This window comes from Zootoca vivipara, chromosome 7 (assembly GCF_965207765.1).
Source record: "Zootoca vivipara chromosome 7, rZooViv2.hap1.1, whole genome shotgun sequence".
Taxonomy (NCBI): Eukaryota; Metazoa; Chordata; class Lepidosauria; order Squamata; family Lacertidae; genus Zootoca; species Zootoca vivipara.
This window is the reverse complement of record NC_142590.1, coordinates 60,195,993-60,340,171: the sequence shown is the minus strand read 5'-3', so window position 1 is coordinate 60,340,171 and position 144,179 is coordinate 60,195,993. Positions and strand designations below refer to the sequence as shown.

General features: G+C 43.1%; 1 long non-coding RNA gene across 2 annotated transcripts; it reads left to right on the top strand.

Moving 5' to 3' along the window:
- The first annotated feature begins 45,859 nt into the window (after positions 1-45,859).
- LOC148685104 (uncharacterized) lies at positions 45,860-143,259 on the top strand. 2 transcript variants are annotated; one of them, XR_015951116.1, is made up of 3 exons: positions 45,860-46,269; positions 131,975-132,115; positions 141,083-143,257. It is a non-coding gene; the product is annotated as an uncharacterized LOC148685104 (long non-coding RNA). The 2 variants fall into 2 exon arrangements; XR_015951117.1 differs by lacking the exon at positions 45,860-46,269 and adding an exon at positions 130,660-130,702 and having other exon boundaries at positions 141,083-143,259.
- Positions 143,260-144,179: the final 920 nt, after the last annotated feature.

Below are 144,179 nucleotides of genomic sequence, written 5' to 3'. Positions count from 1 at the left end.
AGTGCAGAAAATGAACTGAATTCTTTTTTTTTTTTAAGAGCTTGGATCATTCTGCACCAGATAAATCACATGGGGAAGAACCTACCCATGACGGCCTCCTTCAGGGATTGGTGAATCTATCCATTTGGGTTCTCCCCAGCTTCTCATTTTCCCGATGTTAAATTCTCCACATTTCCAGATCAGTCTGCAATTTTTTTTAAAAAATGTTCTCATGAAAAATTGTTGACATTCTAGCGCAAAGTCCTCTTTTTGCAAGCAATTTCTCCTAATGTGATGCACTTTTAATGTAATTTTCACCAATAGGTTTACCTAGTGTGTGTGTTTTTGTACATTTTACATGAGTGGAGAACTGCATTTAAAAATTAGGAGAAGTGCAGATTTCAAAGGGTGACTGTGTTTCAGTTTGCCTATTGCTTCAGCAAATCAGCGAGATTCACTGTTAAATGTGAACTCAATCAAACTTTCTCCCCCAACCTTTTGCCCTGCTACTACACATAACTGAGGAGGCTGGCACAGTCTTCCTCTTGTGGGGAAAAAGATACCTGCCTTTCTTAGTATACTTCCTTCACTCTGGGTCACATGTTGCTTCACACCCTGTGAAAGGATCATAGGGCTTCTTTGTCAACGTAGATCTATTTAAGAGTGTATCATTTGCTATGCCCTAAAGTGCTGGAGGAGAGTTCCACTGTACAGTACAGTCCTGTACATCTCTATTCAGGAGCAAGTCACATTGACTTCAACAGGGCTCACTCCCAGAATTACAGCATGAGAAACGTGTTGTTTTTTTTAAGAAGAAGTTCCAAATAGGAAACCACAGGTATTTGCATTTCTTCTATTTCCCAGCCATTTACTGCTCATCCCCGATGTTAATTATTCACATGATAACAGGAAGTGGATAAGACCATAACTCTGGGAAATTGAGTTCCTACTCCTTCCTGGTAAAATTGCCAAGACCACCTATTACAGCTTTTTGGGGCAATTAATACGTAATCAACAGCAGAAGTTGCTTCCAGTAATAACGACTGACAGAGCCAATATTACTGATAATGGGGTGAGATCCCGTTGCTTGGTCCCAGCTCCTGCCAACCTAGCAGTTCGAAAGCACGTCAAAATGCAAGTAGATAAATAGGAACCGCTACAGCGGGAAGGTTAACGGCGTTTCCATGTGCTGCTCTGGTTTGCCAGAAGCGGCTTTGTCATGCTGGCCACATGACCTGGAAGCTGTACGCTGGCTCCCTCGGCCAATAATGCGAGATGAGCGCGCAACCCCAGAGTCGGTCACGACTGGACCTAATGGTCAGGGGTCCCTTTACCTTTACCTTTTAGGGGACGCGGGTGGCGCTGTGGGTTAAACCACAGAGCCTAGGGCTTGCTGATCAGAAGGTCGGTGGTTCAAATCCCCGTGACGGGGTGAGCTCCTGTTGCTCGGTCCCAGCTCCTGCCAACCTAGCAGTTTGAAAGCACATCAAAGTGCAAGTAGATAAATAGGTACCGCTACAGCGGGAAGGTAAACGGCGTTTCCGTGTGCTGCTCTGGTTCGCCAGAAGCAGCTTTGTCATGCTGGCCACATGACCTGGAAGCTGTATGCCGGCTCCCTCAGCCAATAATGCGAGATGAGCACCACAACCCCAGAGTCGGTCACAACTGTCCTAATGGTCAGGGGTCCCTTTACCTTTACTTTTTAGGTAACAAGGAGTATTTCAAAGTAGAAGCATATATTAAAAGGCCTCAAATAAAGTGTGTGTGTGTGTGTGTGTGTGTGTGTGTGTGTGTGCAGCAGGTTATTGAACCTCGTGGTCTCCCAAGCCCTAGCCAGCTGCTGGACACATCAACTTTCCTCAGTCTATGTTCCCATTATTTTGTGAAACAGCAAATGTAGAGAATCTTTATGAAATGTCTGGGATACGGTATATGAATGAACTAAGTTTCACATGGATTGCTACTGGAAGTTTTGATAGTGACTCCTGAGAAAGATCATCAGATGAAAACTTTCTACCATTGGCTCAGAAGCCTGGCAATGAATGTAAAGGCATGGAATGAATGAATGAATGTAAGCAAGCACTGAATGGGTGTAATACAACCGTCAGGATAGGATATCTGAAAATGGAGAGAGCAGGAACTAAATACTCCTGGCTCAGATGTGATATTGGTTATAAATTTGTCAATGATTCCTTCAGTTAAGTCTTAAAGTTGGAACATGCATTGGATCATCATCATTCAATTTCTGAGCATTAAAAATGAACTCTAACTTCCTAATAACATCTGCACTTTTGTTAGCTCCTCTCCATTTTGTCATTATGTTATTAATGGGGTTATATCCCTTTTCATAGATGATCTGTTGAGTGGTCTTGTCAAGCTCCACTCCAGTGAGCAAAGAGACAGCGACTTTGTTCTCACTGAAAAGCGACAGTTGAGGAAGTGTCTTCCCCTGAAATCAGCTTTTTAAAAGATATTATTTAATGACATGAAAAGAGCATTAAAAAGTACACAAAATCCATCGTTATTCCAGCTCTAGTCCACTTGGATGACTGTTAACAAGCAAGCAAGCATTAGAGATACTGCTGAACTCATCTAAAAAAATTTATATTATATATCATGCTGTAAGATTAATATCTCATCAACTAATTGACTGCTACCATTCATTTTACCAATGTTCTCCCAGTTCTACTTGTAGCTGATAGATGCATGTGACAGGGAGGGCCTATCCACCATATTTATACTTATGCATGGGAAGTCAGATGTAATCAGTTTTGTTAATGATATCTCTGTGGGAGCCACAGTAGAGAACCAGCTCTGTGTTTCTGTCAAGGAGAAGACAGAAAAGGTTCATTGTTTGCAGGGACTCTAAACCACAAAGTTGGTCTGTGTTGGTCTGATGCAGTCGAAATAAAAAGATTAAAAAAATGTCCAGTAGCACTTTAGAGACCAACTACGTTTGTTCTGGGTATAAGCTCTTGTGTGCATGCACACATCTTCAGATACACTGAAACAGAAGTCACCAGGCCCTTATATATAGTGGGAGGGTGGGGTAGGGTTTTTCTCAGAAGGGTAGTAGGAGATGGGTGATTGACTCAATGGGTATGGTAAACCTGTTGACGACTGTTAACGACTGAATCAGTCCTACAGGAAAAAGCAAGAGATAGTATGCAGATGACCAAAAATAGGTTTAGCATGTGTAATGAGACAAGAATCCAATATAACATAAAGTTGAAGTCGGAAACATTCTTTCCAGGAAGTAACTTGTTAAAAGAGAGGCCACTGGGGCTTTTATAACCCGTGGAACCTCAAAGAAAAGCAGTCACATTGGGAGGAATGGAGGAAACAGATTTTCAAATGCTGAAATGTATTTTCTTCGCAATGTAGTATTTACAAGTTCATACAGATCCCATTCGGTGATGTGGCAATAATTCCTCACTTTCTCTCTCTCCCTGAACCAGTGTAGTGTAGTGGTTTCAGCATTGGACTAGAACTTGGGAGACCAGGATTCAAATCCCCTCTCAGCTATGAAGACCACTGGATGACTTTGGGCCAATCAATCACTCATGGTCAGCCTATCCTACCTCACAGGGAAGAGCCATGTATGCTACTATGAGTTCTTTGTAGGAAATGCACAATGGGCATGTGATGGCCTGGGAGTTGGGCTCGGACTCGGAACCAGAGGAGTCTCAGACGGCACCGGATCCTCTGCCTCGGGCATCGGCTGAACCAAGTCTGGGGCCTGATTCTGAGGAGCCTCAGTCTGCACAGATTCCCCTGCAACAAGCACCAGCTGGGCCGAGTCAGGGGCCTGAGCCTGTCCGGGCTCCAGATGTGGGGAATACCTCGTTGCCGTCAGCTAGGTCATCACCGACAGCTGACCCACTACCAGTAGGCTGAGGCAGCTCCTGGGTCTAGTAACCTACCGGCGTCTCCCGAGACTCAGGTCTGAGAGAAGGAGAGACCTGAGTACTCGCAGGAGGAGTGTTCACCTTCGGGCAAGACAGGGTGGTGAGTCATCGGGGGATCGGGACCGGCCATTACCCCATCAGAGATAAAAGGCAGTCAGACCCTGCCCCAGGTTGGCGGGAGCACCATTGCTGTTTGCCAGAACCTGTCTGTGTCCCTGTTCCTGCCCTTGCCTGGTTTCTTGCCCTGCACCCTGCTTCGGCTACATCGGACTGACTCTACGTTGACTCTTTGGACCATGTACTGGACCTGGACCTCACCTCTTGTATTACTCACGGGACCAGCACACAGCAATTGCTAAAATCCCACATACTATGTCATCCTGGTGGCAAAGGCATATTTATTTTGTTTTAGCAAAGTTCCTTCTCCATTGCTAGAAAAATGAATGTGTTCTTCTTAAATTCCTTTGTGAGTGTATTTTGAAAGCATTAAAATAATCCAGGCGTCTGTTCATCATTGCATGAGTTTGAAACAGGGAACAAGAAAAATAGCTGTGCATTATTTCTCTATCTAATTATATTTGGATCTCTCTGGTGCAGAAGGGGGGAAGTAAATTATACAGAAAATGTATTCAAGACGATGTTAATGTTATTAGACACCTTCATTATAATGTATGATGAAGCATGTAAGTGAAATTTCTCTGGACCCCGTGGGTAACATATTGATTTTGGCAGACATTAAAGTTTCCATTTGATGCTTAAGTAAAATCTAAGCTGACTTCAGATTTTGCAGAATATCTTATGGTAATTAGATGTGTTTGTGCTTTATTGATTTTAAGACAAACATACACATGTAGGGAATTCTAACACTCCTGTTTCCAAAAAACCAGGCTCCTTACTTAGCTACATTTTTTGCAATTAAAATCTCCTTTCCTAATGTAGCCATCATTACACTTGAAAGAAGTACTGTAAACATGGATAAGGCTTGGGGAGCAAAATAATAATGAAAATAAGTGTTCATTAGGTTTTTTTTAATGGGAATTTGCTTTGGAATACTCAGGATGATCATCCCCACTGGCCTTTACAGACATTTCTCCTCTCTGTGATTTAAGAAAAAATACACCAGAAAGACACTTTGCTTTTTGGCCTTGGAAAAGTCAGGTACCATGTAAGAGAAGCATACTTGTTTACTGCTAATGGACAACTCCAATGTAAATGTATGCATACACCACAGAGTAAAGACTAGGGCTTTGGACAAATTCTGGATCCTCAAGTAGACCAGTTTGGGTTGATCTGGAATAGGTCAAGCTAGCTCTGGGTCATCCCGGGTCAGATCTATCTGGAGTGATCCAGGGATGTCAACATAGCTGCCAAGTCTCCTGTTTTTCGTGGGAAACCCCCATATTTAAACCCGTTTCCCGCTGTTATCCCGAATAGAGAAAAATCCTGTAAATCCTCGGATTTCCTACCTGCCAGGGAGGCTCCTTCTGTGCATGTCTGGACATGCGCAGAACCGATTTCAGGTGCCGCTCTGCCCATGTCTGGGCACCGGAAATTGGACAGAGTGGCACCGGAAGTTGCTTCTACGCATGTCAAAAGGAGAGCAATCCACTGAATACATGTTTAACCAGTGTTTAAACCCTTATTAACACACAGTCTGTGGTAAGGAGAGGGAGGAGATGGAGATGTCATCAGATACTCTGTCCTTCTCTCCCCCACCATCACCAGCTGGGCTATGTAAGGCTTCCAGATCAGGCCCACGTTGGCATAGTCTCCAAACTTTCTCCAGTGAAAGTAGCAACATTCTATTCAATCATAATCATCATCACCATTGTATTATTTGTACCTAACCCATCTGACTGGGTTGCCCCAATGCCTCACCCACTCTAGGTGGCTTCCAACATATACAAAAACATAATAAAACATTAAACATTACAAAACCTCCCTATACAGGGCTGTCTTCTAAAGGTTGTATAGTTAGCTCCTTGGCTCAGGGGTCATATAACTCCCCTCCAATATTTCTCTGATGAAAACAGGGACGACCCAGCACACCCTCAAATATTTCTCTGATAAAAATGGGGACATCCTAAGGAAAAGTGGGACATTCTGGGGTCAAATAAAAAAGCGGGGCAGCTTCTGTAAATCTGGGACTGTCCCTGGAAAATACTTGGAGGGTCTGGGTTGGGTCACATCAAGCCCAATTCAAGGAGCCAAACTGGGGCAAAAACTGGATCGGGGGGAAGGCATACACAGTCCAATGAACCCCACCACCCATAAATATCCCATCATGAAGGTCAGACACAACAATAACACACCAACTTCTCGCCAAGTTCTTACAAGAGGTCTACACTGTCCACATGCCAGACCAACTTCTGATCTTAAAGATGATGATAAAGATATCTTCCAAAGAGTCTCACCTTAAAGACTTACCTCTTCAAGGCATGATCAGAACAGGAACGTAATGTCAGAATCAATCCTGAAACTAGTCTATGCATAACAGCCAAATGAGCTGTCTCCAAGAGGGACTTTGATCTGACAGGTATAAGGCTAGAGGTAATGAATTTAAATGTCTTTATCCAAATAAGAGCAACGAGAGAGAAGAGGCAGCACTAGAAAGAAAAAGGGGAAAAAAGCAAGAGAAGAAGACTCAAACTGGTGCTCTAAAATAATTATTTATTGATGCATATAACATTTTAGAAGAATCTTCCTTGGGGAAATAGTCCTCAGTCAACCCTTCTGTCTGCTCTACTAAAGCAAGATTTTCCTGCTGAAGTTTTTTTTAAAAAAATTGAAATTAATCAAATGAATTATTAAGTATTATTATTATTTTGGAAAAAAGGAAAACTCATGCATTCTCACAACAGCACTTCAGGAACAAACAAAGCACCCTCAGACATGTAGTTTTGAGAGTAGAGTCATACCTTGGGTTAAGTACGCTTCAGGTTAAGTACTTTCAGGTTAAGTACTTTGTGGACCAGGAAGTGTTTATTTCCGGGTTCCGCCGTGCGTGCATGCGCAGAAGCGATCTGCATGCTTTGCGCATGCGCAGAAGCGCTCTATCGGCACTTCGCGCACGCGCACTATCACCGCTCAGGTTAAGTACTTTTCGGGGTGCAAATGGCACCCCGGAACCAATTAAGTACTTAACCTGAGGCACCAGTGTAAATGTTATTTTTTTCCATCTACAATACTGTCTTATTTATTTTATAGTGCAGTACATTGATTATTGCCTTCATTTTATGGATCAATGGTCTCGTTAGACAGTAAAATTCGTGTTAAATTGCTATTTTAGGGGGTGTTTTCCATCGTCTGGAACAGATTAATCCACTTTCCATTACTTTCAATGGGAAAGTTCGCTTCAGGTTAAGTATGCTTCAGGTTAAGTACAGACTTCCGGAACCAATTAAGTACTTAACCCGAGGTACCTCTGTACTTGATTTCCGCACTATTGTCAGGGCTCTGAAAAAACTGCTGCCCCATCCCATCCGAGTATCTCCTCCTGCTGCCACCTTCCAGCACAGTAAAAACAGGAGCCAAATATGACTTGGTGTTCTTTTACCATGAGTGCAATTATCGTTATGATGGTAAAGCTCCACAGAGAGACCTTCCATTTGGTAGCCTCATTGCCACTGCCCAATAGGTTTTGGGAATGGAAAGGACATGGCAGCTGTGGTGGGGGATGATGGTGTCATGGTGAGGTTGTTATAAGCCAGGCCCAAACTTCAGTGGAGTTCATTGTGAGCTCAGGGGAGGGTGCTCTCTGAAATACACCCTTATGAACATCCACACATCAATTTACAAACATCAGTACCATTGTTACAGTGTTGGACTAAGGTTAAAAACAGATTAAAAAAACAGAGTCATTCTACAGGGATGAATTACAAAAGAAATAAACAAATTCCACTGTAAAAGATAAAAAATACCATAGTTGAGCAGGAACAGATAATTTACATGTGATAAAAATAACAGAAATATGTAATGCTAAGAGACTTTCTATTCTATTTTTTTTTCAATTAAGAAATTGCATGAACAGGAAATTAAGAAAGAATGTGTAAATGACTGAAGCTGAATTTGAAAAGTTCATTTACAAAGTAGATACACCAATGATGTTAATGATATACACATACTTCTTGAAATATTTAATTGCATAGGTTTTATAAGGCTCAGAATAAAGACCTTAGCAGATACCTCAGGAGATGTGGACATACCATTTGGTGGCTCTCTCTACAGGCAATGAAATTTTGAAACAATAAATGTACCCATGAATCCATTAGTGATATATGGATATATAAAAGGAACTGGAACAAAAATACATTGGGGAGTATCCTACTAACTTGTTTTATTGGTACAAAGATTTGAACTTATGCAACTAAAATATTTCCTCCATTCTTCCTGCTGCTCACCCTCTAAATCTGTTTTGGGGGTTACCCCCAAACCACTGGACCAGATTTGGGGACAGTGGTTTTGCATGTAACAAGTGAAATCAAGGGCATGGTTTTCCCTCTATGTGAGAACATTTCTCAAAGCCTTTTGCTGGAAGGGAGCTGTGTGACAAGATGCACAAGCTGAAGCCACGTTTTGAGCAGGAAGAGGATACAAGGGTGATCAGTATATCAGAAGTGAAACAGAAGCTCTTGAAGCTCCTAGCACACAAAATATCAGCCCGACACTCTATTCAGCTTGGTACCCAGGGCTCCTACCTCAGCTCTCCCACCCTTAAGGCCAACCCTGAAAAATACTGTAGACATGACATATCATGGTAAAAGGTAAAGGTACCCCTGACCATTAGGTCCAGTCGCAGACGACTCTGGGGTTGTCGCGCTGATCTCACTTTACTGGTTGAGGGAGCCGGCGTACAGCTTCCGGGTCATGTGGCCAGCATGACCAAGCCGCTTCTGGCGAACCAGAGCAGCACATGGAAACGCCGTTTACCTTCCCGCCAGAGTGGTATCTATTTATCTACTTGCACTTTGACGTGCTTTCAAACTGCTAGGTTGGCAGGAGCTGGGACTGAACAATGGGAGCTCACCCCGCCACGGGGATTCGAACCTCTGAGCTTCCAATCGGCAAGCCCTAGGCTCAGTGGTTTAGACCACAGCACCACCCGTGTCCCTTTGATAGAACCCCACAATGCTGCCTGGCTGAGCTGAATGAAATGGTCACATTTGATGTCTGGTTTATTTGCTTTCTGTTGTTGTTTTTCCTCTCAAGGTAATTCTTGTCTGCATCATTGATTTAAAACACACACTCATTTCTTCTTTCTTATTCTTTTTTGCTCCCTTGGGAGAAGAGACAGGGACATTCTGTTTACAATGCTGTTCAGGCTGTCTCCATTGAAAGGGTTCTGATCCCCTCTCTTCAGACGCCTGGCAGCTGGGATGTGGGAGGGAGACCATTTTTCTGTCTCTCATCTTCCCTCTCTTGCCTCCCTCAGCTCCATTCTCTGAAACACTCCAGCAGCAGGACAATGCAGCACATTTGTTATTAGAACATTAAAATTCTTACTTTTAGTGCATCCCTGAATATCTTCAACAGTTTCCAGGACTGTGCACACACCATACATTTAAGGCACATTATTTCCCCCAAAGAATTCTTAGAACTGCAGTTTACCCCTAGCACCCTTACAGTTCCTGGGATTCTTTGTGGGAATAATGTGCATTAAATGTATGGTGTTTCAACACAACCTAAGCCTTGTAGAGTTTCAGCCACTTCTGGGTAATCTTTGGAAGCCTTCAGTGGAGCCTCTATGGGTGTCCAGCTGCCTCTGCCCCCAAATTCCCCAATGGAAACTTTTGCAGCAAAATTGCAAATGGTGTCCCTGACCAAGTTGTGAGGGGGCAGTCCCCTCCTGGCCCAAACAGGAAAAGATAAATTATTAGCAGGGGTGTATCTCCTCTTTATTTCCTATGGCCATGGCCAGTTGAGCTTTCCAGTTGGAAAGCTCTGGGACTAAATACTTCACCTCTTTCCAGATAAAAATATATTATGGCCAGCTGGTGAGGATGTTTAAGGGTTGGGGGCATTTGCATGTTTCACATCTTCAGGCTCCCCTGGCTATTGAATTTTTATGTAATGTAGGGAGAGAAGATCTGGATGAGTGGGACATGTGGGCAATAGAAGTTCCAAATGGCAGGGAATGAGGTAAAAGCAGTAAAGAAGAAGGAGCTGAGAAAAATAACCAGGAGAAAAAACACATTGGGAAGAATTCACTGCAGCACTAAGGAGATCACTCCATCAGTGCAAGCATTTCTGTTTGCCTGATGGAATGATCTCTCCACTCCTCCCATTACATGCTGCTTTGGGGGTTCACCTGATTCCCCCCAGTCAATTTGAGGAGATCCATGAAGGTGAGGGGGTGGAAATTCCTATTGCACCAACAGAAGTCGTTGCACAGGAACAGACTATTTAGGAAGATGGTTATTGCAGCTTTTTAAAGTGGTTGAATGGCCATCTGTTAGATATACTTTAGCTATGACTCCTGCATTGCATGGGTTTGGAAAAATGACCATTGGGATCCCCTCCAAGTCTACAACTCTATGAATCTATGACCAGTTAGTTGTTTCTATCATGACATGTACTCACTGGCATCCACTCATTCCAGTATGAGACTCTTAATCTCATGGTCATGGGTTTGAGCTCTACATTGGGTGAAAGATTCTTGCATTGCAGGGGGTTGGACTAGATGAGCCTTCTGGAGGGCTTGAGGTGGGGAGGAAAGGATACACTGCTGGAAGTCTTGAGTGGTGAGGGGGGCATTAAAATGGCAGGAAAACAGTGGGAGCAGGTTGGGCATTTTACCTACGCATGCAAACATGGCAATTTACCTATACAGGTGAACATGACTGTAGTGTTTTGTGTGGCTTGTCTCTTGAAAAGACATTCCTGATCGGTCATTGAAACTCCCCTTGAAACTCTCATTTTTTTCTTTGGATTTGGGTCGCTCCACAGACCAGTGGGAACCAGTTATGGTATTAGCTTCTCCCTATGTAACAAGCCAAGAGGAAGCAGGAAGAGGACACATCATGTAATCACAGAGCATAAGTCTCTTCCTCTTAAGTCTCATTTTCAAAATGGCAGCTAGCCATCTGTGCTGCTATTGCTACTCTCTCAGTAAAACCACCACTTGGAGCTATGTGGGTGGATTGTTATTGCACTTGCACTTTTAAATCCAAGCTGTGGTTTTGCTGAGAAATTGGCAGCAGCCTGGTTAGCTACCTAGGCTCCATCCAGGGCCAGATTTTTTTTGGGGGGGATAGGGAAGCAGAGAGGCAGTGTGTTTCATTTGCCCCTCCCTCAAAGCAGCTTCTGTGGGGTTCTAGACCTGGGCCCCAAAGTCTGGGTCTAGTGCCACCACTGAGGGTGAAGATTCTGGCATATTGATTCACAAGTTTGGGGTGAAATCTCAGAGAGGCCAGAAACCCCCTTAACTAAGATCGCTCATAGGAAACTTCTTCCTTATTTGGTATTTAAGCAAGGGAAGGTTCGTTTCACTAGCTAGTGTCTTATTTTTTTAGGAATGTAATGTTCTTGCCCTAGTAACCTCTTGTATTGTTAGCCCCATCTGTCAAGGGAAAGAAGGTGAAGCCATTCATATTTCTCATATACATGTCAATGTCTTTACCCATTATTCAAGTAAAGGTTGAGGTATTAACTGTCTTGCATAAATTTCTCTGCATATTAAATAAGGCCATAAATAAGCAATAAGTGGAGATTTAAGGGTCTGATTTATTGGTTTAAAGAAAGGGAAGAACATTCAAGCAAGGTTACATTGTAATCGTTGCCTGAGTTTCCCTCTTATCTCTCCATGTTCCTCCCATTCCAGTTCTGGGTGGCCTGAAACCGCAATTGCAAACAACAAATGCTTAAGCAAAGGTAATATATATCAGAGGAACCTACAATTCTTGAGGGGGAGAAATCCAATTTCTTAATACAGTATGACTATAACCTGACTCTCTGGAACAATTGCTCCTTAGCCGAGGGCACCTTTGCTCTCCTGTAACTTAGCAACAAATGCTAAGCAACACATTGTTTGTAATCACCGCTCAGGTCTGGCTTTTATCTAGTGAGGAGCCACTTATTTAAAAACCAATCTATATACAAAAACACCATCCCTCCAAGGAGATGAAACAAGTCGTTGTTCATTTTAACTGGCTTTGTGGGGGGGGTTCTTATTTCCCTCCCCCCCCCTATTTTTCTTCTTTAAAAACATTGAAAAAACTAATGTCAAATAAACCAGATGGCAACTGGGAGTTTTAAAGGCGGATTTGACATAATGCGCCAATTAGCGAATTAGCAAACTTTTTATCTCCATAGGTGACAGCAAAAAGGGACAAGTACTATCAAATTCAGCATGAAAGACACTGGATGTCAAGCAAAAGTGGTGTCTGTGTGATACATTTTGGGTTTCAGCAAGGTTGCCACAGGTGACCAATGTCTGAAGATGACTAATCAGCCTGTCATAACATAGAGGAATCCTAGGGAGGGAGAATTTGCTTCACTCACTCCTTTCTCTGGGCGCTCAAATTATTATGCCAGCTTCTGAAATATGCCTCTGTCAAGTACCCCACATTGTCAGGAAAGTTTCAATATTTAGCTTTATTAGCTAAAACTGTCATGCTTCCCCTCATTTATCATTCTGAGTTCCATCTGTTCAGGCCTAACAATCAGCCCAAACCTCTCAACCCTTGGAGTGCAGGAGTAGCATCTGCAAAGTGCTAGATGTCTCTGACTGAAGGAATGTTTAAAGGCTATTATTGCTGTGAAACTGAGGAAAGGGACCCCTAACCTATTTAACATATGTAACCCCAGAATCTTTTCCCACATGTCAGTTAAAGCTATGAATATATTTCAGATTGTTATGAAACCGGCCGTCACATAGAGCCTATTTCATGACAGGTAAAAAGAATAGGAACTTTCAGCTGTTTGTTTCTCTTGCAGTATCCTCATTTCTCACCATACCTGCGCCCTGCAGCTTTTACTGGACTGCAAACATCAACCCCAGCTTTGGCCACGCTGAATGGTTCAGGACTGATGGGAGTTTGAAGTCCAGCAACCTTGGGATAGCCACAGCCCCTAGCTTTAGAGCCTAACTAGACATTATGTGGGTTTGGGAGTACCACGAGTGGATCTCCTGTGGTTATTCTCTTATTTTCAAAGTACATGGTACCTCGGTTTTTGAACGTAATCTGTTCTGGAAGACAGTTCAAGTTCCAAAACATCTGAAAACCGAAAACTCAGTACGGAAGCCTCAAAACGGAAAACTCAAAACGGACAACTCAATACGGAAGCCACATTTCATGTTTGACTGCGTTCGAAAACTGAAGCATTTACTTCCAGGTTTACGACGTTCAAAAACTGAAATGTTCGTCAACAGAGACGTTTGAAAACCGAGATACCATTGTACCAGCAGTGAGGAGGCCACTTTGAAATAGGCCTGTGGTATTGTGGGGGGAGAGTTAGACCAGGGGTCGCCAAACTAAGGCCCGGGGGCCAGATGTGGCCCAATCACCTTCTAAATCCGGCCCGCGGACGGTCCGGGAATCAGCATGTTTTTACATGAGTGGAATGTGTCCTTTTATTTAAAATGCATCTCTGGGTTATTTGTGGGGCCTGTCTGGTGTTTTTACATGAGTAGAATGGATACTTTTATTTAAAATGCATCTCTGGGTTATTTGTGGGGCATAGGAATTCGTTCATATTTTTTTTCAAAATATAGTCCGGTCCCCCACAAGGTCTGAGGGACAGTGGACCGTCCCCCTGCTGAAAAAGTTTGCTGACCCCTGAGTTAGACCCTTTCCATCCATGCCATGGCCTTGATTCTAGCCAGAGGCCACACAACTGTGTTTAGCAGAAAAACACACTGGGAGATTGCAAACCTCCTGCATATCATCTAGTCTGGTGCTTAGTTTTGGATTTGCCAGCAACCTGCAGGTGGGCTGGTTTTTGAACATTTAACCAGATAGGTTCGCACAGAGGTTGTATGGCATTGCCTGCTAGTGGTTGTTATCTCACACTTTCCTGGTGCAATTTCCCATCACTTTTCTTACTGGATTTTTGTTAGTCTGGTGACAGGAGAATTGTAACTAGAAAGCATGGGACAACAGACAACCACATTTTGTGTGAATAAACCACCTTGGATTGAATGTGGGACTTTCTGCACATAGAGAAGCTCCACCACTGAGCAGTACACATTTATTCATGAGTTTTCTTAGTAAATGATGAATGAGGAGTTGTGCCATCATAGGAAGGGCAATGAAAAATACAGATTCCAACAAGAGTTGCTGCATGGCTGAAGAAAAATGGCGGGTTCTGACCGGGATGCAGTGGTAAAATCACTCTCCAGGGTTATTTATGGGAAGATTACTATTCCACCCTTCTAGTGCTGTACACTAGTCTCGGTGGGATGATAATAAAGTGGTAAAGAGTCTAACATCGAATATTCTGCTCTATTCATATGGTTGCAATATTCACACACTTTGTGGTGGTCATTCCATGAGGAAATGGCTTCCATACTACAAAGTGTATGCCTATATATGAAAGGGCTTGTGGGAGCTGGGTCACACATATGCCTTCTGTGGGGATGCTGCCCCAACCCATTCCCTGGGGGTGAGTTGTAACATGAGGAGTCCTAGCCACATGAATTTCTGCCAAAATTGAGAGTCTTCATACTTCTGCCCTTCATACTTCTGCTCTTCCCTGCAGCATCTGGAATCGAGAGGCTGTCTACATGATGGCGTTGATCCAGGTGGAAAGCCCTTTTCCTTGTTCCGTGATGTGAAGCACTCGCTATATAGGTTTGTTCACATTACACTGAATGCAGGCATAAGCTGTCTCCAAACATGTGCAGGTGCATGTGCATGTGTGAAAGAGTGTACCCTTATGGATTTGTGCAGCTCAGCTATTGTATACATCGGTACACAGGCTGTACGCTTGTTGAAAATGATGCATGAATGACTGTAGAAGTGGACAGCTCAACTATTTGTGTCTAGAGGTACACATATTGCACACTTGGTGAATGTGACATGCGAACATCCAATGGGTGTAAACCTGACTGCATAAATTGTGGGACTCCAAGGGTAATCTAGTCCAATCCCCTGGAATACAGGAATATGCAGGTGGTCCTGCATATTTGCTTTGATGGTGTTTCCTGCTTGGCAGGGGGTTGGACTGGATGGCCCTTGTGGTCTCTTCCAACTCTATGATTCCGTATGGGGGGTCAAACCTGTCACCTTGGCATTATCAGTACCACACTCTAACCAACTGAGCTAACTGGTGTGCTCTGAAGATAACTGATTGGAGGCTCATATTTGTCTTATATGTTCCAAAGTTTGGAGAGTTCTCTCCCACCCTTCTACCTAAAAAGACATATTCTGTTAAATTTGGAGAAAACCTGGCATAGAGCATCACAATGTTCTCTTGTCTCCCTTTTTAATCTCTGACTTCTCTTAGCACTGAACAGGCTTCAAGTGCCAAGTTTAAAATCTGATCACTTCATGCAGGCACTGAGGTGCTTCTGACTTGCTAGCAAAGTAGTTCTGAATCTCTTTTACTTCCCCCCCTGCATATAATGATGCACTCTCCTCCCTTCATACTATTGCTCTTTAAATATTTATGCAGTTCATTCGTCATTTGGGGATGCCTTTATCAGAGATAAGCCAAAATACTGTACGTTCGAAAATTTCCTTCCTGAAGGACTGTGAAACATCTGCAGGAAATTGTTCTCCAAAGTCTGGCTGAATTTCTGGAGCTTTATAACTTCATTTGGAAGCACATTCTCTGCCCTTTTCCAGATGCATAACTCCCTTGAACACCTGATCGTTTAATGAAAGATACCTGAATTCCTGTTTTACCAGTTTCACACAGATTGGTTCAATTTGTTCTTTACCATTTGATAGCCCTAGACTTTACAAGTCCCAGATCAAGACACAAGTTGATTGGCAGCTATGTGGTTCTGAATGTTCTAATTGTCTCTCAAGATCTCCAAATACCCAGCAATGCATGCAGCTAAGGCACCTGAACTTCATAGTCAAGAGCACTGAAGTACTTTCTGACCTCTTTGGAAGTAGAAAAATGTTTAAGCTGAACATGGTACTCCCTACTTGGGAACATTAGTGTTCTTCTTCACATTTGTTTTAAGCATAAATATGTAGCCTAGTTCAGGGATAAGCAAACTTTTTCAGCAGTCTCTCCCCCACTGTCTCTCAGACCTTGTGGGGGGCCGGACTATATTTTGAAAAAAAAATATGAACAAATTCCTATGCCCCACAAATAACCCAGAGATGCATTTTAAATAAAAGGACACATTCTACTCATGTAAAAACAGCAGGCAGGCCCCACAAATAACCCAGAGATGCATTTTAAATAAAAAAAACCACATTCTACTCATGAAAAACATGTTGATTCCCGGACCGTCCGAGGGCCAGATTTAGAAGGTGATTGGGCCGCATCCAGCCCCCGGGCCTTAATTTGGGAACCCCTGGCCTAGTTCTTCTCATTTTCGTATAATTTATACTCCTTGTTAAAAATCTCCCTTTTAGCCTTCATTTTCTTTCCCTTGTTTTTTTAATCCTCTTTGTAATCGGTTAATGATTTAGTGACTGTTAGTTTTTCATTTCCCTCTCTCTCTCACTAAAAAACCCCAAAACACAGAAAAAGAAAAGAAAGACTGAAGAGGAACAACAGAGGGTTGTTGCCCCTATTAATCTCAGGGCATGGATTTTCAATCTTATGCACAAGTATCCCCTTCTCAGAAGTAAGTGAATTAAATTAAACTGGATTTTGCTGCCTGGAAGACTACATTTCATTGCTTTGCAGCACCAACATCTCCAAGTGCCCCCCCCCCCATGTTACAGTATACATCCTTATGTAGCGCATTATACCTGAATGAGTCCACTTCCTTTTCCTACTACATGGAGATTGTTTCAGGGCAAAATATATTTTTCATCCATGCAAGTTGTAACACTCTGAAACTGAACAGCAGAAGGAATTTGGTAAAGAATTAGTGACTCTGTAGCAACTTCAGGTTATAGCCACATGAAACTCGGGAGAGCAACTTCAGTGGAGTTTTTTAACCACAGCAGATGGCCTGACTCTATCAGCCAACAGCTGTTTCTGCTCATGGGGGCCCCATTACAAACAAGGAGCACGACAAAATTGAACCAACAATTAAAATCTCCTCGACCCTGTGTTTAAGGCTATTTTGAGGAGTCAGAGGATAATATGTCAATGCAAATGTGTCATTGTTAGGAAAGGGGTGGAGATTCCATTGGCTACAGCTGCTGTAAATTGCTGAGCTGTTGGCATTCACAGCCTACAATTCAAAAATATATGTACACAGACATATACACACATAGCAGAAACTTTTTGTTAAATTGCAAAAAAGAAGGGAAAGTTGGATGCTAGTGCTGGAGTTTGTAGGATTCTTCCTGGTATAGCTGATTTCCATTGAGATCTTGACTGGGTAGGCCAGAAAGATGCATATTTGTCTCACTACACTGGTCTGGTTCACACATAACAGTAAGCCAGAGTATAGTTTAATGTTTTGCTCCTCCCTGAGCTCTTTAGCAGGCAGCAGTTAAGCCATCTGAACCTGGGATCATGGTTAGATCCTTCCCTTAGCTGCTGTGCCACACTGACTGAGAAAGCTTGGGAAGGAGCACAGAGGCTGCAGTCTCCTCTTTGGGAACCAGCATATTCATGCTAAAGCATTGTTTGGCTTAGTGTAACATGGGGTCATGGTTAAGGTCTCTCCTCCTCAACTGTGATCTGTAGCCAAGGTTTGGAATTTGATTCTATGCTAAGTGTGCCCCACTGTGCCTGATCTGCAGAAGTGTAGTCTAGTATTTAAATGAGCATTAACTTAACAGAAATTAGATCCCACATATTCTACACATTCTTAAAATGCCAACCAGTGTTTGAAGAGGAAATCAATTTTGTAGCACTGAAGTTTGAAAGCTTCTGCAGCCTCACCCAGTGATAGCTACTGCTTTATCTCTTTTATTTCTGTTGCCTATGGATTTATGTAAATATTTTTTATGGTCTCTTTCAATGTCTTGCACAGCTGGATTTCATTGGTCTACTACAACAATATGCAACTGCTCTTATGGGATCTGGATCTTCATGGCCAGTAAATACTCTGCCTGGCAATATATGTTCATCTTTCTTTCTTTCTTTCTTTCTTTCTTTCTTTCTTTCTTTCTTTCTTTCTTTCTTTCTTTCTAAGTACATTATATGCACATTATTACCTAGTACCATTCAACTCCTGATTCCACATTGTCCTAGCATTGACACAAAATGGTTATAGAACAGTCCATTCTCATCAAGATGTTTCATACAGAGAAATATGTAAGCACCTAGATCAGGGGTAGTCAACCTTTTTATACCTACCACCCACTAATGCATCTTTCTTGATGGTAAAATTTCCTTACCGCCCACCAGTGCTCGATGGAAGGAGGATTCAGCTTGTGCCATAGAACCCCCTACTGCCCACCTAGAATCCTGAAATGCCCACTAGTGGGTGGTAGGGACCAGGTTGACAACCCCTGACCTAGATGGTCACTGAGAGTTAATAGAGCAATGGCTTGCAAAACTCCAGTACCATCTAACTGTTAATGAGCATCAAGGTTTAGCTAGGCACAGTGTCTCTACTTCCATTCCTTGGAGACCTTTTCTAAAATATGACCTACCTGTGTTGGATCTTTGTGTGGACTGTGCTATTTGTTACTGTTGTCAAAGGTTCAGACCACCTGTACACTGCAGGTATCCTCAGGGGATGCTTTTGGAAGCTGCTGTTTGGATATGTCATGGAAGGCTTACAGGGCATACCTGTCAGGAAGCTAGGTAAGAACATTATTGCCTCACTCTAACAAGACCAGAAAAATAACAGGAAGCTTCTGATTCAACCCAGATATAACTAAGCTGAGTGTCCCCAGCACAATCTACACAGGGTGGCTCTTATTTGGTGCTGATGATGGCGGTGCTCCTTGTCCATTCCTTGCCACACTTACACCTCTGCTTTCTTTTATTCAGTAAACAACCAGGTCTTTAGAACCTGCTTAAATGAGGGAAGGAGTTCTGTAGTAATGGGGCCACTGCTGAAAAGGCCCTGCCTCTTGTGCTTCTCAGCCTGATGCACCTTTTCTTGTGTGAATGGCAGACAACATCTTAGCACTAAGGATGTTCTCTTCTACTACTATTCTGCAGCACCATCTCAGCAGGTTCTGGTGATACTGGCAATGAATCAGAGATATGCTCATACAGCAATGGACTGCTCATGAGCATACCTGTGGACAAGGAGCTTAGGTCTCTGATCCTCCAAACAGATGGTTGCCACTGTCAAAGCAGCCATTGATCTGGCAAATGTATAAGCAGCTGCCAATCCAGTGTCAGAAATTATAGCCTCGGTTACTCGATGTGGAGGTCCAATCCCAGAAACTGCATAAACAACATCCTTCTGGGTATCTGATTCCTGATCCACCTTTTGAGGAACTTATGAAAATCTGTTCTCAAGCATATATTGCTGGATGAGGGCTCCCTCTCACATGCCATTACTGCATTTCTTCAATATCCAGTTTGATAAAATGTCTTGGTTAAAAATCCTGTGTTTGCTATGAATACAGTATAACATCAAAGTTCAATTAAAAAGTCTAGACACTGCAAATCCACAGCTTTTGAATCCATTTTTGTGAACTGTTGTTACATATTTATTCGCCTTTCTTGAATGCAAGATACTTGACCTGCAGATCTGACATTTTAAATGTGGCTTCATTAGTGCTATGGGCTGGGGGGGGGGAATAACATTGGATGCACTTAAAATAGATCTGTCAAGCTGAAGTAGTCAAATTGGTACTTTTCATGTGCTCTCGCAGTAAGTATAGAAACAAAATGATATTACAATGAAATCTACAAATGTTTGCTGTAAATACTAGTGACATTTCCTGATTCCCTCACTGATAATCAGATTTTTATTCAGGGAAATTGTGATGAAATTATTTACTGGTAAGATATCCATGAGTCATTTATTTTCTGTGGCATTTTCTCCTGGTTAAAGTAGCACGAGAAAAGATTTCTTAATTAGATCATCCATTCTTGGGCTTTGAAATAACCGAAGTGAAAATGTGCATTACGATTAGTACCATTTAGAATTTTCTTCACCGCATTTTGAAAGCTCAGAGGGGATACAAGACTATCATTGAAAAGCTCTACAGAGTGCAATAATACCAAAACATCAAATAGTTCTACAGAGCAGCTTAAGTCCTGCATCTAGAAAGCTCAATTCATTCAATGGTCTCTACCACATATGAACATAATAAGAACCCTGTTAAACCATGTCAAATCTTGTCTGACACTCTGTGCTTACATTTCAATACCTTCAACTATCTTTCTATAGTGTATCTTTCTACAGTGGCTGTCCAAGTTAGGGGATGGGTGGCAATGATTTGTGGTGATTCTGCTCCTACTTCAATGTGGGGTTCCAGAGGGTGATGCTTGGGGAGTGCTCTTCAGCCCCATGAAGCCTTCAATGTGGGGTTCCTCGGGGTTTGATTTTATCCCGTATGCTGTTTAAAATCTACATGAAACTGCTGTGTGGGGTTATCTGGAGGTTTGGCGTATATTGTCAGCAATATGTCTGCTGGAACAGGCCAAAGGCTCACGTAGCCCAGCATGCTCTTCTCGCAGCAGCCAACCAGAAGCCCATGAGGTTATGTGCTGGCTGGCCTGGTCTTCCTCACTTCTGCCTTGGGTCTTAATTACCCAATTTCTCCCCTTGTTGAGAACCCACACCACTTTTAAACTTCCCATCCCTGTTTCCCTATCCTGCCCTTCCTATATCAAATCAGGAGAAGGTGAACTATCTTTGGGAAGAAGGCCAAATGAACTCAAGGGTAGTGGGCCTATGCTTCTTAAATGGAACACTTTCTCTTCATCTTACCTACAATTTATAGAAAAATACCTTGAAAGCTAAAATGTTGAATGCACTCTCACTGTGATATTATCAGAACATGTGGCGGTGATGGACTTTTTGCTAGTGGAGCCCAGAGATGGCCTGCTAGTTTCCACTTCTAGAAAGCCATTTGGGAAAGAAAGAAAATTACAGCCATGAAGGAAAACACTTGAAAAAGCCTGAGTGTGGAGTTGCTGAGGGACCACTCCTCTGGAAGAGATTGTTCACAGCGATGGATCCATCTGATTAGAGAGCTAGATTGCTTTCATCAGAGTGTACAGGGTCCATGCATTTGTGGATTCTATCCGTAGATACCAGGCTAATGGGCTTCTAAGTAGCTTGAATAATTTTGAAATGATAGTGCAGAATTAGAGGAGTTCCAGTGAGGGCAAGGATGACTATCATTATAAACATGATGGAACTCTTGTTTTTAAAATGGAGAGATTTAAAAGACTGCATGGTGGATTCCTCAAAGTCATTTTAAAGGTGCATTTCTTAAATGTTTAATGTTGATTGACCCATTAAGGTCCAACAAGAAATAGTGGGGACATGCTACCATTAGGATCAAATTAGGTTAAACATCAGTTATTTTTTTCCACACATTTTTTTTAAAGCCAAAGAAACCTCAATAGACTGTAAGTTGAATGAAAGGAATGCACAGAATGGGCTCCTCCAGTCTTTTTCTGGCCACTTTTCTGCTGAAAACCACCCCTAGCTGCTCTCCCTACCTCTTGTGTGAAGGAGATATGGGGTACCATCAGCCCAGTCCAGAAACAGCTAGCTTTACCAACCTGGTGCCCTCCAGATGTTTTGGACTGTGACTATGCTGACTGGGGCTGGTGGGAGTTGTTGTCTAAAACATCTGGAGTCATAGTTTTGGAAGATCAACTCTCAGATTTAAGACTTCAGATTCACATGCAGGAAGACCCCAAACTTATATTGTATGCCTGAGCCTTAGAACACCATTAAAATAAACAAAAGCTGTGAAACCGAGAATTTATATTTGAAAACTGAAGGTGTAAAAATATTTGTATAGGAAAATACTGGCTGTGATGAATCTAGAGAGTTGTGGGTGGAAAACATAATGCCTTTAAGCTTTATTCCCTTAATTTCTGTCTACTTCTACCAGGTGTTTGACTGCTAAAAAGGTGACATGCTTCACTGCTTTCCCCCATGCAAACTATCTTGAGTTCAGTTGATTATTCCTCCCTCCCAGCCCCCCTGAATTGAGAACAACACAGCAGAGACCGCTGCATTCCTCTGCCAATTTCCCATGGGACTCATTGGTGAAGCTGTGAACTCTCTGGAATGGAAGCAAAACACACAAGAGGGAAATGTAGAATGAGTCCATGGGAAATTGTTAGATGTAAATATCAGTATCCCCCTCGTTCTCCAAATGAGCCCATTTCAAGCCTGGGCTAAAGAAAGGGATGTATTTGCTGGCGGTTGATCAGAGTTGTAAACACCTGCAATAAACTTCTTTCGCTATTCCCCAAGATAAGAAACTAGAATATCTATGGGGCATGGAAGTTTGTGGAAGGCTTGTGGCAGGTATTCCCCAGCCGACTCTCATAAAATGTCCTTTGTTAGACTGAACAGCTGATGATCAAAGGGGAGTACCACACACCCCTGGCATGTTTGGAGCTTCAAGACTGGCCCCATTTCTTACCATCTTCTAAGGTGCCCTTTAGATGATGTGTTGGGGCCCCTTATCCATAAGTTACTTTTGCACAGCTGGGAGAATGGATTTATGGTAGGTTCTGCAAAACTTGTTGGATTACAACTCTGTATGCTGGCTGAGGCTGATGGGTGTTGGAACCCAGTAACATCTGGAGGGCCACAGGTCCCCATGCCTGGCATATGGAATCCTCCTCTCTCCTTCTGCAGGATTTCAGGGAACTGAGAGCTACAGCAGTACAATTTTGCAGTCTTTTTTTTGCTGCACTGCACCACCCATTCACCCCCCTATTACTTTTAACTTTGAAAGTCTAGCCCCATTTCTGCGTCAATCTTCCCTAGACAGTCAGGCCGCCTACCTGCCAATACCCTCTGAGAAGTTATCTTTCTTCTAATGAGGAGAAGCTAGCATTTTGTGGGCCTTGCCAAACCCATATGGAAAAGCAAATTGCCTCGAAGATTAAACACACACACACACACAAATAAATAACTAGCAGGTCTGATTCGGATTGGAGTGAAAATCATTGTCTTGAGGCAGACATAATGACAAATTGAAAGTGAAAAGGATAACTTAAGGCAAAGCCTTGGTGGGAAACCTCTGCTCCGGGGACTTAGATTATTTCCTGACAAGAGGAAGGAAAGAAGATCACAAGGTGACAGTGAGGCATGTCACTGTGACAATTTGCAGGGTACTTATCAGCTGTATTGGCCTCTGTATCAAGGTGTGTGTTGCAGCTCACATGGACTTGATGGACTGTCAATTACCACAAACCGCTTCATTAGCTTTTAGTGATGAGTGACATGGAACTCAACAAATCACAGCTTCCCAAGAGGATGTCAGGCTGGGCGACTGTGAGTGTTGCTTTGAGGGTTTTCCCCGCCCTCTGTTTTCAGCTCAGAGATACATTTTGCCACAGAGCCCACATTTTAAAGAAAACATGCACTTCCCTTAAAAGCCCTGCAGATTAGCTAAACAGTGGGATTGCAAACAAGTTGCCTGCCAACACTTCTTATGGTGCCCACAAAAGATCTCAGTAAATATCCCCTCAAAAATCTACAATAAACAAGAGACTCTTTTCTGTTCCTGCTCCGTTCCTTTTTGCAGTGGCTCAGCCTCTCCCACATTGAACATATACCCTTAAACATGGCCACATGTCACTGGGTGGCAGGATTTGATGCCCACCCTCCCATCCATTTTGAACAGAGGAAATGTGCACATAGCTTCCCTCTGTGACCAAGTACAGTAATGGCTGATGTAAGTACCTTTTCCCATTGATGGGGTGGCAGTTGGGGGGCATTCACACCATTTTGTGGTCCTGTCTCTTTTTCTGCTCTTTTCAATGTAGCCCCCATTCTGCCATGCCCCGGCTCCCATTTTGTGTTATACTCCCACAGCATCCATTTTGTGACTGTCACCTATGACACTTTCTGAAAATTCTTGATGTCCCCACTTGTCCTGAAAGGTTGGCAGCCCCAATTTTAACATGTCTCCTCCCAAACCCTTTACACCGTTGGTGGAGCACCACAGTCAGAGAAGTTCTAGCAAATGGAAATAATTCAGGCACAAATCTCTTCTAGTCAACGGCAGGTCTTAAATATGGCTGAACTAAAGTTCTCACCTGAAAACTCATAGCTGGTTTTTTTTTATGGGCAGACAAAATTCGAGCTACCTGAATTCTTTCTGTATGCCTATTGGGACTTGAGAGAGTGAGTGTGTGGGTTTGTTTGGGGTTTTTTTTGGCAATTTTGTAGCCCTACCAAATCCATATGAAAAGCACATTGATTTGAAGATGAGATGTTAAAAATATAGAACTATGTTTATTCTAGGGCATTTTTAGGGGAACAAAATGGCAGGTAGCTGGGCTACCATGTGAGAAGCTCAATCTGAGCATTGGGCAGTGAAGGTTTGTTTGCTCTGCCAACAACCCCAGTTTTCCATTTACATGGTAAACTGTTTCAGGTTAGATAAAAGGCTGCAGATGAAATTAATACTATTTTGTTACCATAAAGATAGAAAGTTTACCTGCATTGCAAATCTCGTGCTAGATGACGATTTGGGTCCCTTCCAGCTCTACAATTCTATGGTTTCTTAATTATTACTAATGTGAATGCAGAAAATATCATCACTAAATAAATTTTAAAAACCCAAGACCATGCAAGTTTATATAAAGTACTGCAAATAAACCGACCTCAGATGAACTGCATACACACAGCCATGGATTGCTGTGAGTGTGGTTAGACTAAACCAGAACAGTCCAAAGCTATCAGGGGGCACAGCATCAGGCAGAATGGAAAGAGAGGCAGGCAGGGCAGGGGAACTGAGCAAAAAGGCCAAGACCTGCTGTCACAGATGGGTGTTGGCTCCTCCCGAGTAAGCACTCCACACCTCCTCTGGATTTTCAGAGTTTTGTTGTGCATGCTATATACAGTGGTGAGATGTCTCAAATCATGTCTGCTCTGCATGGGGCAGAAGCCCACAATAGCCTCTGGCGGGCTCTGACCCAGCCTTTAAGACTGGTCCCCAAAATGCCCCTCCTACCGCTACTGGCGCTACGGGATCCCCATTGTGTCAAACCTTTCTCCTCAGCTGCCGCTGATTCTTCCCTCTCCTTTCCACCCTCTGATGCAGCTGGCTCCACCCCTTCTTCTCTGCTTCCCAACTGCAGTTGAGGCTCCAGTATGCTGCTAGAGCCCTGGAACCTCCTTCCTGCCTTGATGCTCTTGCTGCTGCTCTCCCATCTGATGGAAGTAAGCAGAGTGGGCTGCTCTCTGCAAGCCCTCTCTCTTACACCTACCTTCCTGGGAGAAGGCTGTGGCTCCCCTTCCTGCCTGATACCACATTGTATCAATGCCCCTTCTGAGCAGCTGTTGAGTGGAGGCATTGATCTCTGGGGTTGGACTAGATGAACCCTTGGGGTCCTTTCCAGCTCTACGATTCTCCCACCCTTTGGAGTGTGGGAGCCTTAGCTGCCAAGTGTCCCATTTTTTGGGGGGGAAACACCGGATTTTAATCCGTTTCCCGCTGTTCTCCCGAATGGAGAAAAATCCTGGAAATGCCCCGAATTTCCTACCTGCCAGGGAGCCTCCATTTTGGGTGCCACTCTGCCTATGTGTGGGCACCAGAAATTGGGCAGAGCGGCACCGGAAGTCACTTCTACGCATGCCCGGTGGCCAACTTCCGGTACCTCTCTGCCCAATTTCCGGTGCCCACACATGGGCGGAGTGGCCCTGGAAGTTGCTTCTACGCAACTTCCAGTGCTGCGCCGCTGGTGATCCCGCATTTTTTCAGCAGGAGACTTGGCAGGTATGATGGGAGCTATTTCACAAGTGGCTTTCTTGCACACAGGGGAAGCAAGCCTGCCATGAAGGTGAAGCAACCAGCACCATGGAGGACCGGATCTTCATACTAAACAGCTGTTAAGGCAGGATCCAATCCTGTGCAGTGCTGGGGCACCCCCCCCCCAACTTTTTTAAAAACCCGTTTCAACTGTTTGTTTAAAAAAGGGTTTAAGATACCTTAGCCTCATCCTCTGAAATGGGATGGATCTGCGGTGAGGTCGACGAATCAGCCTGATCTGGGGGACACAAATCAGGACAACAGCCCCATCGCAAACTGTAATAGGAATAGCTACTGCTCTTTTGCTTCTAACAGAGTTTACATAAGATGAAGGAGCAGGATGCACCCACTTCTTCAGCAGAGGCCACACCTCCACTTTTTACTCTATTTGACATAATAATTCACCTGGCCTTGTATGGCCTCTTCCGTTCTCTAGTGCTACACGTATGAAGATTCAGAAGCACATTGGCAAATGTCCGCTGCCCTGACCTCTTAAAAAATCCTTACCGTGCTGCTTTGTCAGGTTAACAGAACAGTTTAAGTCCAAATTAATTAAGACTTGTTTGCTGTTCGGTATTAGGGAGCTAATGAATATCATAGCTCTGAGGCATCCATCTTGGTCAGGCGCACTGTGCCTCACAGCTGTTATCTCCCCCCCCCCTTGATTAGTTTCTCTCTCATTTTTATGAAAGCAAGCAACAAAGTAATAAACCTACCACTCATTTGGTAAAATATTATATGTTATTAGCTTCGGAGGAAAATTGAGTTTTCTACCCTTTTTGCATTTGCAATAAAAGTTGATTTGTTCTCCAGTTCCTTGATAGAATGTTTAGGCCCCAACTATTACTTAAATCTAACGAGTCTTCTTCAAAGGCATTGCTGCATTGCTTGCAAGCCCCTCAGCACTGGGCTGGTGGAAATTATATGATGATTACTGCAGTAATAAATGTAGTTGCACCACTCCCATTAAAATTTACCTACATACACAAATTCAGAGCACCACACAGTTATTTATATCTCTTTTATTAAGGCCTACCCCCCTCCCCGAAAGCAATCGAATTGCTTCTAAAGGTGCCCAGCTTTATTTAGTGCCAAAGAGCAGAGAATTCAGTATGTCTTGCAAAAGTATTGCTTTTTTAATGGAGCTCGTGACAATAGCAGCCAAGCACATACATACCGGTACTATATATTGCTGTATATTATGTAACAATTTTTCTTCCAATAGGTATTTTTCCAAGACTGCACACACATTCGCACTCCAATTTCAATTCTGTTTCTTTCATCTGATGTATCTCCCAGAAGAGGGCATCACATTTTCTGGCTCTCATTTCATGCTCTTTCCCCTAGCCACAGTGTTCAGTCGGGGACACTGTTGTGATGAGATTGATGCTGTCTGTTTCTGATAGTCAAGAACACAACCCTCACTGAATGGGAGTTGTGATGTGTGTGAAATATCTCTGTGTCCAGCAGTAGCAGATGGTGGGGTAGACTGAAGACACCTGACCTTCGGAGAGGTGTGTCCTTGCTGTCACTGGAAGAACCTGAGCTTAGATTGTGATTTTTACCAAAAACCTTAATATTCAGATCAATAGGCACAGCTGAGTCAATGCATAGCTAAGCCAGCTAAGCAGTACGACCCCTGCCATCCCATTATATAGGAACGGGTGGGAATCATTTAAGTCAGCCGGGCTGTTCCTTAGCCTGGGCAAGCAAATGGGCACTCCTCCAGGAAGCCTCGGCCTGATCCACCTGCCTTTGCTTTCACTGGTGTTGATGGAGGAGGCATAAGTGACTGCTCTGGAGTGGACAGGGTGGAGATCTCAAGGATCTGAGCTGAAGGTGGACTCTGGGTGCTCTGGAAGCAGAGCTGGCCTAATAAGTGGGGTGTCTGAGTCAGCAGAGGCAAACCCTGGTGACTCCAGAGATGGAGGTGGGGCAGGAGTTGCACATCTGAGTGAATAGTGGGGAGATGGAATGAGCCAAGGAGAAACTTTTTCACTAGGGCCTTCCCCAGGATCCTCCTTCTTGGGTGCCTCTTCACCAATCTGGCAGGGTCTGTCCAGTCCCCTTGGGGTGCTATCTGTTGGTGCCTGGGTACACGGAGGTGGACCTCAATGGGCTTCTTGCACCAACTAGAGAACACCAGGCAGGAGCATTCTCCCTCACAAGCGACCCTCAGGACGATTCATCACTCTTCTTTCCCGACGCGCTTCTGCGACACATAACTGAAGATATGTGCATGCAATACAAAAGCAGAGTCCAAGCAGAAGCTAGGCATTGGAGGTGTGGATTTATAAGCTACTTTATTATGTACAAAACAGAACAAAGGAAATCATGCCTCCTCTCTCCTTCTTCATCTCCGAGAGAGCAGAAAAGCAAAAGTACAACATTACGGAACAGTGTAACTGAACTTCTGTTCTCATGACTCCAACAATATGGAATGTCAACACAGACATGTGATGAAAACAACCACACTTTCTGTAACGGGAGGAATGAAATCCCAACACTCCCTGGAATTGTCTGGTGCATTCAGCCAGCACTTATCTTAGGCATGAGAAGGTAAATCATTGCTGCTTACCGGGAGTGTGAGGCATGAGGCGCAGTGAGGTCAGCATGGTGCAAACACACCTGTGGAGCCAACCCAGCACTTTTGCTGGTGTATCTGCAGGGTGTAGCCCTTCTTGCTGCCTCCCCACTTCCCATTTTAGTAAACTGCACCAATTCACCTGCCAGGAAGAAAGGAGGGCTATTGAGCTGCTGAGGAGCTACCTTGGGATGCATTTATGGTAGCTGACAAAAAGTGATTAGCTCAATCATAAATTATAATAATTATAATACATGTTTATTATACCCCGCCCTCCCCAGTCAAAACCAGGCTCAGGACGGCTAACACCAATAAAATTACACTAAGACATGAAAGAAAAGAAAACAATTAATTAAAATACAGACAAAATACAATGTTAAAATTTAAAATGCAGCCTCATTTTAAGTAGTCCATAAATCCAAACCATGAGGGAGGAAAACACAGGGGTCAGACTGAATCCAACCCAAAGGCCAGGTGGAACAGCTCTGTCTTGCAGGCCCTGCGGAAAGATGACAAATCCTGCAGGGCCCTGGTCTTCTGTAAAAGAGTGTTCCACCAAGTTGGGGCCAATACTGAAAAGGCCCTGGCCCTAGTTGAGGCCAATCTAGCCACCTTATGGCTCGGGATCTCCAGAATATTGTTGTTTGTGGACCTTAAGGTCCTCCGCAGGGCATACCAGGAGAGGCGGTCCTGTAGGTACAAGGGTCCCAAGCCGCATAGGGCTTTAAAGGTCAAAACCAGCACCTTAAACCTGATCCTGTACTCCACTGAGAGCCAGTGCAGCTGCTTTAAGCACTGGAGGAATGTGATCCCGTGGGCTGGGACAGCGTAAATAGCCTCACTGCGGCATTCAGCACCCGCTGGAGTTTCTGGGTCAGCTGCAAGGACAGCCCCGCATACAGCGAGTTACAATAATCAAGCCTGGAGGTGACTGTCACATGGCTCACTGTGGCCAGATCAGGGTGAGAGAGGTAAGGGACCAACTGCTTGATACGGCGGAGATGGAAAAATGCCACCTTAGCTGTGGCTGCAAGCTGCGCCTCCATGGAAAGGGGGGCGTTGAAGGTTACACCCAAACTCTTGACAGAAGGCGCTGGCACTAATTGAGCCCCTGCAAGAGATGGGAGTTTCCCCCCAACCCCATGTCATCCCGACCCAGCCAGAGGACCTCTGTCTTTGAAGGATTTAGCTTCAACCGGCTCCCATGTAGCCATCCAGCCACAGCTTCCAAGCACTTGGTCAGTGTGTCCGGGGCCGAGGCAGGGTGGCCGTCCATCAACAGATAGATCTGGGTGTCATCAGCATCAGCATATGACAACCCAGCCCAAAACTCTGGACAATCTGGTCAAGGGGGCGCATAAAGATATTAAAAAGCATCGGGGAAAGGATTGCGCCTTGCGGGACTCCACACACCAAGGAGTGCCACAGTGACAACTACCTCCCTAGCGCCACCCTCTGTCCCTGACCTGAGATAACGGAGCGCAGCCATTGTTGGACTGTGCCCCGAATCCCCACATCGGCAAGGCAAGGCGGTGGTCTAAAAGTTCGTGATCGACCATATTAAAGGCTGCTGACAGATCTAAAAGAATCAGCAGTCCCGACCCACCTCGATCCAGCTGTCTACAGAGATCATCTGTTAAGGCGACCAGAGCCGTCTCGGTCCCATGACCAGGGCGAAAGCCGGACTGAAACGGATCTAGAGCCGATGTTTCATCCAGAAACCTACCAAGCTGTTTGGCAACCGCTCTCTCAATTATCTCACCTAGGTACGGAAGATTCGAGACCGGGCAATAATTGGATAGATCTAAAGGATCTAGAGATGTTTTCTTTAAGAGCGGACGCACCACTGCTTCCTTCAACTCTTCTGGGAAAGTCCCTGTGCCAAGGGACAATTTGATGATCTCACCCAGGGGGGCCCGTACCTCATCTGGACACGCTCTAATCAGCCAGGACGGGCACGGGTCAAGGGAGCAAGTGGTGGGCCTTCCAGCTCGGAGGAATCTGTCTACATCGGCAGGGAACAATATGAGGGAACAATAACAAAGACGATGCTTCTGAGCACTGCTGAGCACAATATATCCCAGACAACCAACAATGGGAAAAGCTTTATTAAACAATTAAGCCTTGTCAGGAAATATATTTCAACTAACATATCCTTCTCTTCAATCTGAAGTGGCTGAATTAGCACCAGAACACCAAAGTTTCAATGTAGTTACTGTTCTAAAATCACTTCTGGGACTGTTTAGCATGACATTCTGGACAAACGAGAAAAGCTTTTAAAGAGAAGTTCCAAAGTGGGATTGATAATTAAAATCCCACAATATATTATTTGCTTAAATAATTGACATTCACCGTGTGACAATTAAATCAATCTCTTATATGCATATTACAGCTCTATAAATGTCTTTTAATGATATATAATTAACTTATGATATATTTCACCCACAGTCTAATTACGAATGCCTCCTTGAAATGTTTCATTTCAAGTGTCAGCAGATTTGGCTGATAGGGCAAGCTCTGCTGCTTAAACCAGGGGCAATATTACGACACTGGCTTGCTTTGTTCTTGCACTCCTCAAGGGATTTAATTCAGGCTCAAGGCAAATTTGTGGTGAAGAGCCCTTCACTGCAAATATAAACTTTGCAAATATAAACTTTGCAAATGCATTGTCAAATAACTGGAACAACGTGTTTGCCAATACGTTGGTATAAGCAGATATTTCTATAAGCTCAGGATATAGCTTGATCACTTCCAAATCCAGTTCAGATCCTGTTGCTCCCCTGATGATGCTACAAGGACTGATCCTTTCTCCATATCTCACCAAGCTTTCAAAAGTAGTGGCAGGGTGGCTTGTGAAGTACGAATTAATAGTTTCTCATTATAATGCAATAAAAGGCGCCCCCCCATGCCTAGATATTGTGTTTCACATAAAGCACTGAGAGGATAATGGTACCACCAAGAGTTTGGGAAGGGATAGATCAGAACTTTGAAAGTCATCATCTGGCGGGTGGTGGTTGCAGAATTTACCCCATGATGTATCCTCTTGAGGTTCAGGGCAGTGTGTATTGGGTTGCCTTGCAAAATAAGTTGGAAGAGGGTAGCTTCCCTGAGGTCACCTAGTAATCTTCTCATCTTAAACGGGTTTTGACTTTAGGTTTCAAACATCCAGTCTCAACACTCTAGTCCAGGGATAACATTGTGGGGTCCTCCAGATACTGTTGACTGCAACTCTCATCAATCACAGCCAGTCAATGGCCAGGAATGATGGGCAGTAGAGTCCAACAGCATCTAGAAGGCACCATGTTGGCTACCCCCTGCTCTATCCACTGTACCACGGTGCTGTTACTTCAGTGTTTAGATTAGGGTTTATACTCCAGCAGTTCCATATCTTTCAGAAGCCAATCAGAATATTTCTTACCTTTACATTCCACGTTGTTGGCTATAATGCAATGTGTTCATGTAATGGTTTCCTATTACAGTGTTATTTCCCCTTGATAGAATTAGGTTCATCTCAGGAACCACAGCAGTCTTATATTAGGGCAGGCATTCCCAAACTTCAGCCCTCCAGATGTTTTGGACTACAGTTCCCGTCATCCCTGACCACTGGTCCTCTTAGCTAGGGATCATGGGAGTTGTAGGCCAAAACATCTGGAGGGCCGCAGTTTGGGGATGCCTGTATTAGGGTATATGCAGGATTTTAAAATTTATCTGCTGCAGTTAGCAATGTGTCTTCCCTGTGACTTGTGTAGTGATAAAATGTCCAACATCTGATAAAGTCTCACTTGTCCTTCAGGGATTGCGGGCGTTTGTGTTGTATAAGCAAGGGGGGGGGAACCCTGCAGGAATCTAGCGGAAGTAGGCAGTTTAAAAATAATAGCAAATGCAACAAGGTCCTTCTTGTAATGGACACTTGAAAAGTACAGTTAGGAACATGGACTGCTCTCCTCTGTCTCTTGATGAGGAAATGGGGCAGTAATGGTGAGAAGATGCTAAACTATAGTGAGACAACCGATTGTCCGTGGTCCTGCATGGCAGTGTACTTAACATAATGGTTAATCTGGTCCAGAATGGACCCACTCAAGTCCCATTAATAGAATTTTAATGACAAATTTATGTAACTGAATTAATAGGTTTGAAGCCATTGTGCTTTATCAGGAGTGCTCAGCTGGATGAACAGATTCAAAGTATCATTATATACAGTATATATATTTAATCAGATTGACAGATAACCCCCAGACCCCTAAATTCATACTGTTGCTTTGCAATTCAGAGGGAAGGCATAAGGGAGAAAGGAATGCATTTATCCTTTTTCTTCTTCTTTCAGATTTTCATCCTGTTATGTGCTGAACAAAAATGGTTGGCATCAATCATAAGCATACAGTGCCAAGGACCAAAATGCATATAAAAAAATCATATTAATTCTGTTGCATGCATCTCTCTGATTAGTTCATTTTTGTGTGTGCTAACCCACCTAATGTGCTGTTAATAATGTGTGATTTCAGGTATAAAATGGATAAAATGTATTCTTGCAATACTGCTGTAGGAAAGTTTTAATAAGAGTCCTATGGAATTTTTGTGCCTTGAGGGAGAATTCTACCCTGCCAGTTTTTATCAAGTCTTAGGTGACAGTGTAAGACTAGTTAAAGGGAACAGCTCACAAACAACCCAGAGACTGAATTCTGTTTTCATTAAATAGTCAAGTCTTGCTGACAAGTAATAAATATATCCACAGAAACTAGCCTCAGTTCATTCAATTTATTAGCAAATAATTCCATCATCTTCCCATATATGGTTTACATTACTTCCTTGTGGAAAGTTAGCTTAATTTCATAATGCCCATGAAACCGTCCTTCATGCATACTATCCAATTTGGTGTGGGCTGCACTGGAAAATAAAGTAAGTCTGGAAAAGACCAGGAGGACTGACATGTTTTCAGGAAACTTCTGTAGTGTAAAGTCTTTCTGGGATGGTACCAATTCAGTCTAGTGATGGTGTTGAAATTTGGACTAAGTGTTCAGAAATGAACTGCTCCATTTTGAAAATCAATGAGCCATTATTTGTAGAACTCAGTTCTACTTGAGCTTGGCTTGTAAGGAGCTTTTCTAGGTGCACTGCCATGACACACACCTCATGTAGTTGTAGAGTTTCTCAGATCCATCCAAACTGAGCTATCAGCAATTCCGCCAGAGCCATTAAATGTCTTATTTAACAGATTGTGATTACCTCTAGAATCAAAGTCAGTTGAATGGCAAAAAGTACATTGGGACCCATTTTGCTATTGATTGACTTTGTTATAAAGAACAGTTGCATCTTGTTTGAAGAAGCAGACAGGAGAGGAATGGAGAGTCAATTTGGATTGAGCAAGGCTGTTGTGGGCAAGGAGACTGGGCAGCCACACAAGTCTGTACTGTATTCAATCAGGCCTTCTTGAGGTGTTTTAAAGATTTAATTGATGTCCACTCGACAGCCAAAGAAAAGCCAGGCCAACTCTGATTCTGCACTGGTTGGTGTATAAATCTCTACACACACAAAATATAATCTTCTCTTCCCAGTGCTTGGTAACAAATCATCTATCAGGAGCCAATCATGAAATCCAAATATTTTATGAACATTCTGCAGCAAGTTCTGTTCCTTTGCAACAATAGTTGAAATGTTCTGAAAACTCATCGCCGTGTATTTCTCCCCTGCAAAGTAATTAACTGTGCTGCAGTACAGAGATACGGAGTGGAAAGCAGCCAGTTAGGTGGGAAAGACAGCCAGATTTTTTTCTAGGGGAAAAATAATAATGACAGTAAACTTTAGGAAGTACTGGTATTTTTAATACTTGCTGCTAGCTTACAGATGGTAGCAATTTAGCAACTTCACAGAGAGCCAGTAGAACTTAGTAGAACCTTGTAGGACCTGAGTTCTGAAAAGCTGAGGGAAGCCATCTTTGCTTTATTTAGACCATCTTGACTAGTACAGTGTCAAACTAAGGATACCAAAGTATTCCAATGGAAACATAAATGGGAAATTGCCAGTGTTTGCTTATTCATCCCATGTCTGGAACAGAGATAAATCCAGCGAACACAATTGGTATCCATTGTTGTTGTTTTTGTTGCCTTCAGTCCACAAACAATGCATAATTGATTGCCTTCCGCCCACTTGCACTGTGAGTCCCTTGCATTGAAATGAACAGCGTGGAATAACATTGTAAGTTATGTAACTTACATAATTAATTACAAACATTACATAAGTTGCATAGTGTTGCCACAGCAGACAGCGAGACAAACAACATAGTTTTTGGCAGAAGGTGAACTGCAGTGGAACAGAAATGGTGCTGTGTGTAACAACTACAGGGCAGAATAGATGATTACTTCTTACATCCCCAGTCAAAACCTGTCCTCCAATTTCCCATAAGTTTTCTTTCCCTGACTTTTTTCTGTCTCGTTCTCAGGGTGCTATAGAATTTCTTTATAATTTTACTCAGTGTGGGGCTTTGTTACCATTGAAATGGCCAATGGTGAAGTATATATTTTGCTTTTCACCAAACACTTCTGTAGTGCTCTGAACTCCACCCCCAGTTGCTTATGCTTCTTGATCTTTAAAAAAAAGTATCATGGCCTGAGTTACTTCATGACATCTTCCCCTGGCATTTAATTGAAGCATGGACGCACAGAAAAGTTGCAGAGTGCAGACCATTGGAGAAATATTTGCAGAATGAAAGAAAGGACACTTACAAACAAGCCTCAGCCACCTCAGAGAAGTGCAACAAAACTCCCAAATCCTCCAAACAAAAATTTCACCAAAATTTCCCTCTCCCCTGAAAATTATTAGGAACCCAGGAAGTTGCCTTACTACTGAGTAAGATCATACTTGTCTATCTAGCTCAGTATTTTCTGCACTTCTCCAAGGCAGTGGCGGAGGAAGCCTCTTGGGCACCTGAGGCAGGACGCGGCACTCCGCCCATAGGGACGCGGCATGCATGGCTTCCCCTAAAGATGCGGCGCAGGTGGCTTCCTCTAGGGATGTGGTGTACGCAGTGCCCATGACGGCCCTGTCAGCATGTCCAGGAGGGTGCCTACTCGAGAGTAAGGCCATGGCAGACACACATACCCGACTGGCATGTCCCCTCCCTCCTGGGAGATCGTTCGGGAGCTTCTTGAGTGTTCTTCAGCCCAAACATCACAGTGACTCGTGATGTGAAGCACCAGCACACTTTAGGGATCCGCAGAGGTTTGCACAGTTGTGCGACAGACTCAGCAGCACAGCATTCTGGCTAAGCTAGTTTATTTACATATAAACAGACTTGGAGCTCTTCATTATGGCTCCCTCTCTCTAGCATCACAGGCAGTAAAGAGAATGAACAAAGAACAATAGTTCCGCTTCAGGAACACATAAGACAAACATCCTGTCTACGTCACTTCCACTCTGTGGAATGCAAACACATACAGTCATATGATACACAATAAACCTATGACTGCACACGGGGAATGAATCCCCCAACAGGCCCGACACAGCCGCTGTCTGCCCGCTGCCTCCCCCCCCCCAACTGTAGGGCGGCTGAGGCCCCATGGCACGCCACATTACTATGGGCGCTGCGAGCCCTGTCGTGTCCCTATCGGCATGGCGGCGATCTTCCCCGGGGGGGGGGATTTTGTCACCCCCCTTCAGGGATGGCACCCAGAGCACGCCACCTCCACTGTACCCACCTTTCTCTGCCACTGCTTCAAGGTTCAGGCAGGGGACATTTCCTGCTCTACCTGGAGTTGCCAAGGATTGTACCTAGGGCCTTCTCTGTGCAAAGCCCATGATCTAGCACTGAGCTACAGCCCTTCCCTTACATTTTGAATGCAATTTCCTTTCTTGTTAATTCATGGATAACTGTTGAAAAATATCTGGAAGAAAATTTCAGCACCGCATTAATCTTAACTACAAACTACAGAACAATCTTTGATAAAATAAAATTTAAAAATCCGTGAAGGAAAGGGAAGGTAAAACCTGAGTGGTTATTAAGAATTAAATAATATGCATATGTTTCCATTGGAGATGGCTGTCTGTGCATTTATCTGTGATTGGGTGTGGTCCTGACCCCCCCTCACTTTGGGGTTTTGTTCTTTCCCCAAAAGAATTCCACTGGAGTAATGTGGTCCTCGGCACCCAAATGTTTCCCCACCCCTATATTAAGCAAATTTACAGAATTGCAGCAGGAAAATTTGTACACGATCCACCTTTCCTGCACTGGACCCAACAGAAGGAATGGTGCAGGGATGAGGAAGTTATGATGAATGTCAAAAACAGTTTCAGGCATGATTTCTGTTTAGCTGACACCAAAGTTGTAGCAAACTAAGCACAAAACTGATTTGCCAGGTATGTGGGCATGTGCAGAGGCAGAGGGACTTGAGCATTCAGGATTTTCCAAGCAAGAACCACACAAGCAAAACTAGCAAAGAGTGAAGAGGAAACAAGAATAAGGTGATCATTATTTGCACATAGTTGCAAACAGGAAAGTTGAATAAGCAACTCTTCACTCTGAAAATCAAAGTGATATGTTCAGCCAGATTTTTGCAAATTATTATTTAGTTCCTTGCAAGAGAGTAGTTTAGATACAAGAGATATATCACTGGAGACTGAGAAGGCTTGACTCTAACATGAGGTCAAGTTAGTTCCTGGTGGCTCAAAGACAAATGCCCGAGGCTGACCTCTACTGATTCCGTTGTGCTTTCTTCCTCTTCATGATGTTTGACCTCTGTATATGCAGTCACATAACAATTACCACATCATTTCAGATCATAGATGCCCCAAAGGCCTCTTTTGCCTTTCAGATGTTAGCTACTGAAGTAGTAATAACAACGACTTTGAATAGCTTGGAAAATAACCATGGAAAAAGTCCTTCAATTCCCCCCCCCCATCTCAAATATCCGCTTCCTTTTCTGACCAATGGCCCCTTTATCTGTTGCAGCAAAATGAGTGTCTTGGGGCAGGAAGATCTCACATTGCAGATCTGGCAATGGGGTCAGGGGATCCCTTGGATGGAGCCCAATATCCACTCACACCAAGGTTATACCTCTAGTATTGGGTGGTGGGTATGAATCAGATACAGGCAGGTAGCCATGTTGGTCTGACGTAGTCAAAACAATATTTAAAAAATCCTTCCAGTAGCACCTTAGAGACCAACTAAGTTTGTCATAGGTACACGAAAGCTCATACCTATGACAAACTTAGTTGGTCTCTAAGGTGCTACTGGAAGGATTTTTTATTATTATTCAGATGAATCAGAGAGAGGGAGAGATTGGACAAATCAGTTTGCCATTTTAGGAAGAAACCATGGAGGAAGGGGGAGAGAGATCAGTTATTTCCATCAGAATCTATGGAAATTGTGGGCTCATTAGGGCAAATCCTCACCAAACAAATGATTTCCAGGGAATAGATTGTGGGCTGATTGCACATTAGGTAAGCTTGACTTTAAATGTGAATTGAACAAAATTTATCCCCCATCCCTACCTCCACCCGCCCCACATGGACAGGTAAAGAAATGGCTGCCAAGGGGCATTAGGAACCTTGAATTGGAATCCCAATTCTTCCTTCAGACGTGGGGGTGTGCATTTGATACCTTTTAAATTCCATGCCAAATACAAGCCCTACCTGGATTATTTCCACTTGGGAATTCCAAACTGGCATTTATTTCAGAATGTCACTGCTCCAGTAAAGAGACATGCCTTGTCCCCAGCAGTCTAGCAATATGCCTCCTTTAAAACAAACAAACAAAAACAAAACAAAACAAAAAAAACACCATTGATATAGCAGTCAAAGGGTCATGCCATGTCAGGGCATGAATGTTCTTTTCCTTACAGAAAAAGATATTACTTCCTCCCACCAATCCCTTCTAAAAACAAGTCTTCGTATACCAATCTTCTACTACAGATCAAACCCACTGCCTCCTTCTGTCAGTCACAGGTGGGTCTGCTATGAGTGAATGGAAATCAATATGCAGAGGTGTCTGTAAAACTTCTCCATATAACTAAAGTGTAGCCGCTCACAGTGCTGCTACATTTGTTGAAATAATATGATTTATAAATGAGGTTTTATTTCCCTGTGGTATCACATAAATGGGAACTATATGTACTCCTGAAGAGGCCTTTGTAATATACTTCAATGCATTAATACAAAGAAAGAAAACCAGGTTATTTCCAAATGGGATTCTTGCTGTCGTAAAGTATTGGAAATGAAGCCAGGAATCCTGTGTACTCTGATTTATGGACTGCTGAATACTCCGGCAGTTCCACTTTGACTTGCACTGTGCTTTATGACATTACTAAATGGAAACATTTCACCTGGCAGCCATCAGTCCTAGTCAATGTGCCAACTGTGCATCTGTCAATTATGTGGCCTGAGGTGTAAAACTCACTGGTTGTGGGCCAGTTTTGTTGAAGCCTGTGCTTAATCCTTGCCTCCATCTCTCCATTAAGGTAACTTTTTTATGATAGAATGCACCTCTTCAAGAACTGCAAGCAAAGAAAAGAGTCTATAATTTCCACAGAGTCTATGCATCTCCTGTCCATTCTCATTGTGCTGGTGCTTTCAAGGTAGTCTGAATTGGCCCCTGAATTATAGTTTAAAACTCAGTCTTGGGGTTGCAGCCTTGCTGCAAGTCCCACTAAACTTAATGGAGTTTACCAGAAGCAGCCATTACACACCCTCCAACACTTTGAAACCAAAATCCAGGACACCATCTTCCCATTTTTTATCGTGAGAGCACAGCGGCCATTTTGGTTGCCAAGTTCATGCGCAATTTTGCACAAGTTCCCCCCAAAAGCAATTTTTCTGGGCACGGCACCCAAAATGTGTATTTTCGGGTGCTACATGAGATTGTGGCACTGGAAAAAACACTTTTTTAGGGCAGGCATAGGCAAACTTGGCCCTCCAGATGTTTTGGGACTACAGTTCCGATCATCCCTGACCACTGGTCCTGTTAGCTAGGGATGATGAGAGTTGTAGTCCCAAAACATCTGGAGGGCTGAGTTTGCCTATGCCTGTTTTAGGGGGCAAATTGTGCTGTGAAAATGTATGAGATCACAGCAACCAAAATGGCCGACATGGGATGTCCTGGTTTTTCCAGGACACTTGTGGGGTATGCCATTACAGTATGTCAGTGCCAGCCTTCCCGAAAGCAGCATTGATGCAGGGGGCAGCAGGGGCTGAGGACAGAGCTGCACAAGTGCAGCAGTCTGGAGTGAGACAAATCATGCATTGAGGTCCTGATTTCATGCTAAACAATGCTAAGTGCAGCAGCAGGACCAGAGAAGGAACACAGATCTTGCATGCATGTGCTAAGTCAGGGTTTGGATTAGCATTACATGTGAAGCAGCATATTGCGAAGGGGAGGGGAACCCAAAATGTAGGCATGAGAAATCAGGCAAATGTACCTTGGAAGTGCCGGCAGGATGGTGAGATACATGATGATATCGCAGAAAGGGGAGGGGGGAGATGCCAGAGAGGACTGATCATGGCATCATGTAATTATTCCATTTCTGCACCAGGTTGCAGAACTGTTCGTCAAGCCAAATGTTCTCAGGATGCCAGTGATTCTCCCCTCAAAGGTTTCTGCCTTTGAGAAGATTGGCTTCCTCACACTTCCTGGCTTCACAGACGATATTTGAGGCTCAGCGCATGGTCCATGGCCTGGATTCAGCCCTTGCCATCTGTTCCTTTGCCCACTCAGGGTTGTCTTTTCTTTTTTACCTACTCAAATAGAATTTTGATAGCTCTGCCAAAGCAAAGTGCCAATCAAATAGAGTCTGTGGTTCTAGTTTGCCTAAGAGGCTGCAGAAAGCTCTTCCTTGGCTGGAAGCAGTTGCAATGGCAGAGTCATACGGCACTATATGTCTTGCTGCTCTGTAGCACCTGCAGTGGCGGAAGAACCCTCTCTGGCACCCGGGGCCGTGCAGCCCGTAAGGACTGCGCATGTGTGGCATCCTGCGCATGCACATTCCGTATGGAATGCCGCACATGCACAGTCCATACGGAATGCCGCACGCTGGTCGCATGGGCTGCCATTCGCGTGCGGCAGTCTATGGGCTGCTGCTTGCACAATGGCTGTACAGGCTGCCATGTGAGCAGCATCCCGTACGGACTGTGCATGTGTGGCAGCCCGTATGGTCACCGTGCGAGAGGCTGTCCATACGGATGCCGCACAAGCAGTGCCCGTATGGACTATGAGCGCCCTCAGCTGCTCTGCAGCTGGGGGGAGGAAGGGGCCATTTTGTCACCCCTCCCAGAGTGGAACCCAGGGCGGCCTGCCCCCACCCCCTTCCTACGCCCCAAGCACCTGTTTGACCTCACACTAAGTAGCCATCCACTCTAGCTGCCAAGAGGACAGGTTGTGTTGTGGTGCGCTCTGGGGGGTCCAATTAAAACCACTCATTTTGTCAAAACGTATGTAACACAGAAGCATTTTTTTTTTTTGGCACTCAGTTTCACAGTAGAGCCATATGGAAAACACGATCAGAAAAGCTTACCACAGCTGGTAATGTTTCAGTTTCCATTCTTGGACCTCACAGATTAATATCTGAATGGAGATGGAAATATACATGCCAAAAAAAAGAGGAAATCATAATATTAAAAAATGAGTCATAAATGAAACTAATGCTATAGTTAGCAGACATTCAAGTGTAGTAGAAAATTGACACTGGACAGAGGATGACTGATAGAAGGGTTTTGGGGTGGAGTGATGAGCCACTGAAGTACCTCTGACTGTGTGGATTGGCTCTGAACCAATTGAACTCTTCAATATTCCACATGGAGGATTGGGAATTCCAAATTTATAGTCCTGCTTTGCCAATCACAATCCTATACTTACTCAGTAGCAGAATGGAGAAAGAAAGAAAGAAAGAAAGAAAGAAAGAAAGAAAGAAAGAAAGAAAGAAAGAGGGAGGGAGGGAGGGAGGGAGGGAGGGAGGGAGGGAGGGAGGGAGGGAGGAAGGAAGGAAGGAAGGAAGGAAGGAAGGAAGGAAGGAGATTATGCTCATAGCACCTCTGGAGACTCAGCCACCATCCAGCCATCAGGATACTGTGGATGCACTAGTGACATTCCTACATTAGAATGGAACCCATAAATCCACATATGTAGGTGAGAAACCCTTTTCAGCCCAAAGATCTATCATAAGCTATCACCCCAACTAGGTCCACACACAGACTCTATGCATAGGACACAACCAGGAAGCCAGAAAGAGACCAGGACGCTTTAAGCTAAATAGCCTTCTGCACGTAGGAGACCTGCATGGAGAACCCATGGGCTTCTTAGTAGAAGATGTTCAGGCTATGCTGCTGGAGCACTTCCTTCACAATTTTTATGACCAGGACACCCCAGAAATTGTTTTGTTTAAGGAAAAAACAAAAGCTGTTGAGCTTCTTTTTAACAAAAACACCAAAGAAACAAGATTTTTCAATTGACTTGCCTAAGATCCAAAGCCAAGTGCCACCTTCCAGAAATTCCTCCCAGACGTCAATTCTGCCTTTGATATCCCAGTAATGACCAGGCAAATCTGGATATATGGCAGCCCTAAGTCCAGAAGTCAACTTTCCTTGTGGGTATATGACATCTTCCAGGGTCAAAACAAAAGTGTGCGATGCTGAAGTGAGTGGGGTCAGAACTCACAAAGGACAGGGCCTCCCCAACATTTTCATACACACACATGACCAAGCAAACATACAACATAATACACACAAATAGGACATCTACACACACACACAACACACATACATTTACACATGCTTACATATAGCATACATACCACCCCGGACAGACAGCTCACAGACAAACACACACCACACTCCTCTCTTCCTGCATGATCCTCCCCTCCTAGATGTGATGGAAAGTCATCACTTTAAAGGTAAAGGGACCCCTGACCATTAGGTCCAGTCGTGACCGACTCTGGGGTTGTGGCGCTCATCTTGCATTATTGGCCGAAGGAGCCGGCATACAGCTTCCAGATCATGTGGCCAGCATGACAAAACCACTTCTGGCGAACCAGAGCAGCACACGGAAATGCCGTTTTCCTTCCCGCTGGAGCGGTACCTATTTATCTACTTGCACTTTGATGTGCTTTTGAACTGCTAGGTTAGCAGGAGCTGGGACCGAGCAACGGGAGCTCACCCCGGCACGGGGATTCAAACCACCGACCTTCTGACTGGCAAGCCCTAGGCTCTGTGGTTTAACCCACAGCGCCACCCGCGTCCAAGTCATCACTTACTTGCAGTTTAAAATATAATTTCTCTATTTAGACACAGCTAAGTCATTCTCTTCCCCCTGCACAACCCCAGAGCCCCACAGAGTCCTCACCATTATTTGCTGATGCTTTTATCAATTTAAGTTGCCGCTGAGACAATGATCTGACTGGGAGCTTTGAATGGGAGAACTAGGAGGAGTATTGCTTCTGCTGATGCTTCAGATGAATGCAAAGTGCTCCAGAAGCCTCATTCAATCTCCTTTGAAGATTCCTGAGTGCTCTGGATGACAAATGATTGTCACTGACTGCTTCTCTTGAGTAGTAGCAGCAGGGAACACTGGTTGATGGGCATATCTATTAATAATGGCTATGGCTCTACTACCACACTGCATCACTAGACACACACACACACACACACACACACACAGAGAGAGAGAGAGAGAGAGAGAGAGAGAGAGAGAGAGAGAGAGAGAGAGAGAGATGGTGAACCAGTCAAAAGGGCTTTGTGGGCCAGTTTGTTCTGGCCTATAGACTGTAAACAATATTTTCAAACAAATAATTTCTTACATAATAAATGCTTGACAGTCCATCTTACATTGTACGTGCTTGCTACATAAATATAAAAATATTGTGCAGTGATGAAACCTTTGACTTTAAACTCCTGCAAAGGAGAGACCTGGGATTTAGGCAAGGAAAGGAGATCACACATTTTCTAGGTCTTCTAACATCTATTGCTTTGAAGTAATTTATCTGCTTGGAATCATCATCATGCCTTTTAAAATCAACTCATTTCAAATACATTCCATTCTTGAATGTTTCAAAACGGCTGATTTCTTCATGTAAATATATAGTACCTTGCTATAATGTCATTAGGTTGAAATCACTTCATTTCTTCAAAACAGCTCAACGTTCTTGTGCTTTTTTTTTTTGCTTTGATTTTTTTTCTCCCCCCCCCCCCCGAGAGTAGAGTTGGCTTTCTCCAGGCAGAGTCTTTTAAACTGGCTTTCTGTTTCCCTACTTCCCTGGAACAGCAGCACAAGTTGGCATATCCTGGGCTAGCATCTGTGGAACAGATGGATGGAGGAAACAATGCCTATTCTCTTGAGTGATTGGTGGACATGCCTGGAACGTAGAGCTACATTTTGTAATTGACTACAAAATACAAATATACTATAGCCCTATTTCTCCTGTAAGTATCTGTGTCCCCTAATGAACAGTGCACCTGTATTCAGCCAAAGATTGATTATTGGATTATGTAATTTCTATACCGCTAAATATATTTAAAATATCACTAAGAGGTATACGGAAAACTGAAGCAATAACAGACAACTTAAACAAAACAATACAAAAATCCACAGTTACCTATAAACAGTTACATTAATACAAAGTTAATAATATATAGAAATAAACATTGATTCATTTTCCTCCTGACAAAGCCTCCCACTCAGCCTATGGGTTCTCACCCAGGGCCCAACAGACTCTCCACTCACTCACAAAAGTCTCACAGTGGGAAGAGTTCCTGAAAAGAGCTGACATTACCCTAGACTTGCTTTTTATGGGCAGACCTAAGGTGGATGGTATTTCTCAGGCTGCCCACAACTTTGTTTGTGGAGAGCCAGGGCATTCTTTCAGGAGAAGGGGGGAAGATGATTGAAAGTGCTTTGAGGAGAACCCAAGTTCTGGCCAAGTTTGTAGAGAGCCAGGGCATTCCTACACATCACGTTGCCTTTCAGGGACTAATACATGCCAGGATGTTGTGGGAAGAGAATTGTGTGTGGGTTCCGGTTTCCGCCTGCAGGAATGGCGGACCTGTTTTCCATCTCTCTGACCTTTGTAAGGAATTTGGCGGTTGCTAGGGGAGTAAATGGCAACCCCCTACCCTCTCCGGGGGTTACGGAGAGGGGCCGCTGGCCCGCGATGCCCCCAGACCCACTCCGACTGTTTTTGGAGTGGGGGGAGCTTGGGCTGAGCACTTACAAGGGCCAGGACTCCCGGACGCTAATCTGCATGGCGGGGATTTCCATGGTTAAAGAAGATAATTAGGCTTAAATCTATGGACATACTTCAGAAGGAGGGAAAGAAGCGCTGTTTACTGCTGAGAAATTTATGCTGCCGAGGGAGAGGAGTCAAAGATTGTACTGCATCTGGAAGAAGGATTGATGGGGACGGAGCGATAAGGGGAGTGAGTTTTTATTTTATTTTTTTTCTTCATATTGTTGCCTCGTACCTTCCCGGACGCGATGTCCTGGCTTGTTTGGAGTGAAAGAGAAGCAAAAGACTGTGTGAGTTGAACCTTATAACTGTTGTTACTGAGCATATTTTTTTTAAAGATGTGGAGTTGCCGATGAGAAAAGCCCCCCCCTAGTCGGACGGAAGGAGCTCTGGATGCGTTCGGAGGATTTATGAGCTGTGACGCACTTTAAATTGGAGCAGCGACCTGAAGCTAAGTTCAGCTATAGGGCAAGGAGATCCATTAATTTACCAAGAGTCTATGGTTTGATGTTTGGGTCTCCTGCCTGGAAAAGCTGTAAATTCTATAATGATCGTAAATCTTCATGGCTATGAGAGAAAGCGAAAGTGATTTGAGCTTTTTAAGATGGCGCTACTTCGAATTGCTTCGACGCAACAGGGAGCTCCATTAAGAAGATTTATGGGGAGGCTGGACTGATTAACTCACACAGGAGAAAGAACATCTGTGAGACTTTGTTTGATATTTATATCAGCAGCTGGGAAACAATCGTGAAAGTGGAAAACATCTATGTGACTGTAAGGGGAAGATCTGGATTATTATGAACTTGGAGGACGATTTGAACTTTAGAAAAAAGACGGCAGTGGACAGTTGCGAGGAATTCCCAATTTCTTGAAGCATGGGAACCCAAATAAAAAATTCTTTAGATGATTTGGCATAACATTCGGTCTGATTGATATATATATGTGTATAATTTGAAATATTGAATGTGATATAATTGGTTTTAATTGGAAAATTAATAAAAATATTTTTTTTTTAAAAAAAAAAAGAGAATTGTGTGTGTGTGTTTGAGTATTCACGTGTTAATAGGCAAATTCCTGGACATTCCTTACCTCTGAATTTAATGAGGGAATGGAAAACATGACCATCTTTTCAGATATGCTTGACGGTATTCCTATTGTGTATTTCAAGATGCTGGAATTTTAAAACCACTCTATGCCCAGTGCAAGGCATATATATAACAAAGGCAGAATAACAGCCAAGCTAGGCATTTGTCTTCTGTTTGCTTATGCCTTAAGCAAGGGCCTTACATTCACTCACTTTCCTTTTGTTCTGAGTCTGCCGATTTTAATAGTTCCGGGCACCCATTATAGATAATGGGTTTGATAGGGCATGGAGGTGAAAGTGACCGACTCTAGTGTACGCTGAAGGATTAAAAGCAGCTGTTTGTCACAAGCTGATGTTCCTAATACAATCCGACAAGCAAAGGTTCCAAGAATTCACAACGGAGGCAGCCGCTTATTGTATCCTTTCTATTTCCACATCAGCTTTCTTTCACGCAAACCTTCTACAGAACAAAAGCCTCAGAATTTCTCTGGAAATGTCTGTGTGACTAATGATGCCTGAGGTGACACCCATGTAAAGCCAGAGAGATGTCACCGACCTTCAGGTAAGATTTGACGGCTGGGATCTGCTTTTCCAGCTTTGTCGCTTTTCGAATTGTGGCAGCTAAGAAACATATCATTGTGGGAGATAAGGAAAGTGGAAATTTCACTGGAATGGTGACCTATCTATTTTAGGATCTCCAAAGATTTGATTTTTTTTCATACTGTGAATAAGAATAAGACGAGAACTAAGCTGTCATAACTGTGTGTCCCACCCCTCCCATTTCAGCAAGACACTTAATAAGAATGCACTACAGTTATCTGATGGGAACTTTTAATTAACAAGATGCTCAGCAAAACTTCTCCAAAGCCTGTAGCATCTCTGATCCCAGCTGAAAATTCATCTGCTTGATGGGCCCTCCCTATGCCTTTGCTGATTGCCAGCCATAGCTGTTTTGGCATAAAGAAAAGTGATCCCACTTCTCTAATTCAATACTTGATTTTCCTTTCTGCTTCTTGTTAATTATGGGTCCTCTGTTCCCCTGTTGGAAAGTAGTGCATGTACAGAATAGGCTGCTTTGCAGATGTAAATAACTCATTCAATGAGCAGGCCCCTTGAGAAGGAATGCAAATCTGGGAAGAAGGCCTGTTTAGGAAGCCATAGCTGAGGTGATGCCTGTATTTTCACAGAAAGTGCAAAAGGCAACAGCAAAGGGTGTGTAATGGCAAATAATCTTAACACAAAGAGCTATTGCCTCATTCCTGGAAGGTACTGAGGCCATATTCACAGGTTACCAGGAATGGCATGGGTGCTGCTACCAAGTGGTTGGCTGCTTGCAGGCCACTCCTGGTCCTGGTCAACAGCCACATAGAATGGCTGGCAGCTTATTATCAGCCTGCAGGAGCAGTTGGTGGTGAAGAAGAGCATCACAGACATGACTTTGCAGCAATATGGGGACAGGCTGGTGGTGAGGTCCAAGCAGTACAGGCACACTGCTGGGAATGCCCTGGGTAGCAATATTGCCTCATCCTCACCACCTCTCCCGTTCTGCTTCTACACTGTCCCTCTGGGAGGCCAAGTCTGCAGTGGTGCCCGTTGACCACTCTGCCAATGTGTTTTTCTGGACAGTAGGGAGCAGCACAGATGTTGGAAGTAACCACCAGCTATCCTATAAACTGGGGGTGGGAAACCTGCAACCCCACCAGATGCTGCTGGAGTAAAACTCCCAGCATCACTGGCTCTTGGCTGGGGCTTATGGGAGTTGCAGTTCAACAGCACCTGGAGATTCACAGATCAGTGATCCAGTACACAGAAAGCTAAATCTAACATCTACTGTGTCCAAAGATTACACATTCTTTGCTCGTCTAAACTGTTTATTTTTAAATAGAGAGAACCAAGCACATAGATATGGGGGTTTAATAGAAATATTGAAAGCAAATGACCCATCTCTTATAGCTGGGACATTCCTACAGCAGGCATAACCTGGGGAGAAAATGGACAAACAGATCATTATATGGGAAGCACACACCAGCCTCCCATTGTGAATAATAGCTGCTGTGAAGCATGCATGGTGAGGCTCAAGCAGCAGGACGCTGAAGAAAGAGGCTTCTGCTGAGCCCTGGATTAATTCCTTCTTCCAGAAGCAAACGGTAGCATTGAAGAGGTTCTGGAGTTATACCCCGAGAAGCCCTGGCTCAAATGAAGCAAGGGCTAAAAAGGATAAGAAAGTAAATGTGCAGGACTCTAAAGATCTATCTTCTCCTTCTTTCTGCTTTGGCGATCACTCGTAGCCGAGTAAGATTGTCTTCCATAAACACGGTTTTAACAAAGGGTCCATAAGTGACTGTGGAGGCCAAATTTGGATCCACACGTCCTTCCACAGTGTGGCATGGAAAAAGGGTAAGAAAGTAAATGTGCAGGACTCTTAAGGATCTAAAGAGCCAGTGTGATGTAGTGGATAAGAGTGGTAGACTCATAATCTGGGGTACCAGGTTCATGTCTCCGCTCCTCCACATGCAGCTGCTGGGTGACCTTGGGCTAGTCACACTTCTTTGAAGTCTCTCAGCCCCACTCACCTCACAGGGTGTTTGTTGTAGGGGGAGGAAGGGAAAGGAGATTGTTAGCCACTTTGAGACTCCTTCGGGTAGTGATAAAGCGGGATATCAAATCCAAACTCTTCTTCTACTACTACTATCTATCTTGTTATCTGAAGAAGTGTGCATACACATGAAAGCTCATACCAATGGCAAACTTAGTTGGTCTCTAAGGTGCTGCTGGAAGGAATTTTTTATTTTGTTTTGATCTATCTATCTATCTATCTATCTATCTATCTATCTATCTAGTTACAGGTAGGTAGCCCTGTTGGTCTGACATGGTCGAAACAAAATAAAAAAATTCCTTCCAGCAGCACCTTAGAGACCAACTAAGTTTGCCATTGGTATGAACTTTCATGTGCATGCACACTTCTTCAGATACACATCTATCTTCAGATACTATCTATCTATTATCTATCACATCTTCAGATACTATCTATCTATCTATCTATCTATCTATCTATCTATCTATCATCTATCTATCATCTATCTATCTATCTATCTATCTATCTATCATCTGTCCAAATCTTTGGGAGCTGCATTATTCCCTCAGTGGAAAACAGGATTGATTCTATCAATAATATTTCCCGGGTAGCTCATACTTAAAAATATATATTAAAACAATAAGTATATAATAAAGCAATAGCAAAACAGCGAAATAAAAACAGCAGCATCAAGATATCTCATCAGGTTAAAAGGCCTGGAGAAACAAAGAGGTCTTTGTGTGGTGCAGAAAATACATAAATATATATGCCGTGCTGGCCTCCCTGCAGAGAGATTTCCATCAACAGGGTGTCACAAGTGAGAAGGGCCTATCTACGGTCATTACCCACTTCACTTCCGATGGTGGAAGCACCCTGAGGAAGGCTGCAAAGATGATCACAGTGCATGGGGAGGGTGATGTGGGAGTAGGAGAGTTGTACTCACATGGTCCTTTTCCTAGCATGGTGCCAAAACAAGGCTTGAAAACTAATTGAAATGGGTAGAAAATGGGTCTTGCCGAAGAGTGCCTTGTTTTGTATAGCAACTACCTGGTCAAACACCTCTTGGCAAATATTGAAACAGGCTAGAATATGGAAAAAGCAAGCCATGAGCCCTCACTAGACTTCCCCTTCTTGTAACAAATCACCTCTTGGACTCTACTAGCCACAATGGCTATGTTCTCCCTCCAATGTTGGAGGCAGTGTGCCTCTGAATACCAGTTCCTGGGAATCACAAATGGGGCACTCAGGTCCTACTTCGGGGCTTCTTGTTGGACACTGTAAGAACAAGGTACAGAACTATATAGCCCTGTGGCTTGATCCAGCAGAGATCATCTAAGATTTCCCTCAGCTAGATGCTGTAAGGCTACCAGTCATGAAGGGTGTGAATGGAGCAGACCTCTAGTAAGGTCTACCATACTCTTCCAAACATCTGCATCCTCACCCACAATAATTGACAACTCATCTCACAAAGAAGAGCTGTGCTTTGAACAAACATCTTGACTAAACTGCAGCACTTTTGGCATATAGGATGAGGTTGATATGAGCAATTTTATTCTTGAAGTGTGCAGCAAACACATTACAGCAGACTTCCTGGAATTTCTTTCATGGAGTTAGGCCTCTCCTGAAATGTGTATCCTTTGGGCGGGGGTGTCTGTTCTTATGTTACCTCAGTGACATCGGAACAGCTCCCTGTTGTCATTATGAGAAAGATGCCAACTATCTCGTCTGAACCTCCACAGTCATTCATATGCCACCCATTTACAACCTTCATAATGTAGAGAATTTTAAAGAGATGTCCTTACTGACCATTGCTTAGAGTTTTGTTCTGGAAATCCTTATAAGACACTTTGAACCAGGACTGATCTTTTCAACTTCCTTTTTTATTTTTGATTTTTCGCTGGAGAAAATTGCTTTTTAAATCAACTCTCATCTTTATATTTGCTATTTCATGTCCCTGTTTCAAAGTATTCTTAACTGCTTTAAGGGTCAAAATATACAATGAAGTATATTTCATTGTATTTCATTGTAGCCACAGTGCACAGTAAGGACTTCCCCACACTTCCACTTCTCCCATGCTTAGAAATCAGGGGTCTGGGCAGTTTCCAACTTATCCTATGCTTTCTGGGCAGGGCTCCAAGTGGTTCTATGTTTGTTGTGACACTTTTCCTGGGAAAACAGGCACTTTAGCACTGAATCAGAGCGGATGTCAACCTGCTAAAAACCCAGTTGACATGTGCTTTGATTCAGTGAAAGATTGGGTTTTCCTAGAGGGAAGTGGCAGGGCAAACAGAAATCTGGATGAGCCCAGAAGTTTATGCCCTGCCCCCAGTCATGATGGTGAATGAAAATCACAACCACACTGCTATTAGCTTAGGGGAAAACCTCCCATTGGCACCAATAGGAGCTTTCCCCCACTAAGGCTAATAGCTGTGTGTCTTTGGGTGTAGGGGAAATTTTCATTTAGCATTACTTCTAGTTTGGCCCTCAATCTGTATGAGAGGGTGCAGACAATAATAAAATAAACACATAAATATTTCTGAAGGTATTTGTGAAGCTCATCTCAAAAGCTATGCTCTAAGCCCTCAAAATGTTCAAAGTGATCAAGGGCGGATAAAAATCCTTTGGAGAGAAAAAGTGTTGTCAAAATACACATATATTTTGAAGCTGAGAAACTGCTTAATACATTCAGACCAATGCTCTGTGACATTTCCCACAAGACTTTAATGCTGTTTACAAATTCTGAAGAACACCTCCAGTCATTTCTCGCATGGACTTATGATTTATTTAAAAGAAAAATGGGACAGTGCATGTGTGGGTCTGTGTTTAATGTGAAAAGGGATTTGGAGATGAATAGTCAACAGCCATGAAGGATTGCAGAGAAAACGTGAAAGGGGGGATGAATGGGGGTGGGCTCTGAGCGTGTAATAAGCTATTTGTAAGGAGGCAACTGCTTCATCTCACGCACCAGAGTTTAATAAAATAATAACTCATTTAAACAAATCAATTATGAGTCAGAGGAAATATTGCTCAAGAAAGTGCTGCAGTAGACTCATAGAGTCGTAGAGTTAGAAGGGACTGCAAGGGCCATCTAGTCCTACCTCCTGAAATGCAGCAATCTTTTGCCCAACAAGGGGCTCGAACCCACAGCCCTGAGATTAAGAGTCTCACGCACTACTGACTGAGCTATGCATATGAAAGGCACCTTCCAACTTTACTGCTACCCTGACTCACATCCAACAAAGCACTATGGTAGGTTAACTTTCAAACATCATTCCCAGCAATGAGATCCAACACAAACCCAGGAACAACAGACAGACAAAAGCATGGACACAAAACTTAGAGAAACATCCAGTATCTAAAATGATATTAAAAACCCAGATTTCCCATTGGTTCTAAAGCAGAATACTGGAGGTATATATTTTATAAGAAAAGAGCTAGAATAATTATTTTGGAAGATTTGCCTACTACTTTTTCAATTACAGCTCAGTTCTTTGCTCTAGCATTAAAATAGTACACCCACCCACTTCCACCAGTACATTTAATAGCTAAGAATATATTCAGTTGTGGTTCCATTTTATCATTACTCTGTGTGCAACAACAGAGACCACATTTCTATTGGTGCAGTTTAGTGTGAATATTGCTATGCTTGGCTAAGCGTGTCCTCTTTGATTTTGGCTTACTGATGGGTTCCTTCTTTTAGCTTGCTGTTCAAATGGTCTTTTACATCTCCGTTAGGATGCATGTAAATGCCAAACAGGAAAGGATTAAATAGGAATCTGGGCATGATTTTCAGTCTTTAGGAAGAAACAGAAAGCCAGGCTGCCTACAAAGGAAAACAACAATTCCATACATTTTGTAAAGGGGTAAAATATGAATGTTAAGCCATAATAAACAATTATTAGACATGGCAATTTTGGGCACATAGGGATATAATAGAATCATAAAATCATGGAATTGTAGATTTGGAAGGATCACTAGGGATCATCTAGTCCAACCCCCTGCAATTCAGAAATCTCAACTAAAGCATCCCTGCCAGATGACCACCCACCCTTTGCTTAAGAGTCTATCAGCTTCCGAGGGAGTCTGTTCCAGTGTCAAACAGCTCTAACCACCAGAAAGTTCTTTCTGATGTTTAGTCAGAATCTCCTTTCTTGTAACTTTAATGCATTGCTTCAGGTCCTACCCTCCGGAACAGGAGAATTACCAGGACTATTACCACCTTAGTATTTCTGTGTTATTAACTATACATATTCATATGTGATGCATTTAGATCAGGTACCCCCAAACTTTGGCCCTCCAGATGTTTTGGACTATAATTCCCATTTTCCCCAACCACTTGCCCTGTTAGCTAGGGATCATGGGAGTTGTAGGCCAAAACATCTGGAGGGCCGCAGGTTGGGGGTGCCTGATTTATATGTATGCCTAAGATTTCTGAAAGGTATACATATGCACATGGAAAGGATGACTGCAGTGCCAATCCCCAGTTTGGAGGGATCTTTGGGAAAGATGCTCTTAATATGGCCCCCATTTCCTGCTTATCACTGTTGCTGCTGAAAGCTTCTTTTTCTGGGCCCAATTGGCACTACCTTGCCAAGAGAGAGGACAAGTGTTGCTCCTTCTTCTCTCCTTCACAGATGTTTCGGTGGTTAAAGCACATGCTCTGCATGCAAAAGGTCCTAAATTCAATCCCCAGCCTCTCCAGCAATGCTTGTCAAAGAAACAACGCTGTTGGATTTGATTCCCTAGCAAAAGAGATATTTGCTTATTACCCTCGTTTTATACCACATCTACCTCATAAGCTTATATAGGATTACAAAGCCTGGGAAAAGTCTCTATATGAAATCCTGGAGAACTACTGCCAGAGCAGTGTTCTTCAAGGTTAGGTCCTGAGATGCTGATGGACTATACGTCGAATCACCCCAGACTATTGGTTAAGTTGGCTGGGGATGAGAGGAAGAGTGGTCCAGTAACATCTGGGGAGCCAAGGCTGAAAAACACTTGTTGTTGTTGTTTAGTCGTTTAGTCGTGTCCGACTCTTCGTGACCCCATGGACCATAGCACGCCAGGCACTCCTGTCTTGCACTGCCTCCCGCAATTTGGTCAAACTCATGTTCGTAGCTTCGAGAACACTGTCCAACCATCTTGTCCTCTGTCGTCCCCTTCTCCTAGTGCCCTCCATCTTTCCCAACATCAGGGTCTTTTCCAAGGATTCTTCTCTTCTCATGAGGTGGCCAAAGTATTGGAGCCTGAGCTTCACGATCTGTCCTTCCAGGGAGCACTCAGGGCTGATTTCCTTAAGAATGGATAGGTTTGATCTTCTTGCAGTCCATGGGACTCTCAAGAGTCTCCTCCAGCACCATAATTCAAAAGCATCAATTCTTCGGCGATCAGCCTTCTTTATGGTCCAGCTCTCACTTCCATACATCACTACTGGGAAAACCATAGCTTTAACTATACGGACCTTTGTCGGCAAGGTGATGTCTCTGCTTTTTAAGATGCTGTCTAGGTTTGTCATTGCTTTTCTCCCAAGAAGCAGGCGTCTTTTAATTTCGTGACTGCTGTCACCATCTGCAGTGATCAAGGAGCCCAAGAAAGTAAAATCTCTCACTGCCTCCATTTCTTCCCCTTCTATTTGCCAGGAGGTGATGGGACCAGTGGCCATGATCTTGGTTTTTTTGATGTTGAGCTTCAGACCATATTTTGCGCTCTCCTCTTTCACCCTCATTAAAAGGTTCTTTAATTCCTCCTCACTTTCTGCCATCAAGGTTGTGTCATCTGCATATCTGAGGTTGTTGATATTTCTTCCGGCAATCTTAATTCCGGCTTGGGATTCATCTAGTCCAGCCTTTCGCATGATGAATTCTGCATATAAGTTAAATAAGCAGGGAGACAATATACAACCTTGTCGTACTCCTTTCCCAATCTTGAACCACTCAGTTGTTCCATATCCAGTTCTAACTGTAGCTTCTTGTCCCACATAGAGATTTCTCAGGAGACAGATGAGGTGATCAGGCACTCCCATTTCTTTAAGAACTTGCCATAGTTTGCTGTGGTCGACACAGTCAAAGGCTTTTGCATAGTCAATGAAGCAGAAGTAGACGTTTTTCTGGAACTCTCTAGCTTTCTCCATAATCCAGCGCATGTTTGCTATTTGGTCTCTGGTTCCTCTGCCCTTTCGAAATCCAGCTTGCACTTCTGGGAGTTCTCGGTCCACATACTGCCTAAGCCTGCCTTGTAGAATTTTAAGCATAACCTTGCTAGCGTGTGAAATGAGCGCAATTGTGCGGTAGTTGGAGCATTCTTTGGCACTGCCCTTCTTTGGAATTGGGATGTAGACTGATCTTCTCCAATCCTCTGGCCATTGCTGAGTTTTCCAAACTTGCTGGCATATTGGGTGTAGCACCTTAACAGCATCATCTTTTAAAATTTTAAATAGTTCAGCTGGAATATCATCACTTCCACTGGCCTTGTTATTAGCAGTGCTTTCTAAGGCCCATTTGACTTCACTCTCCAAGATGTCTGGCTCAAGGTCAGCAACCACACTACCTGGGGTGTACGAGACCTCCATATCTTTCTGGTATAATTCCTCTGTGTATTCTTGCCACCTCTTCTTGATGTCTTCTGCTTCTGTTAGGTCCTTACCACTTTTGTCCTTGATTATGGTAATCTTTGTACGAAATGTTCCTTTCATATCTCCAATTTTCTTGAACAGATCTCTGGTTTTCCCCATTCTATTGTTTTCCTCTATTTCTTTGCATTGCTCATTTAAGAAGACCCTCTTGTCTCTCCTTGCTGTTTTTTGGAAATCTGCATTCAGTTTCCTGTATCTTTCCCTATCTCCCTTGCATTTTGCTTGCCTCCTCTCCTCCGCTATTTGTAAGGCCTCGTTGGACAGCCATTTTGCTTTCTTGCATTTCCTTTTCCTTGGGATGGTTTTCGTTGCTGCCTCCTGTATAATGTTACGAGCCTCCATCCATAGTTCTTCAGGCACTCTGTCCACCAAATCTAAATCCTTAAACCTGTTCCTCACTTCCACTGTGTATTCATAAGGGATTTGATTCAGATTGTATCTTACTGGCCCAGTGGTTTTTCCTACTTTCTTCAGTTTAAGCTGGAATTTTGCTATAAGAAGCTGATGATCTTCTTATAGCAAAATCTGATGATCTTCTTATAGAAAAACACTTATGTAGACAATATTGAGTTAGATGAACCAATCATCTAGCTTATTGTAAGGCAGCTTCTTGTGTTTCTATGAGACACTTGCTCATAGAAAGAGACAGGTGGGCAAGTACAAGCAGCAAGGCAAAAGAGCAGCAGAACTTGCCATTGCCACCCTGCAGGGGTGGATGATGGGTGTAGGCCTTGGCAGTTGCCTGGCAATGCTGATTCTTGACTCTTATCCTGCAAATGTGACAAGTAGGTGTTTGAAAAGTTTTGCATCGTGCAGAAACTCATTTGGAGGGCTAGATATGGCTCGGTTCCCCATGTTGACTGTGCATGTAAAACCCGCATGTCACCCATTGACAAAAACAAATCCAAAGTTTTCTAGCAAGTCTGCAACTAGGAAAGAAGTACACATAAAAATGATCCCGTTCAGGCAATCGTATTGCAACACTCAGCTTATTTACACAAGAGTAGTCCCATTAAACTTAACTAGACTGCTCTGGGCCAAGCTTCCACCCTATGCATACTTTCTTAGTATGCACAAAATATATAGGATTGCACTGTTAGTGGGGTGGCAGATTACAGCCTGTGGTTTCTCAGACAATGTCAAGCATTTTGCATTTCGAATAAAACAACAAATACTCAATAATGCTTCAGTCTCCTTTGTGCCAGGGCATAGAAGTGTGTGGCTTCCAAGAGTTCTAGCCAAGAGAATACAGTTTAAAATGTGTCAGACAGGACTGTCTGGATTCCTTTTAAGCTCACTGTAAATGTTAGGAGGGCAAAAGTTCAGCACTAGCTTTTACACTCAATAACAAAGTAGGATGACAAACAGGAAAAGGGGGAATCCAGGAGTAATCCCATAGGAGAAACCAAATGTGTAAAGCTGCAGATGATTGTAAATAGTGAAAAGAGAAAATTGTTTCTTTCCTTTCTGTTGGTTCGTAGGAGAGATGATGTTGCTTGACACAGAAGCAATGCTGTTGGGTTAGATTTCCAACAGCAAAAAATAGAGATACCTGGTTATGACAGTGTTTTGATAGTATCACATCTTTTTTATGAGTTTAAATTGTCTTAAAGGTACATTGAATCACGCTTCCTTCTGGTAACTTTTCCTGGGAATCACAATTTTGTAAGGGCGGGGTAGAAATATCCTGTAGCAGATATCCCTATCCCCCGAACACCTCAGCTCTTAAATTTTTCCTTGCAGCTCTAATCATGGCATCTATTTTATTGTCGCACAATAACAAAGCCAGGACCATCTTACTAGTTGTGAAGGGGATTTGAATTACTGCGAGTAGTCATGAATCTGTGGAGAATGTGAGGGCGGCTTAGCATGTCCTGACAGAAATCCGTGTAATGTCTTATGACAACGGACTCCTCTTATAAATGCTGCATGAAAATCTCTGGCAGCTCTCAGTTTGTAGGGTGCCATTTGTGTGAGAAGCAACCTTCCAGGTCCTAATGTTTGCCCAGGCAAACACTAATTACAGGTTGTGCTTTGTCAAATTACTGCCTGTTATCCTCAGTTGTGAACAGCCTTATACCGAAGGCAGATCCACACCACACATTTAAAGCACTTCCAAAACACATTTAAAGTACATTACCCTGGCCTGGAAAACCCAGAAACTGTATTAGTACTTTGAATTGTAGCTCTGTGAGAGCAAAACTACATTTCCCAGGATTCTTTGGGGAAGGTCATGTGCTTGACATGTGCATTGGGTGTGCGGAAAATGTTTGGCATGGACTGGCCCTAGAATCAGATCATTGGTCTCTCCTTCGCATGAAGCTTTTAAACAGGGGTTGGATGGCCATTTGTCTGCCATTCTTTAGCTGTGATTCCCGCATTGCAGGGGTTGGGCTAATTAGCCTTTGGGTCCCTTAAAACACTGCAAATCTATGATTCTATGTATTTCCATGAACACCTTTTTAATCCCTCCATTTGATGTGGAAATATGGAGGACTGGATTTAATATTGGAAAAATTAGAACCTGAGAGAAACTGAAATTAAAAGAAGTATCTATCCCAAGTGTCGGGTGACATTTACAGCCTTGTTACTGTTAATAATAATAATAATAATAATAATAATAATAATAATAATAATAATAATATGGCAAGCAGGGTGGTAAAAAAAAGACACAATCTTCTCCTTTGCTTCAGGCAGCAAAATATCTTGTGTTGCTGGCTTTGCTTTGACATAGATTCCTAGTGTACATCATTACTCCTCTTTTCCCGTAAATGCTGCAAGGGTGGAAAACTGAGAAGAGGAGGAGGAGTTGGCAACTCCCAGAAAAAGAAGTCTGAGTATAGTCGTGGGGTGGGCCAATCTGTGTGTACCAGAAGATAAATGAGATTGTTTGCAAAGGAGGAGATGGCCAAAAATGTTTGAGAGCCACTATTCTCAATTTTACCACAGAGTAATAGAGGGAATAATAATTATCTGAGCCCATTACCTTTTCGCTCTCTGAAGAGCCATATAGCTAATATGGAGACTTTAAAACTTAGAGCAATACTTACAGGGAGAAGATGAAATGCTGCTGAGGAGATATATTTGAGCAGCAGATGGAAATTACCACCCCGATCCATCCTACCCTATTACAGGAGCTTGCCTCCCTTTACAGGAAGTGAATACAGCTCCTTTCCCTTATCTTAGGGCTGCGTAAGGTGGGGGGAGTGAGAGAGAAAATGACATTCCATTTTGTCTCAGAAAACACACATTATTTAACTTATAAAATATTTAATCTAAGTAATTAATCCTCTCACGACAGCGCTATGCACATTTTTGCTGGCAATCTATACTTTGAAATGGCCTATAGTTACCACAAACTTTGTTTCTTTTTTTCCACATGAAATTAATCAGAGACTTGTATGCTGAATTATTCAGAAGCTGAGTGAAGCTTGCTTGCTGTAGCTTCCGGCAAGAAAAAAAAAAGTGTGCTTCTTTCAAGTTTCTACAATACAATAACTTGAGTTCTCTAACGTAAGATGTAAGCGAGACGGACCTCCAACTGGCTTATCAGCTGACCACATGAGCAGTCATTTATTATTTGTATCGCTGTATATTATATTATTTTTCAGCTTGACTGATAATACTTAGCCATTTTTATTTAAAGCTGCAGGTTGTGGTGTTGTATACTTAACAATAAGAAAAACAAATTGAAATGCAAAACTTAAACAAACCAGGTTTCTCAATGTCAGTAAATAGATTTAAGTTAGAGCCTCATCTAGGCTGATCTGGCCTGGTCTCTCTCTCTCTCTCTCTCTCTCTCTCTCTCTCTCTCTCTCTCTCTCTCTCTCTCTCTCTCTCTGTGTGTGTGTGTGTGTTTCATGTGCGCTTGGGCACACATATAGGTTGCAATGTCTGGTGCATTTTTAAACTGGAGAAAAGGACAGCAAAGGGAATAGGGGTGGCATTTACAAATTATGCATGGTGATGAGAAAGTGGGCTTTGAAATCTCTCTCTTCCCTAGTTACCTTTCTCTCATATAACCAGAGTAATCCAATGAAGCTGATTGGCAGGAGATTCAAGATAAACAGTGTTTTTATGTTTTACTATACAGCATAGTTATGGAACTCACTGTCACAATATGTGGTTATGCACTCTCCCTCCACTAGGTATAGCAAGGTTCTGTGTGATATGCTTCTCAGAAGTAGGTTTGAGTGAATCTTCCCATTTTGGTTCTCCTCTGTTTTTCGGTTTTATAATCTTATGTTCATTCCACCTCATCTTCACAACAGTTTGCATTCCCTTTCCCCACCAAAAAGTCATCCTAAAAACTCACCAGCAGTATAGTGTGAATTTCTCTTAATATACACAGTTTTGTATGCAATTTTGCCTAATATACACATTTTTTATTTTTTATTTGCAAATCATCGTTCCCAAATACCTATATTTTCCCTAACATAATGCATTTTTGCTTCTTTTCCTCACTGATATATTTATTGCCCCCACCTCACCCCAATTTTACCTTAAAAGATGCATGTTTGTACTCATTCCTTGATTGGAGAACAGCATTGCAAAATTCAGAAAAGTGTGAATTTCGAAGCATGTTTGAGTTCTGGTTCACACAATGTTTCAGAAAGTGCAAATTAGGAAGGTTCACTTTTAAATGAGAACAGAATCTAATTTCTTTCCATGCCCTCTCAATTTTAGACTTTTATAAAGGATTTTGACAAATTCAGGAAACGTAAAGCTAGCAGCGGCTATTAGTCATGATTGACTGATGGATTTTATATTAAATTATTGATAGCTCATTGTTCACACAATCCCAAAATGAGTGGCGATATTAAAATACAAGATCATATTTCATTTAAATAAAACTTAAAGTGGTAACATGTTTATTGCAGGTGAGGCTCAGGATGCCACTGTAAAGAAAGGTATTGCTGATGACCTTTACTTCTGGGCAGGCATATAATGGAGAAGGCAGTCTTTCAGGTACTGTATCTCTGTCCCAAGTCATCTAGGGCTTTCCATATTATGACAAACACTTTAAATCTGGTTTGGTAGTGCACTGGCAGCCAGTGCCCTTCTTCCAATGTTGATGTCATATGTTGGTGGTGAGCTGCCCCCACAAACAGACTCATTGAAGCATTCTGCACTAGCTGTGGCTTCTGACCCAGACCCAAAGGCAGCCCCACATAGAGTTAATTCTGAATTCAGCTGTGAGACTACCAGTGCATGAAATATAGTAGGCCATTCCTATCCAGGAACAGTCAGAGGAGCCAAAGCTGGGGCCAGGCACTCTTAGCCGTGGGTGCCTTTGGGTCTCCATTGACAAAGATGGCTCAAAGAGCAGCCCAGACCTTTAGGCTGCTTGTTAAGGAGGAGTGCAACCCTATTGGGCAGCTCCCCAATTCCCAGACAAGGGAACCACCCACTCACAGAACCTCCCTCTTGTTGGGATTCAACTTCCTGGGGCACATCCAAGCCACTGCTGCATCCAACCACTGATCCAGAATCTACATAGCTTCTCCTGTAGCTATGTAGCTTATCGGTTGGTGGTTTAGGGTTGATTCATTACTACACTATCAACTCTGAGAGTTTACTGCCTAACTGTTCTGCTATCACCCAACTTTGTGATGTCTTTGTAGCCCCAGAGCTGTAGCATTGTTTTCTAGAGCTCCATAAGAAAGCTGTGAGAAATTACTTTCAAGTACAATGCTGGTGATAGAGCCACTGCTTTTAGCAGTCATATATTTGTTTAGGACCTGTTAGGAATGAAGCTAGTATGCAAAAATAAAATAAAAAAGAATCCCCTCCATTTTTCTCATAGACAAGTTCAATGAATATTTCATGCTCTTAAACAAAACAGACATTTGCAAATCACAAAAAAATCACCTCTCTAGCTTTTGTTTATAATGGTAAACTTTCCCTGTTAAATATTTAGAGATCTTTGACAGCACTTGTGTTTGGGTACAACAGTCTAAGCAAATGGGTCTCTGGTGTCACTGTGAGCTTATGTATTGCTTATTGACAGCACGGCTGTACTCCCAATTTCTTTAGTACAATGCTTTGGACGTAAAGGGAAAATAAGGAGCTGCTATTTGTCTTTCTGTGCAAGATCGCTGAAGAGTGTGGGATAAGACTTGGAGTCCAGCCTAGGATGCTTTATTCATTCTATACATCAAAAAGCCCTCAAGGCGGAATAAAATCAAAGATTTCCATAAAAATAAAAGAAGAAGAGTAGAAAGAACAAATGAAACCAGCAATAAAAACAGAGGCCCAAAAAACAAAATCTACACAGGAACAATTGGTTGATCAACAATGAGCAAGTGTATAGAACACTAGAATCCGACTTACATAGCTGAATTCAACTTGAAACGTGAAAGCAGGAGAAAATGATCATCTCTGCTAACAGCTTCAGGGCGTTGTCTGGTTCCAAAAAGAATAAAAAGAAAATAATAAGCACCACATTTGTGTGATTTAGTTCTTCCAAACCTAATTGTATCCAAATTCACCGTAAGGCGTCCTCTAGCCTCTTATTAGTGTCACTTTATGTAAACAGATATATCATATATCTGAGCTGCAAATGATCCAAATGGTTTGGAATCAGGCATGTTCCATTTCATGATGAGCAGTGAGACTACAAGGGATTAAAAATGGATCCAGGTAGAATTCCAGTGCTTGCATAGTGGTCAGGACAGGATGTGAGGGTGGGCTGGACACATTCATGCCAGTAGCAGGATGTATGATAGGGCATCACCTTGGAGTCACCTTCCTGGCACTAATGTTGCTGTTGTTTACCTGGATGGGACTGGTGCAGGGTGGCAGTGAGGATAAGGTTACACAGGTGCACAGGGAGGCATCCCACCTTTGTGGCCTTGCCATGACCACCTAACATGAGGTTCATAAGGATAGTTCCAGGATCCACCCCATCCCACGTGCTGCTACTGGTTGGTGCTCAACCCTTCTATATTATAATCTTGGATTTCTCAATTGATTAATGTGGAAAGCTCTTTCTATTTCAAAATAACTTCTCAGGGTGAACCAAGAATGGACCTATCCAGACAACAAGATGGTTCTGTTTGCTTTTTTTTTAAAAAAATATCTGTGTCTCTTTGCTTTTTCAGATGACCCATTTTATTCTTCTCCTCACCTGGTTCCCCCCCTCTCATTGCATAGTCATTGTGCTGTGTGTGTATGTGTGCTTTTGTGCTCTTTGTGCTGTTTTTGTTTTTGTTTTAATTAAACTAGTGATACCTCCCTTCTTGTGCTTGAATGGCCCCATTTGGCTACATATGTGAGGGCATATGAAGGCTTGAATAAAAAACCAAGCCGGCTATAGTTTTCTCCTTGTGATTCTTCCTCTGCAGATTATAGAATTGTAGCGTTGGAATGAACCCAAAGAGTCATCTTGTATAAACCCCTGCAATGCAGGAATCACAGCAGAAGAATCCCTGATTGAAAACCTCAAATGAAGGATAGTCCACTATCTTCTAAGGTACCTGGTAGTCCATTCCACTCTTGAACAACACTTACCATCAGAAAGTTCTTCCTAATGTTTAATCTCCTTTCCAGTGATTTGAATCTATTGGCTTGAATCCTCTGTGGGAAGAGAGAAAGCATTGCTTAGAAAGATACATGTAACATCTTTCCAAGCCTCCGCATTTAAAAGACATTTTTCTTTAGGAATAAGTGAATAGCTTTTTAATGGGCCAATCAAGGTGCCAGTTCACATGTGCAAGACAGCCACATCCCCACCCCCATACAATCCCGTTCCTTGGTGCGAAATTACATGGAGCAATGTAATGTGTGAACTGGCATGCTCTGCTGCTATCCCCATGAGTATGTGTGTCTGTATGTGTGTGTGTGAAAACTGCAGAAGTGTGTGTCCCTATAGTACTGATAGTTTGCGAGTAATTCACATACTGCAGTCCTGCAAACAATCCTGTTTCCAAGGTCAGTTGAAGGAGATCAGATAAAAAGAGAGAGAGAATGGCTGAGAAAATGATGAGCTAGTCCCTTCATCAAGCCAGAACTTAATTCTTTCTAAAGTGAAGTAAATACATATTTTAATAAATCTTTAGGCATTTCTAATCTGGGCAACAGCTTTTCAGAAGTGTCACATTTACCTTTCTGAGCATACACTTACACCAAGGATAGTGATAGTTCTCTTGATTTTTCACACAATATGTTACAATTTCAAAGGGATTTGATTTGTGCCGAGTCGCCTTCCACTCATGTTGTTAATGAAACTGGCCCAAAACAGGCATCCCAGGGAGTTCTGATCAGAGAGGTTGAGAGGTTTAGAAATACTGTTATCAAAACTTGCCCTTCTCAATTCCCTCCATGAACACAGAGCTCTTGTTGCATCCAAAGTCAACTCTTTTGATGCTTTTTTTTATTCCCCCACCTCCAGGGTTTAATTTTTCTGCTGGGGAAAAAAATCTCTTTATCACTGCTTTTAGATGGAGAAGTCATAGGGAGAACTAGATTGTCAAGGGGGGGGGAGCTTTCTATTTTGTTAGGGATGAGCAGAGCCGCAGAGCCCTTTCTTCTCTTCCTTGCTCTGTTCCTGAAGTTTTCTTTCTAAACTTGTTTGTGTCTTCTGGTTAACATATGGAATAAGTTCACAGAAGGCCTGGTGCTATGATTGTTTACCTTGACACTATACTGAGAAAGGAAGAGGCCATAGCTTAAAGTGGTGTAGCGGTTGGAGTGTTGGACTAGGACCTGGAAGACCAGGGTTCAAATTCCCACTCAGTCATGAAGCTCGCTGGGTGACCTTGGGCTAGTCACTCCACTCTCAGTCTAACCTACTCCACAGTGTTGTCGTGAGGATAAAAATGGGGAGGAAGAGAAGTTTGTATGCCACATTGAGCTCCTTGGTGGAAATGTGGGATACAAATGTAATAAACAAACAAACATACATACATACAAACACTATTCATATCCAAGGTCATAGGTTCAATGCCCAGTACCTCTGGTTGAAAGGATCAGACATCAGTTGATAGGAAAGGGCCTTCTCTTTGCTAGAGAGCCATGGAACTTGTGATCCTCAAGCTGCAACCTCCATCACCCAAAGACCATTGCCCATAATGAGCATAAGAACCTAGGAAGAGCCTGCTGGATCAGGCCAATGACCCATCTAGTCCCGCTTCGAGTGCTCACAATGGGCACTCTGATACCTGTGGGAAACCAGGAAGCAAGATTTGCACGCAAGAGCACTCTCCTCTCCTATGGTTTCCAGCAATTGATATTTGGAAGCATTGCTGCTTCCAGCTGTGGAGGCAGAGCATAGCCACCATGGCTATTAGCCATTGATAGCCCTCTCCTCTGTGGATTTGTCCAATCATCTTTTAACGCCATCCTTGTTGGTGGCCTCCTGGGGGAGTGAGTTCCATAGTTTGACTACCGTAGGTACGGTACTTTCTTTTATCTTCCCTGAATCTTCCAACGTTCAGCTTGTTATGAGTGGACACATAAGCATAAATCATCATGTATGTAGTCCAGTGGTATGGTGTCTGCTGGTGGGCAGATGAGCATGTAGCTGGAAAATTATCTCAGCAACAAACAACTGAGAGCAAAGTGGTCCAGTTCCAACACCACAAACAGTACTGGAATTCAATACACTTGAGTTGGCATGATTCCCACAGTCCATCAAATGTACAGGCCCTCAGCATTATCAGTGCATTGAGTACCAAAATAATTTAAAAAATACACCAAAGTGCATCCAGGCCCATGCAAAGAGTTAGATGGAAAAGCAATCAGCTTCGTTATGCCTTGTCTGAACATTGCGTGCAAGGAACTCATTGCAGCTTTCTGGTACAGTAACAGGAAGCTCTTTAATGACAGAATAAATGATATCAGCACCATTGCCACTAACAAGATTTTATGAAGAAAATGCACACACTTGCTCTGTTTAATAGATGTTTGTTCATTTTGGAAGCAGATTTTAATGTAGATTTCTTAACATTATGCTAGTCACGGATGATGCAAGCAGCAAAATATCCCCATTCCCTTCAGCATTGCTCACAAGCACAAGTTTAATTCAGGAATTTGATAAATGGGAAAGCTTTCATTTTTTTAAAAAAATAAGAAGGCATGAATATATATATATATATATATATATATATATATATATATATATGTGAAAGATAATGAATGGCATCTGTTAGCTGCTGGGGGCACAGATATAATGTTATGAGAGGCATAATGATTCCTTGGCATGGGAGTTCAGGAATGCATATTAGCTTTTAGGAAGGAATTCATTCCCTCCACTTAAGGTATGAATGTATTTCTCCAAGGTGCATTTGTCTCCTTTTCACAGAGTAAATTTATTTGCTGTTCTAGGAGGAATGGAATCACATGTGCACTCAATATGCATCCTTTGCCATCACAGACTTTTAAGTCATTTCCTTAACTCCGTTGCTTTCTGTTAGACTTTACCTACCCCAAGTACAGGGATGCTGGTGGCACTGTGGTCTAAACCACAGAGCCTAGGGGTTGCTGATCAAAAGGTCGGCGGTTTGAATCCCCATGACAGGGTGAGCTCCCGTTATTTGGTCCCTGCTCCTGCCCACCTAGCAGTTCGAAAGCATGTCAAAGTGCAAGGTAAACGGTGTTTCCATACGCTGCTCTGGTTCGCCAGAAGCGGCTTAGTCATGCTGGCCACATGACCCGGAATCTGTACACCGGCTCCCTCGGCCAGTAAAGCGAGATGAGCGCCGCAATCCCAGAGTTGTCTGTGACTGGACCTGACGGTCAGGGGTCCCTTTACCTTTACCCCAAATACAGCTGTTTGCCTTCTCCAAAGACACCTATTTTTCATCTGCCGTTTGCATCAGAGGTTTTCCCCATTGGTGCAACAAATAATTACAGTTCCATCAAACAAATAAGCTGCAACAAGGAAGAAGCAAAGTTTGAAGGTCAATATACCACCAATGCAATTTCCGACATTAAGGTTTTTAAAAATAAAATCATATCCATTGGCAACATTCATGAAAGAGATTACCATCCCACCGCCTCTTAGAGTGAGACTTCCACTTGAAGGGAGGGGGTGAGGGGACAGCACCCTGTTGTCAAGGACACTTCCCTGCCAGACAGTTAACTCTTTATTGTTAAAGATAACACAGCTGCTTCTACAGTTCTGGATACCTATGCTCACCAATCTAGGGTCTAGGAAGCTATTCCTAGGTCCATGCTTTATGCAGAAGTTGCTGCATCTGGGGACCACACCAGTTTATGTAGCTTCCCCCGATGGGCTTCACATATGCGTCTGAAGACTGACTCTGCTCTCCCCACTTCAACTATCTCCTGGTCATAGCTGCCAAGTTATCCCTTTTTTAAAGGGATTTCCCCTTATGCTGAATAGGCTTCCTCGCGAGAAAAGGGAAAACTTGGCAGCTATGTTCCTGGTTCTGGGAGACAGTGATGTAAAAGGGCGGCGGGGGGACGACGACACTCAGCCCTTCACTTACCTGGCCTGCCTCTTCCTCCTCTTCCTCTGAAGCTTCCCCTGTAGTTAATATAGTTGTGACCATATATTGTACGTATTATACGTCTATCTCATGAGTCTTCATCCTCGGGTGTGTGCCCAATGTCTTCATCTATGATTTTGATCATTTTCAACTAGAAGCTCATCCACTGCTCTGCTGGAAGACCCGCAACGTACCCTTTCCCCCTCTCCATTTTGCAGATCAAATTCTCGTGGTAATTTATGAACCGAAATGGCCAAAGGAAAACAAAGCCATAAATAAAAACCTGAAAAACTATAGAAGTGAAGCATATTGAAATGCCAGTTCTGGCCCCCTAGCTGACCAAATACATGGGACATTCTACAGAAGGTGGTCATGTGTGTGAAACATTGGGACTCAAAGATCTATTGTGACTTGGGCAGATATAACTGCTCAGCATCTCTCTGCAAGGTTTTCTGTGAAAGTCCTTCTATCCTTGAAACATGCATTGCCACTTATTGTATTCTCCCAATATGGAGATAGCACTCCTTTTTGTAGTGGAGAGAAGCTAGGTAGGTAGGTAGGGACTTAACTTCTTAGCTTTTGAGAGAAAAAGGGTGGATAGATCTGGTGGCAGCAATCCTGGCAATGTATAGTTTAAAGTACTGATTGATCATCTCTCTTTTCTTCAAGGGTATTAAACTTGGGTGTTGCCATTACAATACCTTGGAACCACATGTAAGCCCCGCCCCCCGGATTCCATGACAGAAAAAAGGCAGGATCTAAACATAAGAAAATTAATAAATGAAGTGAATTACCTAGCTTTTAATACCGGGTAGGTTCACCTAAAAAGTCATGCTTTCAAATCCCCCTCAAATCCTGATAAAAGTATAAGGGTTCTGAAAAAGATGGCATGACTCTTGCTGCCCCCTGGTATGACATACAGTTTTCATTCTATAGACTCGGGGACAAAAGGTGCTCCTTTTACTACACAGCCATCATTTTAATGTAGAAAGGGGAAAGCTTGTTCACCATGGATTGACTCTGAAATGAATTGAATCATTTCCGGGGGGGGGGGGCAGATATGCTATTTCCCGAGTCAATCCATTGTTCAGAACCCCCCCTTGCCCTTCAAACTGCAATTCTCCCTTCTTCAAGACTTAACAGGTGGCGATGGGAGCAGCAGTATGGCATGTGGGGTGAAGGGTGAAGGGGAAATGAAAGGGGACTGTGTCTTCCTTGCCAGTGCCCCAGTACAATTAAGGGGCATAAGGCAAATTTTATGAGCTCCACATTTCTTAAGGTGAGTCAAAACCAGAGCTTTACAAGCTGATTCCAAGCTCAGCTAGTTTTGCCAGAATCTCTGCCTTCTCTTTTCCTAATCCGGCTGATTAGGGAAGGCGTATGAGGAAAAACCGAGAGATTGAGGAAAGGTATTTCTCTGGGGTCTGAAATGCTATATTTTCTAACTTATTTGGATACATAAAGTCAAAGGACACAGCACTAAGCAGTCAATAATGCTTGAATACGCAAGTTCTCATCTGCTGGATTCTAGACATCTGCCCACTCTTTTTCCTGTCTGTATCCATTCCGTACCAGGTTTTGATTATACCTGTTACTTTCCCCTCAGGGCATATGGTGCAGTTGACATGTTTGTTTTCATGCTTCATACCTTTTATTTCTTTGTCACTTCCCTGCACCAGTGATTTAAAATCCAAACTTGTGCTTTGTTTTATGAGGAAACCTAACTGAAGATAATGCAAAAGATTATGATCCAGTTTGGGGGGGAAAAACAAGCCTTGACAAAACGTTGAATTTTAGCACTGAGCAGTAAGCTGCTAAGCCAGCAAACAAGAGAAGAAAATGGGTTCACTGACTTGTGAAAGCCCCAGAGCTGGTTTTGGAATTTGCAATCAGTTTGTCACTGAAGCTCAGTCTGTCAAGCAACACGTGCCCTTGAGATGAAATGTGAAGATCTCAATAGGACAGGCAGTTGGCAGCCCCCCCCCCCAGCCTTCTAGTCACACTCTCAGCCTCAGATCACCCAACTAGGGGGGGGGGAAAGAAAATTAGTGACCTGCCTCACAGGTCTTCCCACTCTGTTATAATGACGGAAGCTATACAGTAAGTTCCTAAAGGGATAATTCAGTGTAGCACTATGGCAATTGTTCTACCAGTGCAAACATTTCAGCTTTCCAGATGAAACCAGATGAAACCATTCCTGTTTCCTCCCCCATGTGCTGTTCTCCTAACCCCATTGTGCTAAAAGAAGTCCTTGCATGGGTTTTTGCTACTAGGACTCATTAGCTGAATCCAGCCCTATGGAATTTTATGAGGGAGTAAGGAGAGGCCAAGGAGAAAATGGGGGGAAACATTAGGGGTGTAGAGAATGTGGACTGTTTTTGCCAGGAAGAGAAAGGGATGGAGAACTAAGGAAATATAGGACTGACCAGAAGGTGCACCTACCCCAAAGTTGCATGAAAATGAAAATCCTGCCGAGTGCAGTTCCTCTTATTGGTGAAGGTTTGGCTTGTGACCGACAAGCCGTGAGGCGTTTTCCTTTCCTCTCCTTTGAATCTTGCACAGGTTTGCTGTTCCTTTCCTCTTTAAAGCATCAGACTACTGAGGAAGGGAACCTCTGGGGCAGAGTCACTGAGGCCTAAACAATCATCAGGAGGAGCACTGACGGAAATTCCATGTGTCATTTGAATGCTGTTGGGCAAATGTCAGAAGAATAAAATATTGGAGGGGGTAGGAGGGAGAGAAATTCAAATTATGCTAATTAGTTTCACCAATTCAGGGAAATTAAAGTGGCTAAATAATTTACCTCTAAGGAGGTCTGTGTCTTGTCCTTCAGTTTTTGCTCATCAGCAAAAACAAAGAGGCAATTTCTTACACCAGTGATTCGGTTGTATTCTGCAGGGAGGGAGGGGGGGAACTGCAAGGAGAGGGAGAGAGAGAGAGAGAGAGAATGAAAAAAAAAAGAATCCTCTTAAGTTTTATAGTCTGCAAAACAGAAAGGGAGTTACTGAGTGAGTGAATAGAAGAGCAACAAGGATATATATTAATATATTTTCCCCAATGGGAAGCAAAGAGGCCTATAGAAACAGTAATGATTAGTGCAGTGCAGCATTCCCCACCCCCCACCCCCGCCATAAAAGTTGCACTCAGTCCTCTTCCACAGCCTGACTGCCTTGGAGAGAATTGTGTGACTCTTTGAATTCTTCATTTATGCAATGGAGGAATCAGCCATTTGCTTCCTAACAAGAGACCTGTGGGAAATAAATGAATTAATAGCAGCAGTGGTTGGCAGTGAGGTGCTGCTGCTCATCTGACCTCTCAGCGCTGCCGCTTACTGAGGGGTGTAGAAAGAAGGGTTAGGTGACAATGAGGTTGGCATAGTGCAGACACACCTTATGTTTGCAACACACTGGCATTGCTGCCAGTCTCAGGTTCGTTTCACCACAATTCCACTTTCGTTTACATTAAAAAAGAGAGAGATCTTCACAAAAATTCACCAGCATTTTAGTCCAATTTTCTTCTAATGTACACATTTTTATGCAATCTTTCATAATATGCAAACTTTGCAAAGCATTTTTCCCCAAAATAATGCATTTTAGATATTATTATCACAAATAGATGCATTTTATGCAAATTTTAGCTTAAGATGTGCATTTTGTACATATGACCTGGCTGGAGAACCGCACCGCAAAATTCAGTGAAGTGCAGATTTTGAAAGGTGGCCTTGTTTTGGATCACATAAAGTTTCAGAAAGTGTGAATTAGGTAGGTTTGTCTTTCAAGGCGAACTGAATTGGATTTCTTCCCTCTCTCACTAGCACCAGTCAGCCTTTTCCCACCTTCCCACACTTCCTCTGTTTACTATCTTGCCCGATGAAGAATTCTGAGAACCTGAAAATCTTCACAGTATGTTGAGGCATTTTGGTTGACCTATTAACAGCATTATCCTAAAATAGAGTTTGGCATTTGTTTTATTTGTGACATTTATATCCTACCTTTCTTCCAAGGAGCTCAAGGTTTCATGCACGATCCTCTCTCATTTTATCCTGAAAACAACCCTGCAATGTAGGCTGGGATTGATATTGGAAGATTGTTCCACATCCCATGTAAAAATTGTACTGTTCCTACAGAAAAGGGAGGGGAAAACACTTAACATATTAGACAGTATTTTGGTACACAGTCCATTTTAAAAAATAAAATAAAACATTTGCAGCTTCACACTGAAACTTGCATTTCCTCATTCATAAGCTTGTACCACTATAAACGAAAGGCTGTGTTGCTAAGAACTAAATTAAGCTCTTCTTAAATGCAGGCTAAGGACCTTCTGGTAATATTATAAGTTCACTCTGCTTCTGAAGATAAAGGAATTGAAGTGGAGGTAGGTGGGTTCTATTGTTCTCAGATCCACATGCCCCCTTTTGATCCGTGTGATCTTGGCAATGTGCTGGTGACACTGCACAGCAGATTTTCTGTGGCTTTCAGCCCCGTTACGGCGCCTGCTGTGCAACATGTCACAGCTCTGCCAGGCAGAAAAAGGAAGGAAATTATTCTGCCTCCTCTGAGTTCACTGCTCTGACTCCTTTCCTCATTTCTTGTTTGTGCTGATAGCTCTTCCTATGCATTCCCTTTATCACTTCACCCTCCTTGTAGAACAGGAGTGGGAGAATCTCCCACCCACTCCATCTCCAAGGGCCACATCCCCACAGAGATAATGTGTTAAGGGACACATGCCAGTGGTGGCAAGAGGTGGAGGCCAAGGTGGGTGGGGCCACCTCATATATGAAAGGATGTCATATGGAGGAGGGAGAAAGATTGTTTTCTGCTGCTCCAGAGAAGCGGACACGGAGCAATGGATTCAAACTTCAAGAAAGAAGATTCCACCTAAACATTAGGAAGAACTTCCTGACAGTAAGAGCTGTTTGGCAGTGGAGTGTGGTGGAGTCTCCTTCTTTGGAGGTCTTTAAGCAGAGGCTTGACAGGCATATGTCAAGAATGCTTTGGTGGTGTTTCCTGCTTGGCAGGGGGTTGGACTGGATGGCCCTTGTGGTCTCTTCCAACTCTATGATTCTATGATTCATGTGAAATTCCATCAAATTTTTTATTTAAAATTATAGATGGATGAGGAAACAAGGTGAAGTGGAACAGATTTATGAAGGTACTCATGCAAAAGTGACACCAACTAGAAACAAACTGATCCCTCCATCTCTACTTCCGATTCATCATGTTATTTAGTAGGGATCACTCTGGGTATCAACAGAATTATTGGCGAATAGTTTGTATGATCTGGATTCACAGGATCCACTGAATCCCATCACCTGATTTTCTTTCAAAATAAACTCTATATTTGTTTATTTCACTTTTATTCCCTATGTTTTTCAAGGAGCTCAAGGTGGGACATGTGGCTGTTCTCCCTCCCCCCCACTCAGTTCTGGCACCTCTCAGGTGGGCGCCATTGCCATTCTAAGAGAACAAGGGAGGTGTTCATGGTGAGTTCCGGCACCTCTTTCTCTAGAAAAATAGCACTGCTCAAAAGCCATGCATTTAAGCCATGGGGGTCCAGTCCATCAACAGATCTCAAGATCTCAGTGGTTGGGCAGGGAGATAAAAGATCAGATGGTCTTTAAGATATCCTGAGCTCACATTGTTAATGGCCTTGTAAATTAATACCGTACAAGAGCCTTGTCTCTGACCGTTGCCTATGCCAGCTGGGGCTAATGGGAGCTGTAGTCCAAAACAACTGGAAGGCACTGTGTTGGCTACCCCTGCTCTAATCACTGCACCCAGCTGTCTGTAACTTGTCCAGATGGAAAACAAAAGACACTTCCCCCAAAGTGTTAAGGCCATGGAGCACTGCTGCCAGTTAGCATACATGGTGTGCTAGGCTGGATGGAGTGGTGATATAAGCCCACTTTATTAGCTGAGGTTACAGGCAAATAAGTTTAGTTGAAGTTAGGGGGAATTGGGCTTCTGGGCACTGCATTCCTTCAAGTCCAATGATTGATTTTGTCATTATTTCTTATTGGAAAGTGCTACTACCAAGCCTCAACCCTTGGGCTGCGGTAGGTTGAGCCAAAGTGCTAATTATAGATTAGCCCCACCATCCTCTTAAACTCAGATCTGTCATCTGAGACAGCCAGTAGTTCACAACTGGGATTGAATCCTTCTATCAATAAACATCCCACACTGTGCCAATTGACTGTAAGACAAATAACTTCCAAACCGCCCATCTGACTCCTGCAGAGAGGGAGCCAAGAACTATGAAGGGAGTTTGGGACATCTTCACTTTATTAATCGGCGTTGGTAAATTCTATTTTTAACGGAAATCCAATGCAACCCTGGCAGCAGCGGCCAGTCCTTTTATTGAATGCAAAATCAATATGGCGCCAAGTGGTTTGGGATGTCATTAATCAGAAAGCTGGCATGTGGGCATTGAGAGGTAATAACAATGCCATGAGCCCACCGTGCACCTGCGGAGCTGTGAAGCAGGACTCTGGCTAGTCCTAATTACTCCTTGGGACAGTGTTTACTTTTGGGCTGCTTTATAGGCCAAATCCCCAGCTGTCCCTACCTGTTTCCATGTCACAGCCATTGCAGTCTGTGCTCTAATGGTAAAGTAATTTTGCCCAGTGTCTGAAGATGAGGAAATTCACTCCTTGGTGCCCACAGCTTCTGCTTCCCTGTGCTGGAACTTCTCTTGTTTCCCTCTGGGTTGTTCTTGGCTTAATTTCATTATTTCTCGTGAATCCAAAGTAAAAAGAGTATGTGGACATATATAGAAATGTGTAAATAAAAGCCCAATGGCATAAATTCTACATCTTATAAATTGGGGGTGGGGGAGCTCATTAGAAGGGGGGGACACAAACTGTATTTTTTATCAGCTGGTTGTTTTGCATGTTTTTCTTCTTGTTTACTTTATATTCTTACTTTAGTGTTTGTGAATAGGTTTGAATTCTTGGATAAAGATCCTTAAGTTGCTATCAACTCTCAAGGTTCTCTGCTGTGTTGCAGTGGTCAATCATACCACTTATTTTCAATAATAATAATAATAATAATAATAATAATAATAATAATAATAATTTATTATTTATACCCCGCCCATCTGGCTGGGTTTCCCCAGCCACTCCGGGCGGCTTCCAACAGAAAAATAAAACACAGCAATCTATTAAACATTAAAAGCCTCCCTGAACAGGGCTGCCTTCAGATGTCTTCTAAAAGTCTGGTAGTAGTTTTCCTCTTTGACATCTGTTGGGAGGGCGTTCCACAGGGCAGGCGCCACCACCGAGAAGGCCTAGTTCCCTGCAACTTGGCTTCTCGCAACGAGGGAACCGTCAGAAGGCCCTCGGTGCTGGACCTCAGTGTCCGGGAAGAATGATGGAGGTGGAGACGCTCCTTCAGGTATACTGGACCGAGGCCATTTAGGACTTTAAAGGTCAGCACTTTGAATTGTGCTCGGAAACGTACTGGGAGCCAATGTAGATCTTTCAAAATTGACATTCTTTAACATATATAGGAGATAATAATGATCCCGTAACCATCACACTTTGCCTAATAGGTTATTATTGTGTTGGTCATCTAGTGCCGCCGGGTCATCATCAACTATAAACATAAATAACTCAAATAACTGTGAAATTTTGCTTTATCCAAAGAGGAGGAGAAGGAGAAGGAGAATAAAACAAATTCTGAAATAATTAAATGCAAGGAGCATCTTCGATACCCATGTCAATGGAAAAGTCTACTTTTTTTAAAAAAAAAAAAAGCAGAAATAATTCAGGAAGGGAAAGTAGGAGAGTAAGCTGTGTTGCCAGAAAGCTGTGTTGCCAGTGAAGTGATCTGTTTTCCTTCCCTCAAAAGCTGGTATCACAAGGAGCAAAATGTTGTGCTCCTGAAGTTTGCTTTGAAATTATGGTCATGGAGGATTCCAAAACAGCCCACATTTCCCAAAATGCAGTTTCCATGGGTAAACCAGTTTTTTTTTCCCTCATTGAAAATCAGCTTAGAATAGTTTATTTATTAGGGGAGAATTGGGGTGAAGCTAAAAGCAGTTTGTTAAAGATTTAATGAGGCTTTACAATTGAGAAACATAATTGCTGCAGAAGCTCAGGTTCTCATAGATTAAAAATTAAAGACCAAGCAGCTTGTCAAAAATTGCTTGTTCTGTGGTAAATTTTTATTGGAGCAGCTAATTTTATTTGGAGTGCCCTCCTCTGGAGCCCTTTGTACCTTTGGATGCATGAATCTTTAAATACAAATATGATTGAATAAATTGCTGAATCAGGTAGAAAGGGCAGAAAACAAACTCTGGCAGCAGGTGGTATTTTAGCTTATGTCCCATCCCAGTCTGTTAACTGAAAGTGATTTCTCATGACAGAAACCTGAGCTAAAAATACATACACAACATGCTACATGAGTTGGGAAATCTGCATGCACATCATTTTTATGGCCCCTTTTGAAAGGACACAAGCCAAGCCAAACAGATTTTCTTGTATTTTTAGCAACCAGCCATCATGCATGGATGGTGCCATACTTCAGAGGCAACTGGGTGGAAAAGGATCAGGTCCCCTCCCTTCTTGATGCATTGCAAGACATACCGGTACAATTATTATATGGGAAAACATTTGGTAGGATTCAGACTAAGTTAGTTGCACTCAGTTCCCAATTAGATCAATGGGACTTAGGCAGTCATCATGACTAACTTTTCACATGGATTTCAATGGGATACAACATTAATCCAATTGGGTTTCATTTTTCATTGGGTTTTTAAAGAAAACACATGTTTGTTGCATGCTCTGTTAACTACAGCTGAGGATCTGAGATTTTCTTTGCGTTTTAGCAATGGCAAACTTCGGTGTGTCTCCAGCCAATTCAGAAGCCTGCCAAGGTAGCTTCATTTTGTTTAACAGTATCTGTTTTTAATTATAGGTGTTCGATTTAAAGACACGATGAATCAGTGTACTGTGAAGAGATAGATCCATTTAAAGTGAGATCACAGCAACCTTCCATCTGTATCAAAGCCTTCATATATAGGGTGATATGTAACTGCCTGTCTGTCTGCAAACCTCTACAGAATAAAAGCAAATGGTTTCCATGAAGCCTATTGTGAAGTCAGAAAGGGGGAATTTGACTTCAGATTGCGAATTACAGTAGGTGCATATGACACTTTTTCCAGGGGAAAAAAGAGGGAGCTTGTTTCAAACTAAACATCTTCAGAAGATAATTTTAAAATGTTGATATAATGATTGAGAAACTAGGAAGTATCATTTCTGAATGAAGTATCCTTTTCATAAACAGTGGTAGGTTTCAGGGGCTGATCTATTAAACAAATTAGGTGCAGCAAATGTGTGCACAACTGCAGACACCTACAGTCAGTAGAACCACAGCTGTTATTCATACAGTTTTTATTGCCAGAAAAGATGAACAAACAGGATGAGGTGGGAGATTTGAGTTCATCTTCGGCAAACAGCTCATCACAAAGTCTGTCTCTCACAGTGCTCAATTCAAATCTCCCTTTGCTTCAGTTGTTTGTAGAAGGAGTTACGTAACTGTATGTGTTGGATCTCAATATTTATACTTAGAAAGACACAAAAGTGAAGCTTTGAAAACATGTCTGCCATTTGCAATAGATTAACAAAGCCTAACCTCCTTAATGAATAAAGCCATGAATCAGCTTTTGCTGTTATACATTATTAACTCACACACCCTCGTCTCTCATTGCATTACCTGAAATATAAGATGAGTATGCTTCATAAACAATGACATTGTAAAAATAAATACAAAAAAATCCTTATGTGGCTAAACATGTATCTGCAACTCAACTTGGTTTTAAAGTTGAGTCTTGAATTTGATTCTGACTTCCTAATCTACTCAGAAAGCATATTTGGCTTTTCCAAATAAGGGCACAAGAAGGGCCTACAGAATAAGGCCCATAGCCCTTCTAGACTGGCATTCTGTTGGCACAGTGGCCAAGCAGATGCCTGTGAGAACAACACCACAACAGCACTCTGCCCACCTGCAATTCCCAGCAGCTGGTATTCAGAGACACACTGCCTCTGACAGTGGAGGTAGAACACAGCCATTACGGCTAGTTGTTGTTGTTGTTGTTGTTTAGTCATTCAGTCATGTCCGACTCTTTGTGACTCCATGGATCAGAGCACATCAGGCACTCCTGTCTTCCACTGCCTCCCGCAGTTTGGTCAGACTCATGTTGGTGGCTTCAAAAACACTATCCAACCATCTTGTCCTCTGTCGTCCCCTTTTCCTTGTGCCCTCAATCTTTCCCAACATCAGGGTCTTTTCCAGGGAGTCTTCTCTTCTCATGAGGTGGCCAAAGTATTGGAGCCTCAGCTTCATGATCTGTCCTTCCAGTGAGCACTCAGGGCTGATTTCCTTCAGAATGGATAGGTTTGATCTTCTTGCAGTCCATGGGACTCTCAAGAGTCTCCTCCAGCACCATAATTCAAAAGCATCAATTCTTCGGCGATCAGCCTTCTTTATGGTCCAGCTCTCACTTCCATCATGGCTAGTAGCAATCACCATTTGAGGTACAGTATAGTGCATGAACAGACAGTCCATTTGAACTGACCATCATTGTTGTAAACAGTAACATGGAAAGCTTAAAGGGTTTAGGGGAATCCACTGGGGAGCAAAACCCAGCTAGGATTATCCATGTCACTTACATGATCTGTCCATACCCAGGTGCTGCTCTGCTTTAAATGTACTATGCACACACACACAGCCAAATATGTTACATCACCACATCATGTGGAAAAGGTGGTTAGTCTCAAGGACCTAAAAATGTGCAGGAAGTACATGATCAGCCTGACAGAGCTCCTGGACAGATATTAACTAAGGAGTTGCAGCTATACAAATGTCCTTAAATTTTACCCCCCAAAATATGCATGATGGAAATGTGAAGCAATGTACGTACTCACAGTTATTCATGTATTAATATAGTGCTGATCATGGGCTTGTTCCTAGATCCCCACCAGAATTACAGAGGTTCCTGATTATAGGCATGTCCATGACCAGGCTAACCTGTAACCCTCCATATGTTGATGGACTCCAACTCCTATCAGCCCCAGCCATTACAACAAATGGTCAGGGATTATTGGAGTTGTAGACCAGCAACATATGGAGAAATTCAGGTTAAAAAGCCCTAGATAGTGAATCTCAGGTCTACTCTTGGGTCAGTCTGTAAGGAAGAACTAGAAAGTACTTCTGTGTGTCTCCGGATACATTAAAACTGCCTTATCTTCCCTCGTTGGCTTTTGAAATTCTCAGTCCTTGGTGTCCATTGTTCTCCAGTGAAAAACATGCTGCCTTCTACACTGTGGAATTAGTGTGTGTGTGCAGTTGTGCAGCATAAGAGGCATAGTTGTTTTATATATATATATACTTATTAAAAAACATGAACCTACTACGACAATTAAGATGTTGCAGTTTATGAGAAAGATGGAAAAGATTGTGGCTTTCCCAGCAAACAAGAGGCTGGAAAACCTGAACATCTGGCAGTTACTTGCTCAATTTGTTTATATAAAACTACTAAATTTAGAGTTTCAAGTGTTCCCTCTAAGATTTCCTTAACATATCTCGGCTCTCAGGCATATCCTCTAACCATTTAGGAGATGTAGAGTGTATGATTTCCATGCATACATTACAGTCTTAATTCATCATAGCTTCTCAAGTGTAAGGATACCAGATAGCAGTGCTAGAAGAGATCCCTACCCCAAATCCCAGCAAGCCACTCTCCTCCAGGGAAGACAATGCACCCAGAGGAGATGGCATTACTCATCAGCAGAAGCTGCCTTTGTACGTCCATTAAAAACTTGTTTGTTTGTTTGTTTTGTCTTTCTTCCTAATGTTCTTTTCAGCTGCAGTCTTCCACTGTTTCTTATTTTACCTTCCATGGCTGTCAGAAATCTTAGCATTATAAAGGGCATTATAGTCACAATAGTGGCATTCCTTCCCTATTCAAGCTAGAGAGAAAATAGTTTCTTGCAGTCTGAGGCATGCATTCCACTCTCCAGCCAAGTTCCTAATGATTAGAAGATAAAGTGGTAGATTTGGGGAAATCTGTGTGAATCCATGAATTATTCCATATGAAGCTGAGTTTCCAGGAATACTGAATTCAGGGAGCAAAGACAAAACTGTGTGCATGACAATAAAATGAACTTTTATTACATCCATGGAGATCTTTACTGAATCAATGTAGACTTTTATTAAATAATTAGGGGGACGTATGAGCTAAACTAGAGTCCTACACATATGATTAACCACTGTGTGAGAGGAATAATGGGATCGTGCCACTGACTCTGTCTGCCACCATCCATGCATTTGGGGAGCCTGTTCTAGGCATATAGGCTTGCCCCTGAGTGCACAGTTTCACATCACCAGGAGATTCCACAAGCACAAAAGCACACTCTCCTCTACAGATGTGGTTCCTAATGCATGACAGTGAGGTGGAACATTTGAATAGGACTTACATCTCTACTGCATTAGTAAACTAGCCAGATTGTATGTGGTGGACCCAGTATTGACCGATATTTTAAATAATGTTTTGTGCATGCTTTTTCTTATCTTATTCTTATATGTTGTACAGTGGTACCTCTGGTTATGAACTTAATTCGTTCCAGAGGTCCGTTCTTAACATGAAACCGTTCTTAACCTGAGGTACCACTTTAGCTAATGGGCCTCCCACTGCTGCCGCGCCGCTACCATGCGATTTCTGTTCTCACCCTGAGATAAAGTTCTTAACCCGAGGTACTACTTCCAGGTTAGCGAAGTCTGTAACCTGAAGTGTTTGTAACCCAAGGTGTTTGTAACCTGAGGTACCACTGTATATCATTTATCATCTGCCTGCCTGCCTGTCTCTATCTATTTATCTATCTATCATCTATCTATCTATCTATCTATCTATCTATCTATCTATCTATCTATCTATCTATCTATCTATCATCTATCTATCATCTATCTATCATCTATCTATCATCTATCTATCTATCTATCTATCTATCTATCTATCATCTATCTATCATCTATCTATCATCTATCTATCATCTATCTCTCCCCCCCTCTCTCCCTCCCTCCCTCCCTCCCTCCCTCTCTCTCTCTCTCTCATCTATCATTTATCTATATTGTCTGTCTGTCTGTCTCTATCATCTATCTCTATCATCTATTTCTATCTATCTATCTATCTATCTATCTATCTATCTATCTATCTATCTATCTATCATCTATCTATCTATCATCTACCTACCTACCTACCTACCTACCTACCTATCATCTATCTATCCATCCATCCATCTATATCAGATTATAAATGGATAAAATAATTTCATAATTTCATAAATACATTTTAAACTGCTTACCATAGTCACCTAACAGAGTTCATGTAACACCCCCTCTGGATTGAAAGAACTCATGAGAGGATGTGATCACGTGGGCTAGTCCACTCACTCACCAACCATGCATTTGGTCAGCAACTGAAAGGGCTGTACACACATGGAGATATTTCACTAGAGAAGACTCCCTACCTCAATTAGTCCACACATAGAGCAACTTCATACCTTAGGTCAGGGGTGGGGAACCCATTTCAGCCCAAGGGTTGAAATCTCAAATGTACAAAATTCTAGGGAGTGCGTGCCAGAGTCTTAAGTGTGGCAGCCAACAGATGTAACTTACCTTTGCACTGTGGGGGTACATTTAGTCAGAGGTCTTCTATGTACACCCACCCACAAATACATTTCTCCATTTTCCATTCAGGTGAGGCATTATCACAGTTCAAACACACATTCCAGTCAGGTTAAAGCCCGTGGAATGAGACGTGTGGTCCAGGGAGGGAGTGTGGCTTCGACAGAGATCCAACGATACGAGTAAGAGAGAAAATCCTGGTGAGTGCTGGGTCTCGGGTTTCCTACCCTTGCCTTAGATTAAGGTTACAGGTAGGTAGCCGTGTTGGTGTGGGTCGAAGTAAAATAAAAAAATTCCTTCAGTAGCACCTTAAAGACCAACTAAGTTTTTATTTTGGTATGAGCTTTCGTGTGCATGCACACTCCTTCTGAAGAAGTGTGCATGCACACGAAAGCTCATACCAAAATGAAAACTTAGTTGGTCTTTAAGGTGCTACTGAAGGAATTTTTGCCTTAGATTAAGGCACTGATGGGGGGGATGTGGTCACAGTGCTGATGACAGGCCTAGTCTGCATGACCCTACGACCTCTTTAATGCATGTGTTTCATCTAAGCCCCTATTGGTTCAGGAAGTAACAGCACCGCAGTTGCGTTCCATTACTGAACCAAGAATTCAGAATTTTATAAAGCAGTTTTTCTAACACACTGACAGAAGTGGCTGGCGGAAAAGGGCAAAGCTGCTACAGTGGGTCACTGTTGCTTATCAGAAGTGAGAGTAGGAGGAATGATGCAGAGAGGAGGTCAATGCAGTGCTGGATTAGTCCCACTGGTGTATTTAGAGTATACCTACCTCCCCACCACCTGACCTTTCCCACCTCATTCCTGATATGCAACAGTGACCCACCTTTCAGAGCTCCCCTTCAAAAATTCTTTCTGGTGTTTTAATTTTTAAAGAATACTCTTTAAAAACAGTCAATAAATCAGTAAAAAACACCACCACCAAATGAAATAAATATTATTCATCAGAAATGAATCTAAAGAGATTGAGTTACTTCTGCACATTAAGTTAGAGCTAGGATTTGGTACTGGAAGTATGCCTATATTGAACAGCGCCTGCATGCATGAGGGCATATAAATAAATGTTTTGTGAACCTGAAGTTATTTTACTGAAATGCTGCTTTTACAGTTTTGGTGTCATTTGTATCTTCCATTTCTTGAGAGAGAACAGAGTTACTGAGACGGCAGGGAACTTGAATTTGCATTGTATCTTCATTATCATGAAAGACCTTGGTGCTAGATTGACAGTTCTGAAAACTGAATGCCACTGTTTATCTCTTGAAGAGAGATCTATAGGCATTTAAAACTCAGGGTTCAAATGGAGCCTTTAACTTTGTTCTTGCTGATGCTGTGCTTATGCCTATAGTGCTCAGGAGGAAATGTACACTGTCTGTAGTCCTTATTTAGATTCTGCATATACCTCTCTTTTTCTGGTCTTTAACATCAGTTTTATATCATGATTTTAAGGACTAAGTGACCTTTCGCGAGTCTCTGCAACAATAGCCTGGCTCCTCTTTTTAGCTTTCCCCTCATCCCTACAATATAAGCCTATCTTCATGTTTGAGTTAACAGCTTATTGCCTTTCTCATTCAAATGAACCATTGTACAGCTGGCCTGAGCTCAGAAGGGCTCTTGGATTTTTTGTTTTGTTTTTTTGACAGCTTATAATGGCAGCTCTGACAAGCTTCAGTGAAACCAGGAATGTATCGCAAAAGGAGGACATGCTGATGGAAAAGTTGCCACCAGCTCTCCAACAAAGTTGTTGCCTTTTTCTTCCTTTTCGTTAGTCTTCTCTTCCCAGCCTTGCAGAATGGATGCTAGTCATTCCTTCCTCCCCCACTTCTTGCACAATAGGAATCTACTTTCTGGAGTGAAAAGGTGCAGTATTTTTAATCAGCAGACCAAGTAGACAATGTGATACCTTCTAATCCTCTAGTTCTCATTTAAATAATTGCGGTTCTAATCAGTAGGTAATTCTATACAACCTTTAAAGTGTGCACTTTTCTTTCTTTTCATCAACAAGAAAGCTTTTTAAACGCTAAAATAAAACAAAAATGAGCCACACTATAGCAAGAAAGAGAGCGGAAATAATTTGGAGGTAGAGAAGGAGGTGGACACAATAAGCCTTTGCAAGCAAGTTACCTGACAATGTACTCAGTTGCCGCTTTCCAACTGGCAATCTTTTATGTTGATGGTGACTCTAAACATTCATGGCTAAACAGCATTTAAGAGTCAGATCCGAAATGTGGGCTGTATGTGAGTGGTGATTTTGCTTGTAGAAGGTTTGGTTCAAATGAGGTCAAACTGTTCAGCCTTGCTACTCATACCTAATCCCACACCTGGCTGTTCACATGACAACTTGTCATCAAGCCACCACTCCTTTGGGTTATCATCAGCATATTCTGTAATCAATGTACCCAAATATGCTTTGGGCTGCAAGATCAGCATAGCCTTAGGAGATAATGGGCTGTTTCCAACAAAGTTGTCCCATTAATGAAAGGACACCCATCTGCATGATGGACCTTCCTTTTCCTCTCCTCTCTGTGCACCCCCTGTGCCCCCATACATTTTTCTGGGGGTTCCCCAACCCTCTGGAGCTGATTTGGTGGGGGCACCCAGGGAGAGGAGAGGGAGAGGAAGTCCCATTGCACAAGCAGAAGGAAATCCTTGTGCTAACATGATGACATTGTTGGCTACAACCTCACAAGTTGGGCAGAGATACCAAAGCAGACAGCAAGAGCCTACACCTCTCAGATCCATGAATTAAAATGGGTTCCCATTTGTTAGTTTCTTGGAAATGGTTCTCAAAGTGAGATGTTAAGTCTGACCGTCAAAGTGAGCACCCCCCCCCCGAGTTATCAGGGGAATGGGAACCCAAGGAAGTGCATCCATAAGGTTTATTCTGATGCATCAAGCCATACAATGAAAGGCTGTTTGTGGAAATATCCAGGAAGGATAGAGGATCCTGTTTAAAAGCTCTGCAGGCTGGGGCAGCCTGAAGCTGCTTCGGTTCTTTCTTATTATGCTTGCAGCACAAAACAGACCGGAAGGAAGGCCCAGAGACAAGCTCTCGGTCCAAGACATTTTGCTGCTTGAAGTAAAGGACAGCATAGCATTCTCCTGCTCCATGTGCAGAAGTTGACTCTTACTTCCAAGATGGCAAAGAGACAGCATCTGCTACTGCAATCAAGAGCAACAGGGCCAGAATTAAGGGCCTAGGACAGGACACTTGGTGGGCACAAGCTGTCTATTCCTTCAACACCTATTGCCTGAGGTGACTGCCTCTTGCCTGGAGGTCTGATTCAAAACATCAGTTACCTGGCACAATGAATTTGGAAACGGACTCCCCTCTGCTGTCCTGGAAGCATTTTCACTCTATTATGACATTGGTTTGCTCACAGTAAGCAAATTTGAGTTGAGACTTAGAGGGGGGGAACTCATCAACAATGATTTCTTTTAATTAAAAAAATCACATCATCAAGTGGCATAAACAATGCTTGAGATTTATCTCTCTCACTGGAATGTGGCTTCCTCTGTGCTGCTTGAGAGCCAGTGTGGTGTAGTGGTTAAGAGCGGTAGACTCGTAATCTGGTGAACTGGGTTCGATTCTCCGCTCCTCCACATGCAGCTGCTGGGTGACCTTGGGCTAGTCACACTTCTTTGAAGTCTCTCAGCCCCACTCACCTCACAGGGTGTTTGTTGTGCTTTTCATATTGCCTCCAGGAGAAATGGGGATGCAATGCCATCAGGATTACTTATAGCTTTCTTTACTAACCCATGAAGAAGTACAGTGTTTCTGCTTATTTGGGGTGGGGTGGGTGTGATACGAAAGGTTTAAGATTTCCACCTGGAATACAAAGCAACTTTTAGCATAAAGGCACAGCTCATCAATGGAGGCAGGCTAAAGACTGCCTCCATTACAGGCACAGGAATTGGAAAAACTAATCAAAAAGATAGGAACATAGGAATTGGCCCATTCAGCTCAGTACTGCTTACACAAACTGGTGTGGCTATTCAGGGTTATAAACAAAGGACATTCTCAACACTACCTGGAGAGGACAACCAAAATGGTCAAAGGCCTGGAAACGATGCCTTATGAGGAACGGCTTAGGGAGCTGGGCATGTTTATCATGGAGAAGAGAAGGTTAAGGGGTGACATGACAGCCATGTTCAAATATATAAAAGGATGTCACATAGAGGAGGGAGAAAGGTTGTTTTCTGCTGCTCCAGAGAAGCGGACATGGAGCAATGGATTCAAACTACAAGAAAGAAGATTCCACCTAAACATTAGGAAGAACTTCCTGACAGGAAGAGCTGCTCGGCAGTGGAATTTGCTGCCAAGGAGTGTGGTGGAGTCTCCTTCTTTGGAGGTCTTTAAGCGGAGGTTTGACAGCCATCTGTGAGGAATGCTTTGATGGTGTTTCCTGTTTGGCAGGGGGTTGGACTGGATGGCCCTTGTGGTCTCTTCCAACTCTATGATTCTATGAGTTTCTGGAGATTAAAGCAGGGACCTTCTGCATACTTCCCAAATATCATTGTACTCATGTTTTTAAACCTACAATAGTCGGCATGGGTATTTGGCTTGTGTTCAAAGACAATGGTTTGGCTGAATTAAGATGACAATTATGCAACAGTCCAAGAAAGTAATTCTCCCTTTCATCCTGAAAGTTTCTCCCTTTCATCCTGAGTTCGAGCATCTTTTAGGCAGTGGCCTCTGTGTTACGGAGTACAGGGGAAGAACTAGTAAATCTTACTCTGTGAGTAAGAGATGCAGTTTTGTTGGCAAACTCGCTTCTAGAACAACAACATGAAAGGATTGAGATTTGGATTTCAAGCCACCACCACCACCCCATTTATGAATTCTGCTGGGCTTCTCACAATGCCACCATGTTAGAGTTGTGTCTGCAGCGTGTCTTAATTCATCTATTTTTTCTTCCCATTCACATTCATGTAATGCTTAAAAATTCAATTTGTATTCATGTAATTCCTGTGTGCTGCTTACTTACTATTTATTTAATTCATATATTCTAGTCAACAATCTACAAATTGTATACATATGGCTATACAATGCTGAATTCATAAACTATAAATGATGCAATTGAAATACATTAATGGCAAACACCACCAGCAGTGCAATTCATGAATTGCAAACGCTTGAATTTGGACTCTGAAAGCAACTCAAAGAAATTATCTCGAGCATTTTAACGACTAAATTTGAAAATTATTAACCTAGAAATGTGAACGCAGTAGAAAGGACTTTAATTCTATTCATCAGTTTCAATAAATCTGGAGATTATCTATTCCAAGTTCTATGTATAAAATAGAATACTTCATTTGTGAGGCTTTATAATACTACTCATAATGTTTGATATCTATATTGCATATTTTAGGCTATATATTATATCATTTTACTATTGCTAGGTAACATACTAGAGAGAATATCCTATCACTGAGTACACATTTCATGTAGAAGAAGCTGCCCACCTAAGATTGTGGAGTTTTAACTAGCTCCACCCCTACACTCATCAATCTCTATGTGCATAGTATTGGGGGAAGTCTCTACCCCAGTCTGTGCCTATTCATTAGAACAGTCATCATGAGCAGGGCCAGATTTAGGTTTGATGAGGCCCTAAGCCACTGAAGGTAATGGGGCCCTTTATATGTCCAGCTGTCCTTTGTCAACAACAAATAGTCTCTGTTTCTTGTGTGTTGAATATATGCTATATGGTAATTTATGCACACAATAGGTATCTAAAGCCATTTGCACATAACAAAATATGTATTTTATCAAAGTAATTGTTGAACTTATCTTATACTTTGGAAATGTACATCCAGTTTTTTTGTTTCCTTTAAATATTTTTGGGGCCCCCAAGAGAGTGGGGCCTTAAGCTATAGCTTGTTTAGCTTATATGTAAATCTGGCACTGATCATGAGCCCCCACATTTGTACATGTGGGTTCTACAGTGGTACCTCATGTTGCATACAGGATCCATTCCGGAAACCCGTACACAGCATGAGAAGTACTCAACATGAAGCAGCGCATCTGCGCATGTGCATGGCACGATTTGGCACTTCACGATTTGGCATGTGCATGGCACGATTTGGCACTTTACGACATCATTTGTCGTGTCTGCGCATGCGCAAACCACAAAACCCGGAAGTAACCCGTTCCGGTACTTCCGGGTTCAGCACGTAGGTACCCCGTGTCTTACACAACCTGAAGCATCGGTAACTAGAGGTATGACTGTACTGTAAAGATTCCTAATGAACATATTTAAGCTAGAGATGGGGTTTAATGCTGTGCTGCCATCTCACCCCACAAGACTGGACACTTGTAAAGGGTTTGTATGTTGGTAACTAGGTCAAGAATGTATATAGACACAATGAACATTAGTGGGAGGGAAACATTACAGTCCCAGGCTCTGTTCTCTGTCCATTGTGTTACTTAGAGCATTTTTAACATGTGGCAGCTACTGAAATAGAATCTGTATTTGCCTATCAGAATCTGAAACTGAAAATTCATTGAAGTTGGATTTTGATGTTTAGGGCCATATATATATATATATATATATATATATATATATATATATATACACACAAGTTAGCAAACAAACAAAATGTTTTAGGCTTTAAAGTACGCAAATATTTGAATGTGGTTTTTTTTTAAAAAAAATGAAAATGCACCAATTTTTTTTTAAAAAAAACTTTCACTCCTACAAATGTCCCCTTCATTTTGATTTTCAATCTGACTAATCCAAAGCAGTGTTTTTGAACAGACTTTGACATTTTAAAAACTGGAAATTTATCCCAGCCCTGGATGTGAACTGGCAAAATATCAGCCACAGACTGGCACCAGTGCAGTTGGGAAACAGAAGCAGAGAGCGAGAACCTGATTCAATTCTGATGAATCCAAAGCTTGGCTGGGTGACGGGGGGGGGGGGGAATCCTCCAATTGGGTTTGAAATGTGACAATGTTCCTTCCCACACAGCTTTTATACAGACCTGGCTGTAAGGCGGGAATGTTGGCACCCTGTCATTAGGTGAACTGATGCCTGTTATGAATATTCAGCTGCTCACATTGCTGTGACCATTTTCTGAGTTTGCAAACTATTGAGGCTGCAGCAGGCTGGAACCGGGTTATTTCCCTATGGTCTTTTTGGCATTGAACACATGGAAGCCATCAGTAGGAAAACACTGGCATCTAAAAGGTTTATGGGCAATGCAATTTATTTTATGATCAAATTACATCAGAGTAATGCTGCCACTTGCATTACAAAATTCAGTTCCGGTAATTGCTACCCTGGGGGTCTCCTCTCCATATATACCTCTCATTTATAATGCTAATGGCAGTAATGTGTGAGTAGAAGCAGGAAAATAGACCTTAAATATAGCAACAACATATTGCTTGGGGGGAAATGGCAATGTGCCTTGATATTTCCAAGTGTTGTTGAGAAGTATGAGATGTGTGCATCACTCTGTGCCAAATGTAAATGTATGCAAACTAAGGACATGATGGGTCCTTGGCACACTGGGTGCCATTCATACCCATTTTCTGTATCATTCCTAAGTAAATGTTGCTTGCTATGCCAAGGCATCAGTCGACTGTTTTAACTGACTAACATGTTCACCATAAGTTGGGCATGTGTGTGCAAAGCTATCCAGCTGGTAGGAAAAGGGGAAATGCTATGAAAATACTTTCAATTACCTGTGATTAAAGAATGTTGCGATAGGATGTAGCCTTGAAGCCTGGTTGCCATTGTCTTACATGTCATGCTATTCCATTGACCAAATGGGCATGTTTATCTTGGTTTGCCCCATCACAATTCCATGGGGGTGTCTGCCCTCCTTTGGGGTTCATTACTTGTCAGGAAGAGTTAGGTTTCTTTTGGGGAACTCTCTTCATCTCTCGCGGTCTCCCTCAGTCCACATATGCCCTGCAGTCTTTGCTTTTGAGATTTATGCCTGCTCCTCTTAGCATCTGCCAGGAAACTCATTTATACTGCATATAGGAAGCATCTTCTCACACAATAGGATGGCTTTCTGACATGTATTCCCCCCCCCCCTGACCATCCTGTAAAACTGTATACTTGTGTATTTTTCAGAGTGGACTCTGGATACTGAATCCAGAAGCAAAGAACTTCTTATAACCATGTGAGTACAGTCCAACATGGTTCATGGATTTTGTCATTGCACTAGATGGAAAAAGTATAGCAAGTTCCCTCTTCTAAAACAGCTAATATTATTCCAAAGTGCCCAGGTACACACACACACACACACACACACACACACACACATCTTTCCAACCTTCTTTGCTGCTCTGCCTGTGACCGATTTGTAATAGGATTTCCCCCACTGCCGGCATTTTTGCCCCTGTGAAAAATGAGTTTAAAAGGCAGCAGGGCCACAATTTAAATGAGTCAAAGAAGACCCGCAATCCACTTTCTGCCTATAATAGATTTACGAAAACACACTGTATAAATCAAGCATCTGCGGGCAACAAAACGGCAGAATATAGCTAAGCATTTCTCTTAATTTTGCAGTTTCACAAAGAAGTGGACAGGAGCCATTATTTAGAAGAGGTATGTGAAGACCTATGCCTGAGGAAGAGATAGATCATGCTGGTATTTGGGGCCTGGACCAAAGACCCTGAAGTGATCCTGTGCAAAGAAAAGGCTTTCCGCCACAATTCTGTTGGCATTTATGGTTTTTTATAGCCAGTCTGCAGCTGTGTGCTCAAGGAATGCCGCATAAGTTACACAGCAGGCGGACTAGCTATCAGCTGGGAACAGTGGCAGCCATGGGCTAAAGCTGTTGATGATATACCTCGAGGAAGCCTTGATGGCTTTAAATTATGCTAGTGCTTGCCTCCCTCTATTTTGCCCTCATGTCAAATTTCTCAGGGATGACAGATAACCCCAGGCTGAAGCTGAGTCAAAAGACAAGGTATGGGGACATTTTTAATTCATTGAATCATCTGATCTTCAAGTATCTGAAGCACGGGTGGTTGCTGAATTATTAGAAGCCCTTGCAAATATTTCTAAGCAAAACCAGTTAATTTCCAATTAATTGTGGGTGAACTCCCTCACACCCTTTCCCTTTCTTTTGAAATAATGCATTATTTTTTTCTCATGGGGTGGGACATGCAATGAAAGAAGCAGCTTATGAAAAATTCAACGTATTTTCTGTCTGGATGTGACTTTGAACTGGCTTCAGTATGATGATGCTAGATCAAAAGACAGAGGAAGGAGATCTGCACATCTCGTAGACTTTATCCATCAATATCAATATAAAATTCTCAGAAAGAAATACTACCATGACTGGGTCAAATCTTTGGTCTATCTATGCATCAGAGGTATTGAGCCTTGGGGGCATTCAGAATGAAAGGTGAGAGGGAGGGGGTACCGAACTTTGGCATCACACAGGGTGCAGCTGAAATTTGAGACCCCAGGTCTGCCACTGTATGCACTCATATTGATGACCAATCTAGCCTGGTATGAGTTCTTTCTCTGGGGTGGCACCATCCTGTTGTTGTTTAGTCGTTTAGTCGTGTCCGACTCTTCGTGACCCCATGGACCATAGCACGCCAGGCACTCCTGTCTTCCACTGCCTCCCGCAGTTTGGTCAAACTCATGTTCGTAGCTTCGAGAACACTGTCCAACCATCTCGTCCTCTGTCGTCCCCTTCTCCTTGTGCCCTCCATCTTTCCCAACATCAAGGTCTTTTCCAAGGATTCTTCTCTTGATAGGCACCAAGGATTCTTCTCTTGATAGGCACCATCCTATCAAGCAGTATTATGTCACTTATAAAATGCCAAAGTGTAGTAAAATGGTGTGGTACAATGGTAATCTGTACTTAAATCTATATTTCCATTAGTGGCACTATCAGACACTTCAAATAGATTGAATGCCTCCTGCAGAAGGGTAGTGAAGGAAAACAGATGATCTGCTCTCTCCCTCATAAGAGTAGGCAACCTAACATTTCAGTGTTAACTGTGAGTGGCATTTAAATAAGTTTTACCCCGATGAGATCCATTGAAATTAGTGAACCTAACTTAAGGTCTGATTCCGCTAAATAGTTGCCCTAGTAGGAGCCAGTGCAATGAGTCCCACTACTGCAATGAGGCTTTCCCCCTTCCCTCCCCCAATGTGCCCATCCATTCCACTCCCAAAATCAGCTCTGGGAGGTGACTGGGAGAACCTCAGAACAGTGAGGGAGGGAAGGAGAAGGGAGAACATTCGTTCAGCCAAGCAGAAGTGCTTGAGCTGGCAGAATGACCACCTTAGCCCAATGTTAAGCTCCACCCTCAGTTATGCCCATTACTTGTAATGGTTCTAGTTTGAGTAAAGCTTAGTTTTTACCACCCCAAGTCCCGGTAAACTCCTGATTAGACTACTGCAAACGGGGGCTTTCTTTGGAGACAACTCAGAAAGTGCTGTTATTCCAAAATACAGATTTCAAGCTATTGAGCAGAACTGGCCAATGAGAATTAATGTCTCACCAGTTTTAGAACAGCTGCACCAACTGCTGGTCCATTTCTGAGCTCAGTTCAAAGTACTGCAGCTTACCTTAAAAGCAGGGATTGGTAACCTGTGACATTTCATGTATTATTGTTGTTTAGTCATTTAGTCGTGTCCAACACTTTGTGACCCCATGGACCATAGCACGCCAGGCACTCCTGTCTTCCACTGCCTCCCGCCACCTCATGAGAAGAGAAGACTCCCTGGAAAAGACCCTGATGTTGGGAAAGATGGAGGGCACTAGGAGAAGGGGATGACAGAGGACAAGATGGTTGGACAGTGTTCTCGAAGCTACCAACATGAGTTTGACCAAACTGCGGGAGGCAGTGGAAGACAGGAGTGCCTGGCGTGCTATGGTCCATGGGGTCACGAAGAGTCGGACACGACTAAACTACTAAACAACAACAAATGCTCTGTTAATCACTAAAGGGTAGAAAATACATTGACGGAACAAATACATAATTTGCTTTATTTGAGATTCCTGCATAGCAGGGGGTTGGACTAGATGACCCTTGCTGTCCCTTCCTACTCTATGGTTCTATGTGTGATGCTTCTGAAGCACACAAAGCTTTAAAGGTTATTGTCTCTCACAGAGGCACACTTGGCTTCTGCGGATCTTGTTAAATCCTTGGCTTTAGCCATAGCTTGCAACAATGAGATTCACAAGAGGAATGACCTCATTACCTTATAAAAATGGCAATTGACGTCTTAGTTTGATGAAGTCCTTTTCTGCGTTAAATGAGGAAAACGGCATTTCTCACTTGCATTTTTAGTTCAACCTGTTAAACTACAATTACTAGGCTGGTATCTGTCCCTAAAGGAACAAAGACAGTTGTAACCTTTTTGGAGAAATGGATGAGTTCATTATTAGACTTGGCAGAAAAACAAGCAAAAATTGTGACTGCTCGTAGATTACAATCAAGATGTGCAGACACAGATAAAAGACCTAGAGACATTTTAATCAAACTCTATGACAATAGATTGCGAATAGATTAATTCAACAGGCTTTACGGCCACATCCTGAAATTCAAGTGTTTAGAAATCTTTCATAGAATCATAGAATCATAGTATCATAGAGTTGGAAGAGACCACAAGGGCCATCCAGTCCAACCCCCTGCCAAGCAGGAAACACCATCAAAGCATTCCCGACAGATGGCTGTCAAGCCTCTGCTTAAAGACCTCCAAAGAAGGAGACTCCACCACACTCCTTGGCAGCAAATTCCACTGCCGAACAGCTCTTACTGTCAGGAAGTTCTTCCTAATGTTTAGGTGGAATTTTCTTTCTTATAGTTTGAATCCGTTGCTCCGTGTCCGCTTCTCTGGAGCAGCAGAAAACAACCTTTCTCCCTCCTCTATATGACATCCTTTTATATATTTGAACATGGTTATCATATCACCCCTTAACCTTCTCTTCTCCAGGCTAAACATACCCAGCTCACTAAGCCGTTCCTCATATGGCATCGTTTCCAGGCCTTTGACCATTTTGGTTGCCCTCTTCTGGACACGTTCCAGCTTATCAGTATCCTTCTTGAACTGTGGTGCCCAGAACTGGACACAGTACTCCAGGTGAGGTCTGACCAGAGCAGAATACAGTGGTACTATTACTTCCCTTGATCTAGATGCTATACTCCTATTGATGCAGCCCAGAATTGCATTGGCTTTTTTAGCTGCTGCATCACACTGCTGACTCATGTCAAGTTTGTGGTCTACCAAGACTCCTAGATCCTTTTCACATGTACTGCTCTCAAGCCAGGTGTCTCCCATCCTGTATTTGTGCCTTTCATTTTTTTTGCCCAAGTGTAGTACTTTACATTTCTCCTTGTTAAAATTCATCTTGTTTGCTTTGGCCCAGTTGTCTAATCTGTTAAGGTCATTCTGAAGTGTGATCCTGTCCTCTGGGGTGTTAGCCACCCCTCCCAATTTGGTGTCATCTGCAAACTTGCTCAGGATGCCCTCAAGCCCATCATCCAAGTCATTGATAAAGATGTTGAACAAGACTGGGCCCAAGACAGAACCCTGTGGCACCCCACTAGTCACTACTCTCCAGGATGAGGAGGAGCCATTGATGAGCACCCTTTGGGTTCGGTCAGTAAGCCAGTTACAAATCCACTGAATGGTAGCATTGTCTAGCCCACATTTTACCAGCTTCTTTACAAGAATATCATGGGGCACCTTGTCAAAGGCCTTGCTGAAATCAAGATAGGCTACATCCACAGCGTTCCCTTCATCTACCAGGCTTGTAATTCTGTCAAAAAATGAGATCAGATTAGTCTGACATGACTTATTTTTCAGGAACCCATGCTGACTTTTAGTGATCACAGAGTTTCTTTCTAGGTGCTCACAGACTGTTTGCTTAATGATCTGCTCTAGAATCTTTCCTGGTATTGATGTCAGGCTGACTGGGCAGTAATTGTTTGGGTCCTCTCTTTTCCCCTTTTTGAAAATAGGGACAACATTTGCCCTCCTCCAGTCTGCTGGAACTTCGCCTGTTCTCCAGGAATTTTCAAAGATTATTGCCAGTGGTTCTGAAATCACCTCTGCCAGTTCTTTTAATACTCTTGGATGTAGTTCATCTGGCCCTGGAGACTTGAATACATCTAAACTAGCCAAGTATTCTTGTACTACCTCCTTACTTATTCTGGGCTGTGTTTCCCCTGCTGAATCATCTGCTCCATATTCTTCGGGTCGGGCGTTGTTTTCTTTCTTGGAGACGACTGAGGCAAAGAAGGCATTGAGGAGTTCTGCCCTTTCTCTGTCCCCTGTTTGCATTTCACCATCTTCTCCTCTGAGTGACCCCACTGTTTCCTTGTTTTTCCTTTTGCTACGGACATACCCAAAAAAGCCCTTTTTGTTGCTTTTAACCTCTCTAGCGAGCCTGAGTTCATTCTGTGCTTTAGCTTTTCTGACTTTGTCTCTACACGTGCTGGCTATATGTTTGAATTCCTCTCTGGAGATTTCCCCCCTTTTCCATTTTTTGTACATATCCCTTTTAAATCTTAACTCAGTCAAAAGTTCTGTAGATAGCCAGCCTGGCTTCTTTAGGCACCTTCCATGTTTCCGTCTCATTGGTATTGCCTGAAGTTGTGCTTTTAATATCTCCCTTTTAACAAACTCCCAACCATCATAAACTCCCTTCCCTTTTAGTATTACTGTCCATGGGATTTCACCCAGCGTTTCCCTAAGTTTTCTGAAGTTGGCTTTCTTAAAGTCTAGAATTTGGACCTTAGTATGCTTGGTTGCTCCTTTCCGCTGGATAATAAACTCCAGAAGAGCATGGTCACTCCCACCTAATGATCCTGCCACTTCTACCCCACTAACCAAGTCATCACTATTGGTTAGGACCAGATCTAAAATGGCTGATCCTCTTGTTGCTTCTCCCACTTTCTGGACAATGAAGTTGTCTGCAAGGCCAGTGAGGAATCTGTTCGACCTTATGCTCTTGGCTGAGTTTGACATCCAACAAATATCAGGATAGTTGAAATCCCCCATTACTACTATCTCACTTCCTTTGGAATGCTTGGCCATCTGTTCCAGGAAGGCATCATCTGTGTCCTCAGTTTGGCTTGGGGATCTATAGTAAACTCCCACAATGAGATCACTGTTGTTTTTCTCTCCCTTAATTTTGACCCAGATACTCTCAATTTGGCTTTGAAGTTTTAAATCCTGGATCACAGGTATACATATCCCTAACATATAAAGCTACTCCTCCTCCTTTCCTGTTTGGTCTATTTCTCTTAAATAGATTGTATCCCTCTATTACTACATTCCAGTCATGAGACTCATCCCACCAGGTTTCAGTGATGCCTATTATGTCATATTTAGTTTGCTGTACCAAGAGCTCAAGTTCATCTTGTTTATTTCCCATGCTCTGTGCATTAGTATACAGACATTGAAGGCCGTTGATCATTCCCCCATGTCTCTTATTTAAGGATATTTTCGTCCCACCACTAGGTCTGCATGCTGCTTGCTCCATTTGGTCCTTGACATTTGGATGATCATCTTCAGCATTTGATAGACTCCTACCTTCAGGACCACTGTCTCCCTCCCCCACATAAGTCAGTTTAAAGCCCTCCTGATGAGGTTTTTGAGTTTTGTGGCAAAAACATTCCTCCCAACTTTTGTGAGGTGCAGTCCATCACTTGCCAGAAGTCCATCTTCAAGAAACTACAGACCGTGATCTAGGAATCCAAACCGTTCCTGTTTGCACCATTTGCGAAGCCAGTTGTTCACTTCCCCTATTTTTCCCTCTCTCCCTGGGCCATGTCGTTCAACTGGGAGGACAGAAGAGATGACAATTTGTGCATCTAATTGCTTCAACTTCCTGCCCAGAGCCTCATAATCATTTTTGATCTTCTGTAAGCTATGGCTTGCAGTGTCATCGGTTCCCACATGCACCAAAAGGAAGGGGTATTTGTCGGTGGGTTTTATGATTCCTTGCAGCCGTTCTGTTACATCTTTGATCTTGGCCCCAGGTAGACAGCACACCTCTCGAGACATCTTGTCAGGCCCACAGATCACTGCTTCTGTACCCCTCAGTAGGGAATCCCCTATCACCACTACACGCCTCTTCATAGGCTTGGTTGGGATTCTTCCATGTGCTGTCCCTTCCAAGGTTACCTGCATATTTCCGGAGGACTGACTTTGCTGCTCGTCTTCATATTCCTCATCAACTGTGATGAGGGAGAGATCCTCAGGTGGAGTCTGTTCCTCGTCTTCCATGAGCACTTCAAAACGGTTGTGTAATTCTAAGCACTCAGAGTGATCCCTGGGCCTTCTACTTCTATGAGTCACGTTCCTCCATACATCTGGCTGCTGTGTTGGGGAACTGACCTCCTCCTCAGGGAGATCCCCTGTCTCCTCCTTGGTGCAGACAGTGTGCTCTGCTGCATCCAAGAAAAGCTCCAGCTCTTTAATTCTCTGGAGCGTAGATACACGCCCCTGAAGCTGCTGCACCTTCTCTTCCAGAAGGGCAACCTTGTTTTCTAGTAGGGCAACCAACTTGCAATTGTTGCACGTGTAGCTACCCACATCCTTTGGCAAGAAAACAAACATCTTTCTCCTGAAGGAAGGTTAGAGCACTACAAAATTTACTTCAATTTTATTACAAAACCAAACCAATTAACTATGGAACTTTCAGTTTACTTGATTTTTTTATTTATTTAAATGTAGGCTAGATTTTTTAAAAAAAATGCCTGATCTCCAGAAGAATGTATATTCATTTTGAAACAAATTAAAATATTTGATAATATTGGGAGTAAAATTTTATGATTGTAACATATGAGCATAAGAGTATATCTTATGAAAGTTTACTGCATAGAGGGCATTTAATATATTGATATTCCAATAGATTAATGTGTGAAAATAAGAAGGGCTAGGCTGAATCAGGCCAAAGATCTATCTAGTCCAGCCTCACTTTCTCACAGTGGCCAAACAGATGCTTACAATGGCCAACCAGAAGTCAGAGGAAGTCAGAATGGAGACAAAAGAGAGTCATCATGGTTAGTAGCCACTGATGGCCACATTCTCCATGAATTTGGAGTTTGAAGTCACTACTGACCTGCTGATCAGTGGTGATTTCAAACCCTGCTTTAGACTGGAGTTGGTTCATCTACCGAGTTCCACATAAGAAAGCCCATAGCACTCAATCCCAGCGGGTTTAAAGTCAGCGTGCATGAGTTGATTGATGCTGACTTTAAAATGTGATTTTGACAAGGGTTGGCTATGCTGTGACGCTCCACTGCAGAAACTCTTTAGTGCAACTGATCCCAAAGTCAGTGCCTATCAGCAGATTGGCACTGACTTCAAACGCTCCTTTCTGCAGAAGTTGGCTGCACTATGCAGTTCCTGATGGGGAACTTTATAACCCAAATGGGCTTCTTATCTCTGATGATCAGCTGGTCAACAGTGACTTCAGGCATCACTTGGCAAAGAACAGTTGGGAGTATACTTTGAGGCTCCTGATAGTTTGTCGGCAGCTGTGACTCTGTGTCTCACAGCTGTCTCACACCTAACATCACATGTGATGTCCAGAATGGGACAAGTGGGTGTGGTTTGCGGAAAGCAAGCTCATAGGACAAACTTGGAGCCATGCTGGGCCTATTTAGGTTTGTGGACTGGAGGTTCCCCATCCCCACCCATGATTTAAGGCATCTAGATATTTCGTGTGACTGGAACATGAATTTACTCAGTCTGTGTGAGTTTAAATCAGGGGTGTCAAACTCAAATTCATCGGGGGCCGCATCAGCAGTTTGGACATCCTCAAAGGGCCGGTTGTGGACTATGTGTCCACTCTTTATTATCATAAATTATTGTCACTGCATTCAATTATTACTGTTTTTTGTAATAATGTAAGTAATAACTAGCTCTGAAAGCAGAAACATAGTCAGAATAATGGCAAGTAGATATTCAAATGTACAATTATTGTACAATTTATTGAAAAATGATTTTTGGTAACTGCACTGGGTGGTGGAGGCTCGCTAGGGTTTCATGCAGGACCTTTGCAGAGCTACTGGTACCTGGAGATGCTGGGGTCCTTCTGCATGCAGGACAGATGTTCTGCCAGTGAGCCACCACCCTTCACCAAAGGGACTGGCTGAGGTTGACTCACTGAAGCTGCTCTCCTGGCTCCAGGGTTTAAGGGCCAGAAGTATAAAGCAGCATCCTATGTTTCTGAGGAGAGGGAGAGGGAGAGGGAGGGAAGGAGGGAGGGAGGGAGGGAGGGAGGGAGGGAGGGAGGGAGGGAGGAAGGAAGGAAGGAAGGAAGGAAATAGGGAGTGGGAGGGAGAGAGGAAGGAAGGAAAGAAAGAGGGGAGAGAAAGAAGAGTAGGAAATAAGGAAGAGAATAAAGAAGGAAAGAAAAAGAAAGAGGGAGAGAAGACGGAAAGGGAGAAAGAAGGAAGGAAGTAGAGGGAAAGAAAGAATAAGAATGAGGGAGAGGAAGAAAGATGGGAAGGAAGGAAGGAAGGAAGGAAGGAAGGAAGGAAGGAAGGAAGGAAGGAAGGAAGAAAAGAGGGAGCAGGAGGGAGAGAGGAAGGAAAGAGGTGAGAGAAAGAAGAGTAGGAAAGAAGGAATAAAGAAGGAAATAAAAAGAAAGAGGGAGAGAAGACAGAGATAAAGAAGGAAGGAAGGAGTGGGAAAGAAAGAATAAGAACGAGAGAGAGGAAGAAAGAAAGGGAAGGGGGGGGTCGCTGCCTTCATTCAGCACCAGAAAAGAGTGCGAAGGGACCCAGGGGCAAAAAGCATTTCCCGTGCAGCGTGAGGCAGCGGGTGTCTGTTTTAGGAGAAGTGCGTAAAGCCTCAGAGTTGCACATTCGTGAGGCTGAGCCGCTGCTGAGCTCACGTTCATGAGGCTGAGCCGCGGTAGGAGGAGGAGGAGGTGAGGCAAGAGGAGGCGGAGGCTTGCCGGGTCGGTGCCCGGCAGCGCCGTGCGGAGAGTCCCGAGCCTCTGGGACGCAGCAGTGCTCTGTAGCACTTTGAATCCTCCTCCTCCTCCACACGGCGCTGCTGGGTGCTTTGTCTGTGCTTCAGCAGCAGCAGCAGCAGCCGCCGTTTCCAGGCGCCGAGCCGTGGCAGGAGGAGGAGGATTCAAAGTGCTACAGAGCACTGCTGCGTCGCAGAGGCTCGGGACTCTCCGTGCGGCGCTGCCGGGCGCTGACGCGGCAAGCTGCCTCCTCCTTCTCCTGCTGTGGCTCGGGGCGCTCCACGCAGCGCTGCTCTGGCCGCCTTTCTAACCCCCCGCCCCAGCTATTTGTCGGTGCTTTGTCGGCGCGGCACTTCAGCAGCAAGGTCCCGCTGCTGGGTCCCGCTGGTTGGGGCGCTCGGCGGGCCACATGACGAGGTCTGGCGGGCCGGATTTGGCCCCCGGGCCTTGTGTTTGACACCCGTGGTTTAAATGAACTCACTCATTGCCACAACATTTTCTCCTTTGGATTACTTCTTGATTTCATTCTCCATCTCAAGACACCCTGGGTGTGTGCATATATATGGTCTCTCTCTCTCTCTCTCTCTCTCTCTCTCTCTCTCTCTCTCTCTGAACCAGTTTATTGTATTTGAACCGACTGCCTCATTTTCCTCCTCTCTTTCTCAAAGACTTTCTTTCTAAAATAATGCTGCATTAATAAAAGAATGACAAAGTAAGGAAAAATGATATCTAGGGTAGTACTATTTATTCTGCCTTGCACTAGTTTATCAGGGTCATAACAAAGGCCTGTTTGAGATCCGTTAATGGGAAACATCTCAGAACTTATATAATGCCCTTGTACTATCACTGGGCTATTGCCCTTCCAACTGGATTTTTTCCCCTGTTGTATTTTGTGCTAAATCAATAGCTGTGCAAAAGAGATGATCAGAGAATTTCTCTTGCTCCTTAGAAAAGATGTGTGGCAACCCAACAAAGCATTGTAACCCACTGCATTGCGTAGGAGAAATGGTAGAAGCAAACTGGCGCTCTGTAATGAGTAACATTCCTGACAGCCAATTAAAGACACATGGGAACCTTAGGTTGCTATTAACTGGAGAAGTTAATGCATTTAACAGTAGTGAAGTGTGTGAGCTCACCCCAATTCACCTTGTATTATGAGCTCAGTTTTTTCAGAAATGTCTGAGTAAGAATTCATGGGGAAAGCTCAGGGTCTTTCGAAGCAAGAGACCTCAGGAAATAAAATACTCCTGAGTATGTCTATGGCAGAGGTCCTCAAACTTTTTCAGAAGGGGGCTGGTCCACTGTCCCTCAGACCTTGGGGGGGGGGCTGGACTATGTTTTTTTGGGGGGGAAATGAACAAGTGACGATGAGTGGCATGCAAAAGGGCTCCGGAGAGGGGCTGCTTTAAATGGCGGATGCTCGAGAGGGGTGCTCAGCCAACCGTGGCTCCTGTGTCTTGCGAGCGGCAGGGGCTGGTGGCGGCGGCAGTGGAGGGATGATGAGCGGCGCATGAAAGGGTTCCAGAGAGGGGCTGCCACCAACAAAGCCCTGCCCCCTTCCTCCTCTAGGCAGGGCGGGGAGAAGCCAGGAGGAGGGAGGGAGGAGGCGCTGCCACCGCCATGTGAGAGAGAGGGAAGGAGAGGGAAAGAATGTGTGTGCTGGCGATCCACATGCTGGCAATCCATGCAGCAATTCCCGGACTGTCTGCAGGCCGGATTTAGAAGGCAATTGGGCCTGATCTGGCCTGCTGACCTTAATTTGCCAACCCATGGTCTACGAGCATACTACCCTGAACATGCCTGATCTCCTGAAGGAGCTTGCCTCCTTACTAATCCATCCTGTTGCAAGGCAGGAGGGAGAATCCTTGGCATCGGGAAGGATTGGAAATAAAAGAGGGCTTGTAGGTTTCATCTTTAAAGCCTGAGTCTTCCTAAGCAATCTCAGAAATGTCGCTTTATCCTTCTGAGGTGCCTGGGACTTCTGGCTGAGTTCATTTAATCTATAGCAGAAACCACCAGCAGAAAATGCCTAGCAGGCTCAGCAATATGCAGTCCTTTAGGGTGAAGCATGCAAGGCCAGCCCCTCAAGTGTCCCTATTTTCCAGGAACATCCCTGATTAAGAGAAACCATCCCAGTTTCTGATTTGATCCCGGAATCTCCCACTTTACCTTAGGATGTCCCGATTTTCATTGGTGCCGACAAAGGTCTGTATAGTTAAAGCTATGGTTCTCCCAGTAGTGATGTATGGAAGTGAGAGCTTGACCATAAAGAAGGCTGATCACCGAAGAATTGATGCTTTTGAATTATGGTGCTGGAGGAGAATCTTGAGAGTCCCATGGACTGCAAGAAGATCAAACCTATCCATTCTGAAGGAAATCAGCCCTGAGTGCTCCCTGGAAGGACAGATCGTGAAGCTGAGGCTCCAATAATTTGGCCACCTCATGAGAAGAGAAGACTCCCTGGAAAAGACCCTGATGTTGGGAAAGATTGAGGGCACTAGGAGAAGGGGACGACAGAGGATGAGATGGTTGGACAGTGTTCTCGAAGCTACGAACATGAGTTTGACCAAACTGCGGGAGGCAGTGGAAGACAGGAGTGCCTGGCGTGCTCTGGTCCATGGGTTCACGAAGAGTCAGACATGACTAAATGACTAAACAACAACAATTTTCATTGGAGAAATGTTGGAGGGTATAGAGTTATCCACCCGCCCAAACTGTCTGCAGGAAATCCTATATAGGGAAGGTTTGTTAAATGTTTAATGTTTTATTATGTTTTTATATATGTTGGAAGCTGCCCAGAGTGACTGGGGCAACCCAGTACGATGTGTGGGGTATAAATAGTAAAATTATCATTATGGAATGGGACGACCCTGTTTTCATCGGAGAAATGTTGGAGGGTATGCAAGGCCTTTCCTGTTTTCAGATAGACTGTTCCCTCCCTCCCTCCCTCCCTCCCTCCCTCCCTCCTTTAGGTAAGTTAACTGGGGAAATTGGAATGGGAACTAGCAGGCAGGGATGGCCAGTGGTGAAAAATTCTATCCTCAATGCCTAATATGACACGGGTTTCTGAATTGAGGGAGTTAATTGCTAAACTCCTCCAATTCCAAAATTTGCTGTCATTAACCACAGGTGCATCAGTGCCTCACACCTCTCTACATAAATGCTTGCAAAGCCAGGCCTTTGCTCTGGAGTAAACATTTGGAAGTGGATATCATGGTGAATAAGCAGAGGTTGGATGGCCATATGTCATGAATGCTTCAGCTGAGATTCCTGCATTGCAACTCAACAATTATATGATTCTGTGATTGTACTTGTTTGCGAGTGCATACCATTTCACTGCAGTCCCATTCCTGATTACTAGTTCCATAGGTTTAGCCTCTCTTATGTCAACTGACTAAGAATAGAGCTTATTTCTGAGTAGGCACACGTAGAAGCACATATAACTGAGTGTAAAATTGTAAACCTTCCCTGGCCTACAGGAAGTAGCAAACATGAATATATTAATGAACAAGAAATGCACAGGGAACATTCTCCCAAAACCTCAGTCATGACAGTGCTTTTATGTACATCACAGCATTTAAGCAATGGCCAGCCATCTCTCCCCAGTGAACAGTGCCGGATATGCCTATTAATGTTAATAGATTAGTTAGCGCATGTCCATTCCAAGGTCCATAAATTGTTGCCTAATTGGGCTTTTTTACCATGTGCCTTGCAGATATCAATGAGCAACTCATAGCAGGCAAGCTGGAAGAACAGACACGATCCCTAGCCCCATGAGATGGCTTGTAACGGAGCCAAATATTGTCACTGGCAGACGGCGCTTGCTGTGCCGTTCCTTTGTTTGAAATTCACTTTCTTCCATTGAGTTGGGTCCTAGTTTAGCTGAATTGCACACAGCGAGTCTATCTGTGTTCCTACAGCCTCCCCTGCCTTTTATCAGCCTGCTTTTCTGCACATGCTTTCTTTCATCTGGGCACCTTTCCAAACATTTCCACTTTGAACAGACCCATTAAAGTCAACGATCTATTTTAGGTCACACCATTTCCAATGCCTTCAGATCATTTCTCCTGTCTCATGTGGAGCCCTCTTGAAAGAACAAGACACATCCACACACAGAGCAACAAGTGTGCTGTTTTGCAGTGTTGGGTGTGTTTGCACAACAAAGCACAAATAAGGCTGTTTTAATGGGCCCTCAGAAGAAAAGAAAGAGGCAGAATTGAATGGGTTTGGGTAGGGTTGCCATATAAAACTTTGTGCAGAACTTTAAAAAGCTCAGCAACTTTTCTGTCTGGATTTTCACTGTTTGAAATTTGGCAACCCTAGATTTGGGTGATGTTCACTATGAACACCTCATTCCTTACTATCTCATTAACACCAGCCTTTAGTTTGTTTTTAAATCCTCATAAAAATTCATCTCTATTTTGTTGCAAATGAGTGCTTCAAGCTCTCCACCACTGGTTCAGCTAGGACAGGCATCCCCAAACTGTGGCCCTCCAGATGTTTTGGCCTACAACTCCCATGATCCCTAGCTAACAGACCAGTGGTCAGGGAAGCTAGGAATTGTAATCCAAAACATCTCATTATACATGATCAAGCTTTCCTTAGCACCTCAGTCCTTGCTCCCCCCCCCCGCAAGACCAATTGCAGTCATTAACAGTCGTTAACAGTCATCAACAGGTTTACCACTCCTATCAGCCCATCACCCATTCCCATCACCCCACCCCCACCCTCTGAATATACATAAGGGTCTGGTTACTTCTGTTTCAGTGTATCTGATGAAGTGTGCATGCACACGAAAGCTCATACCAAAATAAAAACTTAGTTGGTCTTTAAGGTGCTACTGAAGGAATTTTTTTTATTTTGTTTCGACTCAGACCAACACGGCTACCTACCTGTAACTAGATTTATGATATACAGTTTATCTACACATTTATGCAACCTGAGCCTATGATAGAGAGGGTTCACATTATAATCAACCCAAGAGGGTTTTGCCTCTCCCATAGCTGTAGTCCTAGATTCAAACAGACATCAACCATCATGTTCTCTCACTCTCTCTCCAGCTCACCACCTTACTCCTATGTTACATCTCTCCTAACCCCAACTCTTTAAGCTCCATAGCTTTATCTGAAGAAGGAAGCGGCTCCATTCACTTGGCAGCTCAGTCAGAGTCCCTTGATCTTTCATTCAACTAAATGGCCCATCCTCAGGCTAAAACCTCATGCAGGAGGCTAGTCCTAGTTAATTAGCTTTTGACACAGGAAGCACCAGCTTGGCTTAATTAGCTTTTGACACTTGCTGATTAGAGGATATAGAAGCTTCTAACACACAGCTTAATACAAACAGGGCTGGCTTAATACACATGTGTCTTAATACACACGGGTCTGGTTCTTTCCTGGTTTTAGCACTCTAAGCCTTAATTAAATTCTAACACCTACTTGACCCAGGAATTTTGGGTATCTAGCACCCACAAACTCGTAACACTATACTTTTTTGTAAGACCATGAGTTGTGCAGCTGTAACATCTAGTTTGCCCCTCAATCTGCTAGCCTGCTTGCAGAGTCAAGGAGTGCGTTTGCATAAAAGATAAGATTTCTTCTTGGAGCAAAGTATCTATGTTGTTAATCACTGGGACCCTTAAATACTCAATCTAGCCATCAAAAGGACCCATTAACACAAGCCCATTTGCTAAAACAGACTGCAGTGAAAATAGCTTTTCCATATGTTCATGGGCATGGGCTTATTAATAGTTCAATATTCAGCTGCTAACAAGAGGCAGCCTCGGGCAAGGAGTCATTTTAATGACAAAAGGCCCCCATTGTGTGTCAACAGAGAATCCTTTCAATAGCCGGAGACCAACCATGAGGATTAAACAATACAAGGCACATCCTTAATATGCCAATTTCCAGTATGTTCATCCAGAAATTGTATTCTCATACAAACGTCAGCCTAATAAATGAAAGATTGGCAGAAGGAGGCAGAAATGAAAGCCCATGAGAATAACCTGTATTTCTCTCCCAATTGTCTGCTGGCTCTAAGCTGACTGTGGTACAATGGAAGCTACTCAGCACTAAGGAAATATGCTGACAGGAATGAAACATGAGATGATTTGGGACCACAAAGTGGGGATGAGGATGAATTAAATGACAAAAAAACCCATCCACTTGGCAACTGTTAGCAAAAGCCCCCAAAGTTTGAAGCTTTCCTGCACTTTGAGAAATAAATAAATAACCTGAGAAGTTCATTTGTGAAGCAAAAAAGAAGGCTGACATGGCTGCCAGCAATGTAGATAGAAACTGTAGGCACTATAAAAATGTAACTGCATGTGAATTCATTATACGACCGTCTAAATGAATGCAAATATTTCCAATCCCCTCTAGATTTCTGGCAGAGTGTTGTTCAAGGCCCAGAGAGTATTTGGATAAACAAGGTTACACTGGATACATGTATGCCGTTTAGATCCTAAAAGCTAACAATTCACAGCTGGGAAGCCGACTCTACCATTAGGCAGAGTGAGGTGGCCACCTCAGGCAGCCATTTTGGACTGTCATGAAAGGGAAGCAAAAGGTTAGTTATTCAAGTGTATTGTCATTGTGGGTCCTTATACTGCCAGGTTTTCTGCTGCAGGTATTAAAATAATTTGGCCTTAGGGGTGAGTTCCCGTTGCTTGGTCCCAGCTCCTGCCAACCTAGCAGTTCGAAAGCACGTCAAAGTGTGAGTAGATAAATACAACAAAGAAAATTCAACCTAAACATTAGGAAGAACTTCCTGACAGTAAAAGCTGTTCAACAGTGGAATTTGCTGCCAAGGAGTGTGGTGGAGTCTCCTTCTTTGGAGGTCTTTAAGCAGAGGCTTGACAGGCATATGTCAAGAATGCTTTGATGGTGTTTCCTGCTTGGCAGGGGGTTGGACATGATGGCCCTAGTGGTCTCTTCCAACTCTATGATTCTATGATTTTATGAAATAGGTACCACTACAGCGGGAAGGTAAACGGCATTTCCGTGTGCTGCTCTGGTTCACCAGAAGTGACTTAGTCATGCTGGCCACATGACCTGGAAGCTGTACGCTGGCTCCCTCGGCTAATAAGAGAGTGAGATGAGTGCCACAACCCCATGGTCGGTCATGACTGGATCTAATGGTCAGGGGTCCCTTTACCTTTTTACTATGCCCCTTTACTCAAGAGGAAGGATATATGTTGCTTTACCTCTGACAGCAAAATGTCTGGTGCCAACCCTGGATGTAGCAGTATTGGGGTGAACATAGCATGGTCTGATTCAGGGGTCAGCAAACTTTTTCAGCAGGGGGCCGGTCCACTGTCCTTCAGACCTTGTGGGGGGCCGGACTATATTTTTTTAAAAAAATATGAATGAATTCCTATGCCCCACAAATAACCCAGAGATGCATTTTAAATAAAAGGACACATTCTACTCATGTAAAAACATGCTGATTCCCGGACTGTCCGCGGGCCAGATTTAGAAGACGATTGGGCCGCATCCGGTCCCCGGGCCTTAGTTTGGGAACCCCTGGACTCTGATTGATTTATAGAGACTGACTGATCTGTCAGTTTTTGTTTCTCATTTTTTAAGATTTTAAATTCATTTCTTTGCATTTCCACATCAGTTTGTAATTGTTTTTAAAGTCATAAATATACATTTCCTTTCATTGTTAATTTCTCCTGCTGTGCACATTTACCCTACCCTACACATATCTTCAAGGAATTTCCCCTCATTTAATGCATTTTTGTATGCCGCTTCCCCTAATGTATGCATTTGTATCCATTTTCTCTTCTTATACAGATATCTTTGTACAAATGGTTTGTTTGGAAAACTGGATTACAAAATTCAGAGACGTGCGAATCTAGAAGGGTTGCTGCATTTTGGTTTGCATATTGTTTCAGGAAGTGTAAACCCTATTTCTTTCCCACTCTTACTGCTTCATACTCTCAATTGCTTACGCAAACGCTAAGCCACATATTCCCCCTGAAGCATGGGTCTTGTCTTCATCACAGCTACACCGTTCCTTCTCTGCTGGGAATCTTGGGCTTCTTTGATGGGGTTAAGAGATCACCGACATGTTCACTTGTATAAAATCAATGGAGCTTTCTTGTGCAGATGGGAGACCAAGACTCTTTACCCTACTGAAATGCCACAGTTACCTCTCATGCTGTCAACTGAATTCCTCAGATGTGCGTAGCTGATCTTCATTCTCAACGTGTTGGATCGGCAGTTGTTGAGGCAGCAATCTTTTCAGGAACATTTAGCACACACAGGCTTGTTTTCTGCAGGCCACTGTGAATGCAGGCTAGTTTGGTCTTGCTGAAAGTTTTTAAAGAACAAAATTGTTTATCTGCTGGAACAAACAAGCATTTGTTTGACTGCAGTTTTTGAGTCTCATCCTGTGCCGCCTGTAAGCAAGCGAGCAGATGTGGGGGAAATGCTGTGATAATCTTGTCCTTCATAGGCATCTCACTCTCAATTGCAATTGTTACAGCAACAAGATTTTTACTGAAATTTGCTTGTCCTTGCACCCTGGGGAAATGTGAATTTCTGTTCCAGGTGTATTCAAGCATTCAGACCCCATCAGGGCTTAAATTTATTATTGATTCCCTTTACCTGCTTTCTGGGGCACCTGAAAGACTTTCAAGCTGAAAAATTTTCTCTGTAATGTATGTTCTCAGTATGCCACACAAAGTTTCAGCTTCTGCTTATTTCGCTATGGAGGTTGCCACATTGAAACTTTTTAACCAAAAACCCAAAGTCTAGGTTGCAGGGCTCTCCTTGTGTGACAAGGCTCCTCCATCATTACATCCCACTGAAAAGTGGGAGGTAAATAATTGCAGTAAATAGATTTCAGAGTCTTAGAAAAAAGAGTTTTCTCCTTGAGCATTCTCCAAGTTTGCTTAAATTTGCAACCCACATTAGGACCCTGAAGGATGTTCACCCACTATATCTGAAAACTAGTGGTACCAGTGTGAGAGGAACAGTTTCAAATTCAGCCCTCAATGTGCAAATGAATATGAAACTCTTAGGCTTTTTACCAATGAAGATTTTTTAAATGAATGAATGAATGCTGAGTAAAGAGCTGTTCTGCCTAATTTTGCCCAGTGCACTCATGTTCAGCTGACAGCAGCATGCATATCTCTGACAGTGGACAAAAGACTCCATAAATCACATGAGTTCTTAATCCTCCACAGGCTTGTCAGATTTGTTCTTGTCCTAGAAAATGAGGATTTCTTCAAGCTCTGTTGCCCTTAGTGGCACCTTCATCATCCCCTCCTCCCCTTTAAGGCAGTGATTATTTATCTGATGTGTCTGGTGCTCTGCTCCTTGTGCTAAACCTTTTGTCAAGCCCAGATGGCAAGGGTTACTGCAAAAATAACTGCGGAGAGATGCCCTCCAGATGCCAGTGCCAAGACATTGAATTATATAAGGATTTGAATGCTGTGTGCTCTAGGAAGGACACACAGGCCACATACCACAATAGCAGCTAGCCTTCTAGCATCAGCGGGGCTTCAGAGCAGCCTGCTGCATCACGGGTTCCAAAGTGCATGGATTAGAGTTGCTAATTAAGGCATGTTGATCTCCTCCTTTTCTAGCAGTCCTGAAATGTATTTGATGCTCTTACACAGCACATGGAAAAGCCTAAGAAGCAGAGTCGGGCATCTGACAAAGGCCCACACCATAGCAGAGGGTGAACTGACATGAGCCTCTGGCGCCTGCATCACCAAGGGATGACCATCTTCACCATCTGGCTGGTCGATTCCATAAAGTATTCAGTGGCAGAATTGGGGCTCTCAAATTTCAGCGGCACCCAGCATGACACTAAAATTTGGCACCCCTGCCTCTCACACTCCGTTCTACAGCATTGTTTTGGCACCCCCTGCAGGGCAGTGCCCACTGTGACAGCACCCGTTGCATCACCCTAAAATCTCCTCTCAGGTATTGCTTGACTCCCTGGAACCTGAAATGTGGGTTCCTCTAGGACTTGATTTCTTTTTTTATCCCATGTGGCTGGTAGGGCTAAGCAAGTCAGGCTGCATTACTCTCCTGGCTTCCCAATGCTGTGCATCACTGCCATTTTCTATAAGGTGGGACAAGGCAGCAAAGAGCTCAGTGATGGGCGTGTTGGATTGGCTGCACTGATGCATCCACACCTTGTTGAGCTCCTCACTGCCTTGCCTCTACTCCTCTTAGTAATAGTGATACACAAGGCTGGGAAGCCTGGAGAACAATACAGCCCCACTGGACATGCCAGTTAATATCTACATGAAACTTCTGAATGGGGACACCCAGAGTTTTGTAGTGTATTGCCATCTGTTTGGTGATAACATGCAACTCTATTTCTCATTTTCATCTTGTGCAGGTGTGGTGGCTGATGTACTGAACTGGTATTTGATAGGGGTAATGGACTGGATTAGGACTGTGAGAAGAGGCCCCATGGAGCGTAGCTTGCCCAAGTACCCTCCCCAATCTGGAGCCAGTGCTGTTCAGAAGGCCCTAGTCAGGGCCGGCTCTAGGGGTAGGCTGGGTGGCGCGGGGCGCTAGGGCGCCGGGCCACCAGAGCAATCTCCGCACCAGGGCGCCAGGGCGCCCGACATCCTTGAGACTGCCCTGGTCCTAGTGCCTTTCCCACACATTCTTCCTGCAGATAAAAGCATTGTGTAAGAACATCTTGGTATTTGGGGAGTTACAACTACAAAGTTCTTTCCTGAAGCTTGAAAGCAGCCACATGACAAACAGGGGTCACAACATTAGCCACAGGGTTACATTTGTTTATCTCCTTTGGAAGTCAATTTATTGTGTCCTCCCTCAAAGAGGGCATGTGTTGCGGTGAGACCTGGCAACCAAACCCTTGTGTTGTGGGCGGGTACGATTGGATAGCCACAACACCTGATTGGTAGGTCCCTTGATGCTGGGTTTAATCTGACCAATGGGACACTAGCCAAATGGATCAAGGGACCTATATATGCCAATGCACGCGACCCTGAGCTTTCTCTCTTGGTCAGTGCATCGGAACACCCGCCCACCTTTCCCTATATTTAGGGCTTGCACATTCGACCTTGCTATGCCGTTGTGTGTCATTTGTCGTTGGGACAGGAGCCCAGCAGGAATTTTTCCCACTTGGCTGATTGGCTGGTGCCTTTTGGGTTTCGCTTGCCGTGTAGCAAATTGTCACAACTTGTAAGGTTGCAGATAGGCTCTGGTTCAGGTGATAGGGATGGGGGAATGCTCTCGCCATCCCTATGTGAAGGGGTGTTCTGTAAAAGGCATCCAGGGACTCAATGGTTTGGTCAACCCAGCGAGGGGTTGTGCCTGTGCCTGAGTCCAGGGGGACATCTGGGTGGTGGACATAGCATGTCCCTGGCTTTCCGCCATTCTGAGTGTTCACCCTAGGCTGACCTATGGTAGAGCCCTGGGTCAGCGCTACCTGCAACAGTGCAGGGAGCTAGTTGAACCAGAGCCTATGCAACCACTCACTTGGTTGTGGCCTAAATTCTGCCAAAAACCAAACCAAAAATTTGAGTCTTGTGTGAATTTATTTAAGGGGGAGGTTTAAAGGTCTAAACACACAAACAACATGAACATGGTGTTGTTTTTTATTGGTTTGGGTTTTTTGTGACTCTACTTGACTGAAAGCCCTGCTGGGTCTCTTGGTTTCCGTGTTAGCGTTAATCAATTGATCAATACACTTTTGAAAACACGCTGTGCTGCAGGGCGTTGTGTCTCTGTGTTTTTTAAACAAGCCTTGTTGCCCTTACCAGCCTTTTTTTCACTGGAGGGGGGGCAGTAAAATCACCTGAAATAGGCCAGAATTAGAATTAGAAATAGGCCTTGGACTGAGTCAGACCACTGGTCCATCTAGCTCAGCAGAACCAGCCCTAGGATTAGGCATAGTGAAGCAACTGCTTCAGGCAACAAATGCTAGGAGGCAGCAACAGCTTTGTGGAAGGCAAAGCTGGGTGCCTGTCCTGTAGCTCTAAATTGCCCTGCTGCTCTCAGGTGCAGGGAGGGATACTTCAGTGTTGAAGTAAGATTCAGCTGTCAATCCAGTTGGATTTTGACAGTTGTTTAGTCGTTTAGTCGTATCCAACTCTTCGTGACCCCATGGACCATAGCACGCCAGGCACTCCTGTCTTCCACTGCCTCCCGCAGTTTGGTCAAACTCATGTTCGTAGCTTCGAGAACACTGTCCAACCATCTTGTCCTCTGTCGTCCCCTTCTCCTAGTACCCTCAATCTTTCCCAACATCAGGGTCCTTTCCAGAGAGTCTTCTCTTCTAATGATGTGGCCAAAGTATTGGAGCCTCAGCTTCAGGACCTGTCCTTCTAGTTAGCACTCAGGGCTGATTTCCTTCAGAATGGATAGGTTTGATCTTCTTGCAGTCCATGGGACTCTCAAGAGTCTCCTCCAGCACCATAATTCAAAAGCATCAATTCTTCCCATGCCCAACCTGAATATGCTGTGGATTGGACCAGGGACCTTCTCTGTACAAATCCTCTGCTACTGAGCTATTAACCTTGGGAGTAAATCCCACTGAAGTATTTTCTCCTTGGTAGGCATGTATAGGGTTACGCCATGAAAGAAAAAGAATATGGCAGCTAGATGGGAACCACCTGTCAGTAGTAGCAGGTGAGGAGGAGCGCCATTGTAGAGTAACTACTGCTTACTGAGGGGGGAGAGCGAGCAGCAGGTACATTTCCTCCTCGCCCCCCTCCCTCAGTATGAGGCAGCAATTCCACTGCCGGGAGGTCAAGTGTTGTTGTTGTTGTTTTTAAAAAATGGTGTTTTTCCTTCCTGCTGTTACTTTAAGTAAGAGTGGAAATTAAAGATGACATTTACACTTAGTAATCATCCTTCTCCTCGCTCTGTACAATTTGGGAGTTTCTCTGCAGCAGATAAAAGGATGGCACTGTATTATCTTTGTAAAATAGCTGTGGACTGAATGCTATTCTACTGTGCTGCTCAACAGTTCATTATGACATGGAATAATCATTGCTTTGCCAGCAGCTGTGCCAAGGGATTATCTTTGAAACAAGGCAGTCTAAAACCACCATAATGTTATGATGTCTTCTTAAAACGGGTAAAATTGACCTCGCTGTAAATGGCAGTAAAATATCACAATTCCAGCATAATGAATGTGTAATTAGCTTGCATTTTTCAAAGTAGCACTCAGCAGTCACAAAGCACCTATACGGTGATGTCATTTTTAAAGCGTTTAGTCAACATTCTGTCTGTCTATGTACCCTTTATTAGGGATTCTAGCCTCCACCATCCTTAAAAAATGCACAAAAGTGTCTAAATATTTAGCTCAGCTAAATAAAGCCCAATTCTGCTGTGCGATAACTGTACAGTCATTGCTGCATTGTGTGACCAACTCTATAGAGGACTGTAGCCTTAGTTCACTAGTCAAGGCCATGGGTAGCAGAAAGCATTTTGCATATGTTTTCCCATCTCTGAGCCCCAAGAGAATATCAGAGGACCCCTGCTGGATCAGGCCAAATGTCCATTTAGACTAGCACCCTGTTCCCACAGTGGCTGACCAGATGCCTACAGGCAGCAAGCAGGACCTGAGCAACAGCCCTCTCCTCACTTTTGCTTCCCAGCAAACGGCATTCAGAAGTGTGCTGCTGTTGATAGTCTTATCCTCCATGAAATTTGTCTAATCCCCTTTCAAAACCATCCAAGAGGATGGGCATCACTGCCTCTTGTGGGAGCAAATGCCACAGCTATGCACTGTGTGAAGACGTATTTCCTTTTGTCTGTCTCAAATCTTCCAGCATTCAGTCCATTGGATGGCCCTAGGTTCTAGTATAATGAGAGAGGGAGAATCTTTCTCTATTCATATGCGCCACACCATACATAAAACACCTCGGTCATGTCCCCTCCCCCATCACTTACTCAGCTTTCCCCTAAATTAAAATGCCTCAAATGTAACCTTTCATCATGAGGGAGTTGATCAGTATAGCTGCCTTTTTCTGAACCTTTTTAAGCTCCTCTCTTTTTGAGGGGAGGCAACCAGCGCTGTACAGAGTATCCCAAGTGTGCTTGCACCAAAGCAGTGGCAGACCTTGGGGTCTCAAATTTCAGTGGCCCCCCTCTGCCCCTTGCACCACACTCTAAATCATATTTGTGGCATCCCCCCACAGGGCATCCCCCCCACCATAACAGTCACACTCTCCTAAATCCACCTCTGACTATAAGGTAAAGGGACCCCTGACCATTAGGTCCAGTCGTGACCGACTCTGGGGTTGCACGCTCATCTCGCATTATTGGCCGAGGGAGCCGGCGTACAGCTTCCAGGTCATGTGGCAAACCAGAGCAGCACATGGAAACGCCGTTTACCTTCCCGCTGTAGCGGTTCCTATGTATCTACTTGCATTTTGACGTGCTTTCGAACTGCTAGGTTGGCAGGAGCTGGGACCAAGCAACGGGAGCTCACCCCGTCGCAGGGATTCGAACCGCCGACCTTCTGATCAGCAAGCCCTAGGCTCAGTGGTTTAACCACAGCGCCACCTGGGTCCCTTTGACTATAGAGTTGTATAAAGGCATTATATTGACAGTATCATTGTCAGTCCTAATGAATATTATTTGTGGACACTGGAGATATTTATCAGAGGGAAGGTCTCCCTTACTTGACCATTTTATAATGAATTTAAGGCATACAGGGTAGGGAATGGTTTCTACACTTTAATTCTATGCTGTAATTCAACCAATAAAGAGTAATGATGCACAGCTTAAAAAAAAAAAGGGAAAAGGGTAGAACTAGTCCCCCTGCTGGAAAATTACCAGACAGAAAATGAAATACACCTAACTAGTGACCCTCTCACCCTACATATGTGAAGGAGGACCTGCCACCTGTTCCTGTGCTTGGTTTGGCTGCAGCAAAAGGCACCTAGTAGGTAGGCAGTTTCTTCAGGCTTTATGGAAAGTTCCACAACTTTTTTTTTCCGTGCAAAACTTCACAATGTTCCCACATGAAGCTAAGGGAGTTTAAAGAACGGAATGAGAAACTCAAACTCTACAGGATTTCTAGTTAATCAATAGGACTTAGTCAATACTTTCTTGGATGTCATCCCATTTTTAAAATATATAATTTATTTATTTTTCTGCTTTGGAAACCCTCACATGTTCTTTCCAAGTCTTGAAGCAAGCAGTGTGTTGGGTCCTTCATTCCAGGAGCACCCAGTGCAATAGGCTACTGAGGCTACTCAGCTGCCCTTCCATCACCAGTCTCTCTGCAGCTTACCTGGATAGTGCTGGGATGGGGTAGGGAGCCAGTGAGGTTGTGGTTCTGTGTGGCGGAGCCAGTCCAGCACTCCTGTCAGTGCATTTGCATAACACCAATCTCATTGCCTGCTTGCACCACTCCATTGCTATCCATGTACGCTGTAGCAATACTGGTGTCGGGAGAATGGTTCCATAGCTCTGCCACACTTCACCGGTCTCCACTGTTTCCTAACATGACAACAATGTTATGAGAGAAAAGCACCACCATCCAAATGCCTAATGAAATATGCCCTTTAGGTTTGTGGGATCAGGTACTACTGGCCACATTAGGGAACAAAGACCATAAAAGGTGTACAGAAGATTTATTGAGCAAACAAAACGTTCATTTTGAAACCACAATGAACTAGTTCAAAGTAATGTTAGATTCATCCAGCTGAACATTTTCCCATGCTAGTTACATTTGCTATATAAGATTTTACCACCAAGGAGGGCTGTGTACCATGATCACAAATATTTAGTTGGGCCAATAAATATTCTGTGCCTCTGTCTTCCTTGCATCAGTGTTTTGTTCAATCACCCACTTTTGCTACTTTACAGATCATAACTTTCATCTGCAATCTTTCTTTCTTTCTTTCTTTTGCTTTAGTTTCTGTAGCAATACTGGACACGATGTGGATACTAAATGTTCATGAGAGGGAGCTGGAACTAGCTGGAACATTTGAGCTGGTCCTATTGAACCTGCCTCTCTCAATCCCATTACATGCTACTTGGGGGATACAGTGTGGGGCTTATAATGATGTGATCTGGGGTGATTCAGGGGTCTTTCTCTCCTCCCAGGTAAAAACATAATGTCAGTACTCCCACTCTACAAGTTGGATCAGAGCCACAACAAAACATTTTGTCCCTCTGTTGTTTCTGTTCCTATTTCCGGGGATGCTCTGTTGCTGAAGAGTTGTTTATGATGACAAGGTGAGGGCTGTATATTTGGGGATGCCAGAAAATTCCATTGGAAATGGAAATAGGGGTGAAAATTGCCACAATTCACATGTTCTCCCAAGGTCTGCAATAGAAATCACATAAGTAAATATGAGCAGTGTTTGCAATCATTGACAAAATAGGTCAGCCGCAACAACAACAAAAAAGACAAAATAGTTTCATGGTCTCTTGAAGACTGTAAGGGGGAGGGCTTATAGAGAACCCCCCCTTCATCCGAAGCAGCCCGTCTCCCAATAGTCATGAGAGAGAAGGGTCTGATGGAGGGAGTCAGGGAACGGAGAGGGAGGGCCAAGGCTCTGGCAGCATCCAAGAGTCCCTGCTCCATAGGCAGGAAGAAAGGGAGGCGGACAGAGAGGACAGGAATTGGTCAGACAGAAGACCCGTCCCCCCGATGCCGGAATTGAGGAGGAGGAGGAAAGGGAGGCACTTCTCAGATCCGAGGCTTTTATATGGGTCCAGAACGTGGAGGGGGACAGTGCAGGAATCTGACTCGAGCGGGTAGACATGGAATCAGTAGTTCGTTACACTGTAAATAATGTGCACCAATAAAAACGTCTGAAAGACAAGCATGTGGAAGGTTGTTACTCAAGAGTAGTCACCACATCCCTGACAAAGACTATACACATCATGTTACTTGAGCTTTCACAGATAAGACCGCTCACATTCCAGGATGGGCGATGTTGCGCTCGGGCTTCTGGGCTCACATAGCAACCCGGCTACGGGATGGGAGGTTGACGCCCCCTCGGCACCAGCACCAGCTGTGTCACCCCCATCTGGTCAATCCATGCTGGCGGGGGGCGTGGCCATGGGTAATTTAAACTACGGTGGGCCTCTTGAAGACTATACACATCATGTGATATGAGCTTTCACAGATAAGGACCTACTTCATCAAATGCAGAAAGTGAACAATAGACCACTCCATGTTTCTGATGAAGTGCGCTCTTGTCACAAGAAGGAGATGCATTTCTGAGAGATTCCAGGATTCGTTATACATACCTCATCCTGAGGAAGAAAAATGAATTGTTAACCTTATTCAGAGCAACATATTTAGTTATAGGAATCTGACATCTGAAATGGCCTTGTGCATTGAGTTGGCCTTATGAGATCTCTCCACCCCACTCCCTTACAGGCACTGAAGACTTTTGAAATTGTTTCATGGAGTAAATTATTCAGTTTTATTAAGCACATAAAGCTCTACAGCCTCAGCCTTCCATTGCAGTTTTGTAGCTATAAACTTATATAGTTCAAATAACTGCATTTTAATGTTTTTTTTTTAATCTTTGTATAATTGGTATATTTAATAATATCACCAGTGAAAAAAATGGGGGAAATTCACTGTGGCTGCTTCTGCTGAGAGATGGGGATCCTATTCATTCATCTGCTGATGAAAGCCTCTTAATTCTCTGTTATGAGTCTCTTAATTCTCTGTTATGAGCCGTTAATGGCTTGCACGAGGATAACCTACATATTGTAAAGTTCTGGTTATTTTTCTATTTAAATTCTAATCTAATCCATCTAGTGATAGCTCGATGCTATCCTACACAGGGCAAGCTCAGGGCACTTCTAGATGAACAGAGGAGAGCCATTCCATTTCTAGAATGGCATCATCCAGCTGAAAGCTATAAGCTCAAAAACTCAGAGGCTGTATCTAACGAAGCAGCTTCATTAGTACAAAAATGAATATTTGAACAACAGCTCTTCTCCTCTCTCTCCTAATGTGTCCACCATACTCTCCCCAAATCTACTCTGGGGGATTGGAGAACCCCCAGATCAGATTTAGGGAGCACAGGGGGACACAAATAGAAGAGATGGAGGGGAAAATTCAACTGTGCAGCTACAAGTCATTGCACTAATGGAACTACTTCACTGGATACCACCCCGAATTAAGATGAATATGCAATTTATTTACCAAAATACATTCCATAAACACTGTAAGAGTTGGAACAAACCAATTTATGTGCACTATCAAAATCAGGCATCCCCAAACTTCAGCCCTCCAGATGTTTTGGACTACAATTCCCATCATCCCTGACCACTGGTCCTGTTAGCTAGGGATCATGGGAGTTGTAGGCCAAAACATCTGGGGGGGGCAGTTTGGGGATGCCTGATCAAAATCAACTAGCAATTGAGATCAAATTGCAATATCAGTGCACACACCAGCTGGACACATTTTGACTAAAGATGGGGAAATCCCTCTTACCCCAGTTCAATTCAGAATTAGGCTTGGGGACCAGATTTTTGGACACAATTCCTCTTCCTAATACTACATACAATATGTTTGTATTTGGCACCTGTCTCTTTTTGGAAGGAACAGGGAATGGGGGTCATAGGAACAAGTGAAAATGGGAGCTAAAGGAGCAAGATTATGGGGAACACCTGATTAGCAATTCAGAGAGAAAGATGGCTGCAATAGAAAATTAGAAAATGGGGATTCTATTCTAATGACTGAGTGATACTGGGGTGACCCAAGTGAGGATAGCATCTAGACCAGGAATAGGGAACCTGACCCTACAGGTGTTGTTGGACGCCAGCTCCCACCAGTCTGAGCCAGCTAGGGTTGCCAGACTCAATAGAGGACAGGACTTCTGTGCCTTTAATTGCCCTGCTCTCTTTTGAGTCTGGAAACCTTAAAGAGAAAGCAGCAGACCCTTTGTTTAATTTCCAAGCAAAGGGTCTGCTGGTTTCTCCTTAAGGTTTCCAGACTCAAAAGAGAGCAGTGCAATTAAAGGCACAGAAGTCCTGTCCTCTATTGAGTCTGGCAACCCTAGAGCCAGCAGGATCAGCAGTCGGTGATAATGGGAGTTGTAGTCCAGCAACATCTGGTGCATCAGAGGTTCCCCACTCCTAATCTAGACTAAGGGTGCCTTCAGGCTGTCAGTATTTTGTTGGGGGGGGGGGATTCAGGTGTATACAGGTTTGTGTATTTAAAGTGGATTAAAGCACTCTGTTACTACTGGATACCAAAACCACATTTTAAAAAGAGGACTTGTTGTGGTTTGGAAGGCAACAGGGAAATTGAAAGTGTGGGGTGAATGAATGACTAATAGTAAGACCTAGCAATAGTAAGACAAGCAAATCAGAACAAATGTTCGATAAATACCAGATAGTCAAACCACCGTGTGAGCTTTGTGGAAGCAAATCAGGATGAATGTTTCATCTTATCTTATTTCTAGTATGCTCAAAAGATGTTCTCCAAAAAAGCTCAACAACTTTGACCCCCCCCCCAAAAAACACTAAACAACTTTGTCCGGATTTTCACTTTTGGGAATATTGCAGCCCTAGCTCATCCAGACTTCCGTTTGTGCTGCCTTTCTAGGCATAGATCAGTGGTTTGCGTGCCAAGGCTCATGACTCAGTTGCTCCCTATGTGATGAAATAAGCAGACAAGACAGCAGGATATAGGTTTTGGGGTTCAAATAGGCCACAACTTTATTGGATACAAATGAGAAAGGTTTGACATAGGCATTGAGTGAAACGGTTTCATCAACTCCAGCCGGTCTACTGGGAATGTATCTAAGCGTAAACCACAACACGGGGTCTATGACCTATACCAAACAGGGGTGCTCCCCGAGGGGTCCCCGCTGGAGGAGTTCTATGGCCCTAGTCCCAGTCTGGGTATCAGACAGAAGCAACTGCTCACTGAGCCATTTAATGGGATACTCTTAACCAAGAAGGGGCAGCCGGAGGCTACAACCTCCTCTCCAGCCAAGATTAAGGCTTACCCAATGCCTAATCTTCCTCCATCACTGCAGCATCTTATCCCATTCCCAGTCTGCTACACTAGTTAATTATGACAATGCAAACTTAGGGCTCATCCAGGCTTCCTGTCAGTCAGTGCTTTAAAGCTCTGTGTCTGAGGTCCCAGCATTCTTCCTGGGAAAGAAAAAACCCCATTCATTAACACTGAATTGTGGAAAACCAAAATTGTAATTTGTTCCGATTCAGCATTAAAAAGAATTTTCAAAAAGCGCTTGGACACTGTGCCTAGAAAGCATGGGGCACAAGGTGAGTGTAGATGAGCCCTTAGATTTACATTGCTGAAGCATCATCAATAGGAAAGAATAATAACTTGGATATATGCTTGTAGAAGGCATTTAATAGCATAGCAATATGATTTTGCTCCTTGCTCAAAGAATTTGCACATGTTTTGGTCCCAGAATTGAAGATCCAGCCTCATGACTGCAGGCAAATGTCCTGTGTTTTTCTGCACAATGCGGCTATCCATTCACGCATGTCACTTGAATGAGGAGAAAAATTATGGGTTGTGTGCCCCAGTGTTGCTTCTCTACAGTGCATGTTCATGGACAAAACAGCTTTGATTTAAAAACATTTTATTCTGTGCCGGTAAAAGTAAGTACAACACATCCTGTTTTTGCTGGAGGGTGCCTGGAATGATTCAGAGATTGGACTGGAGAGTTTTTCTCAGTATATTATCATATATATTAAAAGAGAAGCCGTGTTGGAAATGTTCAGAATGGTTAGAAATGCTATAATGCTGTTTCCCAGAGGGTCTGATGCAACTTCTTCACTTCATGTTTACAGAGAGTTTATAGCCAGGTCCAAATGCAAACACTGAAGGTTTAAAAGGTCTTTTGTGCACTTAAAGCTCAAGCAGAGGAAGCTTTTGGTCCCCACATGCTGGCATATGCTGAAGATTCAGTTGCCATTGTGTCAACCAAACTGGCAGCCTATCTGGAAGCAGAAATTGTCCATCAAACCTACTGAAGACGAGTGGAAGACGAAGGTGTTATAAATGGAAAGCTGCTAAAAGGGGAGGGGGTCAGGTCTTAAGAGGGGCGGCCTTGTAGATATAACAAATATAAAGCAAGTTTACATTTATAAAACACAAGTGACCTATAACATCAGTTGCATTTCATCTGCTTTAAAAGATGCATACAGATGCAAACTGGTTCTTTGGAATCTCCTAACAAATACAAGTCAAAATTCCCAAAGAGACATTCCTATGCTTTGAGACACACACAGTAAGACGCCAAACATTAAACAGCTTCCCTATGCAGGGCTGCCTTCAGATGTCGTAAAAAAGTTATATAATTACTCATCTCCTTGACATCTGAAGGGAGGGTGTTCTCCAGGGTGGGTGCCACTATTGAGAAGGCCCTCTGCCTGAAATCTATATACTCAAACCCTAGGCTTTATTTAGCAGTGCTGAAAATGCATTCAGACCATGCTCTGAAACCTTGTTCTATCACATACTTCAGGACTGAGCTCTTCCTTTTTTACTTAATTTTTTATTGATTTGTCATAGAGATAGCTTCAAACTAACAGAGCTGAGCTCTTGATGTGAAAAAAAAATGCATTCAAGGATTGAGGTGCCACCCTTTCCCCTTGAGAATTCAGCAACACAGTGATCAGGAGAGATTCAGTAAGTCTCCTAGCATGGAGATGTACTAACCATGTTTACCTCTTCACACCTACAACTGAGCATTTTGCATCGGAAGCATTGACTAAGCTATGCCTAATGAATTTTCGCCTGGTAATCCTCTGCCAAGAGGGTAGTCAATCTGCGATGGTTACTACTCATCATCTGAAAACAAAAATGTTAATTATTTGCTTCACAAAGTTGTTCTGACAATGGAGGAAAGAGGCATAAGGCTTGTTCTATAAAAGTGATGATAAAACCAACAATTCCAGAGGAACATGTTGCATGAAGGTACATGAAATGAAGCAGAAACTTCAAGAAGCAGTCCACCTTTTTATTTGCAGCTGAACTGTCTCAATTCCACTGGGGGCAATCTTATCCCAAAGGAACAGGAATTGTTTGTTTCTGCTAGCTTGACTGCACTAAAAGGGAAAATTATTCCTTCCCTATTCAAAGCAACCGGCAGATCCCTTCTGGGTTAGTTTGTGGCGTTTACAGCTTTGGGCGTTTATAGCTATGCTATACAATTCTGCTTTCTCCTGTGCCTTTGTGAATGATTTTGACTTCCTGATCTACATTAGCTGTGTAATATCCCTGCAAGCACTGGAAAGATATAAGTTTGCTAGGATTCTCACACTACCACAATCAACTTGGCATTGTGCTGGAATGTGGCAGTTAGCATCCCATTGCACAAGCCCATTCAGATGGAAGGAAGGAATCAAAAGCTACTTACTTGGTTTGTCTTTCCAGTTCTTACCCCATTCTAAAAATAGGCACCCAGTCTTAGTGATTCTCTCATTTTGATGCAACTATATGCAGCAAGACAAGGGTTAAGTAGGTCAGTTATAGATATCGAAAGATAGACCAGTGTTTCTCAACCTTTTTTGGGCCAAGGCACACTTGCTCCATGAAAAAAATCTCGAGGCACACCACCATTAAAAAAGTTAAAAAATTTAACTCTGTGCCACCCTATATTGACTATATAATTATGACTGTAAGAAACACTTGCCAAAAAGATAGTAATTTGTGTCTCACTTAAGATTGTATTTTTAAAGTTTGGTTGTTAATTTAAAAGAAATAGTGAAGCTTTTGTTTCATTAGTTTGATGAATAAAAATGATGTCCTTTTATGATTATGTACTCAATAAATGGTTTTTTTTGGGGGGGGGGAATTCCCTGGATGCGCACTTTAATGAAATGTGTGGCGTACACCTATGCAAAATTGTTTTGATGGGATTCTCGACAGGAAGTGCTGTGTCATTAATCGAAATGATTTAGCCTGCCTAAAATGAAAATACGTGTTAATATCATGACAGACTTATGCTGAAGAGTAGGAGGAGGAGGAGGAGGAGCGGACCCAGCGACACACCCGCCCCGCGGCCGCCTGCTTGGATCCCAGCCGGGTGCACGGCGGCAGCCATGGCGGGAGAAGGGCCGCCGGCGGGAGCCGAGCACCTGCCTTGACGGCCCCTGGGCGCCCCGGGAGCTGCGCCGGGCTGCCAACGTCGGGAGAAGGAGACCTGGCTGGCAGAGTCGGGAGACCATGAGAGCCTCAGCCCTGCCCCCTCCCACACAGCGCAGACTCCGGTGGGCGCCCCGCGGCTGTCTGGAGGGCGCCGGATGACTCCCGACGTTTGGGAGAAACCGCCGGAGTCCACAGCTGCGCTTTGCGCGTGCGCAAAGGACTCCCGAACGTCGGGAGCGTCAGCGTCAGCCCCTGCCCCCTCCCACACAGCGCGGCTGTGATGACGGGCGCCTCAGGCGCCGCACAGCTCGGGAGTCGGGCGCAACTGCCACGGGCGCCGGATGACTGCCACGGGCGCAGCGGCTCGGCGCCCCTGGCAGCCCGGCACGTCGCGGCACACCAGCCAGCACGTCGCGGCACACTACTGTGCCGCGGAACAGCGGTTGAGAAACGCTGAGATAGATTGCTGAATGGATAGGAACTCTCAATTTCTCACTTGTTTGTCTTGAATCCATTTATTTATCTGGAAGAAAAATAAACCCCCTGTCCTTCAGTATTACTACTTCCAACGTGGGTAACAAATAATCTAAAATTATATTTAAAAATAAGATGACATATAAAACAATTAGAGCTGTTAAAAGAAAAGGCACAGCAGCAGGCTAAAAACCATTTTCAGCTGGATTTTCTTAAAGATCTGGGGAATAATGCCCACTTACTGCTGAAAAGACATGAGATTAGATGCCAGGAGACTGCTTCAAAGCAAGGTGCCATATCTCTAAAGGTCCTCTTGCATCAGAGGATGGTGACACCTGGAGAAGGACCTCTAAAGACATAATAGTGTACTAGGAGAGTCACCTAGGAATACGTGAGACTTCAGATAACTGGGGTGATATCCAGTTGTGTCTGCCCACTAATGAAATTGACTTCCCCTTCCTCTCATGTCCACAGTGTGTGCCTCAAATCTGGGGAACCCTCTTAAACAAATATGGGGAGGTGGGGGGCTGCACAATGGAGGAGAGAAATACACTTTTAACATAACACAAACACACATTCTAGACATGAAACAGTTAATTAGGCTCAGAATAGAACATTTACAGTACTAATGTATGGTGTGTGTTTTTTGGGAAGACTGCAACTGCTAGTTATTAAACTATGTTAACAATTAGAATCATAGAATCATAGAATCATAGAGTTGGAAGAGACCACAAGGGCCATCCAGTCCAACCCCCTGCCAAGCAGGAAACACCATCAAAGCATTCCTGACAGATGGCTGTCAAGCCTCTGCTTAAAGACCTCCAAAGAAGGAGACTCCACCACACTCCTTGGCAGCAAATTCCACTGCCGAACAGCTCTTACTGTCAGGAAGTTCTTCCTAATGTTTAGGTGGAATTTTCTTTCTTGTAGTTTGAATCCGTTGCTCCGTGTCCGCTTCTCTGGAGCAGCAGAAAACAACCTTTCTCCCTCCTCTATATGACATCCTTTTATATATTTGAACATGGTTATCATATCACCCCTTAACCTTCTCTTCTCCAGGCTAAACATACCCAGCTCCCTAAGCCGTTCCTCATAAGGCATCGTTTCCAGGCCTTTGACCATTTTGGTTGCCCTCTTCTGGACACGTTCCAGCTTATCAGTATCCTTCTTGAACTGTGGTGCCCAGAACTGGACACAATACTCCAGGTGAGGTCTGACCAGAGCAGAATACAGTGGTACTATTACTTCCCTTGATCTAGATGCTATACTCCTATTGATGCAGCCCAGAATTGCATTGGCTTTTAGTTTAAGTGGACATTAATCTGGGTTCAATTATAATGGGATTCCTTTTATTGCCCCCATTTTCTTCTCCAGAGACCTCCTCATGTTTAATGACACTGAAATAAAGCCAGATTAATTAGTAATATTTGCAATTTATTTAAAAATTGCCTGAGTTGGAAGGAATTAACTAGCAATTGTGGAAAAGACGAAGGTATAATTAGCCTGCCATAGAGTATCTCACTACACATAAGCCTTTAGCTCCTGCTGATATGAGGAGCTATGAGGATTCATCTGTCTTTCTAATTCTTTGTAAAGATCTCTGCTGCAGTACAGTGGTTGCTAATATATAATCTAAACCCATTTGCCTGTAGTTTAAAGAATCTGAGTCTTGTCACCGGCTTTTATTCTTCTTTTGGCAGCTTTTTAAATATTTGATTTATATTTTGTCTTCCTCAATCAGGTGCCCTTCAGTTGTTTTGGTCATCAGCCCCCAGCCAGCAGGGTCAATAGCCAGTGATTGTGGGAACTGTAGTCCAAAAAAAAAACATAGCTAAGAATGTCCTATAGGGAACTTGCGGCTCTCCAGATGTTGCTGAACTGCAATTCCCATTATCCCCAGCAAGCATGGCCAGTGGTTTGGGGAGACTTTAGCATCCATGCCAAGGCAACTGGCTTTGAGGTGGCTCGCTCAGCTTCAAGCGCCCCTGGGAGGCCTGGCGCCACTCACCAGTAAGCCTAAAGGGAAAGGCGCCTCTGCTGGCGGGTGCAGCACGGTGCCTCCTGGAGGCCCGGCGCCCTGGCGCATTGCGCCACCCAGCCTTGCCTTAGGGCTGGCCCTGCATAAAACAAATTCATGCACAGGCATCTTCCAAAAACCCAACACCATGTTTATGGAAGACAATCTTACTCGGCTATGAGTGATCACCAAAGAAGTAGAAGGAAGTGAGGAGCAGGTGGGCCTCATCAACCTGGGAAGGTTCCCTATCTAGGAGAAGGAAAAAAACTCTGATCCTAAACCTCCACTACCCTGCGGGAGATCTTCAAGAGAATAAAAGACTACAGAGTAAACCCTATACCATGGAACCTTGGTTTACGAACACCTCGGTTTACGAATTTTCAATTTACGAACGCCGCGGACCCATCTGGAACGGATTAATTCACTTTCTATTACTTTCAATGGGAAAGTTCGCTTTAGTTTATGAACGCTTCAGTTTATGAACAGACTTCCAGAACCAATTGTGTTCTTAAACTGAGGTACCACTGTACAAATCTGGAGTGGAGTTTCTAATATGGTTGGATAGTGCTTGTACACCTACTTCTGGCAGCTCCTGCAGCCAAGCTAGTGCTAAATCTATCACTCTGATATCCTTTGGACCACATCAGTGAGGCTGAGAGGGGGTCTTGTAATCTGAGCAGCCCCAGACCTCTGTCTATTCTGCCCAGGCTTGTGCCCCAAAGAGAACACTATGTGGATTGACTTCATCCCTGGAGGCACACTCCATTGTCACCCAAGATGCCAACAACAATAGGCTCAAAATAATAATAATAATAATAACAATAATAATAATAATAATAATAATAATAATAATAATAATATGTATACAAGTTTCCTCCCAACCTTTGCTGTCAGGTTGTAGTTTGGTCAGGTACTGTTCTTCACCTGCCTTGCAGTTTTGAATCTTAAAATCTCTTTAGTTATGGCTGCTGCATCCAATTCTCTGATGATCCACTTATCAGCCATTTGGGTAACCTTGAAAAATATACTTCCTTCTCAACTAGGTTCTTATCTGACATAAGGCTCTGACTCTCTGACTATAAAGTGTGTGTGTGCCATGAGGCTGAACTATAACGAGGGCAAAGTGTTCTAAGAATGTGAGATGAAAGACTCTTTAGAAGTTCAAAGCATTGCCATTGCTACCCTCAATGCTACAAATACTAATAATCCAGCTGCACTTCTCTCACCCCCACCTGTACCATCCCAAGTCATAACATGAAGCTGCTAAACAATATAGCATGTTAAGTGGCTCATTAGCTGGCTAAGAAGAGATTCTCCTATGTTTGTCTTTTTGTTGTGCGTGACTGCATTCGAGAGAAGAAAAGATTGTGAAACCGGAGGTGGCGGAAAAGGAAAAGAGAGAGACTTTAGATTCAAAATTTCCCCTCCTGCCTAAAAATGATGAAACTTTGATAACTTCCAAGTCAGTGAAGTTGGGAAATGGATGTATAAAACATCAAAAGATACAGAGAAACAGGCCATGTCTGAGAATTCCAGATTTAGTTTGCTGAAATAAAATTAATTCCTAACATGGGGGGGGGGACCCAATACAATCTGAATGGCCTACTGTACTACATACAGTACATGCACACACATGGTGGAACTAACAAATAGTGCATAGCAAGTTAAATGTGAGTCAGCAATATAATTTCCTGGGGTGAAGTCCAAAGGTATTTTCTGTTGTTTCTAAGACTCAGAAACCTATCATCTACTGAATCCTGCTAACCATGTCTGTTGCAGCAAAAACAAATGCAGAGAGAATTATGGCACATTAAAGACAAGTGCATTGTTTATTATTGCACAAGCTTTCATGGACCGTAGTCTGCTTCAACAGATGTCTGACATGTAATCCTCAGTTGCCTCCTCTCCCTGCCTCCTTGTGTCTTAGTCATGTCTGTTATTTTCTTTAGCGTTTAGTCAGGACCCATGCAGAAAGCAGTATCTGGTGTTGTTGTTGAAGTTTACAACAAGGGGTCTAGTGAACTAAGGCTGAGAGGCAAATTTCATTTGAGCTACCCTCTTCTCACTTGAGCTCACAGGCTCACTGACACTTAAAGGGGAGAGGAGAAGCACGGGGAGCTAAACCCTGTGTGGAGCATTGCAGCAGAAGTGTCAGATTGATTTATCCCTCTCAGTAAGCTCCAGTGACCTGATGTTTTGGGAAAACAGGAGATTAACAATGCCCCACATGAGCCACCTCTCCATCCACTACCGGCTGTCAGAAATCCCAAACTCAGCCACCCTATGGCTCCTTTCTGAATCCCACTCTTAACATGTGTTCACAGGGACCACCTTCTTCAGAATTCTTCATTCTACTAACAAACCTTCTTGGGGTGGTCTTTTAAACCTGAGAAGCTTTCCACATTCTGGTCCAAATATGGGTCCTAAATCCTAAGTCAACCAGTTTCCCGGCATGCAGTTAGTAAAAAATCAGGCCACCAGAAATAAGAAAAATTTGATAGTTAACTGATAATTTAAAGTATACAGTACTATTCACAAATATCACAATAATGATGAGTTACTTCTTCCCGTAAAAGATAATAAATGGATAAGCTTCAAAAAAAAACCCACTGATTTAAGCCAAATGTTCCTGTTACAGTAATGTAAGCAAATCTTCTTAAATATGACCTACAAGCCGAGCTTGAAGACTTGGAAAGTCCATTGTCTTTGCCAGTTGTTGCAGAAAATAAAGCTGCTTTGCCTTGTATTTCTCAACGTAACTATAAAGTCTCCAGTTAAAAACAGTTCTATTCTGCAAAACTTGTTCTTGTGGTTTTTTCTCCCTTTAATATTATGCCTCTCACATTCATTTTTTCATCCTCTCCATTCTCCCTCCCAATTGAGCTCCTTGAGTTCTCCATTCCTTGGAGAGAAGGACCCAAGCTGTGGATTTGTGATGTCTGGAAGCGTGGAGTTTCGAAGCTGCACAAGCAAATACTGACTAGGGCTGGTTTCTCATTATTGCTTAATGAAGATTAGTGGTTTGATATAGCTGATCAGAAGCATTTCCAGAACATTTGATTAATGAGTCTTTTCTCGAAGAAGAAATAATATGCCCGTAGCTGAAATATGACACAGAGAGTGAACACAGTGGCTGCATTATTCTTGCTTTGTACTGAAGTTTTCACAATGCAAATAAGAACCCTGAAGGATATTAAATTATTGTTTTTCCTGAAAATTGTGTCCTGACTAGGAAATTACTGAATAGCCATGAACTGGATGGGGGGACGATGATAACTGTTTTCCCCATTGTTTTCCCTCCCCTGCTGCCATCTGAATTTTAAAACATAGGCTTTCCCCCTCTCACTTGCAATGGAAGCAGCAGCAGCAGATGTGGGACCAAGGGTGGAAGACTTTCTCCTCTTCATTCCCCTCACCTCCACCAGTGGTGATGGCAGGCGTATGTGTGGGAAAGCTTGCAAAGGGCACCCAGTACTGATCCTTTCAACCTTTGACATCAGCTTAGACAATAATAATAATAATTTATTATTTATACCCCGCCCATCTGGCTAGGTTTCCCCAGCCACTCTGGGCGGCTTCCAACAGAAATATGAAATAAAATAATCTAGTAAACATTAAAATCCTCCCTAAACAGAGCTGCCTTCAGATGTCTCTTTGACATCTGATGGGAGGGCATTCCGCAGGGCAGGCGCCACCACCGAGAAGGCCCTCTGCCTGGTTCCCGGGCAGAATGACGGGGGTGGAGGCACTCCTTCAGGTATACTGGACCAAGGCCATTTAGGGCTTTAAAGGTCAGCACCAACACTTTGAACTGTGCTCGGAAACGTACTGGGAGCCAATGTAGATCTTTCAAGACCGGTGTTATGTGGTCTCGGTGGCTGCTCCCAGTCACAAGAAAACAATAAACAATAAGCAATATTTGAAAAATACCTTCTGGCTCAAAGGAGCAATAATGGCACTTCTGGGAGGCCAGATCCACTGTGCTGCCCTCCCTCATGGCTGTGACTGTGCCCGCCTGCACTCAACTTGTATATATGTAAATTAACTCAAATATGACACAGCACCATAAGCCTCCAGCGACCTTCTTACAGAGGAAACTGAACCTGGCTGAGCATTGCACCTCTGAAACTTCTCAAAGAAGTGTGGAAAGTCAAACCATATTTTCCAAGAATGCATAAATTTACAATACTGTGCATATTTACTCTGAAGTGTGTCCCAAGATGTTCAGTTGAACTTACACCCAGGGAAATGTACATAGGCTTGCAACCCTAGTAATATTAGCTCTGTTCTTGGAATGATTCTATGGATCCTATGATCCTATGAATTAAAAGTCTCAGAAATATCAGCATGCATGGGCTCAAGAAGTGAATAGAATATTATTACTGGCTATGACACTTTCAGTAAGATCAACATTATAGCACAGCATGAATAGCCTTACTCCTTTAAAGATTCAAGCACAGAATTGCTGAAATGTAATTAAATGCTAAGTCCCTTGAAATCAATAAATATCCAGAAATGAATACCTAGTTTGCTGAGTAGAAGGCAAGTAAACTGAGGGCAATTAAGGTATTATTATCATATTTTAAAACTGAGAACTGGGAAATGATATCCTCCAAAGCAGGATATTGTATGCTTGATAAAATATGCGGCATGTTCAGGAAAATATTATCAGCCACAATTGTAGGAGTTAATTATTTGTTGCCAGTGCCACTGCAGAGCCCCAGATTACAAATATAGGCCAGTGGCTTGCAGTACAGGTAAATCTAATGAAATGGTAGTTTGTAACTTTGCTGGGTTATTTCAATGAGCCAGGGGCTGGGCAGGAAAAATAGGAAACTAATCTCAAACTTAGAGACCTAGAGTTTGACATCTTCGTTAGCTGGAAGCCAAAGAGGCTGAGGTGGAAACTGTACAGTGATGCAAGAGCTGTTCATTTTTACCACTTAGCTAGTAGTGCCTGGGGAACCTGCCGGCAGCTGAAGTGTAGCAAGAGCCTCTGTTCCCACTCTGCACTGTTCTGCCTCAGTCATGTCGCACAACAGGTACATATATACTGTATAGTGTGTACACACTATACAGTACATTTAAATCACATCATTTCCCATAATATAATCCCAATAACTGTTATACAGCTAGAATTTCCAGCACCCTTAAAATACAGTTCCCAGGATTCTTTGGGAGAAAGTCACATGTACATTCAGTTTGCCTGTACAGAATCTTGATCTGCTGTTCCTAGCACTTCTGAGGGGCAAATGAAAAGATTGTACGTCCTCTTTCCAGTTCTTCTGAAAGCCGGTTGCTGAGTGCTTGTTTCTTATATGCTGGTAGGAAACGGAAATCCCTTATAGAACTGAGTGCTATACAGAATAACAACTGAAAATACCTTGCACATATAGTAACGGAGATTAATCCTCTTTGTTATGTGCAGGAAGGAACTAGCAGGGATAACTAGAAGCTGCAAGGTTCTTTTGCGTTGAGATGTAAATAAGCTCTCCTAGTTCCCTCTTACCCATTTTTAACTGCTATAGCCCAGCCGTTCATGAGATTCCAGGGGTCTTGGTGCTCAACCAGGGTTTGTGTTTCCTTTGGAAAATTAAGACACAGCAGAGGCCTCATGAACATAGCTGTCAAGTTTTCCCTTTTCTCGCGAGGAAGCCTATTCAGCATAAGGGATTTTCCCTTTTTTAAAAAAGGGAGAACTTGACAGCTATGCTCATGAAATATTATATACACAACCTAAACCCTTCAATGGAGGGGGTGCAGAGCATTATAGCTCAAGAGTTTTGTTGTTGCTTCTCCCATAACTTCAGAAAGCAGAAGCCAGCCATCCTCCTTGGTCTCACGCATAGCTGTCAAGTTCTCCCTTTTTTAAAAAAGGAAATTCCCTTATGCTGAATAGGCTTCCTCGTGAGAAAAGGGAAAACTTGACAGCTATCGTCTCACGTCGCAGCCTCTCCCAGGCAGTGCACAGGGAGGACTTTCCACTTCCTATTTCTCCTTTCCAGAACCTATCGCCAAATGCAACTCTCTGGACCCTTTCACTGCCTGCCTGCTCCAAATTGCAACCTCAGTGGCTTTTCTCCCTGCGGGAGTTTAAGTGCAGGGTTGTTGTTTTCATTTCACAGAGTTTAAGTGTGCTTAAATGCAAAGACTGCATTGCAGCAATATGTTCAACCTGCTATTCTGCTTAAAACCAGTCTATTGAATTGTTGCACATTAGCTCCTACAGAGGTTGACAGCAATTGGAAAATGAAGCTCGCTACAATTGATCTCGAGGTATGTTATTAGTATTGCTGGCTGTAATTACTGCAGGTAGAGGCAAAGGCGTAATTACTTATAATTGCTGTAATGGAAGAATTCATTTCAAGTTCCCCAGGGACTCAGCTATACAGCAGCCAATAAAACGTTTCTGAATGTGTTGTAAAGTGCAATTTACAATTGTGATACTAGATGGAGACTGTGAGCTATGGCAAATTCAATGCATTTTTCAAAACAATTAAAAAAGAAAAGAAAAGCATTCTCACCCAAGTGAGCCATGTTCAAATATATAAAAGGATGTCACATAGAGGAGGGAGAAAGGTTGTTTTCTGCTGCTCCAGAGAAGCGGACATGGAGCAATGGATTCAAACTACAAGAAAGAAGATTCCACCTAAACATTAGGAAGAACTTCCTGATAGTAAGAGCTGTTCGGCAGTGGAATTTGCTACCAAGGAGTGTGGTGGAGTCTCCTTCTTTGGAGGTCTTTAAGCAGAGGCTTGACAGCCATCTGTCAGGAATGCTTTGATGGTGTTTCCTGCTTGGCAGGGGGTTGGACTGGATGGCCCTTGTGGTCTCTTCCAACTCTATGATCCTATGACTGTTTGATTTGATTGTTGGCATTTTTCAATCTCTGTAAATAGCTTTGAGGAACCTCTGTTCTGCATTGACAAGAGCCCCCTCCCCCATACTGTATTTGGGGGGGGGGGAAGGATGGGGAAGGGAAGAAAAGTTGTGATTTTGGAAATATTACCTGCATGCATAGCCAATGGCAGTGATAGGCTTTTATGATGCCCTCCAGATGTTGTGGACTATAACTTCCTTGTCAACAGTATCTATGTATGTTTATCTTTTATCCTTGTACACAGTATATCATCCACTCTTGAGGTCCTAATATGGAATAGCAGCTACGTAAGTACGATTTGACACTCTTGATCCCTGCTGTTTAAACATTTATTTGAAATAGCATTCAAGCATGCATCCAAGTGTGGGTACAAACATCTGCACTACATTACTTTTAATGGCTCGCACTTGAATGTGTTTCTGAAAGCGCCTCCCCATTAATCGTTTTGCAAACTGAGCCAGGCCCAAAGAGGAGTGGCAGGATGTGTGTGTATGACTATAAATGGATCAGGGCAATTAACATTTGTTTCCATAGAAATACATTTTAAAAATGCATTGTAAGTGTATTAAAAGCAAGGTTTTAGTATTAATAATTGAAACTATTAATTTAAATTGTATGTCGAAAGAAATGTTACACAATCACAAAAGGACATCACAGAGATAGTGATACCAAATCCAAATTGCAATGTTATTATGAACTTCTTCTCTCTCAACAATATTAAAAATTTCATTTAATTTCATATTATCTGGCTAGAAAGAAAGAGAGAGAGATTTCAGTAGCTTGTACTGTTGTTCGTGTCATGAAATTCTACTCAATATTGATCCATAGCAGAACTCCAATGTATAGTTAGCAGAGTAAAACTTAAACGCATTGCAGGAGTCCCAAAAATAGACCAGAGGCAATTGTATTTCATCCAGCAGAGCTTTACTGCTACTGAAGGCAAATGAGCATAATGGTCACAAATCCAATACAACCAGGATTGGCACTGTCCATAAGAAATCCAGTTGTGTCAAACACTGCCAATTCTACCTGCCCAACTAACTTCCACTTGTGCAATGGGACATCCCTCACACACGTTTTCATCATGTGTTGTGATCCATGAAACTGATGGGGAAGTTACAGCAGGGAACTCACCATTTTTTCAGGTTGTAAATGGATTTTTTTCCTGGAAGCAATTAACATGGAAATGAGTGCTACTTTTCTGCTAGATTCCATTAGATTTCTGGAAGAGGCTTTTACGGTGTGTGAAATATCACATAAAATGCAGAAATTATCAGGTAAGGAAATATATGCAGCCTTAGTTGGATTCACCTCCATTGAATACTTCTCACCCCAACATAAAAGATGTTGTTGTCTGGTTTTGGTCATTTCCGGGGGGAAATTGTGTCTCTGTCCCTTCTTAAACTGAGGCCTGTAGTTAAGTGTTGATGATGCCAATGGGAGCTATAAATAGCAGCAGCCAGACCCAAGCATCTTCCAGAACGGGGAAATAATTTGTAAGCAAGAACTATTGGTTAAGATTGTAGTTCTTGACGTTATCGTGTTCTTCATCTTTGTAGGCAGCTGGAGGACAATGTTCGGTGCACCTTGGTGCACAATCAGAAGAACTGAAACGCTTCTTGTAAAAACACCTCCCTCTAGGAATGGAATCCTCTTACTCTGCATCATAATCCAAGCACTTTGTCTGCAAAGGTCAGAAGGTCTGTAGCTGACAGTATCCAAATTCATGTGTGCACCAAGATTCCCAAAATGTGTTGGGAGGAGTAGTCGTTTCAAGTAAAGGATGCAATTGAAAACTGCTTTTAAGGCATACCTATGACAGGGAAAATTAAGTGAATTTGTATGATTGTATTTATTTTAGTTATTCAGGAGGAGTTGGAAGTTAAAAACTATATTTGCTATAGTTTTTAATAATCATGTAATCATTACTGTGAAGCTTTAATTCAGGGGGGTTTGGGTTGTTGATGTTGTTTTTTACACTAACAATTTATATTCCAAAACTTTTTGGTGCATAATGCATTTACTCCTTCCTCAAGGAACGATAGGATTTGGATTAGACTCAAAGCATATCAGTGAGAAATTATCGGCCATTAATTTTGAGACTGGGCTTCTGTGTTTGTGGGGCCTGTTGGCTGGGTAAGGATCACCTTTGGGGATCACCTTTGATTTCCACACAGAGTTGTGGGACCCCAAGAGGGGGTGGGTCACAAAGGCCTACCTACCCAATTTTTGGTATGAGGCTGAAACAAAACCAGTGGAACTAAGGGCTTCTTATGCAGCAGGGTTGGCCTCACCTGATTGGCTAACATCTAAGTTCCCACACAGTCACAGCGCAGTTAATTTCCATAAATTTATAGAAACTTGGGCCAGTGTTTATTCCAACTCTTCTTGTGTCACTTCTCTTTATTCCATGGCTGCAGTCCAATTAAGAAAACATCAAAAAGCATTTAAAAATATGTAGCAATTTCAAGGGAAGTTAAAATAATGTTTGATGAGATTAATTAAATTTCTTCAGGGAATTTAATGGATGTCTAAAAAGAACATTACACCATACGAGATAGATATTCCCAGGGCATGATAACACAACCTTTATTTAAGGGATGGAATGCACTGGTCCAGTAAATAAAACAATTCAACTTGGATTTGAACCAATTGTCTTCAAGCTCAAATCCATCCTCAGCAAAGGAGTAACTGGGGATGTCTACAACAAATCACTTATCTGTGAACAAGGAAACGACACAATTCCCCACAGTGAAAAACCAACTCAGTGAATAACATTTCTCTGCAAATATGTATTATATGGGCAAAATCCAACATTGTGTGTGTGGATTTCTACTTGCACAATGGGACTCCACCTTCCTCTCAGCTCTCTTGGCACCTCCTGCACACACACACAAAATCTCTCGCAAAGATTCCACTAACACTTTGGAGCAGATTTTGTGGTTGTGCTAGGAACTGCAGCTGGGAGGAAAGGAAGGTAAAATCCCATGGTGGCTCAATTCATTTGATCCATTACACTAGGGGCCACTTCTGCTAGTGCCGTTCCCGAGAGCTCAGCATGGTGAAAGCAATCTAAAGGCAATGTAACTGAGTGAGGAGTCTGGCTCAATCAGTTTATTTCCATCCCATTAAACAGCTCAAGATAAAGTACAACTTGCAGCCCTTTAACTCTGTTTGACAACAAATTAGTTTCAGATCAAGCGCTCTTGCTCTGACTCAAAATGCATCCTTCATTTCACAAATTATTCATCTTGCCACAAGCTCTTAACTAACAGAACAACAATTTTTTAAAAAGGGAAAAGAAACCCTGCTTTATACAAGTTGTCCATTTTAAGTCACAATTATAGAAAATTCCCTTTGCGGCTTCTTCATAAGGGGTAATCCATTTTGCCTCACTAATTAAGGAGATGTCATGATCACCTATGTAGACTAGATATTGAAAAAAACAGAGAGTTTGCTTTTAATTAGACAGCTTTTCCCCTTGGTGCGGATCATATCTCTTACCCCCTTGATTCTAAAGGTATGTCTGCGCAGCCATTTTGAATGTGGTTCTTGTGGAATTGACACCTTGCTGCTGCCCCAAGCTTGATAGAAAGTACAGTCTAATACAGGCCCCACATAGCACTTGAAACATTCACGGTTTCCCCCAAAAGGATCCTGGGAACTACAGTTTGCTTAAGCATACTGCAAGTTGTTGGGAGACCCTATTTCCCTCACAGAGCTACCATTACCAGAGTGGTTTAACAGCCAATCTCTCTTCCCATGGAACTCTGGGAAAACACACACATGCACAGACATGCACATGCACACACACCATGCACAAACCCTGAATACTCCCCCAAATCTGCTCTGGAGAGTTAGAACCCTTAGAACAAATTTTGGGGCGCGATGCAGGGAGAGGGAAGTCCCATTGCACAAGCACTGATGGGATCGGTACTTAGCATTGCACTGGAAACAAGCAGCTGTCTGGATCCAATCCAAATAAATTAAATATAACCTGGGTTGGCCTTAATGAAATGAAAGAGGCAGCCAAAAGAACAATGCCCAAACCCCTGAAAACCTAAAGCACATGAAACAAATTGCTTCTGCCTCTGCCATTTTAATTGGCAAATTGGTGTCCGTTCTGTTGGCGCATTTAAAGTCCTCCTCTTCAGTTAAATAATTGATGTGGTATTGAAATGTGTCATACATCATGTCCTGAAAGAGAATTAATTGGCTTTAAGATTCCTGTGCCAGCTAACAAGGCCTCAAGGGAATTTTCCTTTCCCAAGAAAACAAGGCTTGGGGTCAGCAATCAAACCAAAAGAAGGCACAGAAATACTTGGAAGGCTGCCGTTTCATAATGAGTTTTGATTGTAAAATGCACACACAGATTCAAATGTCAGAAACCAGCAATGAAAGAGCTTTTATAAAAAAAACAGACTTCAAAAGTTAAAAAGTAAATTTTAATCAGTGCTATTTACATGTAAATCATCTGCTCTCTTTAAAAAAAAAAGTTAGAACATAAGAACATAAGACAAAACTGCTGCATCAGGCCAATAGCTCATCTGGATGTTGAGATTCCTGGGTGTTGATATTCCTGCACTGCAGGGGTTTGAACCAGGGGGCCCTTCCAGGGTCCCTTCCAACTCTACAGTTCTATGATTCTAGGATCCTATACTCACAATAAATGACCAGGTGCCTGTGAGAAGCCTGTAAGCTGAACATGATGAGCGCAATAGCACTCATCCTAGCACTTCCTAGCAACTGGTATTCAGATGCACGATGCTTCTGACAATGGAGGTAGATTGTAGCCATTGTGGCTAGTGGATATTGATAGCCCTCTCCTGCATGAGTTTGTCTAATCTTTGTTTAAAGTCCCACAGGAGGCAATGATGGTTGACAGCCATCATTGCCTCCTGTGGGAGTGAGTTCCATAGTTTAAGTACGAGCTGTGAGAAGAAGTACTTTCTTCGATCTGTCCTGAATCTTCCAGCATTCAGCTTTATTTGATGTCCACGAGTTCTAGTGTTATTCGAGAGGAAGAAAAACTCTGCTTTCTCCATTCCATGGACTTCTGCCTTTTCTTGCCTTTTCTCTAAAGTAGAGAGTCTCTAAAGCTGCCATTTCCCACATATATGGGAAGTTGCTCTGTTCCTTTTATCACTTCAAGTGCCCTTTTCTGAACCTTTTCCAACACGACAATCTTTTTTAAGGTGAAGTGAGCAGAACTGTACACAGTATTCCAAACGTGGTTGCACCTTTGATTTGTATAAAACATGATATCGGCAGTTTTGTTTTCAATTCCTTTCCTGCTAATCCCTAGCATGGAGTTTTCCTGTTTCACAGCTGCTGCACACTAGGTGGATGTCTTCATTGAACAATCTACTATGGCTCCAAAGCCTCTTTGCTGACCCTATGAGTGTATATGTGATACATATATAAACACCACTTGTTTATGCTGAATTGCATTTGCCATTTTACCACCCTTTCACTGCAGGTGGCACCAAAACAATGAATGCAAGAGGCGGGGAGGTGCTGAAATTTAGTGCTGCACAGGGCGCTGCTGAAATTTGAGAGCCCAAAGCTCGCCTCTGGGGTTGCATTCCTCTCTCTAACTCTATTGCTATTTTCAGTTGTTATTCTGTATAGCACTCAGTTCTATAAGGGATTTCAGTTTCCTACCAGCATATAAGAAACAAGCACTCAGCAACCGGCTTTCAGAAGAACTGGAAAGAGGACGTACAATCTTTTCATTTGCCCCTCAGAAGTGCTAGGAACAGCAGATCAAGATTCTGTACAGGCAAACTGAATGTACATGTGACTTTCTCCCAAAGAATCCTGGGAACTGTATTTTAAGGGTGCTGGAAATTCTAGCTGTATAACAGTTATTGGGATTATATTATGGGAAATGATGTGATTTAAATGTACTGTATAGTGTGTACACAGCCTTTATCAATGCATGAGACCAATTGTGCTCGGTGATAAAAAAAAAAGTCTGTCTTTCTGCATAGCTGTTGCAAATATGTTTCTCTTTCTCATAAAGCCATGGATGAAGACACAGACACAGTGCTATTGTTGCTTCTAAATGATCATAGCAATTTCTGGGTTTCGACAGTTTTGTAAATCTGCAAAAGCAATTGGGTTTTCATGCAACGAAGGGGAGGCAAAATGTTATTATCTTTGGTATAAAAGGAACTCCTGCTGTTGACTCCCAGAATGAAAGTAATTGAATAAAAGTCAATAAAGGAAATTATTTTATTATAAATGTTAAACTGACAGTAGTAGTCAGTTTACCTTGCTGAGATTTTATTAAGCAGAGCACTGAGAAAAATTGTGTTAGCTTGGAAAGTTGCTGGGTCACTCATGAGAGATGAGCCAGATGATCTGTCTGCCATCAGTGTTGGGACAGAAAGAAGATGCAGAGATCATTAGCAGAATGGTCATTTGCACTGGTCCTCAGAGGGCTTCTCTGCCATTCATTTTAGACTATTGATCACACAAATATATAGAATCATACAATCATAGAGAATTGTAGAGTTGGAAGGAGTCCCAGGGTCTTCTGGTCCAACTCCCTGCTATGCAGGAATCTTAACCAAAGCATCCATGGCACATGACCATCTGACCTCTGTTTAAAAACCTCCAATGAAGGAGAGTCCACAACCTTCCAAAGGAGTCCATTTAAAGCACCATGAAGAGTCATGGCTTTCCCCAATGCTGTAGTTTGTTAAGAGTGCTCAGGAGACCTGAACATTTGGTCCAGGGAAATACCATGAAAGATCAGGTAAGAGTGACAGGATCCTCTCAAGAAAGGTCATCCATCAGGGCAAACAAGGCTGATTCAGTCCTGAAACCAATCACAACTAAGATTGAAATGGATTCAGATAATCAGTGCTGTGCAGAAACTTGTGGTTTCTCTACCATAACCCTCTCCACCACCTTCTCCAGAAAGGAGTTTGGTACCTGGTGGTTTTTCCCTTGGGGGTGTGTGGTATAAAATATTGTGCATAATTCTGAATATAATTAGTTGGGGATTGTGTGTTTGTGTGTGTGTGTGTGTGTGTGTGTGTGTGTGTGTGTGAGAGAGAGAGAGAGAGAGAGAGAGAGAGAGAGAGAGAGAAGAAGAAACTCTGACAATGCACCAATGGCTTGGAGATACGCTGGATGGATGGGGTTGGAAATGCCACTGTTCCTGTATTTAAAGATTCCGCTTCCATTCCTAGATATACTCATACCTCATGTTGCGTCTGCTTCAGGTTATGTCTTTTCAAGTTGCATCCCACAGCAACCCGGTAGTACCGGAATGGGTTACTTCCAGGTTTTGCCGCTCACGCATGTGCAGAAGCGATAAATCGCACCGCGCACGTGCACAGATGCGGCGCTTCTGGGTGTGAATGCTTCGAGTTGGGGACGTGCTCCAAGGACACATTACGTCCACAACACGAGATTCCACTGTAGCTTGAACCTCTTTGTTGATACTATTTATAAATGCATGCCTTGATTAACTCTAGAAATGTTGCTAGTGATGACAATTACTATGGGGAGGGGGGGCAGTTTCTTTTGTAAAACATGCACATTTAGTTAATAATAATTAATTGCTCTGAAAGAAAGACTGTTTCAAAGGCACAGTGATTAACATGCATTGTTTCCAAATGTTATTTGCTTGTTCAAATCTGTTAACAGAAAACAGATGGTATGGATAATTCATTGTCTAGCATAGGGTGCTCAATCTATTGTCTTTGCCTATCGCTGTAAACTTCAGTCAAGATATATTTATTGCAGCCCCATCAGCAGGCGAAAAATTAGTAGGAGAGACCGGGATGAACTCAGAGTAGGAGGTAATGGCACCCAAGCAGCAACAGCTCATTGGTTTTGGCCCTAAGGACTCGTTGCACAATTAGTATCTTCATGCCATCATGCTGGTAGTGTAACCTTTGCTGACAAAGGAGCACATGAAGGACATGAGCACAATGGTACTGTACCTTGATATTCAGTTACATCCCTAAAGCAAAAAAGAAGGATCATTGAAAAAAATGATGACAGATGAATGGGCACCACCTCTTCATTGTTCTTTTCCATAGGAAAGAGTCATTTGCAACTGGTAGATTTATCAACACTGAAAGCCTTTGTTTTCTTAACCACGATTCCCAGTTTGGGGCACAGGCCACCCACCATTGCTCTTATGCAAGTACCAAAATGGATGTTCATGTTCTAGTGCTTACACAACTCCCATTTGTTATCGAAGAGGCTTGCAGCTGTGAAGGTGTTGGCATGCTGAACACTTGAAACTCTTGACATAGGAGTTGCCTAAAGGAAATTTAAATAGGGAAGATCATGTCAGAGAAGGTCCTCACTAACAACAGTGGTCTCTTCTGATTAAAAGAAAAATGCCAACACCATGTAAACTGAAAACACAACCGTCTCTTGCTCATGGAGACAAGATATAAATAATCATTCTTGTCTTTATAGTTCTAGCAGGCACTTTCTCTGGGCCTGTCCTCAGTGTTGCATCAATTATGTAAAGCCTCTCTACAGTTTCAAGACAAAGCAGTCCTTGGTAGTTATGATTGTACCTCTTATAGGCACTGATAATCAGGAGGGAGAAAATCATGAGCTGTCAAAATGTCAAGGAAAATGCTGAAACATGTCAACTCTCCTTTCTCTCTCTCCCCTCCTATAAACTAGGGGGGAGGGAACCCTAGAAGGGAAGAACAATTCATAAACGACAGCATCTTCTTAATGCTTCACAACAAGTATCCAGACTAATAAATGCTGCTGGTTTTGACTGCAGTGCAAAAGCATGCCAGAATTTCAGTTGCTTGGAAAAAATAATAATCTTAATTCAGTCTCTTTGAAAATATCATGGCCATCTATTCTATCAACTATATGAAGTTGAAGCTGAGTGACTGATTACACAATAGTGAAAATTTCATTGAAGAGGTAGCAATGTAATCCTAAAAATGTGGACTTAACCATGACCCAAGCAGAGGCATCCGATAGTGGCATATACCATGAATGTGAAACTTGTGGTCCTCCAGAGGTTGTTAGACTCTCAACACTCATCAGCTCTGGCCCACATTACCAATGGTCAGGGATGGTAAAAGTCCAACAACATCTGAAGGGCCACAGGTTCCCTGTCTCTACAACCTAAACATTTCTCTCAGCAAATATTCCATATAATCTATGACTTTTACACAGACATGAGCAATAAGTATAAGATAAAGGAGCTTTCCAATATTTATTTCAATAGATGTTTATGTAATTGCACAATTGGTTTAATTTTTGATAGCACTCATAAGACCTCTGACCAAGAGCCTCTTCTCTAAGGTTTGGTAAACCAGTGTATGTAGGACCCAATTCCTTCCATAGCTAGGCCTTAACTGAGCAGCCTTATGGCAGGCTCTTCTGGCCAACCTTTCCTGGTTTGGTGTCAGGGCCCGGATCTGGAGCACAAGCCTGATATGACTTTTTTTTCTTATGAGTAGAGGGTAGGGTGTTCGCTCGCCGCCATGCTCCCATTTATATCCATTGTGTACATATGCATTGTGTGCAGTGAAAATTGTTCTGCTAAGCATTGTGCCTCTTAAGGAATATTTACCATGACTCCCCCACCTCCTGATCCCAAAGGACGTCTCAGCTTCACTACTGTACTGGACAGCATCTCTTATTTTGGCAATCCTTTATCTGGCAAGTCTTCTCTAGACAATGCAGAGGGTGCAGAGACCACTTTTGAAGAACATAACACACGAGTCCTGACTCCACACACCCCTTTGTTTTTCCGCCAAACTCTGCTTTCTACCGCAAGCTTCTGGTATAAGTTAATTAGGGCCTTTTGCAAATGAATATTCCTTTTATATTTAGCACACTCTGCAAAGGGGAAGGGTATATAATTAAGACGTTCCACTGGCAAGGCTCTGCAGACTGCACGCAAGGAAAAACAGATGGCGGAGAATGGAGGGAAGTATCCCCGTTGTAAAGAGAGACAGCAAGAGAGAGCCCTGGGCCTTTTTTGCAGGATCATTTTGTTGCAGAATAAAATATGGAAATCTATTTTCCATTTCTTGAGCATAGTCCACACAACTTCCCCAGAGGGAACAATTTTGTTGTGAGGATATGGCATATGCTGAGCACTCAACCTGCAATGTTTTGGACCTGGGAAAATGAAGCACACTCCAGATAGTACACCTAATGCTATCGTGGTTCGTCACGGGTGTGATGTGATTGTGCACACTCAGTTTGTGACAGGACTGGTGATGAGCAATGGAAATGACTCCCAATGCTACCCAGGCATTTTGTGAACATTTCATTTTCAAAATCACCTATATTTCATTATTTAGGAAAATTCTAGACCACTAAGTACAAGGTATAAATTCATTAAACACATCCAGCAAACAAAAACAGTAAAATACAGAGGCGGTGGGGGGGAACCAACTTTAGGGGGGGGTCAAAAATTTCAATAGAATATATTTTCAGGATGTACCTGAAACAGAAAAAAGAATAATGTCTTGCAAATTGTAGATAGAAGGTTCCAGACTACAGAAGGAACTGTGGAAAATGATTTTCAAAGTTAGATACACTTTCAGAAGATTTCTTGTCAGATGATATGAGTTTATTTTTTGTTAATTTGATTTTTTTGTAACAATTGACGTAAATGTATGGTGTTTTTTCTTGGTTTGTTGGTGTCTAAGCATAATGAAGAGGAAGAGGAAGAGGAAGAGGAAGAGGAAGAGGAAGAGGAAGAAGAAGAAGAAGAAGAAGAAGAAGAAGAAGAAGAAGAAGAAGAAGAAGAAGAAGAAATGCTTGCTTCTGAGTCTCTACCTGTCAGGGAGTTGTTGTGGCTACTCCCGAGTAAAGACACTCCAGTCCGTTGTGTCTTTAAAGGTTTTATTGTGCATGCTATTTACAGTGCCAAGGTAGCAGAAAACATGACTGCCTAGTCACTCTCAGAATCTGGCAATGGCGCCTGTCGGCTTCGGGGCCAGCATAATAACCTGGGCACCCCGAAACGCCACCCCTTCACCCTGCGCTTGGGCGCGCACCTCTATTCAGGTGCTGGAAGGAGCGGTGTCCCTTCTTCCCCTTGCTGGCTGGGGCAGTGCCTGGCCTCCAACGCCTCCCTGAGCTGTCCCTCCTCCCCTAGATGGTCAGAGTGGTGCAGGGGCTCCGATACGTCGCTGAGCCCTTCTTCCACTGTCTGTTCCCCAGAGCATTGCCAGGGCTCTGATGCCTCGCTGAGCCTTCCCCCTTCCAATTCCGCTTTCCCCTGACCCACTGTTAGCGCTGTTGCTGGGCGAAGTGCTAGTCAGGATGATGGGGGGGAGGCTCCCTGTAGGGAGTCCCCCTGACACTACCCTACAGCAATCTATGGTGTGTGTGTGTGTGATATTATTGAAAGGGTTTTCCCAAAATGAGTGCTAAACATCCACTAGATATCCGGAAGTGGCTTATGTCACCTAAAAGCTCAAATATACTTCAGAAATTAATAGGGAAATGGCAGGGAAACAGAATAAACCACCATGTTACAAGAGAGGAGATTACAACTCAATATCAGGAAGAACTTTCTGATGGTAAGAGCTGTTCAACAGTGTAATGGACTCCCAAGGAAAGTGGTGGACTCTACTTCATCAGAGGTCCCTTCTAGCTCTACAATTCTGAGTATATGTGAATGCAGCCATAGATATTATTAAAATAGAAAATAGGGGAAATGTTACTTTTGTAGTTGCATTGCCAATTTTGGAACTCAATGGGGTAGAGAGCCAGGGAAGAAATATTCTACGGTAGTCAAGAAAAGCACAAACTATTGTTTCTGCTACAAATGCAACAGGAATGGCTAGATCTAAGAAAGGCAGAAAAAGAAGCCGCCACACTTGTGAAAACACTGTTTTAGAGAACCATAAACATAAAGGGAAAGCACAAAGGGGAGGAAAACAACATCAGGAAAGCATTGATTCACCTGCACTGTGCCAGAGGGGTTGTTTGCAAGCAGAAAAAAGAGAGATATACAGATTACACAGTCAAGGCAGTAGCTCCCCAGAGAATACAGTAGATATCAACCACCAATCATAATTCAAAGAGTAGATTATTAAAGAAACAATTGCTTCACAGACAGTACATTATTGTGTGAGATATAATTCATGGACAGGCAAATAACTCATTGCTGAGAACTCCCTTATACGGACTTAACTAATATGACACATAAACAAGAATGGGGAAATTATGGGTGTTTCAATATCGCTCAGTGGCTTAAGCTCCATTCAATCAATAGAGCCTGTTTCTCTCTTTTTGTGGGGAGGGGAAGCAATTTCACTCAAGCAAGTCTTCATACCTCAGGCATGTTTAAATGTTCAGTTCAGGAACATTATATACATGGAAAGGGAATGGCACAGAAACAGTGCCTGCAAGTATTTTATTAGCCACAGAGTAGAAGAGTGAAAAAGATTTAACAAGGCTAAGCACTGCTTACCTTCCAGTTCTACAGATCATATTATTGACTTTCTACAGATCCAAAGGCACCACTGATAAACCAACTGACTGGGAAAGAGCAAAACCAGACTGGATTTAAAAAGAAATGAGAAAAAAAGCCAAATAATTGGGTGTTGTTGTTTTTTGATCATTTTAAGCAATGCCAAAGAACCCCTCCTATTTGGATGATTTTTCAGAAATTCCTTGAAAGAATTGTTTGCTTTATATGTTGACATCAACATCCTGTCCACCAGTTGTTTACTATTATTATTCAGTTCTGAACTATGCCTTCAGATTGAGAAAGCGTGGGATGTTCAGTTTGCCATTTTTCTCTTTTTGGTACGTAACTCAAAGTACAATTTTTGCAAGTATAAAACTGAAGAGAGAGAGAGAGAGAGAGAGAGAGAGAGAGAGAGGGAGGGAGAGAGGGAGAGATGTTGTTATTTCATACATGTTGGTCTAACTCTGGCAATCTAAATTACTGCAAAAGTTTGCATGTAGTCTCTTAAAACAGTATTCATGACACCCCATCAAACAACAGACTCTCTGTCAAATTCGCCGCAGTGCATCTAGAGGCTGTACAGGAGCACACTTGTGCAGCACCAGCTGATGTGTTGGGACAGAGTCATGAAGCCACCCTCCTAACATCAGAATCCCTGCAACTTACCTGGATGGCACTGGCTCAGGCAGGGCGACAACAAAGTCAGAGCTTTCAAGGCTTATGGGATCAGGAGGGTCCAAGCGGAGTTGGTTTTAAGGCAGTGTGGCCATTGCAGTTGCACTGGGCACCACAATGTAGAAGGCGCCACAACAATGCTGTAGAATGGAGTGTGAGAGGAAGGCGAGTGCTGAATTTGAGAACCAAACAACAGGGCACCATTGAAATTTGAGAGCCCTGTTGTCACAGTCTGCCACTGGTGCATGCCACACCAGTCACTACTGGATTGAGGTATATCCTTAACTGGATGGGAAACAACAACAACAACAACAACAACAACAACTTATTTATTTATACCCCACCCATCTGGCTGGGTTTCCCCAGCCACTCTGGGAGGCTTCCAGGAAAAATTAAAATACAATAATTCATCAAATATTTAAAGCTTCCCTATAAAGGGCTGCCTTCGGGTGTCTTCTAAAAGTCAGATAGTTGTTTATTTCCTTGACATCTGATGGGAGGACATTCCACACGGTGGGCGCCACTACCCAGAAGGCCCTCTGCCTAGTTCCCTGTAACCTCACATCTCGCAGTGAGGGAACCTCCAGAAGGCCCTCGGAGCTGGACCCCAGTGTAGATGATTCTACAGCCTGATTTCACTGCCGCTG